This window comes from Cavia porcellus, unplaced genomic scaffold (assembly GCF_034190915.1).
Source record: "Cavia porcellus strain 051 isolate PalLab524CR breed Dunkin Hartley unplaced genomic scaffold, mCavPor4.1 scaffold_32, whole genome shotgun sequence".
Classification (NCBI taxonomy): domain Eukaryota; kingdom Metazoa; phylum Chordata; class Mammalia; order Rodentia; family Caviidae; genus Cavia; species Cavia porcellus.
Window position 1 is genome coordinate 25,508,863 of NW_026947515.1, and position 143,634 is coordinate 25,652,496.

At 42.0% G+C, this 143,634-nt stretch overlaps 4 protein-coding genes and 2 pseudogenes across 15 annotated transcripts in view; 3 read left to right on the plus strand and 3 right to left on the minus strand.

The window, feature by feature from the left end:
- Nucleotides 1–200: 200 nt before the first annotated feature.
- Nucleotides 201–19,885, minus strand: Mtnap1 (mitochondrial nucleoid associated protein 1). Of its 10 annotated transcripts, none has more exons than XM_063242200.1 (5): nt 19,785–19,885; nt 18,901–18,984; nt 9,929–11,448; nt 5,407–5,514; nt 201–4,878 (listed from the first exon to the last, which is right to left on the minus strand). In XM_063242200.1, the coding sequence occupies exons 3-5, from the start codon at nt 11,439–11,441 to the stop codon at nt 4,685–4,687; spliced, it is 1,815 nt and encodes a 604-aa protein (XP_063098270.1). In that variant the 5' UTR covers nt 11,442–11,448; nt 18,901–18,984; nt 19,785–19,885; the 3' UTR covers nt 201–4,684. The 10 variants fall into 10 exon arrangements, with proteins under 10 accessions (XP_063098270.1, XP_063098268.1, XP_063098274.1 ...); XM_063242198.1 differs by lacking the exon at nt 18,901–18,984 and having other exon boundaries at nt 201–942; nt 4,771–4,878; nt 19,572–19,874; XM_063242204.1 differs by lacking the exon at nt 18,901–18,984 and having other exon boundaries at nt 201–3,074; nt 4,771–4,878; nt 19,572–19,874.
- A 327-nt stretch (nt 19,886–20,212) lies between these two features.
- Vcf1 (VCP nuclear cofactor family member 1) lies at nt 20,213–40,907 on the plus strand. Its single transcript, XM_003464921.5, has 3 exons — nt 20,213–20,445; nt 25,496–25,595; nt 38,522–40,907. Exons 1-3 carry the CDS (start codon nt 20,228–20,230, stop codon nt 38,750–38,752), a joined length of 549 nt encoding a protein of 182 aa, XP_003464969.1. The 5' UTR covers nt 20,213–20,227; the 3' UTR covers nt 38,753–40,907.
- LOC100726634 (conserved oligomeric Golgi complex subunit 1-like) lies at nt 40,591–76,474 on the minus strand (annotated as a pseudogene).
- Nucleotides 76,475–98,994: 22,520 nt separating this feature from the next.
- On the plus strand, nt 98,995–116,416 carry LOC100726917 (leucine-rich repeat-containing protein 37A2-like). Of its 3 annotated transcripts, XM_063242438.1 has the most exons (10): nt 99,007–99,285; nt 102,746–102,817; nt 103,364–103,438; nt 106,172–106,290; nt 109,205–110,988; nt 111,334–111,438; nt 114,004–114,053; nt 115,588–115,639; nt 115,715–115,857; nt 115,940–116,414. In XM_063242438.1, the coding sequence occupies exons 1-10, from the start codon at nt 99,278–99,280 to the stop codon at nt 116,028–116,030; spliced, it is 2,499 nt and encodes an 832-aa protein (XP_063098508.1). In that variant the 5' UTR covers nt 99,007–99,277; the 3' UTR covers nt 116,031–116,414. The 3 variants fall into 3 exon arrangements, with proteins under 3 accessions (XP_063098509.1, XP_063098507.1, XP_063098508.1); XM_063242439.1 differs by having other exon boundaries at nt 98,995–99,299; nt 115,588–115,857; nt 115,940–116,416; XM_063242437.1 differs by having other exon boundaries at nt 98,995–99,285; nt 115,588–115,857; nt 115,940–116,416.
- A 9,650-nt stretch (nt 116,417–126,066) lies between these two features.
- On the plus strand, nt 126,067–127,407 carry LOC111755447 (pre-mRNA-splicing regulator WTAP-like; annotated as a pseudogene).
- Nucleotides 127,408–131,649: 4,242 nt separating this feature from the next.
- Nucleotides 131,650–143,634, minus strand: part of LOC100727474 (conserved oligomeric Golgi complex subunit 1-like) — a 19,333-nt gene continuing 7,348 nt past the window's right edge. Inside the window, 8 exon segments of the mRNA XM_023562937.2 lie at nt 131,650–138,053; nt 139,119–139,197; nt 139,278–139,387; nt 139,810–139,918; nt 140,522–140,646; nt 141,466–141,624; nt 142,081–142,227; nt 143,605–143,634. The exon segment at nt 143,605–143,634 is cut by the window's right edge and continues 356 nt beyond it. Of these exon segments, the coding sequence (XP_023418705.1) occupies nt 137,907–138,053; nt 139,119–139,197; nt 139,278–139,387; nt 139,810–139,918; nt 140,522–140,646; nt 141,466–141,624; nt 142,081–142,227; nt 143,605–143,634 (906 nt within the window). The 3' untranslated portion in view covers nt 131,650–137,906.

The window sequence follows — 143,634 nt, forward strand, 5'->3', positions numbered from 1 at the left end:
GGTGGTAGGGCTGCTGTTCTTCCTGGCTGCACAACAGCAGCACGAATGAAAAGCTGCGTCAGGTCTGCTCAGTGGGTGCCACGCCGCTCAATCCGCAGCCCAGACAAGCGTGGACCTGGGAACCTGGGGAACCTGCCCAGGGCCACACCTGCCACCTCCTCGGTGAGGTTTAGAGGGGCAAAGGATCAGCTCAGAGAGTGTTTTTATTTTTAAAAATACTTTTATTGTGAAGAGTGACCCCTGAAGTATAGAAGAGCTTGTGGATAGTATAACAAAATGACCTTCCATTCTCTTTTTGGTAGAGACAGAATCCTAGTCCTCATGCATGCTAAGCCTGCGCTCTACTACTGAGGCATGTCCCTGGCCTTTCTAAAATCTTGAGACACAGACTTACTAAGTTGCCCAAGCTGGCCTTGAACTTGTCGTCACTCCATCTCAGCTTCCCGTGCAACTGGGATTACAGCCTACGCCACAGCGCCTAACAGCTTAATATTTTATGTTTAGAAACACACTGTTTCCCTGCAACCTTTGTATTTCAATTACCACTTAGGACTAAGCAAGCTAGGCAGCACAGGGTTCATCCATTTGCACCTGAGTTCTGGCTGCAGCCTAAGGCAAGCTGTCTTCTTTTCTCTTTTTTGAAATGTTGGGGACTGAACCAAAGGCCTTTGCACTGAGCGACATCTTCAGCACTTTTGAAAATTGGGGACAGGCGCTCGTTAAGTTCCTGAGGCTGGGCTCAAACTTGTCACGCTCTTGCCTCAGCTCCTAGAACATTATTAACGTTTAACACCAAGTTTGCTGAGGACAAAGATGGCCTGAAGACTGTTTAGATGCTTCCGCAGGACGATAGGTGGGTGAACTAGATGTCTTGCATGGAGTCTCATGCTGAATTTCTAGGCACATTGCTGGAGGACTTGCTCAGGAGTTCAAGCTGTCGCCCTGCAAGCAAAATCTTACCATTGCCACTTACCCAAGGAAGCTCCTGCCAACACCAAGCAAGGGACAGAGCATGGGTTTGACAGAAAATTAAGACGATTATTTAAAAGGCAGACCATGTCACAGGCATTCTTTTTCCCTCAGTGTCATGAAAAGCAGCTGTGCTGCCTGACACGTGAGGCACAATGGCTTCTGCAGGCAACAGTGTCACCTGTCACCACTCCAGCGCTGAGGAGAATCTCTGGGCTTTTTGGATAAAGCTGGTAATCTACCTGATCCATACAGGACTGGGACTGGCTATGCAAGTGCCTCCATGAAGATATTTGCATAGATAAATAAAACACACTCTACTGAGATAGCTTACACTCATACTGCACACTGGAGACGACAGGTGTATTCCTTCACAGCTGAGGTGGTGGTGGTGGTAACAGGGATTGAACCCGGAGCACTAGTGACATCACCATTCCTTTATGATACCGGGTCTAGCTAAGTTGCCAAGGCTGGCATCCTCCTGTCTCAGCTTCCTGAGTAGCCGGGACTCTATATACCTGGTCCCTTCTTGGGCTCTCACCTTTGTCTTACATTCGGCAACATGATAACCCTTTAGGACTAGCAGATCATTAAGTAGGCCTATTCTTCAAGCAACAAATGTTCAGGGGTGCAGGATATTTACTGTGACTGAAGTTTTCATTGTTTTAGCATTCTGATTATGGCAAGTGACACATGTTTATTTACAGTAATTTTTTTTTTGGATAGGATCTCGCTATGAACCTATGGTAATCCTCCTGCCTCGGCCTCCTGGTGTTGAGATTTGGCCTATGGGGTGCAGTTATCTGCTACTCCCTGCTGAGGAGACTAGGAAAGAGGATGCTATCAGGAGGTTCTACTGACCTTCTACCCTGAGAACTTTTGACCTTAAAGACAGATGGGGAGATACGGAGAGAACCCCAACACATCTCATTTCAGGGGATGCACCTAGCCAGGCTGGTGGCACACTCCTATAACCCCAGCATTCTGGGAAGCTGAGGCAGGTTCACAACTTAGCCAAACAGCAAGACTCTGTCTCAAAAATTTTTTTAAAAAGTGCTTGGGGTCCAGTGCAAGGGGTTTGGACCAATCTCCATACGGGGACAGGCTGGGTGGTGAGGGCAGCGGCACACGGTGCCAAGCGCTTTACGGAAAACGGGCACGAAGTCCTTTTCCTGAGAGGGCTGGGGTGAAACTCTGAAGTTCCCAGGAAGAGACAGATGATAAAGGGAAGCTGCGCGCCCACTCCCATGCTAACTGAAGACAGAAGCTGCCTTACGGCTCAGGACAGTGCCCTTTTCTATTTTAATCAGTGTAGAAACACATGTGCAGGAATGTTTGCAAGGGTTTCCTTCAAGAATGCTCTGCCCCCCGGCCCTCAGTCTTTGCTTCCCTTTTACATCTGTCAGCATCTGCCTAAGGGAGCGGGGACGCCGTGGGTAAGGGTATTCTCTGCCAGTTTGGGCACTATCGTCTATCAGTATATACGCAATCTAGTATCTGGTAAAGACCAATGGTAAAACACCAAGGTTTAGAGAACAACTTTAGGAAGAAAGATTTAAAATTAATTGCAGAGTAAGATTTAAAATTTTAGGAAGATTAAAATATAAAGACTTGAAGTCTGAGGTCTGGGGATTTAGCTCGGTGGCATAAGCGCCTGCCTGACAAGTACAAGGTCATGGGTTTGATCTCCAGTACCAAGAAAAAAAGTAAAGACTTAAAGTCACCAGTTTTCATAAAGTTGAGAAATAGTGTTTTAGTTTAAATGGCACACTTTATCATCTCATCTCCCTGAACAACAATTTTATGATTAAACAAAACTGTTGTTTTCCAATAATCATGACTCACTTTTGAGAGGAGCTAAAGGAACACCCACACAGACCCAGGTGCGTCCGTCCGCCTTAAGGAACAGTTTACCTCCTCCGGTGCTGGGTTGGACTCCAGTGTTTATTCTCCGTGCGCCCCGCCCCGCCCCGCCCCGCCCACACATCCACTGCTCCCGCCGCACCGCACCGCTGCTGTCTCCTGTCTCCGCTGGGCTGCCCTTGCGCATCCAGCGCTCTACTAGTGGCGTCCGCATCAGTGTTACTTACGCCAGCGACGCAGCTCTTTGGACAAACAGAGACAAACGTAAGGATCCGAGTGGCCGCTTCCACTGAGTGCTGCTACCCTGTCTTCCCACAGATCAGTTCCCTTCGTTCTTGTGTCACTGGCTCGGGGAACCACCTAAGCAGCTGTCAACATGTGGCAAATTTTTTTTTCTGGTGGTGCTGAGGATTGAGCCTGGGCCTCAGGCCCGGTAGGCAGGTACTCTAGTGCTGAACCCGACCCCTCCCCAGCTTGTATATTCTTGCTTCTCAAATTTGGAAACAGTCTTGGGTACAACATGGTCCTGTTTCACTTCAGTCTCGAATTGGAGATACGAAAAATGCAATGTCTAGCAAATATCTACTTAGAAATACCAACTATCTGCTACATAATTCCTTTTTCTTTTTGTCTTTTTGACACAGTGTCTTACTGTGCAGTTTAGATTGGCCTTGAGCTCACATTGTAGCTCAGGCTGGTCTCCAACTCGCAGTGATTCTCCTGCTTCAGTCTCCTGAGCAAGCACTGGGATTACAGGCATGTACCACCACATCCAACTCATAATCTTTTTGGAGTGGTAGAATCCTAAGGGAAACTCTTTTCTCTGGGAGAAATAACTCTTGCTTTTGGGTCTCTCCATTCATGTAGAGATTCCAATTTCACCAAAGGCTAAGTGCTTTACGTAAGAACTGGCTGTTACACTTTACAACTCAGGATACAGGGAGTACTGGGGCCCCATTCCTGCTGGATGACCTCCTATTCACCTGGCATTATTCTAGCCAAAAATACTCAATGATATTTTTTGTTGTTGATTTTTTTTTGTCTTTTTCCTTTTTATCGGTGCTAGCATCCTGGGATGCTGAGGCAGAAGAACTGCAAGTTTCAGCCTGGGCAGCGTGGCAAGGCCTTGTCTCAATATAAAAAAAATTTAAAAGCACTGGGGGATATATCTCATTGCTGAGGCCCTGGGTTTGATCTTCAGTGGCACCAAAATAAAAAGTAAAAAAAAAGAGAAAGGGAAAAAAGCTATAATTACTTGATAGCTTCCTATAAACTACTTTTAAAAATTTTAAGATTTTTTTTTTTTTGTCTTTTTCGTTTTTTATCGGTACCAGGGATCGAACTCACGACTGCACACTTGCAAGGCAGGCGCTTATGCCGCTGAGCTAAATCCCCAGCCCCCCCCTTAAGATGTTTTTATATGATACTCAAACATTATTTGAACTAAAAAATTAAATTCAGGCATTTTCCTTCTGGTTAAAATTTGGTGTAAGCTGAATTTCACAATTAGAAGGGAGTTTGCTTTGAACTCTAAAAGGTAGATCAAGACCTGTAAGTCTCAGCGCATTTACAAATGGCAACAGTGTTCTGTTCCTCCTCTCTCATGGTCAAAGCTGTTCTATTTGACTGCTAAAATTTAGCTTTTGGGGACTAAGGAGAGTTCCTTTCCTCTGACAGGGAAACAGCTGATGGGAGAAATCAGACTCCCAGTGACAACATAAAGTGGGGGACAAGAAAAATAATGTAAATTCTACTCAAGTCTTATAAAGCCTATTATAAACAAAACCTCTAAAACAACTCCCAGAAGCCCCAGTAAGAGTTCATCCCCTAGGTCATGTCAGATACTGCAAAGCTAGTATGAAAGCCATTCTGAGAATCCCTGGTGTCCCTGCAATAGGACATGATCTGTAAGACAGGCTAGAAATGCAAAAGGCTTACTCAAATGCCTGAAGCTCCAGCTACAGCACAGGATAAAGTACCCGGTAAAGAGCATCGTGATGCCGCCGACTCCACTCTTCTTTACAGTAGTGCTGCACCGGATCCAGCCTGTCCAAAACGAGCATGTCCAATTATTAAACTGAGCCAGCATAGGGTGTTACTGAAGTCAACACACTCAGCCTGGGTGATGGAATTCTAACTCAAGACAATTCTCATACACACACACTCTAAGCAGATGAAAAGGCTAAAATCCAGAAGACTTTAAGTTCAGACATCCTTGTATTTGGGAGGTGGGTTAAGATCTGAGTGGGATAGAGACCAATGCAACTGGTTAATGAGTCTTGCACCTTCCTGGCTTGGGGAGGAGGCATGATCAATATGGGCCGGAGGGCTTGGGGACAAGTGGCGGGAGAGGCAGGGTAGGTCATTAAAAATTGAAAGTTGCCCAACAAATGGTAGATGCTGCTATACTAGTTCTGGTGCTTTTAATTATGCCCAACTACGAAATGAAAACAAACAGAAGACAAAAATATTATTCTCTTTTCCTTCTCACTCTTAATAGCCTGCGTTAAGAGAAGCTTCTCCAAACGCCTGGAGCCAGCCACAGAACCCAGCTGTCAGTAACTCCAGCCTCACCTTTTTGTACAGCTCCCAAGAACCTTGTTAGAGGGAAGGTGGAGGTTGTAAGCCTGGCCGAGGGTTCCAAACTCCTTAGATCAGCCGAACTTCTTTCCAAAAAGGGAACTAAAGTTCCAAACAGAGGTCACAGTAATAGTTCATACAAATTCACCCCCTTCCCCAGCACTCAGTACAAAGGTTCCCATTGCTAGGCCACGGGCAAAGCATATTCTAAATAGGTACACTGAATTTTAACCAAGTGTTGACAGTTTAATCTATTCCAGGTCAAAAAAAGTTTCTGACTAAAGAAGCCCTTGGAAATCAGGACCCAGTATTTCTTTCTTTCTGATTGATGAACACACTGTCCAGATTATCTGATTCGTATGCACATGCTTAACCAAATGAATTATGTGTAGGTTCTACCAGCTATGAAACACTTTGGCAAAAAGTATGACTTCATACTTTCTCATGTGAAATGCTTGGACCACAAGTCTTACAGATTTTGGATTCTTAAAAAATTATGTATTTATTTTTGGTACCAGGAATCAAACTAAGGACCTTGAGCTTGCCCTGCAGGCGCTTGTACTGTTGCTGAGCTATATCCCCAGTCTCTAGATTTTAGATTTTTTTTTTTTTGTCTTTTTGAGACAGGGTCTCCCTGTGCAGTTCAGGCTGGCCTTGAGCTTACTTTATAGCCCAGGCTGTCTCGAACTCACAACAATCCTCCTGCCTCAGCCTCCCAAGTGCTGGGATTACAGGCATGAGCCACCATGCCCAGCGATTTTAGGTTTTTTAAAAAATTAAAATATTGGCATATATAAAAAATGTGTTATCTTATGGATGGAACCCAAGTCTAAGAATGAAATTGTCAGCCAAGTGTGCACACCTGTAATCCCAGCATCCTGGGAAACTAAGGTAAGGGGGCTAGCAAATTCCAGTGCAGCCCAGACAATATCCTATGTCTCAAAGTAAAAAAGACTGGGCGGTGTAGCTCAGTGTGAAGGCACTGAATTCAGTCCCTAGTTTTGGGTGGGAAGGTGGGGAATGAATTCACTTTTCTTTTTGTTTTTGGTATTGGGGATTTGGGTTCCTCATCTATAAAAAAGACAAAACCAGATTTTTTCAATGTTTAATACAGGCAAGTAAGCTCTATAACCAGTGGTTCCCTGGTCTTCATTTTGGCTTGTTGGAAAAATGCATAACTTAAGCAGTTGCTGCTCACAGGTTTAGCATGTGTGATAAAAGTTGCTGTGGACGTAAAACATTAACCAAATTATCATTGCATTAAATAATAGTGAGCTATATTCATTCATATATTATAAATAACAATGAAGTATGCTGAATTCCAAAAAATTACATAGCTCAGCTCCTGCAGGGTGTAGTGAAAAGTGTAGCCTCATGAAACATGCGTTGTGACTGCCTTATGGGTGGCGCCAAGAACCACGTGGCTCCTTGAGCCTTCCATCTTCCTTCAGTCAGCTGGGTTTATTTATTCCCATCTACAGGTGCAGGCAAACCTATGTGAAAGACACTAGGCCAGCAGCAGGCCAGAGGCGCCCATAGGCCGCCAACACCTGCTTCCATTTTTCCTTGCCTGCCACCCAGGCGCACTGGTTCTGGGTTGTGCCCCGAACAGTCTGCCTCGGCTCCCACTGTGCACCCAGAACCGCTGATCCCACCACTGCCTCACCTCTCTGCCTCATTTCTTAGACACTGCCTCGTTCTCACCTGCCAGTAACAGCATCTTCATACGGCCTGCAGACAGTGGCTACATTCTCTTATACAACTCGTCCCTTGCAACCTCTAAACTTCCTCTTGTCCCTCCTTTCTAGTCTGAATCCCAGAGGAACAACTTGACTCCTCCTTTACCCTGCTGTACAAAATTCACATTCATATTTTGCTGATGCCTGAAGCTGTGCTCTGTGATCTAAAACATTCTCGAACTCACAGCGATCTCCTGCCTCAGCCTCCGGAGTGCTGGGATTATCGGCATGCACTGCCACGCCTGGCTGGGCCTGGATTTGAATCCTGACTGTCACATACCCTGAATGTGCGTAAGTCACTTCGTATGTCTGTGGTTCAGGTTCCTCTTATACACGAGCGTGGGGCAGTAGCACCACTTCAGAGCTTCCATAAGCATCAAATCAAACACTCTAATGGACAAGTCATCACTGATAATCATTAATCCTTCTGGTTTTTCCTCTAAAATGAAAAGTGTATGTATCAAGGAGACTTTTTAGTGCTACAAAAGAACAGAAAATAAAGAAGTTCTTCTATTTGCCAGAAAGACTATGCAATCAGTATGTGCGTAAGCATCTGAAAAACTAAGAAAGAGAGCACTGTAACAAGCACCTGTTTCTCAGTGTGGTGTACTTCCACAACCTGATTCAGCTCAAAGGGTCAGGCGAGGCCCTGGGAGACCAGTTTCTACTCACACTCTACCATTTAGGGGCAACATGACCTTGACCAAGTCACTTACACTCTCTGTGCCTCTTTTATTATTTGCAAAAGAGATGGAAGCACTGTGAAAACTGCAGAAACACAAATATTAAAATTACTAAGTCTGTGTTTCACCTGGAGAAGCCTGACCTGGAGACTACAGCTTTGCACAGAAAGTCTTGATGTTAGGCCCATTGGGGGAAAATCTGAATCTACCGAGGCAGGTGAAGAAAATGCAGCGTTAGCTAGCAGTGGCCTTCCCTTAATACGCACCGTGTTGAAAGCCTCTAGAAAAGAATAATTACAGTGGGTGGAAGTGTAGCACAGTGCCAACTAGCATGCTCAGCACACGTGAGGACCTGGGTTCAATCCCTAGCACCAAAAAAAAAAAAAAAAAAAGGAAACAAGTGACAGATAAATAATACCAAAGGAACGCTTTCTGATGCAGTACCAGGGATAGAAGGCACTGTCTCACATATGCCTGGCAAATGCTCTATTACCGACTTATATTGTCAGCCCTTCTAAATTTGTTAGTTTATTTTTAAGATAAGGTCTCACTAAGTTGCCCAGGCTGGCCCTGAATTTATGATTCTTTTGCTTTAGATTCCACAGTAGCTGAGGCAGGAAGATTGCTAAGCTTGGGCCCTCAGCCTGGGCAACTTAAACGAGATTGTGTGTCAAAAGATAATGCTGGCTGGGGTGTAGCTCAGCACCTCTGGGTTTAATTCTCAATACTGAGCTAGGGTGTGGGGGTAAAAATTAAAATTAAAAAAGGGAAAATGGTTTTGAGATCAGGCAGAAGGGGCTGAAGGGACGCGTAATCATATAATATATGATCTGCAAAAATATATCAGAAAGGGAAAATCTCACTTTGGGAAGATCAATTTTTCAGGAGCACATCAACTCTGAGTCATTACAGGGGTCCTGTCAAAGTAAGCCTGCAAGCAACGAAGACCACTACACAAGAAAGAGGTGTTATTTATGTCTTTACAGTCTCTAAAAAAAAGAAATCCCTATCCCCTCCAAGCCTCCTGGAGAGCAAAATGATGAAACTTTATGTATTATAACTAGAAAGGTAACTTAGTAACCAAAGATAAAATTCAGCAGGAAAAAAGTGAGAATGCTAAACTTAAAATGCCTGTCAGGAACTTTCTGGCTACTTTGTTTTTTGTACTGGGAATCAAACTCTCAGCCTCTTGCTTGTCAGGCAGGCTCTGTGCCACTGAGCTAAAACTCTGGCCCTCTGGCTCTTACTTGTCTGTGTGTGTGTGGTTTGTTTTGTTTTGGAGACAGAATTTCAGTACGCAGTTCAGGCTGGCCTTGAACTCACTTTGTGGCCCAGGCTGGCCTCAAACTCAGTGATCCTCCTGCCTCAGCCTCCCAAATGCTGGGATTACAGGCATGTACCACACTTGGCCTCTCTTTCATTCACTTATTTTAGCTATCAGCCAGGAGCACGTAAGAAACTTCCAAAGAGACAGACCAACAACTGAGATCAGTGTCAATGCCCAGTCTTTCTATCCAAGTCCTTCTTATCTAATCTTTCATGTCTCAAGGCTCAATCTCTGGCTCTGTTGAGTCCTAATCTCTGTGGCCTAGTTCTTCAGTGCACAAGACTTCTACATTCTTTTTGCCACATGGCTTATTTCAGTATTTCTGGTCCTTGATCTTTACTGATTTATCTCCTCTTGTTCCAATTCCACCTGTCTCAACTTCCATTCTTTCCTGGCCAGTTTTCTCTCTGTCGTCTCTCCAACTCCATAAATAGCTTCTACTTGTGCCTTCTCTGCTACTCTACATTTCTAGATGTTATATTTTATCATAAGGCTGACACCTATTTCCTGTCTAATTTGGCCCTGACTGAATTTTGAAGTCTTTTTGCTTGTTTGGTCCATTCAGTTTGAGTATCCATCTACTAAACCACAGCTACTAGGTTCCAGAAGCAAGAAGTAATGTTTTCATCATCATAAGTACAGTGAACTTTCATAGTGGCTACACATGAAAATAAGCTGAATGAATGAGAATATTATTATTCTGACTCCTGTTCCAAAGGTACAAAGCACCGTGGCTGGACTGGGTGGCCTTTGAGAATAAGCCTTACCTTGTGAGAGACTTCCCCACTGAGGATGGGTGAGCTGAGGCTTCTGGGCCATTGAGTTCCAACACTGAGGCTTCCCTGCCAATACTCCGAGTCCAAGATAACCAGAATAGAGCTCTGGAAACCATTCCAGCCCCATGGAGCTGGAAAGGGTCTTTTTCTCTGTGGCACCAACGTCGTTAATGAAGGAGCTTTTACAAAGGTGATGCTGTGTAGAATATGTTGGTTGCTGGTACCTGGTATGCAAAGCCTTGGGCTGACAGCCAGATTTGGGCTCCAGAGACATCTGTTCCTTACTTTCTCCTAACAGCCTTACACCAGGGACTTGATTATGACTGAAGACTTCTGCCCTCTCTTCTTGAAGAGATTTCATAGCCAGAGAGGCAAGACTTTGATTATTTGACTGTGGTACAGGAAAAAACTCACCGTCAGCCGTCTCCCGTGCAGTGAACACATTTAAAACTGGACCTTCGTCTTTTGATTTCTCTTCTGTGGCTGAATGACCAGAGCTAGAGTTCGCAGAGCCACAGCTAACAGAATCCCACTTCTGCATCTCTGTTGCAAGGATACTTTTCTCTGCATTTTCTTTGCTCCCACACTGCTCTACTCCAAAGCCAAGTCCTTTTCCTTCATTTTCCTCGACTTGAATTTCAGCTAATGGGCTAACGTGAAGGCCTCTAACTAGTGATTCTGGGTTCTTTTCCTGAGTCTCAGAATCTTCAATACCAGTTAAGGCTCCTGGGAGGTGATCTCCGTCTCTGGAATCTCTCACCTGGCTCAGCACTGCTACTGTTATTTTTTGAACTCTATCAGTGAGATTCTTTGGAGACTGATGGTGATCACCTGTAGGCGTACCTAGTAATTTTACAAGATGCCACTGTCTTTGGGGATCAACTGTGTCCAGTTTCAAATTTACAGATGTGGCTTGTACATTATTAGGTAAAGATGAGGAATATTTTTTATCTTGATTCAACAAAGACGGTTCCATTGAGTCTGTAGGTAACAATGCTTCCATTTCTGAAGGATTATACCTACTTTCTTCTAACACACGCACATCTTTGGCAAGTTCTCTTTTAGAACTGTCTTTCGATGCATAAAAATTAGCTTTAGATTCTCCTTGGAAAGTAATCTTCGGCTCAGTGTGATTTAACATTTTGAAGGCAAACTGATTTTGATCCTTGATGTCTTTAACTGCCTTTGAACTACTTACTCTTTTCAAGTCAACAGCTAGTTGTGGACAGGAAGCACTTGTTTGTCCTGCTTTGTCCTGTCTTGATTTGGCATTTCTTTCTTTGCCCTTTGTCTTAAACTCTTTCCCTTTGGCTTCAGTTAAGTCTCTGATCAGCTCCTTCACTTTTGTGGCATGTGGATGCGTAGACGGCTTTAACTGAGAAATTTTTTGATCAGTAGGTATGGTTGGTCCTATCATCTTACAGTATGGCAAGTGGGATTTTAATCGTTTAAATGGTTTCTTACAATACGGACACACTTCCATTTTGGGGTGAATACTACTCATTCTTCTCCTGAAAAAGGTAAATATAAGAAAAATGAGGCACACATGCCAATATTTTATGTATGACTTTCAAACAATTAAAAATGTGTTTTAATCCATACTTTTTGTATAGGGGCAGAAAACAATTTAGACACTATCTGGTATTAAGGTATCCTTAGATCTCTTTGTTTGGTATGTAAAATCCTCTAGAAATTAGTCATAAAAAAGAATCAAAAATTTTCAACATCTCTAATGGGGCAAGCAAGAGCAAAAAATTTTTAACAAGTTAATGGTTGGTTGAAGAACACTAGGTCCAACAAGCAGGCAGAATATGTAAGTTGCAGCAAGGCAATTGGATGTTATGACTTAGACCTAAAATGGTCCCCAAAAGCCTGTGTTCATTTTGATCAAAAGGGCCTTAACCTCATTAACAGCCCAGCACACCGAGTTCGTAACTAAATGGGCTAACATGAAGGACAGCCCAGCTGATGCTCTTAGAGGATGTATCTCTTCTCTGGCTCCCTACCTGGTCTCCTCTGCTTTTGGCTGCCATCATGTAAGCCACTTTCCTCTGCCATGCCCCTCCACGTTTCTGTCTTGGAGCTGGCTAATCATGGACTACAACCTCTGAAACCATGAGCCACAATAAATCTCTCCTCCTTTAAATTATGAATATCAGGTAGGTATTTTGTCCCAATGGCAGAAGGTAACTAATACCTATGAATGTAAAGAAATTACATTTGTATTTAAAAAGCTATGCCAGGTGTGGTGGCACATGCTGTAATTCCAGCCCTTAGGAGGCTGAGGCAGGAGGATTGTGGTAAGTTTGAAACCAGCCTGGATTACAAAAGTGAGCTCAAGGTCAGCCTGAACTGCATAGCCCCCCCCCCCCAAAAAAAAAAGCCTTAAATGCTTCATTCAAGGATGGAATGGTAAATAAAACTCAGGCTAGTACCCAAAGATTACTAATTAGAACAAAAGTTTCCAAAGTGATCTAAGAAATATCCACTGGGGTACAAGAACAATAAAAAACTCTTTTAAGTGTAAGACACGAAGCTAACATTTAGCTCATTAGCATTAAGTGTGTATCTATACAAATATAAAACAATACATGTAGGAACACACTCTAGCATTTTACTCATAGTTTGTAGTACAACTGATCAGGAGCTGCAGGAGATTGTGAGGACTCTCAAATTTGTTGATAACTTTGTTACACACATTATCATGCAAGCATTTATGCCACACATTAGTACCCCTGTTACTATGCAGAGTTGGGAAAAGGAAATGTTTAATTCCAAAGCTCATAAGTTATTTCTCTCTAAATATTTGTTTCTATGAATTCTACAGGGTAGTGAATGTATGTATCCTCTGCACAGCTATATTATCAAAACCTACCATTAAGCCTAGCACATAAAATCTGTTGAATTCTTTCTCCAGCCATAAAGGTGTTAGACAGAGGTTTAAAAAAAAAATAAAAAGACTATTGCTGGCTCAGGAGAGCTGCAGCAGACTGTGAGGACCCTCAAAAGAGACAAAGCCAGGGAGTCGCTTTTATGAGGTTGGGTTAGGGCTGGAGACTTTGAGTGGGCAAGGTGCTATGCTGGGATGGACTGGAGGATTTTTGGCGTGCATATGAAAGTAAAGTCGAAGTTTATTTTGGGACTAGAAGAACACAAAAGTTAGTGTATATACATAATATACTATTGTTTTAGGACTTGGTATCAATTTGAGCAGGTGTCATGTTGAACCTGTCAGAGTCCCACACAAAAGAACCCATCATTTCCATCTTTTTGTTGTTATGGGGTGAAAAGTCTTTAAACTGTTTCTTGCTGACAAGGGGCATTGTAGTAGGGGCTGTTGCAGTTGTAGGAATGATGGGTTAGATCCATAAGGAAGCTAGTACCAGGAGGTCTTGGCCAGGACAAGGAGTTCTCCGGGAGTGAAGACCCATAGCTCTGATTCAATAAATCCTGAAAGAAGTTTAAGTAAACAGGAGCTATCAGCAAAAAAATTAGTAGTATGATGGGTCCCAACAGGGGGAGAAAGTAGGGGGTCCAACCCCCTGGGGAAGACCAGATGGAAAAAGCTTGGTGAGAGGCCTTGCTGGTTTTGGAGGCAATAAATTTGAGGGTTTTCTTTACCTTTTCATCTCCTACAAACCAATAAATAACCCAAACTCAGACATTCCTATAACTCCTGGAGACTTAATACATCTTAAATTCTCTAAGCCCACATGACCCCTAAAGGTGGCCAGGACCCTATTTGGTCATCTTCATGACACCAACAGTGGTTAAGGTCAGTGCCTTTCGTCTTGGTTTCCCATCACCAAAGCTAAGCATTGCCCCACGATTCCTAACCCTAAACCCCTTCCCCAAATTGGTCATCACTCTTTCGGTCTCCCATTCATCTTCATCTCACACGTCCCTAACTCAATATTCTGTTACCCACTGCTCTTCCTTAAATGCTTTTCTAGCATGTTCTTGTATTTGCTGTTGCGTTCTAGACAGTCTTTCCTAATGGTACCAAAACACTCATACCATCCTATTTCTTACTCCTATTTTAGGCCTCAGAGCCTAAAATTGCCTAAAATGAAGCCTTCAGCCTCACTTTTACCTCTCCTATTGATTCTCCTACCAGACAATAGTATACTGCCCCAGATTTTGACCTCACTATTTCATGACATATCAATCGTCTTCACTTGACACATATCATAAACAAGTGGTCCCTTCCCAACCCACAAGTTTCTACGTGGTTCCCCAGTGGGTACCTAATTTTATATAAAAATGAAAGATTACTCTGCCAGTCAAGGCTGGTCTACAACCCCTGCAACTTGAAGCCACCCTAAAAAACTACTTTGATGCTTTCAATCTCCACCAATTTTACACTGCAGTCAAAAACTCTTACATTGATGCTGACCTACATTCGCATGACCTTGAGACTGCTGTAAAAAACTGCTACTATTCTCTGTCTGAGCCTACCCTCCTCAACTAGTCTTAATTTACCACTTAACACCAAATCCCTCAACACCCCAATTAAAGTCATCCCCCTCACTATTTTTCCTACAAGTCCTTACAGTATTCCTACTTTCACCGTCTCCATCTCCAAAACTAATGGCAAAGTCATTTCAACAGCCAACTACACACCCACCAGTACATCCATCACTTCTCATTTCCCATATTGTCAGCTTTACCGTTTCACACAGACATGAGACATAACCACAACATTCACCACTTGTTGGCCAAGGAGTTCTACCTAGCCCCCCGCCCCACCAAACCTAAACAATGTCAATCTCCAATCCTATTTTATACCCCCAGGTGAGGGTGCAAGACAATCAGTCTTTATCATGATAGTACCCCATGGAAAGAAATAGATCCTCATATTTTGATTTCCTTCTCCAACAAATTCCTAATAAAGGATATCACTATAGACATAGCTATCAAAAACATCTCTTTCTAGCAGTACCCGTTAGGCAAAACATGGGGATATGCCTTTTATGATGGAATGGGACCCTACCCAGGAAGAGAAGGAAGATGTCTTATATTTCATTCCACAATCCTAAGTGGTCTTAAAAACACTGTCCACCAAAGAGCTGGCCTCCATTTCTTTTCTCCTTAATCAGACATTTAGGGCTCTTTCCAGCAATACAAACATCACTGACTGCTGACTATGCATGCCATGACCTCACCCCTTACACAAAACAAATCACATTGACACACAAGTACATAACAAAGCTATTGGACCACTTGGCATCATTAACCTTCCAAATTTCCCTCACAACCTAACCTACCTCCAAATACCCCAAGAAAACACCACACATACAAACAGGCACATTATCCCACTGCTCCATCTTCCTGCCCCGCCCCCCAAACATCCCTGGAATTCCTCTGCACCTTTCTGCCTGTCTAAAGGCTGGTTCATATTCTGTAGAAATGGAGCATACACGTCTCCCTGTGAACTGAACAGGCATCTGCCTCTGAGTCTCCTGAATCCCTCAGTGACAGTTAACTCATGATATCTTCGAGGAATCCCTCACAAATACAATACATAACCATGTCCTCCACCCCAAGAGACCTAGAGCCACCCATCTGCCTGTCTTTATAGGAGTAGGCATTTTCTCAACAGGCTTTGGAGGAACAAGCACGGGCCTAGCCTCACAGTCCATAAAATTACATTACCAACTGTCTTTAGAACTCAAGACAACAACAGCTGACCTTAACCACTGTTGGTGTCATGAAGATGACCAAATAGGGTCCTGGCCACCTTGTTGGAGTCATGTGGGCTTAGAGAATTTAAGATGTATTAAGTCTCCAGGAGTTATAGGAATGTCTGTGTTGTCGCAGAAGATGCCTAATTTCAGAAGATGCCTTTCGGAGAAAATTGGAATATAGTTAGTGATAAGGGGAAGGTTTTGTGAGGTAGATAAATTGTGAAAGAGGAAGAGTCTACCATACATGAGCTCCAAGGGGCATAGGAAAGAAGAAGCTCAAGGAACTGCCCTGAGTCAGGTTAGGGCTAAGGGTAGGAGTTGAGGCCAAGATAGATGTAGCTCTAGGCTGAGTTTTGTGAAGTACGTCTTTAGAAGACTCTTTGCCTTTTCTACTTTTCCTGAGGATTGTGGGTGGTATGGTATCTGTAGATGCCAAGTGATATTTAGGCTCAAGGACACCTGATAAGTAGTCTGAGAGATAAAAGCTGGTCTTTTGTCTCACTGGACAGTTTGAGGTAAGCCAAATTAGGGGATGATCTCCTGTGTAAGTTTTAGAAACTATATCTGCAGTCTCTTGGATAGCAGGAAAAGCTTTTAGCCATCCTGAGAAAGTGCAGATGAAAGAAGGTTTTTGTAAGTCTTATGACAAGACATGTATATAAAATCTATCTGCCAGTGTTCACCTGGAGTATGCCCATGAAGTTGGTGGGTTGGCAAAGAAGGGGGAGGTAAGGGTCCTTGCGGAGAGGTCTTGGCACAGAGATGACAACTGTGCGTGGCCAGGCAAATAATGGTCTTTAGGGAGGGATTGGAGTTAGGAGTTTAAATAGAGTTTGAGCACCTACATGAAAGCAGTTATGTATGTTAGTGATGATGTTTAAGGCCTGTCAGTCTGAGACAAGGTTTTTTTTTGTACTGGGGATCAAACTCATGACCTTGTGCTTTCCAGGCAGATGCTTATATCACTAAATCCCCACTTAGGAAGGAGAAGTTTTGTTCCTTGGAAAAACTATCCCTGAGGATTTTGGTTATAGGTAGGTTTGTGGAGTAATTTGTAATTGGTGAGGTGAATATTGAGGTGAGGGCAATCATTATATTCATGTATGGTGAGCCATTATTTCTCTGATAATCTCACTGGGGGTCTGCATTTGGTACTGCAGTGGACCCAGTGGGATGGTCAGGGTTAGTCTGATGTTTATGGTCAGCCTCGGCTTGGGCTGCTTCTCACAGTTGAGTTTTTCCTTAAGGGGAAAGGGTGGATGTAAGAATGACATAGAGGTCTTTGTAATGTAGGTCATAGGAATTAATCACATATGGGAGCTCTTTTATAGAGTTATGGGATCTGTAGAGAAAGAGCCACAGTCTATGAGAGATTTGGGATAGGTCAGGAAGGGAAAAAGGGACATGAATGTGAACCAGTCCCTCAGAGCCAGCCATTCTGCAGAGAGGGAGGAGTCAGAGGCAGGACTGATGAATGGCCACTGGCTAGGAGACAATGGTGGCTGGTAAGACAACAGCAGGAGATAGATGGGAGAAGTGAGACGAGCTGTGGTATGCTAGAGGAGAAAATGGCAATGGAGAGCAAGGGAGGAAGAAATGAAAGGGTTGCAGAGAGAGAGGAGGGCCAGGGAGGCGAGGCTGGTTGGAGAAGGGAAGGCATCTTGTGGATATGGTGGAGGGGGAGCGAAAGCAGAAGGGACATTGTCAATAGGGGGTTTGGCAGTGTGAAGCGGGCCAGAATTATGTGAGCTGCCCTATATGCCTGAATGAGAGGGACTTGCCTTAAGGGCAAAACAGACTTGCATATAAGTGATTTTTGACCATTTGCCATTGTGACCATGAGAGTTATCTAAGTCACAAAGGACATTAAAATTGAAAATGCCCTCTTCTGGCCTGTGGCTGCCACTGTCAAGTTTGTATGGGGTCCAAGCAGTAGAAGATTAGCTAGGTTTGTATGGGTTCAGGCAGTAAAAGATTAGCTAGATTTGTTTAATGGACTCCCTGGGACCTAGGGTGTGTAAGTTCTTTAAGAAACACCAGAGCAGAGTGTGTTTCTGGAGTTGGGAAGGAATATTTCCCATGGTGATCAAATTGGTGGTGAGCCAAAGGATGAAGCTGATCACAACCCCTAGGAGGATTGTTACCCTCATAGGGGTATGGACAGAGAGGGAGGTGCCCATCGGCCCCCACAGGTCATCACCTAGGGAACAAAGAGGCATTCCTGAGGGAGCCCTGACATGGGCCTATGATTTTAAGAAAGACAGAGAAACCGAGAGACAGGGGAGAGGAAAGAGGGAAAGAGGGAAGAGGGAGGGAGGGAGGGAGAGAGAGAGAGAGAGACAGACAGACAGACACATAGAAGCTCCCAGAATGAGGAGCAGCTCATGTGTGGAAGACTATGTGGACCCGTGTTGGACGGAAGCTGGCAATGGCAAAGGCACAGATGACAGACAGGAAGGGTGGCTTGTTGGTGGGGAGAGCTCAGACTGGGATAAGTCCCCAGGAGCTGCATGTCCCTACAATATCTGAATCAAAACACCAAAACATTATTTTTTTGGGAGGGGGATGCAATTAAGAGACACAGGTTTAAAAAAAAAAAAGCCCTTATTGCTGGCACAGGAAGGCTGCAGGAGACCGTAAGGATCTTCAAAAGAGAAAAAGCTGGGGAGTCACTTTTATGAGGTTGGGTTGGGGTGGAGACTTTGTGAGTGGACAAGGCACCATGTTGGGAGACAACTGGAGGACTTTTGGTACACGTGCGAAGGGGAAGTGGGAAGTTTATTTTGAGACCATAAGAACATAGAAGTTAGTGTAGGAAAAATATACTATTGTTTTAGGGCTCAGTGTCATGCTGACAGGTACCACGTTGAGCCTGGCAGAGTCTCGTATGAGTGAAATTCATCAAAAGGTACAAGTATTATAATTATACAGTACTAAACTGAGAATCTTTGACCATTAAACAGATCAAAAAGGAGATTTTGAATCTATTTATAAAACAAATACTGTAACTCACCTTCCTCCTCTGGGAAGCTATGCAAAACAAAACTGTTTTCTGCTAACAGTCCACTATGGACCACTTACTTACAAAACCACATACACACTCAAAATCCCAATTATTCAGGAGGCTGAGATGGGAAGATCACAAATTTGAAGCTAGGCTGGGCAACTCTGCAAGACCATGCCTCAGAAAAACCAAACCAACCACACAAAACAGCAAAACAAAAACAAAACAAACGAAAACCCAAGCCAAAAAAAGTCTGGCATGGTGGTACACACCTGTGATCCCAGCACTTGGGAGGCTGAGGCAGGAAGATTACTGTAAATTCAAGGACAACTTGGAACTCACAGTACAGTGACACCCTGTCTCAAAAAAACGAGAACAGTACACACACAGGATATAGCTGAGGAGTACAGCAAGAGTCTAGCATGTGCGAACCTCTTGGGGAACTGCGACATAAACAAACTACAACTCTAGACAGCCCACGGTCCTACTGTTACTAACTTTAGATAGTTCGAAGTGGGGGGTGGCCGGCCACGACCCAGAGCTGCCCCTCGGTTCAGCTTCCAGAGCTCAGAAGATTCTGACTGTACAGTACTACACCATACAACCCTACAGGAAAGATATCTGTAGATTTGCACAATAACATCTTATGTCTCTTTTCTTAACCCAGTGCCTCTAAAAGAATGCTAATTTTGCGGCTGGTCCTCGTGGGTCCCCCTGCTTTCTGATCACCGTTCCTGAGTTAACGTCGGCCTGTGTAAGATATAATATGAGATAACTGGACAGCAAAGCACAGTGGCAAACTGTGTACAGTACTGAAACCAATACAAGTTATCTTACAGGGTTATCTGTAGTCAGCTCCAGGTGATGCTACACAGCAAGTTAAAAGCCTTCCCCAACCTCCAGGCACTAGGCAGAACTCAGTTTTGCTAATCTTCACGCTCACCTCGGGTTATGACCTACACACTTTCTCCTCCTCTGCACCATTCCTTCTGAGCTCTGGAAGCTGAGCCGCGGGGCAGCTCTGGGTCGTGGCCGGCCACCCCGCAACTCCACTGAGAGTTCCGAACGAGCCGTTCCGCTCCCCTCCCTTCTAGAAGGGTCTCCTCAGTACGCAGAAGTTGGGCTGTGGGAAATGAGCCCTCTCCTTGAAACTCACCACACAGTGAGGAGCGTCTACACCTCTGGAGATCGGAAAACCTCAGCTAAGCCTACCCAATCCCTCCACCTAGCGAATCTCCCGAGAGCCTTCCTAACCCCCGGTCTCTGGACCCGCAACAGGATGTCCGCACTACTGCCTGATAAGGCTCACCTAATTCTTTTCAATTATTATCGCACAGGGATTTAGCGCAAGTGCTTGCATCAATTACTGTAACGTAGTGAATAGTATTTTAAGTCTGGATTGGCTTTTACACCGTGTCCCGCCTTGGCTGGGAACAGGCAAAGGCGTGAGCCACCCCCACAGACGTCCTCTCTTCGAGAAGCTCCAGGGGCACCTTCTTCTCTGAGCCCGCCTCTTCCTGTGGGCGGGGTTACCGGTCCGCGCGGCGGGCAATGAGTAACTGCGCAAGCGCAAGAGGGTGGTACTACGGCGGGTGTGACATGGGGGGGCGCGGAGGAGACGCCGGAAGTAGCGGTGGTACGGGTCGGAGTAGGGGGTATTCACCGCCCGCCGCGACTACCCGCGCGGCGGCAAGAGCAAAGGCCCGAGGGGGTGGGCGTGGTGGGCACCAGAAAACAAGCCCCTCGTTTCGTTCGCGCGGGGCGGCGCCTCGTCGCTCCTCTCCACCAGCTAAGATGAGCGAGCGCCTCCGCCCCAGGTGAGACAGAAGGGATCCTTTTCCTTCCTGGCCCCTCACCCAGAGGTCTGGGGGATCAGGCCGAGGGCGTGCGCAAAGATGGGCTCCGAGAAGCTTGCGTTCGGGGGCACTCCGTCTTGGCTGCTCTGCGGGCCGAGGCGGAGAGGAGAGGGATGCGACAGTGACGGGGTACCTGGCTCCTGTGGGTGGCCGGAGAAGTGACTTTCCGGCGTCCAGGCCTCCCCTCTTTCTGTCTTTTCTCTCTTTTCTTATTTGGAATGAGGTCTCTGATTCCAGAAGAGAGACCGTGGCCCTGAAGTGTCTCTGCCCTACATTTAGGCGGGTGGGGGGATGGGAGAAATGTCTGCTGTCGAGAGGGATCCCCTAAGGTTCTTGTGAGGGGGCTAGGCGGCAGCTGTTGGCACCCCGGAATCTGGAGGGAGGAGGGTTGGGTTTATTACTGCAGCTGGGAGGGATTAGGATAGGCCAAAAGACTGCCCTGGAAGATTGTGACTCAGAAGGGCAGATAACCAAGGTGGGTTGCGATCCTCTTTCGCACTTTAGCAGTAACAGGCAGGATTCTAAACAGTTTGGTAGCGAGCCGTTTGAGATAGGGTTACATGGCCTGCTGTGCTCATTACCACTTACCGAGCCTTGCCTCAGAGTCTGGGACTTCACTGAGGGCTTAATCCTAACCAATTTAAGAATTCTCCCCCTTGCATGTACCCTTTGCAAGAAGTGGAGAGGGAAAAGTTGGGATATGTTACCTCATAGTGAAAGGGGGGATCCATTTTATTTCAAGTTAGAACGATCTTTCATCGTGGACCACGAAATTACCTGTAGATCACCAAATTAAACTTGCTCAATTTTTTTTTTGATCAGAAAACACATTTAGAGAGATGAATTGATTTACCCAAGTCTTGTCGGTTTCGTTGCTTTCCTTTATTCCATACTAGTAGTTCCTGGCTTAAAATAGACCTTAGGATTGCCTTTCTTATTCCGTTTTACTGTGAATGTAATTGACAACTCTTTCTTTAGGATTCTTCTCAGAAGTTGTTTCAAAGGATTGAAGTTCTCAGAAGCATCTTGAAGTTATTTGGTCCTGTAGTGAAAATTAGGGTCCCCAAACTACATTGAATTATTTCTTGATGTGGGTCATGTAGCAAATAGGGCATAAAGGCTCTATTTGTATAGAAAAGAAGAGTGGACTAAATTTGAAATTATAAGGTGCCTGTGAAAATTATAACTTGGCCTATGGCATTAATGCCAAAAGTGTAATTAACTACTATAGGAGGAAGCATGGAGCAGTAATCTTGCAAATTATTAACAAGATTGTTGAAAGGCTCAAAGTAGGCCAAATTGAAATTATGGCCCAATTACAGACATGACAGCAGAATCTTAAGTATAGTAAGCCTGATGTGACTGTCATTTTTTTTCTTCTCAAATCCAACCTATACTTATGATAGTCTATGTTGTATCTGGTATTTGAAAGTCTTTAAGTATTTCTTAGAACAATTCGTTTTACAGGAAACCTGAATGTGTTTACCCTGATAGTAGATTCTTTTTATCTAGTACATGCGTAGGTAATTTCAACGTGTTTATACTGGTAGCTTTATGCTGAAAGAATTACTGGACAGGCTTTCCTCGTTTCACAGTGTGCTGGACCAGGTCTGCCAACTCTAATGATCTTGCTATCTCCAAGTTGGTTCATGTCTGAGTCTCTTTCTTCAATGTTAAAACGAAAGATTGATGTAAGATAGTTGTTTTTCAGATTGTTCCACAGATTGATGGCTATAGAGGATGGGTGTATAGTGAGGAGTTCATTCTTTTTTTTTTTTTTTTTTTTTTTTTTTAGTATTTTTTTTTTTTTTAACTTTTTTATCGGTACCGGGGATCGAACTCACGACTGCCTGCTTGCAAGGCAGGTGTTTATGCCGCTGAGCTAAATCCCCAGCCCCGAGGAGTTCATTCTTTATGATGGGTTTTTAATTTTTGTATGTGCTAATTTTTTAAAAGTGAGAAAAGAGGAGATAAGGGGAAAATAAGAAAGATCAAGATGTGATATGTAAATGAATTTTTTATAATTTAGCACAGACACATACTAATGAATGGGGGAGGGGTAAAAAGTTTAAAAACCAGTCTTCATGCTATAAGACTGCTTCTCTCCTTAGACTCTAGAAGACAACAGGAAAGTTGAAGAGATGAAATGGTAAAAGTGGTGGGGTTGGCCATCTTACGGAGTGACAGATGCCAATCAAGTATATCTATGTAGTTGACAAGTGGAAAATAATCAATTACAAGGTGCCTGCCAAAATTATAATCTAGTGATGACATTAATGTCAAAAGTATAATCTGACTGTACTGATGAGAGTTGAGCATGAAGCAGTAACCTGGCCAGTCATTAACTAAATTGTTCAAAGCAGAATGTTTCAAGGAGGTAATTTGCTAGGAATCTAGAAGGAGAATAAAGAATTGGTAGAGCTTATTCTTAATCTGTTACCATCCATAGGAGAGGGCCACTTGTGGGCCAAAGAGAGAATGCTGGTTCCTTGAGAAAGTAACTGGATATGAGCCAGGGACACTTTTTGTGACTTTCCCAGAGCTTAGCTGAAATCCACCAAATCAGGCCATCTTTGTTCCTACTGCTTTTTGCCATGCAGCCCCCTTGTCACCCTCTATTATAAATGAGGAAATGGCAAATTTTGGTCAGGCTTCTAAATTTGGTTAAAGTGACTCAGCAGCCCAAAGCATAATCAGCTGTTGGCATGCTGATAAAATTAGAGCTCAAAACCAAGAGCCTGCCATTTGATGAGTTTCTCTTTGTCAGCTGGCTGCCAGGAGGCATTACTTTGCTATAGCAGCACATTCCTGTGTGTAAATTATCTAATCCCATTCGTATGAGTGAGCCGGCTGTGGTGACACATGCCTGTAATCCCAGCCCTGAGGAGATTGAGGCAGGATGACTGTGTTCCAGGCCAGCCTGAACTATAAAGTGAGAGTCTGTCTTAAAAAAGAAAGAAAGAAAGACCATTAGAATGGATGTAGAAGGTTCTTGGTTTACATTTTAAACCGTGCATCCATTTAATGATTGTTAATGCTATACAGCTATTAATCTCCGTAAAAATGTACAAACTATCTAATCTCTGAGGAGGCAGAAATCCTGATCTTATTTTACAAATGACTTGAGTGTTAGAATTAGGTAATCCACTGCTGGTTGGTTAAAGCATCTCCAGAATGACACATTCACTTTTTATCATTCTAAACCTAAACTGGGGTCCATAGTCATTTGGTAAAGTTAGATATATTTTGACTTTGTAAAATGTAGAGAATTGCGCTTAGAGTGATAATTCAAAGTTTCTACAATATCCAGATTTCAATTTAAAACTTTACAAGTCAGGAACTATCATAGACCAACTATGGTAATCCACAACTATCGTCTTAGCACTCTGGACGCTAAGGATGTAGGATTATAAATTCAAGGCCAATCTGGACTACATAACAAAACAACAACAAAAATGTCTCTACACACATAGGTGGTTTGTGCTATATTGAGCCTGTACTCCAACTTTACTTTCCAAAAGCTGTTTCCCTCACTAGCCTTTTGTTTTATAACTATAGAACTTTGGAAAGAATTTTTTTTATATAGGGGATCAAACTTGTGACTTGCACGTGCCAATCAGGTGCTTATGCCACTGAGCTAAATCCTCAGCCCCATAACTATAAAACTTTGAAACTAACAGATGCAGTACTTTGATTTGTATGGATGGACCTCTAGCCAGTGATACCCGGTGGAACTTTCTGCAGTGAAGAGGGCTTTCGTGTTCCATGCTGTGCAGTGCAGGAGCTATTTGTGGCCCCGCTGCACTGGAAATGCAGTTATGACCTAGGAGCTGGATTTTTAATTTAATTTTAATGTACTTAACTTTAAATAACCATGTGATCAGTGGCTCTCATTACTAGACGTACAGTTCCAGGCAACTTCATTTTATCTAGTTTCTGTTTCCTAACTGGGTTTTTTGGAGACAGGAGGGTCTTCCGCTGTCTTGTTCAGTCTACGCTTGAACTTACTACATAGCCTAGGCTGGCTTGAATTTACAAAGATCCTCCTGCATCGGCCTTCTGAGTGCTAAGAGTATAGGCACGTACCATCATGCCTGGCTTTCCTAATAAGGTTTAGAAATTCTGTAGATACTTAGCTGGGTATGGTAGTATACATGCTTGTAAACCCAGCGCTCTGGGTGCTAAGGTAGAAGGATCACAGGAGACCTACCTGGGCTACATAGTGAGACCCTGTCTTAAAAAAAAGCTACAGATTAAAGACTACCACAAACCTTTGATGTTGTCATGTGGCAAAGAGCTTTAGCACAAATAGGCAAGGCAGTGACCCATCTCTTAGATGTCATACAAAAGGAGGTAAAAGTGAGGTCAGGTAATTTGGCATTGGAAAGAGAACCTTAACTGACTTAAAAGCTTAGGTGTTAATGTCTTGTTCTTTATTTCTTGTAGACATTTGAAGTTGTCAAGGTTTTCTTTAGAAATTAGTCTTACTAATTTAAGCTTGACCTTACTGCCACTGTCATATGTTTTTAGTCTTACTGCCCAGGGATGGTATAGTTACAGCTTTTACTCTAGCAGAGTTTCATAGTAAATTAATTTTTTTTCAGGCAAGAGGACAAATTTATATGTTGTCATGATTTATAATAGGAATCTAGGGAAGGGAGAGGAATGGGAAAAAAAGCTAGATACATTATTCAGATATGAATTCTCTATGATGAATGTGATCGTTATGTACACATAAAATGTACCAAAAAATAAAATAAGAGTTATCAAGGTGCCAGGGCCTGCCTGGCAAGTGCGAGGTCATGAGTTCCATCCCCGGTACCAAAAAAAAAAAAGTGATTGGGCACGGTGATACAAACCTGCAGTTGCGGCTCTCAGGAGGCTCAGTGAGAAGGATCACCACAAGTTCAAGGCCAGCCTGGACTACGTAGCAACACCATGTCTCAAAATATATGTACGAGTCTAAAGATCAATCGTTGGATGGTTTTTAGCTTTTGTGTTTTAATTTCAGGAAAAGGAGGAGGAACGGCAATGAGGAAGATAACCATCTCCCCCCGCAGAACAAACGGAGTAGTAGAAACCCTGTCTTCCAGGACTCCTGGGACACGGAGGTAAGAGATATACATGGTCCCACACTTGGTGGTTCCACTGCTCGAGCTGAATAACCTGCTTTCCACTGTGGGATTAAACATATTTATTCAAAAAATGAAAGTAATGTTACTTGATGCAATGATTCCAGCCCGTTTGTAAACTGAATTGTGGTCCTTTTAAGGACCCGTTTCCAGCAGAGCAGTATGTGCTTATGTATATTCTCACGCATACACTCTCCTTTGTAGAAGTTTCATGGACCTTGGAAGCCCATTTTTGAACCCCTATTTTAATGTTAGCAACCAACTTTTTTTTCATTAGTGGAAGTTGGCAGTGTATAATTACGCTCATCTTGGGGAATTGGTCCATGTCTGCTACCGTTTCTGGTTCTCTAAAAGAGTGCTGTACTGGGCAGAAAATGTCTGTGTAATTAGAAGGCTGCTCTATGGTGGGGAAAAGGAGCTAATGTTAAAGTGATGCTACTGTTACGCACCTAAAAATTTTGACCCTTGACCTTCGTCGCCATAGCGGAAAAATACCCAGGGAGAAAGATTCTTAAGCCACAGCCTCATTCATACCTGCAGCAGAATTCTTACACTGAAATCAACTGTGCTTCAGTTAGTTCCCAGTAATAGGATTTGATATATATCTCGTCTTATTTTTAAACCAGAAATCTCAAGTCATTTCCCTAAAGGGAGAAAGTCAGTTACTCTTATTTAGGTAACAAGAACAACCAATGCACAAGGCCTTCTATGTGGAGAAGTTTCTATAGCTGATTTGATTTGATTTGATTTTCTGTCTTTTTGAGAGAGTTTCACTATGCAGTTCAGGCTGGCCTTGAACTCACTTTGTATCTCAGGCTGGCCTTGATCACGGCAATCCTCCTGCCTCAGCCTCCTGAGTGCTGAGATTATAGGCATGTACCACCATGCCTGGCTTCCATACCTTTTGTTTAATGTGATAGGTAATTAGGGAATCTCAGAGAGGAAAGAAAATCAAAGACTGGAAGTTGCCATGAACATCTTATGGTAAAACTGTGTAACAGTAATGAAATTTCCATTACTCCTTTTTTTTTGGTCTTTTTTTTTTTTGTCTTTTTGAGACAGGGTCTCGCTATGCAGTTCAGGCTGGCCTTGAGCTCACTTTGTAGCCCAGGCTGGTCTCGAACTCACAACGATCTTCCCACCTCAGCCTCCCTAGTGCTGGGATTACAGGTGTGAGCCACCACGCCCAGCTTGATTTCCATTACTCTTCAGGGGGACTGTGCATTAGAAGAGTGTGCACTTGCTTTCGTGGTATCAACATCAGTGTTTCTTTCCTTGAATCTATGTAAATCCTGTATAATGTTCATATTGATTCAAAGGAGTAGTAGGCCTTTTTGTAGTAAGCTTTTTATCCTTCTGAGTGATGGTTGTCATGCCTGAGAAGGGGAATAGAAATTACCATCTTTCACATTTTTTAAATAAACACTTTTGTTTTCTTAAAGTAAGCCAAACATACCTTAGTTCTAGGTTTTTGTTTTAATTGTTGTATAGAAAAATGATCTTTACATAGTTTCTAAAATCTGTGCATTTGGCCTCACGGACCAAAACAGTCTTGTCATTCAACTTCTCAGGTCATTTTATTTTTTTCCTACTTACCCAAAGAAATTGAGCTGTTCTGCTTCTCTGTCATCGTTAGTCTGAACCGCAGACTAGATGACCTCCATTTTAATTTAAGCTTAATATGGTTGTCATTATCTAAACTCACTGGTAAGTCATTTAATGGGATGTTGTAATCAATAGCTTCTGCCTTGCTTCAAAGCAAATCATTTACTGGTGTTGTGCTGAGCTGTGCTCCCCAGTGGGCGTACTAGCAAGTAGTGGGGATGTCAGAACTGGAGAGCTGGAGAAGCAAAGGGAAAAGGGAGGGTTAACCCCGAAAGACTGGATTTTCTTTATTGGAATGTTTCTTTTTCTTGAGATACAGGGTGTGCAGAGGAATGGAACCTGGGGCCACTGCAAGTAGACAGGGGCTCTGTACAGTACACCTGTGCTGTGTCTCTAGCCCTAGAACAGAGTATGTTTGTAGACAAAAACATGTCAGAGGCCCTTGTTTCCTATCGGACACTTATAATCTAAAAGAGAAAATAAAAGGTTATTTATTTATATAGCAAAATGCTTTATTAACTAATGAAAATATTATGTTTTAATTCTAAGATAGAGTCAGCAGTATAAATTTTCTGTGAACTTTTTTGTAACTTGAACTTTCATTTTTGAAGAGAACTTATTTGAATTCTAAGAGAACTTTTTTGTCCTAAATTTAATATTATATATATTGGCAATTACTGGGAAGTAGGATATAAGGAGTTTGGTTTATGTTAAAGTATTAAATTAGGTTACAGGGAATTTGCAGTTACTTTTCGAAGTTGGAGATAGTTTGCACTTTTTCTTGGGCTGAAGAATGATTTCCCAGCTGTTGTGTACAGAGAAGCTTTAATTTATTGATGCAAATTATACCTTATATTAGTAAGAGCTATGCTCATTTTTTTTTTTTTTTTTTTTTTGAGATGGTCTACTGTGTAGTTCAGGCTGTGCTTGAACTGAAGGAGATCCTCCTGCCTCAGGTTCCTGAGTGCTGGGATGACAAGCATGGTCCATCATTGCCTGGCCCAGAGAAGCTTTAATTTATATTCTTTTTTTTTTTTTTTTTTAAATGTACTGGGGAGTAAACCCGGGGCCTCATGCATAAAAAGTAAACACTGTCACTGACAGAGCTGTATCCCCAACTCTTTTTAAATTTGATTTTTTTTTTTTTTTTTGTACTGGGAATGGAATTCAGGGCCTCTTGCTTGCCAGGCAAGTAATGTGCTGCTGAGCTATATGCCCCGAGCCCCTAATACTTGATTTTGAGACAGGGTCCTGCTGTGTTAACCAAGATGGCCTTAGTCAGGAATCCTCCTGAGCAGCTGGGAACACTGGCCTATAGCACCATGCTTGATTTCTTCTATTTTAGTAGGAAAAGAAATTGTTCTGCGTCTTAGATGGAAAAATCTGGGTGTAGTAAACAAAATCACTTGTCAAAAGATATACCAGCCATGGAAGAAAGCTGGGCCTGGAATGTGGCTGTTGAGTCACCTGCTGCTGGCTCTGGTATGCATTTTCTCATGGGAGAAAGAACACCTGTCCGGAAAGACTGCTAAATATACCCAGGAGCAGCTAGGTACAGCTAGATAGGAGCAGAAGAGTATTTCCCTTCACTTTAGCTGGGGAATATTTTTCCCATAGAATGAATGTATGGTATCAGCTTTTGAAAAGCTGTTTTAAATTGTTTTGGTGCTGTGGTTAGCTCTGAGACAGGGTCTCGCTGTGTATGTAGCTTAGGTTGGCCTTAAACTCATGGCAACCCTCTTACCCTCAGCCTCTTCAGCAGGGATTGTAGGTGTGCACCACCACACCTAGCAATTTTAAAATTATAGCAAGAAAAAGCAAATTGTTTTATCATACATTCCGATTGGTACTTCAAAACTTGAATTTTAAATCCAGTGATTTAAGTTCAATAATTTATTAGGGCACTTTTTTTTTGTTTTTTTCACACAGGGTCTTGCTATGTAGCCCAGACCGGTAGGCTCAAATTCATGGAGATCTCCTCTCAGCCTCCCAACTGCTGGGATTATAGGTGTGCACTACCACACCTGCTGAGAGCAATCTGTTTCCTTTTAATTGAGATATAATTTAGTAGTGCAGGATTTACCCTCTAACCCGAACCCACCACAAAGCTTTCTAGACTGTGATGTCAGTTAACGCCTACATTAGCTGTGTAAGATGAGAAGTGATTGATCCACTGGTGTCTTTCTTTTAGGTCCTATATGAAGGTAAAAGTATGTCTTCCCTTGGGCAGTTACTTGACTGGGTGGAAACTGGCGAGGTTTAACCTCCTTGTTATGTAGGGCTGGCTCTCCTTTTCCTGGAGCAGGAGCCATGCATGCTCTTTGTCTTCAGTGTTACACAGAGTTGCCCTGTGCATCTGGCTTGTGGTGCTTAGGGATGTGCCTTATGGAAAGTACTTCTGGGGGCTGGAGATTTAGCTCAGCGGCATAAGCGCCTGCCTTGCCTTGGTCGTGAGTTCAATCCCTGGTACCGCCAAAAAAAAAAAAAAAAAAAAAAAAAAGAAAGTACTTCTGCTGCAGTAAATAGAAGCAGTTCCTTTTTAAAATGGACCTGAAGTTTTCACCTTACCTTTAATGTAGCTTTCTGACACCTTTCTGATTTTTTTTCAGAGCACTGTGAAGTGACATGAACTAGAGTAAGGGTATAGAGATAAGGTGGAATAGGACAGCCTGTGCCTTTTTCTGTGCCTCTGGTAGAAAGGGAAATTCTGAATGTTATAATACAGTACTTAATCTAAAGAGTATTCTTAGTGTGTGTGGAGAGGCATGACCAGAAAAACAAACCACACACAAATATATGTGTATATATATATAAAACCAGGGACCCATGTGTTCTTAAAATTAGGATTCTGTCAATCCATTTGTTTTAACTGAGAAGACTTAATTAGAGGAATTTAGAGGACAGTGGACTGGCCTAATTTTTAAAAATGGTATTTCAAAGTCGAACATGGTGCCAGGAGGCAGGAGGATTGCTGGGTGTTCCAGGCCAGCTTGGGTGGCATAGTGAGTTCAAGGCCTATCTGCCTCTTCCAAAAGATATTTTAAGATTCTTAAATTTTGTCTATTCTCATTTTTAATCCATGTTAGTATAGTAGGTATAACCTAAGGGATAGAAGTATTCTGGCCAAATTTCTTTTAGGAGCAACTAGGGCTTTGTGTGTGTGTGTGTGTGTGTGTGTGTGTGTGTGTGTGTGTGTGTTGCTGGAAATTGAACCTAAAGCCTTGTACCTGCGAGTCAAGTGCTGTGGCACTAAGCCCCATCCCTAAGCACCCTTTAAAGATTTTGTTTTGAAACAGTGTTTATTGAGTTGCCCAGGCTGTCTTCAAATGTGGGAACTTCCTCCCAAGTAGCTCCCAGGGTTAATATCTGAAATGTAACTTCTGGAATAAGCCACCCAGAATGGAGAGGCAGTCAGTCCTGTGGAATTTGCACTGTACATCTTAGGAAACGTTGCTCATAGTAGCAGGCCTTGAAATGTGAGGAACACGTGGCTTTGGCCTGACAGCAAATCATGGCATCTCTAGCAGGTTCCTGGTGAAAGTACTTTCATTAACATTTATCATTAAGCACTAAACATACACACATGCACATTTTTTCCTCCAGGAAGCAGTTACTTTTGTTGGCTCATGAAATTTAAACAAAACAAAGTGATAGAAAACAGAATATTTAGCTAGAGTGTTTAAAATACAGTATGTGCTAACTTTACTTTTTAAAGGTGAAGGTACAGAAAGGGCGTTATTTATTCATGGAGACAGAACAGTTGTCACCTGCATTTTCTCTTGCTTCTTTACAAAGTGGTTTAGTTAACCCCTGAATGAATGTGGAACTGTAGTATCTCAGCAGTGTTAGCAGACCTGGAGCTATGTGAGATTACTGGGCACTTACATATTATTTTGCACATTAGATGCTCTAATAGACTTGTATAGAAACATCTCTCACATTTAGTCCAGATCCTGCAGCAGCCTTAGGATGAAAACTTTATTTAGACCCCAGAGATGATTTATACTACGAGTGAAATTTTTCTGTTTTTTGCAGCTTAGCTTATTTAAATTAAAAACACCAGTGAATGGGGAGATGGAGGTAAAGGGAAACTGGGGTTTGAAAAAAGATAAAAATTTAACTGTGCTGGTCTGATTTTGCAATTGAGGAGGAACTACATAACTCTGCATACATAATAAAGGCACTCATGTTCTGATTCTATTTTTGTGAAACAGACTACAGCAATTAATATTCCTTCCTGGGCAGTTTTCTAAAGGTTACTCATACAAATAGTGTTTAGAGTCATTTGGTTTCTGCCACACATGGGTTATCTCTTAAACTGCCTTCATATCCAGGAAAATAAAAGGAGGCCTAGCGGGGGCACCAGGAAGTTCTTTGTCTCTGGTGAAGAATGTGAACCTGCGGACTGAGAAAGTGAACTTGAATTGTCCTGTGCTGGACTTTACAACTTGCGTATGTCTTTCTGTCTGCCAAGGAGAATGGGACGTCCCTCTGCGTTGCTGCTGTACATTCTCTGCAGGCAGGCCTCCTCTAGTATTTCTTCCTTCAGATTCTTTAGTTTATCTCCTCAGACTCTTAGCCGCTGCTACTTTCACTGGCCTACTAATGCACTTTCCTCTCCCCTTCCTCACCAAGCTGCTCTTATTTTTCCCTCAGTTTCTCTCTCTCCCTTCATCGCCGGCCTTCTTTGCCTCTGTGGGTTCTTCTCAGAGGCCTTTTCTCTCAGCCTTGCTTCCTCCTCCCAAGGCTCACCAGGTTCTTTTCTCTCAGCAGATATTTACTAGATACCTGCTGCTCACCACACTGTGTTGTGGCTCCCCAGATCATGTGTTTTTCTCTGTATCAGCCCCCCTCCTGAGACCCCAGCCACACCATACTTTTTTTTTAAACCAGCTTTTACTCTCCAAACGCTTTTTCCTGCATTTGTTCTTGTTCTTCCACTTCGCCATCTCCTGCCTGTTGAAACTCCACCTCGTCTCCCGAGGCCCAGAAGGGACCCCTTCATTAAAGAGCTTCTCGGTGTTCAGCAGCATGTGTCTCAGGGTTCCTGTCACTGCAGTAGTCACAGACTGGCTATCAGTGCTGCATTGCCACCACTCTGATAAACGCAGTAGACATTTGTGGATTGCCATTGCAGCCCGATGGGAAGTACCTCCTTGTGCATGGTAAGCACACAGACATTTGTGTGGATAGCAGTTGGACACGAGAACAGCTTGTGCTCTGGTGCTTGACAGGCATGGACATGAGGGCCCTAGCACACACGGTCTAGACAGAAGCCCACAGGTGATTCCAGAATGAACTGCATCAGGAGTTTTCTTTTCTGTCTGCTTTAGGTGTCAGAAGCTACAAGGATGTGATGGTACACTTTGGTTATTGCCTATTATGAATACGGAACTTTCCCTTTTCATATACATCTTCCAAACAGGATACCTGGTACTGGGACTTGAAACCAGGGCTCATGCATGCTATGCAAATACTCTACTACTAGACTGTGCCCCCAACCTCAAAGCAGGGCACTGGTAGTTCCATTCGTACATTGTGTGGAGAGGTTCGTGGCCACAGTCTTCATCAGTTTAATTTTGTTTTGCTTGGATTCATGGATTCATAGAGGATGACCTTATTTGACTAGTAATACAAATTTATCATGAATGAACAGTTCAGAGAAGAGACCGTGAGCTTGTCACTGTCAATTTGGATAAATTGTTGGATGGGCCTTTATAAGGAATCAGAATCATGAGCATACGATTTTGTTTGTTTTCAAAGGAGGTTTCTTTATGTCGATGAGGCTGGGCTCCTTCTTCAACTTTGGAATGTTGGGATTACAGATATGCACCATCAGACACATTTTAAGATTTTTAGTTGATAGGTTGTTCTCAATCCCAAAGTGTCTGGATTTTCTTTTCTCTTTTTGGTAAGAGAATTTGTTAACTTTTCAGGAAAAGGTCTTGACCGGCGCAGCTCCCCAATGAGACAGGAGACGCTCTTGTGGGCGACAGTTAACTGCTGCTTTATTCACGCGGGCTCTGGTTTATATATTTGGCCGTGACCAATCACAGGCTGCCACGAGGAAGCAGGGCGGGAATGGGACGCAGGCTCTGGCTACTATATCCAGCTGTGGCCAATCAGGAGTTGCCACAGAGTACGGAGTGAGCACTAAGTGCGCACGGGTTGGCTAATTTAAAGAGGGACGTAGCGCATTGCGGAAGCTGGCGTGGTCCTTAGTCCCGGGTGGGGTATGGTATGTTGAGCGCCTGCACCCAACAAGGTCTAACAAGGTAAATGCTTCTCTCTGTACTAGCAGTTTCAACTTTTAGAATGAAGCACTGTTGAATAGTGACTTCCCTCCTGCATTAAGTGTCACCAAATCAAGGAAATGTGATTGTATTTTTCTTTAACTTTGGTTTTAGAGGACAGAAGCAATTTTACTTCTTTGTATATCTGTTAAATTTTTTTTTATTTTAAAGATAATAAAATCCAACAAATCAAAACAGAAAAACACCAATCAAAACAAAGCAGCAAAATTGGTACAGAACTTCAAAGCAGGATACTAGGAAAACAGTAGCTACCATAGTGTATCTTATTATTTTCACAATAGTTGTCCATTCCATCAGGTGTAACAAAATCAAACCAGTCAAAACAGAACACTGAACAAAACAAAACAGTCAAAACAATAAGACACAAGGAAGTCCCCCATATTTGCTACACTGCATACGTCATTCTCCCAATAGATGCTCAGACCACTGGCCACAGGCCTGCAAAATCAACCAAACAATACAAGCATTTAGTGGCTTTTTGTACCTTAGTTGGTATCAACATCAGTTCAGCCTGTCCTCCAAACTAGCTGGTTGCCTGCGGCAAAGGTGGGGGAGTTTGATTCTCAGCTGTACACCTGTAGGCTCACAGAAGGCCTGTCTGACTTTTTTCTTCCTGGACCCTGCTTACTGGAAAGGCTGGCTAGTTGGCTTCTGTTAGGTCCTCCCAGTCCCAGCATGGCCGATTCTCAGGAGGCGCTGACTTTTCCTTGTGTAGCTTCTTTGTATGGCTTAAGGTACTGTTGGAGACTAAAATTTCAGTTTTTATGCTTTTAAAGTAGAAAGTCCTTCCTTTATCCCAGAAAAGAGACCATTTGATGGCCAACATTGTTTAGATTGATTGTAGTAAAACTTTTTTGACCCTGCTCATAGAAATTTGTGACCTGGGACATAACAAATGTGTATGTCAATCACTGAAGAAAGGCTTGACAGGGTGGTTGTCCTTAATGTGTTGTACTGTTTATTTTTATTATGCTACCCACCAATGAGTTTTACCCTGACTTCAAAAGTCCTGGTCTACCTATAGATTGTGAGGTTTCCAAAGCCTCCCCAGTAGTGAGAAGCCCAACCTGAATTGACAGAGAACAACTAGTGTCTTTGAAAGAGATGGATTATTCTTAACTTTGAGGACAGGAGTTAAGACTTTATATGCATTAAGGTAACACATTGATCCAGGCCCTGCTTAGACTTTCTGTTAGCTCAATACTCAGGACCACAATTGGAGCAACTTTAGATTTTTGTTTCAGTTTGTTTTGAAACAGGGTCGTCGCACTACATCGGACTGGCCTTGAACTCACTATGTAGCCCATGCTGACCTCAAACTCAGTGCTCCTTCTGCCTTAGCTTCCCAAGTACTGGGATTACATGTCATTTTAGATGTTTTTGTTTTTATCCGAAATGTGTGTTCTGGGATGGTTTCCCACACATCCCAAATTAGTGTGCTTTGAGTGCCACTTCCTCCACCATCTCTCTGAAAGCCTTGCCTTTTCTTCTGTAGGCCGCAACTAGTGTGCCAGGCTAACTCCTGGTGGCTTTCTAGCGTTTAAGCCTTTTACATCCACGCGGTAGGAGCTGGGGCTCTGCACTGGGCATTCGCATTTGGTCCTCTCTTGCAGACAGGGAAGAAGGGGACCCTTAATGAGAGATATGTTCTTCTGGGGAATTTGTCACTGCTGAGAAGCTAAACATTAAGTGGATAAAAGAGGCAAAATAGATCTGAAACCTTCCCAGCAGGCAATAAATATGTTTGTTTATTTATTTATTTATTTTGCTCAATCTGAAAGTAGAAAAATTGAAGGCCTTACCTACCTCTGTAGTCGCATTCTTTAGTTTACCTACTTATGATTAATTTTTTCCTCAAAAAAAATTTTTAGGAGCCTTAAAAAATAACAAAAATAAAATAAAAGATCAAAATTTGAAACATTTTGCCATCTATATCGTTCCAGACTATTTTTGGTATACACATTACCTTAAAGAAAGGCACTTTAAAAAGCAGCTGAGACATGCTATACATACTATTTAGTATAAACTATATACGATGTTACAGACCTCTGTCTTAAAATATGTTGTTAATGGATGAGTAGAGTTTGTGATATGATTATATTATAATTTATCCATTTTCTATTAGATGTTTAGGTTGTTGCTAGTTAGCTTTTATAAAGCTACACTAAACATGTTTATATCATTACAAAGTTGATTATAGGATTTTAAAAATGAACCAGAAATTGCACGTATTTTTACCCTTTTAAAAATATTGCTATACAGAAATCTTCTCTGTTTAAAAAATATTTACCTGTTCTCCATACTGTCACCTTTACTTTCATAGTGTGAACTATATATAATTTGAGATGAGAATTGATCTAGTTCCTGCCCTAATTTTCAGATAATACCTCTAATAAAAAACATTTAACAGACTAAGAAGAAACAAAGCATTCTTTGTGGTGGGTTTCTGATCCATTTTCATTACCTGCTAGTTAAATATTCATGACTTTAAGATAGATGGCCATTCTAGACAGTTATACTAGGTTAGGAGAGGCCTTTGTAGCAAAGTTTTTTTTTTCTTTTTGAATTAATCTTTGTTTTATTCTTTTGATTTTTTTGAGACAGAGTCACTGTGTACCCCAGGCTGGTCTTGAACTTACAGAGATCCTTTTGCCTCAGCCTCCTGAATGGGATTACAGGCATACTACCATAGCTGGCTCTTTTTAAATTGTCTATTTCTTAACACTTTAAGTAAACTGAATTGCAGCTAACCCTGGCCTTTGAATTCATTTTCCCTATTATACTATTTTTTACATAGAAAATTCTTTTTTTAAAATCTTTTTTTTTTTCTTTATTTTTTTCCGGTACCCGGGATTGAACTCACAACTGCCTGCTTGCAAGGCAGGTGCTTATGCTGCTGAGCTAAATCCCCAGCCCCTAGAAATTTCTTGACTGCAGTTATCTTCTACCTGTAAGCAGTGGAGTATGTGCAGTGTTAAGTAGCTCCAAATGTTTTTAATAACAGTATATGAAAGCCACACTGAAAAGAGTTGGGTAGAAAAATAAGTAGTTACAGTTCTTTCATTCTAACGTAACTACTGTCTTTCGTTTTTTAGTCTTACATGTGTGGGTCTTTTTTTAGCCCAGGCTAGTCTCAAACTCAACAATGATCCTCCTACTTCAGTCTCTTGAGTGCTGGGATTACAGACATATGCCACCATGCCTGGCTCATGTGTAGACTTTATATTATTATAAGCAGATATCTGAAAACCAAAGTCTTTATTTAAAAAGAACATAAATTTTGGATGTATGGACAAGGGACAAGTTTTTTAAAAATTACATACTAGATCATTATTGTAATTTTAATTTTCTCATATATTCTTTCCAGTATTATATTGCATTATAGAGAAAAGGACTGCTATTTAAATGCAGTATTAACATTTTAAAAATGTTTAATTGTGAAATGGGTCAGTAGTGTTATCTTCTGCCTCTAGAATCATAATATTGGAGACAGGAATTTCCGAGAATGACTTGATTAGGGACAGTAAGTTTCTGAACAGTAATTTTATCAGGATGACTAAAAAGGACCAGGCATGGTGTGCATACCTGTAATTCCAGCACTCAGGAGGCTGAGACAGGAGGGTCAAATTTAAAACCATCATGGGCTACATACATAGCATGACCCTGTCTCGAAAAAAGGGGTAATTAGAACACCAAATCATCTTAGTTATGTGGAAGAAAACAGGAGGTACACTCATACACACACATATACTAAATTGCAAGTGTTGACATAACTTTCTAAGAAATATGTATATTCTGCTTTGAGTAGTTACAGAACACCTTTATGTGTCCAGGATGAGATGATCACAAACTTAGCATGAAGTTCTAGTCTCTCCCTTTGTTGGGGAGGGGGTCTTTTTTGAGACACATTTCACTATACAGTTTAGGTTGACCTTGCACTCACCTTGTAGCCCAGGCTGGTTTATAACTCTGATCCTTCTGCCACAGCCTCCAGAGTGCTGGGATTACAGGTGTGTGCCACTACGCCTGGCCATAAATTTTTAGTTTCTAATCTTGTTACCAGAACCCATCTTATTTGTGTTGGGAGATCTTTTTTTTTTTTTTTTTCTTTTAATACCATGTCACTTTTCCCTAGAGATGAGTACTTCTTTCTTTGGTTATTGGAGAGTATTGGGATGGATAGTAATAGCAGGTAGAGAGAGGTGTAAAGGAATTAAGATGTAGTTATTATTTATTTACTTTTTTTGTGATACTGGGGAATGAACCCAGGATCTTTCCACTGAGCTGCATGCCCCAACCTGTTATTATTTTGAGATAGAGTGTAAGTCATTAATTTGCCCAAGCTAGGTTCCAACTTGGGGATTTGGGATTCTAAACATTTGCCACCACACCCAGCTGAGATGGATTGATGTTCTCCAAAAAACAAATTCTGGGATGACTTTGGAGGAGACACTCCTGGAAGATGACCCCATTGTATCTTAAAGAGTTTGTATTAAGGTTTGTTCCAGAAGGTGCAATAGGGTTCATTTTCAGGGAATATCTTTTCTAGAATCATGCTAAAACCTGCTCCAAGCTAAAAATTTTTTTTTCTTCTTTTTTTTTTTTTTTTTTTTGCTACCAGAGATCAAACTTAAGACTGCACGCTTGCAAAGCAGGTGTTCATGCTGCTGAGCTAAATCCTAGGCCCAGCTTACTTTTGAGGAAGCACAGTAGTTGAAGGATGTGTACTTGGAAGGCCTGCTTATATCCAGATACACCACTTCTTACTGTATTGCAGGGTTAATCTACCCCACGTAGCAAGACAGCTGTGCGGGTAGAATGCAGGAGCATAGATGAATGTGTCTTCTAACCTGTGAGGCCCAGAGTCCATGCTTGTGCCAGTAGCTGAACGAGTAGAAGACTCTTACTACATGTTAAGCACAGGTAAGGTAGGGGTATGCAGCAAGACAAGCTGATGATGATCTTTGCTTTTCCTTTTCCTTTCAGTCTTCGAGCAGTGACAGTGGCGGGAGCAGCAGCAGCAGCACCAGCATCCACAGCCCAGACCGGGCCAGTGGGCCAGAGAGTGGCTTAAGCCAGGTCATCCCCAGATCCAGCCCCAACACCCCACAGCCCGAGCAGTCTGCACTGTGCCAAGGCCCTTACTACCACATCAACCAGACCCTGAAGGAGGCCCACTTTCACAGCCTACAGCACCGAGGACGGCCTCTGACATGATGCACCAGAAGTTTCTTGCCTTCTGTGAAGGGACAGTGCTGTGCAGATTTGATACTTCAACTTACAGTTTGTTTTGAAAAATTGCACACAAAAACCCTGCCTGTTGACTTTTCAGTCTATTTGAAATAACAAGTTAACAGGCAATTGTTTACTTGTGGTTCTGCTGCACTATTGCAATTTCAAAGGGGCTTTGAAGCAATTTTTTATAGGATTCTTTCAAGGGAGATTATCAAATCCATGTCAAGGTAGTAGTAGTAGGAAATTTCATCTGTGTGTCATATCCATAGTGTGTCCAATTCAGACTAATTCCCCAATCTGTCGATTAGAAGTTCTACTTTGTGTAAAAGGGTCTTTTAAAAATGCAGGATCTTCAGTTTTAATTCAGTAAACTAGTGAAGAGTATTCCATGAAAAAAAAAGTTTTTCCCAAAAGATAGGAAGCTTGATTCAGTCTTGCACTGAAACTAATTGCCATACTACCTCTTAGTATATGGGCCTCCTATGGGAAGTACGCTGTCTGTTTTATCAGAACAATCAGATCCAATTTACTGTGGAAGTGAAGCACCCTCGCTACTGAAGGTCTGCTCTCTGTTATATATTTGTACTTCCAGGGGGACTGTCCTTCAGACTCTTGTATAGCCAGATAACTTCTGTATCACTTTTCCTGCAGAGTCTGCACCTCAGACCGCATTAGAAAATACTGCACAGTTCTGCAAGTCAAGGAATGTGTGACAACTTTTTGTCTTGCTTACAAGCTTGTTACTTGTACCCATAGCTCATGTGATCTCACATCATTCCATCTGGCAGTGTCAATAGCTGAGGCATAGATGTGTGCTGCTGATAAAGCAAGCATAAGCTAGCTGAACTGCTGTCCAAAGTGACCAACAATGAAAATACTGGGTGAGGAGTAACTTTGTTTAAAGTCCCCCTTGACAGGACTAGGGAATGAGATGGTTTAGGAAGAAAGGAGGAGAGGCACCTTCCAGGGAAATACTAGTCCAGTAGTATTTATTTAGAGAGATGGGCATGCTCCTGTGTTATTTTGTCATACTTGAGAGCCAGCTGAGTTTGAATAATGAAGGTGCAGATGTTTCGTCTTCCTCACTGGCGAGCTGTCTGGCACCAGTGAAGAGGGAGCCGGGCTGCGCAGGGTCACCTGCTCTGCAGAGTGCAAGGGGGCCAACCTGCCACAGGATGTAGAGGAAGTGCCTTAGAGTCCACCTGAAGCCTCTGCCTGCTCCCCTTCCCTTGCCCTGCACTGCAGTCCATGCCCCTCCAGTTGGAAGCCACACAGACACACAGCAGGGCTGAGACAGCTGGATGGCTCTGCTAAGAGGACTTTGCTCTTTCAAGGTTGGAAAGGATGTGGGGGACAGCACGGGGTTTTAGTATCTGACAGAACTCAAATCTCGAGAAGGAAAACCAATCCAGGAAGAGAGTAACCCTATGTACCTGCTTTCCACAGTCTGTTCCTCTAATAGGGATAGAATTTAAAGGCCAGTAGCAGAATGTGGAAACCAGTGTTATGGGGAAAAGTTACAACACAGGCCATGCTTAAGGAGTGTGGATTTTTGGCAAAGAGCTTTTTATCTTTTTAATTCTTTACTGTCTCCCAGATTCAAAAACCAGATGTTTGACAAGAACTTTGGATCTTAATGGGTTTGATAGCAGGGAATATGGAACGGACATGTTGCTAATATTTTGTCTAACAATTCAACAACTGAATGCTGTGACAAGCTGAGCTCTCAAACACATGTATACCACACAGAAACCCAGGAGGACTCCTTCAGGCTCAACGGATGGCATCCTACTGAAACAAGATGTGTATCAACAAGAAAATGTAAAAACAGGAAGCAAGCATTTATTTTCCATGCAACTAAAAACTAAGGAAGATGGAACCATCAGCAGAACAAAAGGATTTTCTCCAAATTGGTGCAACTGTTATGCTGAGTTGGCAATGCTGTCTCTTGCTGTACTTAATGCAAGAAACCATCTTCATCCTGCTTGCACATTTTCTACAGCCTTCTGCCTGGGATGTGTTTCTACTATAAGGCTCTTGGTAGTGTCAACGGGCATATGTTAAATCTTCCTTTGGTTCAAGCTAGTAAAACCTTGTATTTCTCTATTGCACCACCATTAAAAGCAGCATTAGTGCATTTTGTCATTTGGTTCTTTCTCAGTTATTTGACATGGAGCTGACTGGGGTGCAATGGGACAGGATTGCACTTTCTGGGCACTAACCTGGGCTTTTGTTTTGACACCTCTGCCGGTTGACTTAGCCTTCTGCATGCTTGTCATGCTCAGTGGAGGCAAGCCAAACCTCCAAGGGGAGCAGAGGGATTTCAGGGGCATGAAGGAGCAATCTTGGGGCCCAGTGAGAGTTTTTAGGACCTGACTTGAGGCTAGTGACAGTATGCTGGGGCTTCCTGGGAGTTGAACTTAACTGCTCCAGAGCGTGAACTGGTTCTCTGTACCAGTAAGCAATCCAAACAACCGATGTAGAAGAGTGAGCAGAGGAAAATGCAGGATTTCACTGTTCAGGGCAAACAAGCAGGTCTTTAAGTGCGAACATCACTACTTTATCTCTAACCTTTGTTCGGAGTGTGTTAATACTTCAGAATTACCTTATGCCACTGCCCCCGATGGAAATCTCACGTGCTTTCTTTCTGAGGTTTGTGTGAAACTGTTAATCGTAACCTATAGTTTTAAGAGGCTGGGTCACAGGCACCCCAGGAATTTTGTCTCGTCCTCTTTCAGTCTTTGGAACTCTGCTCAATTACTTGTGTACTGTATTTGTTCAAGTACTGCATCTCTTCTGGGCCCCCCAAAGTGGTCTCTTCCCAGTGCAGACAGACACTCCCTACTCGTGAGGAAACTGCCCTTTTCACATTTTGCACTGGGGCTTTCTGTAGATTGGCGCTAGGCATTATGGTCCTGTCTCAAAATGCTGGTCAGTGCCAGGAGGCCACAGCTCCAGGGGAGCCCTGCAGTCACTTGGGAAACAACCCACCGTCCCAGTGGACATCCCGGAGTACTAACTGCTGAGCAGGTCTGTCATGTAATGTGGGCCTCTGGCACACTGAGGGTGTTCGGAGGCAACTTACGGAAGTCTGCTGCACCAGGAGATGGAGGTTGCTCTGAGGAACGTGTGAACACATCTAGGTCAAAGGGGTCGATGAGAGCTTCCAAGTGCTCAGCCATTTTCTCACTCTTAGAAAAGTTGTACCATCATGGTTTTCCAGGGTTTTTTCGGCGGTGGTGGGGTGGGGAGGGGGTATGTATTGGGAATCAACTCAGCACCTTGTTCTTGTTAGGGAGGCACTGTGACACTGAGCTAAACACCGATTTTCCAGGTTTTTTAAAGGATGACAATTTTACATATTTTTTACTTAAAAAAGTTCTCAAGTAGATTTGATATCTAAGGCAAAACCATTCCTTTCTGCTCTGTTTCTAGAAGCACTGAGATCTTAAATCACAAGCCAGACCTCCAGAGGAATGAAGTTCTGCCTACTTTGCTTGACATGAAATGCACCCAGCACTACACTTCTGAGGGGGTCAGGTCCCAGCAAACCACTGTAAATTGAAAGCACTGTAAACTGGAACTGACCACCACAGCCAAGTACCAGCGCCTGCTCAGAGGGTACGTGGCTTCTCTTTGTGACTACAGGGCTGTTCTGGAGCCGTGGCCTCTGGATGCTGACCAACATTTTGAGAGAGGATCATAATGCATAGCGCGAGCCCAGGAAAAGCCTCAGTTCCCACATGTGAATGGCAATTCTGAATGCTTGCTGTTTTCCCACCAAATGACTGAAAAAAAAAATGAAAACAGCCCCTAAGAGCAGGGAGTGTCTGTCTGCACTGGGAAGAGACCTTGCTGAGAGGTGAGAAGAGCCCAGCAGAGAGGCAGCACCTGCAGTCCAGCTTGCCGTGACCACTCTTCATCTCTTGCTTGCTACTGAGGACAATGCAGAGGTAGTGCAGGTCATAGAGGAGCTGCAGCGCCCAATTCTGGGTCAGTGGGAATGCGCCTTCCTTCTGCAAGTGAGTCCCCAGCCCAGGGACACATGGCTCATTACGTGGCACAGTGACTAACTGCGTGTTCTGACTGGGCTACACCTTGGTGTTTCCCAGGCAGGGTTAATCTCACAACCACAGTGTGCACTAGCAGCTGGGTCGGAAGGCTAAAAACCTAAGAGCAGAGCATTCAGGGAGACCCTGCCCTTAATCAAACAGGCCTCACGGCTGCTGTAGGTGTCATTTCTGCAAACCAGGGCTTCGTGCGTGAAGGAGGCATATGGTGAGGAACCCTGGCAGAGCAGAACTCACTGACTTTGTTCCCCCGTCAGGACTGCTCCTGTCTTTCACATGTGTCTAATGCAGTGGGAAGCAGAGGCTGGGGGACACAGACTTTCCCCTACTCCTGCCTGTGCCACAGCTGTGCTGAGCAGCTGCCCTCCTAACGGGCACCCCTGCTGAGGATGAGTGCGGAGATCTCCATGTTAGCTGGGAGGAACCAGCTGAAGACTTCATCTACTGGGCACACAGAAGGAAATGCAAGGTTAATCATTTGCCCAAAGTCTGCAGTGAGCAGGTGGCAGCGCCAGGGCTGTGAGCCGGGCCTCCATTCTCTGAAAGCCACCATCTGGCTCACTTGTCCTGAACCTCCTCCTTCAGGGAGACTAGTATGCCCCAAGAGAATGGGTGTGAGCCACAGAGCTGCAGGAGCCTTTACAGGACCGGATGCCTGGGCTGCGTGACACTTAACACTCCAGACCTTTGACGTGAACTGCCAGCAGCACCCAAGAAAAACAGAAGCCTTTGTTTGTTACTAGGGCGGGGGGGGGAAATCAAACACCCACCTTCTGCTTTCCTTCTGAAAGTTTCTCATAGGCAGAGACTACTTGAACCATGCCGTTTTTCAGCATCCCCTAGAGTCTCAGCTTTGGCAAGGTGTGGCTTCCAACCCGATTTCTTGGCTTAAGTTAAACAGGAAGAACTGTACATACCAGAATGGCTAAAAGAACAAAAGTATGTCACGTTGCCAATTTATACCAATTAAATGACACATAGCAAAGGTGGGCCCATTAACCATTTCAAGGTACATATGCTAGGATCTTCAGTTCTCTGCTGAAGCATCTCCCAGACAGGAAGCCTCTGTGAACTTCTCCCTTCTGTGGTCTGAGGTTCACCAGGCTATACACCTTACTAAATGAAGGACTACCTCATGCGTGACAAATGGAGAGTGCAGTGATTACGATGTTTACATTGAAGAAGTACACTGTCTGGCTGTGTCAGTAAGTTGCCCGGTCTGTGTCTGAAGTTATGACTGTCCTGCCTCAGCCTCTGAGACTGCTGGGATCAGAGGCAAGTAACAAAATACCTTGCAAGAGACCTTTCATTTCTACCTTGTCATCTGATTTATACTTCAGAATTCAAGACTGCACAGAAGTTCTGGACACAAAGACTAAGCCTGAGCTTTCATGGAGTGGCCGCTACTGGCTACCTGGGTTTCATTTGCCACACTGACCCCGGCAGCATCAGAAGGCAGGTCAATAGGACTCTCGTGCCCGAGGAAGAGAGACATGTTCTGCGTGAAGAGAATGTGCTGATTTGGTGTGGAACTCCTGGTGCTGTTCTCAAGTTCCTGCAGAGCTGAGCTCTTTGGAGCTACAGGAGATGAATGTGAAGCCTTCCTGTGTCATCTGAAAGAGAAGGAACGGAGAATTCTCATCCTTATTTTTAATGAAATTTCAAAACAATAGTACCAAATGGTAAGTTCCTGCAACATTCAGAAAATCTTAATGGTGTGGTAGAGAATCAAAGACACTGTCACTGACAGACAGGGGCTTGTTCCAGGCTACCTAAGTGAGGTCTGGTATGCTGCTCAGGTCTAGTTTCTCCAAGTGGTAGTGAGTAGGGACAGAATAAACCCAGGGAGTGACAGGAGGCTCTCAGGATAGACACAAGTTTACACTGGGCCGGCCGTGAAACAGGGGGCCCAGGTGGTTTCCCGCCTCACCTGTAGGCGGTCCAGGAACAGCTGCTGCATCACGTCCTCCCAGAACAGAGTGGCTTCTCCAGAAGCCGCCAGCACACCACCTCCCAGCTGTGTCTGGCGGGCTCACTTGTAAGTAACTGCCACATGGCATCCCGGATCCCAGCCAGACCTTTTATGCTCTTCACGTACAGGAGGCGGTGGGTGATCCTGTTCTTAACACCTTTATTACACTTGTACTTCGTTTTCCTTGGGCTTTGCCCTGTTACTAAGAAAAACAAGACTGTCCGTTTTTGGATCATGGGGTATGTGTGACTGAACCCAGGCCTCTCACTAAGATAGACCCACCCAAGCCCTGTTTTTAATTTTGTTTAGAGATAAGATCTGGCAATGTTATTTACTTCTCCATGCCAGGCTCATACGTGAATCCACTTGCCTTAGCTTCCCAAAATTTTCAAATTTGGACATCGCACTCAGAGGGAAAACCCCTTACCTGGGCCTGTGTGTATATATTCATAGCATTTCTATGTCAATATTTCTGGCTGAACTGGGACATGGATGCAGTGACCCTCTCAACTCTTGCTTTCCTGAAGATATGATGAAATCTATCATTATGAACTAATGAAATCTATTATGAAAGCCCCAATGGAACAGATACAAACATGAGTGCAGAGCAATAAATAAAATTTTAGGGATCACAACACTCAAAGAGAATTTAAGGGCCCCTACATAATATTGTCAAAGACAGTTTTCTTCCTTGGTTCTCCCCCAGGGGAACGCAGGGGCACTTCAGCCAAGTGGCCTGGATTCTTTGCACAGACCTCACTGACCCGTGTATGGCCACATCGCAGGCTGCACGGGGGCCAGGCCCGCCTCAGAGGTATGTGCTACTCACATGGTGATCTACTTCTGCAGCGTGTCTCCCAGGTATTCCTGGCTGATGGGATGTGCCAGGGCTCGGAGCACTGGCTGGAACTCGACGACAGATGACGGCAGGTGTCTGAGCCAGCTGCCCAGCTTCATCTCCCCTTGCAGGACACTAATGCACTTCCCTAGAGAAAAATCTCAGTGAGAGGTAGCCCAGGCCATACCTGGAAATACATACTAAAAATGGACCTCAGAGGAATTTCCAAAAATCCAATTTTCGCTGGTGAGTCAAAGTAGAATCCTTTATTGGGGGGAGGACACAAGGTAAACATATGTTTAAGTCCTCCCTCATCAGGGATCAGAGGTTCTACAACTCTGGGCATCCCCTGGATAAAGTAATGTGGCGAAAATGCATAGAAACAAAAAACGAATGCCATCAAGTCCGTAGCTTTTTTTTTTGTCCTTAATGTGACATTTTCCTATTTTCCAATGTGGGCTCCAATTCTGGCCATCAGTAATCTTGCGTTAGCCTGCTTTAATAGGTATGGGATTATGGGTGTGTGCCACCAAGCTTGGCAATCCTTGATATTTTAATAACAGGTTTAAATTGTCAACAAATATGTATGAACCTGGACATGGTAGGCATATACCTATAATCCCAGCTTTCGGGAGGCTGTGACAAAAGCATCACAATTTTGAGGACCCACTGGGTTACCTAGTGAGTTCAAGGCCAGTATGAACTACATGGTGAGACAGTGTCTCAAAAGAGCTGAAGGGGGAAAAAAGATCCAAGTTTGTGGGCCTGGTGGTACGGCTTAGAATCCCAGCATTCTGGAGGGCTGAGGCAGAGAGGTGGCTAGCTCAAGTTCAGCCTGGACAATTTAGCAAGACCTGTTTCAAAATAAAAGCATAAAGAAATACGAGCTGTGATGTATCTCAATGCAAAGACCTGGCCTACAAGCCCTGGATGACCAGGCTTCTGGCCTCGCCTCCGGTCTCCTCTCTTGTTCAGCTAACTTTTACACAGGAAACCTCACCCTCTGCCTCCATCACCTCCTCTAACACACTGCCACCTCCCTTGCCTTGGGCCTGTGCACTCCCTCTTCCCTTTGCTTGGAACTTTACCGGTCATCACCTTACTCAATTGTCCTCTACCTTCAGCTTTTGTTTAGTTATCACTTCCCACAGTAGTCCTCTCTGACCTTGGTAAATTTTTTCGTTCAGTGTTCCCAAGGTAACTTGTACCACCCTCCATTACAGCAGTGACTATTAGTGGCCTAAAAGCTATGTGCATTTCCGTGAATTCAATGTCTGCCTCTACCACTAGACTCCACGTTTCTCTATTTCCCTGTTGTATCCTCAGAGCTTGGCATAGTAGGCTGGCACATGGGTAAGGATTTGTCAGAGGAGTCAGGAAAACCGTTGGGTAAGAGCTCACCGGCAGGGATGGACACCCTACCCTCACTCCATTGCAGACTCCAAACTTCAAACTCCTAGCAGGCTCTATACCTTGGTTCTCCTCACCACAAAGCCACAGAGGTAACTAGCAAGTAACTGACCTGATGAAGGGAGAGCCTAACACCTAGAAGGATAAGTCTGCCTGGAAAGTCAGCTGCTTCAGGGAGAAACAATGGACAGACCAGTAATAGCACTAGCCCTAAGAAAAGCCCCCAGCTGGAGCAAACTCAAACCAAACCAAACCAAACCAAACCAAACCTGAGGGCTTTATCCTAACTGGCTTTTTCACGGTGGGATAGCATTGGAGAGGAAATCCAGTGCAGTGTCCACCAAATTACCAGAGAGTTTCATTGGGTGCCATTTTGGAAAGAAGTTAATCATGTGGTACTGAGCCAACAAACAACTGTACTACAGTTTCACTCCAGGACTTAAGTGACAGGGTGAGACACAGCCATGGAGATAGATTCAGAGAAGGTAAGGGCTACACATAGATTCCCCCAGATCACCTTAGAAGGGCAGTGTCAGGCTAAGAAGGACACGGGGCCAGCATTCAGTGGTAGGAGATTCAGTGTGGCTGGCTTTCAGAAGTGGCTGGATCTGAAGGTAATGGCAGTGAGTTCAGTAATCTGCTTATCACCTGTCCTGGGGAGACCAATAGTCTGATCATTTCCCTGTGTACCAGTGTGCATGGGGACAAGTCTTGGCTTAGACATCTGCAAGGGACTTGAGTTTAGAGACAAGGGACCTCTTGAGCAAAGGAGTGACCTCACAAGCCCATAGGCTATAAAATGGGGCAGAGAGGACAGTGACTTCTTGGATGCCAAAGACTGCAGATCCTGGAAGGAAACCATATGTGTAAATACAAAGGAATTTTTTTCTTTTGAGCTTTGAGTTGTTGTTGGTTTTGTTGTTGTTTTTAAGAGAGTCTCCCTACATAGTTCAGGCAGGCTTTGAAATCACTGTGTATCCCAGCCAGGCCTTGAACTCGCAGTGATCCTCTTGCTTCAGTCTTCTGAGTGCTGCGGTTACGGGCATTCACCATCATGCCCAGCCCAGTTTGTTTTCTTGTTGTTGTCTATTGGTTTGTTTTTGTTTTCTGTAGTTTCTTTAGGTGGTGTTTTGGATTTTATTTCCCATTTTTTTTTTATTTGTTATTTGTATTTGTCTTTTTTGTTTATAAGAGACAAAGCCTCTTTGTCTCTTAATCTCTTAGTATGTTCCCTTATTTTTTCCCTTTAGTTTACACTTCATTTTTTATTATTTACACTTTTCTTTGTAGGTTTTCGCTGTTACTTTTATCTAATACTAGTTGTGGTTTGTGTCCGGATATCCCCAAAGCCCCATGCAGTCATACAGGCAGGCTTCTAGAGTCTGTGAATGACTCATGGTCCAGTGCTGGCATTATAGGTGTGATTGCTACACCCAAGTGGGTGTGACCCACATACAATATAAGGGACAGAGTCTTCACTCCATGCTTTTCCACTTTGGCTCCTGGTGCTTGTGCTTTTTCTGCCACCAGGAACTGTTGCCCTCTGCCATGTACCACTCTGGCTTGGAGACAGCTGATTATGAATTGAAACCTTCACAAACTGTGAGCTAAATAAATCTTTCCTTTCGTAATTCCAGGCATCAGGTATTTTTTCTCAATAATGAGAGAAAAATAACCAACAAACTAGTAATTTCCTCTTATTCTTGGATTCAGGCGCCCATTCCCTGCTACTTCTATGGTTATAAACATAACCATCAAGCTTTGTGAATCCATAGATAGTTATATATATATCTTACTATGGCTGAACATGATTACATTGTTAGTCAAGTTATTCTACCAAAGTAAATACTTACTCTGGACCAATATCTGGCTTGTCATAGTGTTCATTCTATAAATATATATCACTTTCCTGTGGTCAAGGGTGATACATTGTTTTAGCAGTTGTCAGTATCCACTTTATATTTGATACTTTTGTTAGTGATTTTACTACTTTAGCCAAAGTGACATAATTGATGCTATTCATTGGTTTTCTCCAAGTGCCAATATCTGGATTGCTTGGGAATCATAAATAATACCGCTGACTGTTTTTAAAGAACTGGGTACTGAGTGTCAAATAAGCTGCAACCACCAAATTTCCAAATAAACAGGTGGTTGGATTCTAGGACACAGGCAAAAGCCTATAGTTAGTTATATTGAGAGGGCACCTTTAAAAAAGCAGACAGTATCTAAAAAGATCTCTACACTAGCAACATAGCTACTATCATCATTCTGGAAGCCTCAGCACAGAGAACAAACAAAAAATAGAAACATGAGAAAACAAGGCAGCAAAATGCCTCTAAAAACTCCCGGGTCTCACAAAGGCAATGCAGGGATGAACCATGGGAGAGGAAACTGAAGACCACACAAAATAATTCAAAGGTAACAGTGGAGGTCTAAAAACATCAGTTCCCTAAATATTTGGTAAACTCAAGATGTAACTTAGTGGATAATGATCCTACTAAAAGCAATGATCAGCAAGTCTAGAGAAGACACTGAAACATCTAGATGAGCTAAAGAAAGACAGGCAAATCATGAATGCCCAGCATAGAAGAAAACTGGATCCCATGAAAAGTTCCAAACAAATCCAAGAGATTAAACATTCTATTAAAAGTATGGGCAGCAGAGACGACCAGTTTGAGGACAGAGGGTCAGATCCAGAACACAGGTGTGTGAACAATGATCAAGAAGAGACATCACCAAACAAGAGAACATGAAACATGGATCCAAGAGCTTCTAGATGATGCAAAGAAAGCTAATATAAGATTAATTGGAACTAGTGACAAAGCAGAAGACAGCACAAAGAATATAAAAAACTATTTACAAAAGTAACAGAGGAAAACTTTCCCATGTGGAAAAAGAATTTAATGTGCAGGTGAACAAGGCACATAGAACCACACATCACTGTGATCAGAGAAAAACCAACCCAAGACACATCATAGTCAAATTACCAAAATTACCAACATAAGAATAGAATTTTAAAAGTTACTGGAGAAGAGCAATGAATCATTTCTAAAGGAAAATCTATCAGAATTACAGCAGACATCTCAACACAAACCTTAAAGTCAAGGAAATGATGAAGTATTTTCAAGCCCTGAAAGAAAATAATTTCCAACCCAGATTCATATATCAAAACTGACAGAGAAATAAGGTATCTCCAAGATAAAGAGCATCTTAAGGAATTAATGACTGCCAAACCAAGCACTCCAAAAAAACTCACAAAGCTATCTTAGAAACAAACAATGAAGCTACAAAGCCAAATAGAATGAGAATGCATCAGACAGGGCAAGCAATTAAGTAAAAGGGAAAGGAAAAAACAGCAGCACTAGTAAAATAATACAAAGATGGGAATGAAACAGTACCTCTCAGTTATAACCATCAATGTGAATGGTCTCAATTTGCCCATTGAAAGACACAAATTAACAGAATGGATGAAGAAACAAGATCCAAAAATATCTTGTATACAAAAACACCCCCCCAAAAATTCATAGACTGAAAATCAAAGGATGGAAAACAACATTTCATACAAAAGGAAACCTAAAACAGGGAAGAAGAGCTATTCTATTTTCAACCAAACTGAACTTTAAGCCAAAACTGATCAAAAGATGCAAAGAAGATCACTACATATTGGTTATCGGAACCAGTCAATAGGAAGAGGTAACAATTATTAACATATTTGCACCAAACATTGGTGCACCCAACTTCCTAAAACAAACACTAGTGGACCTAAAAGATTAGATATATAGCAGCACAATTATAGAGGGGACCTTAATACTCCCCTATCACAGATCAACTAAACAAAAAACAGAAGCTTTGAACAAACAGATTTAATATTTATATACAGAGTATTTCACCCAACAAGAGAATGTGCCTTCTTGGCAGTCCATGGAATTTCTCCAAAATACACCACATATTAGCAAATAAGGCCTGCTTCAGTAAGTGCAAAAGAACGGAAATTTTACCATGGATATTATGAGATCACAATAAAACTAGAAATCAGTGCCAAAAGAAATCACAAACACATGGAAACTAAGCAGCATTCTTGAATAATCAATGGGTCACACATGAAATTAAGTAACAAATTAACAGAATGGATGAAGAAACAAGATCCAAAAATATCCTGTATACAAAAAACATCCCCCAAAAAATTCATAGACTGAAAATCAAAGGATGGAAAACAACATTTTATACAAAAGGAAACCTAAAACATTGGTGCACCTAACTTCCTAAAACAAACACTACTGGGTAAATAAGACAAATACGATAAATAAGACAATTCTTAGAATTAAATGATAATTCCACTACAAAAATACCAGAATTTATGAAACACAATGAAACTAGTCTCTAATAGGACTCTTATAGCTGTGAATGCTCATATCACAAAACCAGAGCAAGCCCAAATAAATAACCCAGTGAGGCACCTCAAGATCCTAGAGAAACAAAAATACTCCAAATTCAGAACTAATATAAGAAAAGAAATTATAATGTGTTGGAGAAAAAAACCAATGAAACAGAGACTCAAAAAAAAAAAAAAACCCATTGAGAGAATCAGTGAATCATAGAGTTGATTCTTTGAAAGAATAAACAAATTAGACAATCATAACCAATCTTGTCAAAAAAGGACAAAAATCAATGCACCTAGAAATTAAAAAGATGCAATCACAATAGAGACTATCCAAATGCAGAATAGTATTACCAACTGCTATATTTTACAGATCTGTGCACAAATCATTTGGAAAACTCAGAAGACAGGAAGACATTCTTAGAAATATATGAAATTACTAAAACTCAACCAATAAAGCTTAAAAATCTTGAATAATTCAATGATAAGTAATGAATCCAACCACAAAGGAGACCTATAGGCCAATATCACCAAATACAGATGAATATAAAAAATCCTCCATAAGATACTGGCAAGCAAAATACAGTGAATCATCACAAAGATCACAGACCATGACCAAGCTGACTTCGTATCAGGGATGCAAGGATGGGATGCAAAGATGCAAATCAAGAAATGTATTTCATCACACAAACAGGACAAATCCCATGATCATCTCAACAGACACAGAAAAAGCCTTTGAAAAAAGCCAATATTCATTCATGATAAAAACCCTGAACAAAGTAAGTATTGAAGGATTTTATCTCAATCTGATAAAAATCATACATGATAAACCTATCACAAATGTCCTATTAAATGGGGAAAAGCTGAAGGTTTTCTCTGTAAAATCAAGAATAAGACAAACATGTGCACTATGACCACTCCTGTTTAAAACAGTTCCTCAAACATTAGCAAAAACAATTAAGCAAGAGAAAGAAATAAGAGATATGTATTAGAAAGAAAGGAGTCAAAGAATCATTATTGCAGATCACGATTCTCCACTTATAAGGCCTAAAAAACTCCACCAAAAGATTCATAGAATAATCAAATTCATCAGTGCAGCAGGATATAAAATCACATAAAAATAAATAGCATTCATATTACTAACAATGAACTCACTGAGAAAGAAATTAGAAAAATAAAACCAGGGCTGGGGATTCAGTTCAATGGCTTAAGCTCTTCCCTTGTAGTAAGCACAAGGTTGTGAATTCGATACCCAGTACCAAAAGAAAAAAAGAAAAGCAATACCATTCACAGTAGAATCAAAAACTTAAACACTTAGATATTAACCTAATCAAGGAAATAAAAGACATCTACATCAAAAACTACATCACCCTGGAGAAGATTGAAGAGGACATCAGAAAATGGAAAGATAGCCCATATTCCCAAATTGGCAAAAAAAATACATAGTCAAAGTGGCTATATTTCCATAATTCATGTATAGATTTAACACAATCCCAATTAAAAACCAACAGCTTCTTCACAGATCTAGAGAAAATTTAAAAATTCATTTTGAACCAGAAGAGACCCAGAAGAGCAAAAGCAATTCTGCATAATAAGAGCAAATCAGCAGGCATCACAATCCCAGATTTGAAGTTACATTACAAAGCCACAGTGATAAAAACAGCATGATACTGGCACCAAAACAGAAATGTGAATCAATGGCACAGAATGAAGGAAGCAGAAATAACCTCAGACACGATCAACTATGTGATCTTCAACAGTGAGCTGAAAATGTACACTGGAGGAAAGACAGCCTTTTAAATAAACTGTGCTGGAAAAACTGGATATCTACAGGCAGAAGACTGCACCTAGACCCATGTATCTTGCCATGTAGTAGCGTAAAGATGGATTAAGGATCTAAATGTTAAAACAGAAATAATCTGCTAGAAGATAATATAGGTACAATTCATGAACACAGGGGGATGCAAGGATTTTTTGAACAGAATCTCAATGGCACAAGAAACAATAGTGAGAATCAGTAAATGGAATCATGGCAAACTAAATAGCTTCACAGCAAAGGCAACAATTAGCAAGGTGAACAGACAACCTACAGAATGGGAAAAAATTTACCAGTTATTTCTCAGACGGAGGACTAACATCTTTTTGACACAAGGTATTGCTATGCAGTTCAAGTTGGCCAACTCACTGTGTAGCCCTGGCTGGCCTTCAACTCACAAGTTTTCCTGTCTCGAAGACTAACATCTAGAATATATAAAGAACTCAAAAAAATTAGACACCCCAAAATAAAAGGCCTAATCAAATAATAGACAGCTGAAATGAACAGACATTTCTCAGAAGAAGTACAGATGGCCAATAAATATATGGAAAAATGTTCAACATTACTGGTCACTTGAGAAATGCAAATTAAAACAACACTGAGATGCCATCGTACTCCAGAAAGGGCTATCATAAAGAAATCAAACAACTGTCTTAGTTTCTTTTCTCATTGCAAAATACCGAACAGCCACAAGTAAAAGACAACAAGGTTTATTTACCTCACAGTTTACAGAGGTTTCAGTTCAGAACCGGCTGGCTGCAAGGCAGTGTGGTATAAGGCAGAAGGTCATGGTGGCAGAACACATCAGAAGCAATAGAGGTGGGGTGAGGGGAGACGAAGACAGGAGAGAGAGGGGAGAAGAAGAGAAGAAAGAAAGAAACAAGCCTCTTTCTGCCCTTTTTATCTTATCCAGACTGCTGGGACTAGGGCATGCCAATCCATTCAGTGCATTGATCCAGCAATCATTTGTCCTGAATCCCAGCACTGCACTATGAATTAATCACAAACTCTAGATTCGGCCACTTCCAAAAGATCCCTATGACCGCATGAGGCTCTGGGTGGACGTCTACACAGAAACATAACTATGACAATTGGTGGCAGGACTGCAGGAAAGAGAAAACCCTTCCACACTGTCAGTGGAAATGTAAACTAGTACAACCACAAGCCAGGTTCCTCAAAAAGGTAAAAGCACAGATGCATAGGACTCAGCTTTTCCTCTTCTAGGAATCTTCCCTAAAGGGTTAAAGATATGGTATTATAATGATAGATGTGTGGGGATACAGATCAGCGGCACAACACCTGCCTGGCAGGCACAAGGTCTTGAGTTCGATTCCCAGTACCAAAAATCAACAAAGAAATAAAAGAAAAGAAATACAGTGACCCATGCATACCATGGTTATAGTAGCATAATTCATAGTAGCTAAGTATTGCAAACAGCCTATATGTCCCTCAATAGATCAAGAGATTAAAAAAGGTAGTATTTCTATATAATGGAGCATTATGCTATCATATCATAAAGAACAATAAACTTGAGTCATTTGTAGGTAAATGTATGAATGGCGAGACCACACGCTAAGTGAAATAAATCTGACCACACAAGTGTAAATGTCATCTGGTCTGTTATCTGAGAAACCTAAAATATAAATAAAGAGCAAAACGAAGGATAGATAATAGGAAGCAGAGAGCTTTTTTTCAAATGAAGAGGTGATGAAGAGATGTAGGAGGCAGGGAGGGAAGGGGAGAAGGATTACAAAGAGAAGAAAGAAAGAAATGCAATAGTGCTTTATCAAATGGGAAGTGCAGAGTTATGGCTTATATTTAGATGTGCTCCCAAAGCCTCCTGTGCTCACAGGCAAGGCTTTTAGAAGGTGGCTGGATCATGCATGTGTCAGGCTGGATCAAGGTATGTGATAGCTAAACTGGTTTAGCATAGTTCTGTGAATGATGGGAAGGCCACCTGGGGTGGGCAGCACTTTCCAGTGGGCTTGTGGCTTAGAGGGGCTGCTGGGTCCCTGTACCATGCTTCCCTGCCTTGGAGCCAGTCGATTATGGCCTGAAACCTCCACAAACTGTGAGCTGAAAGAATCAGTCTTTAATTCATGAGTGTCGGGTATTTTGTCTTAGCAACAACAACAACAACAAAAAAACTGAGACAAGGATCAAGACTAGAATATGGCAGGAAGGAATGAGGTGGAAGGAGACAAAAAAAGAGTCAAGATGTGTTATGGATGTACAGACATTGCTCACGCTAAATGTAACCATTATATACTGCGAATACGTGCTGCAAAAAATACATAATAAACAAAGATGAGAAAAAAGGAAAATAAGAAGAAATAAAGAGTTTTGTAGGTGACTGAAAAATAAAAGAGCTCACCGGTGGGATGCTGGCCTGTGATGGTCTCCAGAGTAGAGAAGACAGCCCACATGGCAGGCATGGATCTGGCAGCAGCTCTTCCGGGATAGTAAAGGGCATGTGCTTAGCTCAACGTGGTGGGCAGCAATTCCACTAATGAGCAAAACGGCAGCTGGATGCGAGAAGAAATCATCTCTTCTAAATGATCTCCACTAATAAAGCTCCCTCTCTCGACCCTGCTCCATTCTATGCTTTGTTGAGCATCAAACTTTGGAAAGGAGCTACACCCACACGGTTCAGCTGGTTGAGAAGTGTCTGAATAGCCACTTTTCTGGCCATCAGGAAGCCTGTGGGCGCGGCAGGGAGAACTCTCCTCTAAGACCATCATGGTGCAGAGGGCCTCTGCCACGGCTTGGGCAGACATAGCTTGGAATCTGTAGAGTCCTGCTTTTTGTAGAATGATTGACCTAGAAAGATAACAACAGAGGTCAACAGGGAGTTTTGACATCTTGGGTGAAGAGCTTGAGTATATCAAGAAGAAGAAGCAGAGTCCATCAAATTGCAGTGGTGAAGCCTGGCCATCATCAGAGAGCTTTCTCTGGGTTCTACTGAGAAGTAGCTGGCTGCTGCCACCTGCTGGATCCATATAGCAGATCGGGAGAGGACTGGACTGTTCCCAGAACTCAGAATGCAGCTTGAGCAGGCTGAGAAGGTGACAGTAGAGCAGGTAGAGCCCAGGGGCTGGGAGATACTGAGGCTTCCACGGAGCTCCAGATCTTCTTGAGAAGCTAATAGCAGTTTGATCTTGGCAGTCGTGCTGTAGAACATCTCAGGCAGAGCACATGACAAAGAAGAGCAGAGAAAAGCAAGGTCAGTGTCCTGTAGGTTCAGAGAGGAAGGATTTGGAGGTAGCTTTCAAAACCCAGTTCAGTGCAACTTTGCAAGATGTTCAGGTCTGATGTAATCCTTCATCTCACCACCTGATTACCAAAGTTCCCTTTTACTTATTTATATTTATTGGCAGTCCTGGGAATTGAACCCGACCTTTACACTGAGCTACATCCCCATCTTTGTTTGAGACATGGTCTTGCTAAGTCAGTACTGTATGTGCTCAGGCTGTGATCACTGTGCTTCAGCCTGCTGGTAAGGTGAGCACTACCACTTCCAGCTACAAGTGATTCTCGTGATGTTCCCGTCCTTCTGAACTCTTGATGGCCTCAATCTCGCCTTGGAAGGATCCTCTTTCTTTTATAACGTTCAATCTTACTATTTCTGTCCTGTTTTTCTGAGGGCTTAACTATCCTTTAATAACTACAAAATCTCTACCTTGTTGAGACTTTAAGCTTCCCATCATCGCCCCTCTGAACCATCCCTTTATGGAGGGGTTGCAGACTTAATTAAAAAAAAGGCTGGCAGAATCTAGCTTAGGTCTTTTCATGCCCTCCCCTTTCCATATGAGCTGCTGCTGCAGGAAAGCCCTCATCACACCCCAAATGCCACAGCCTTGTTCTTGGACTTTCCAGACCCCAGGAGGATGATAAAAAAAGAGTTCAGTGAATTATCGTGGGTACTTTTTATAGCAGTATAAACTGACTAAAACAGCCACATTCCAAATCTCATCTGTCCATGCTATCTTTCCTTCCCAAGAACCCAGTCTGAAAGTGAGTCTACAATTCATACTGAAAATGGACACAGTCACTTTGGGAGTTAATCAATTATCCAAAAGTATTTCCTAGAGCTATTCTTTTCTTGGATTTATATTCTTGACTACAATGTATCAGTAGGATGAACCAGAACAGGAATTATGGGGATTTTGCTTTTTTGTGAATTGAACAGGGAAGGCACTCAAATTTGGGTATGGGGGGTGTTTGACTAAAACTTGAAGATGTAACTATGAAAATCAATACATTTCTAAAATCAGGGATTTTGACAAAGTCCAGTACCCATTCATGATGAAACCCTAAAAAAATTTGGAAGAGATGGTTTGTATCTCAATCTGATTAAAAGCCATTTATGACAACCAACAATCAGGAAACATCCCACTAAATGGACAAAAATTGAAAGTTTTCACTCCAAAATCAGGACCAAGACAAGGATGTCCACTGATTTCACTGTGATTCAACACAGTCCTGGAAACTTTAGCCAGAGCAAGCAGATAACAGAAAAAAAATAAAAAGAATAAAGATAGGACAAGAAGCAGTAAAACTATCATTATTTGCAGATGACATGATACTCTACATAAAAGACCCCAAAAACTACAATAAAAAACTGGTAGATTTAATAAACAAATTCAGTGGCATAGATGGCTACAAAGTCAACACTCAAAACTCAACAGCCTTCCTGTACACGAATAACAAACTCACTGAGAGAGAAATCAGGGCAATAATAACTTTCACAGTAGCACCCCAAAAGATAAAATATCTAGGAATCAATTTAATAAAACATGTAAAAGACCTCTATTTTGAACACTGCAATACTCTGAAAAAGGACATTGAAGAAGATATCAGAAAATAAAGAGTTATCCCATAATCTTGGGTAGGGAGAATTAATGTAGTGAAAATAGCCACACTTCCAAAACTGTTATACAGATTCAATGCAATCACAATCAAATTTCCAATAACTCATCTCACAGAATTGGAGAAAACAATCCTAAAATTCATCTGGAACCAGAAGAGACCTAGAATAGCAGAGGCAATTCTGGGCAACAAAGGCAAGACAGAAAATATCACAATCTCTGACTTGAAATCATATTACAAAGCTACAGTGAAAAAAAAAAACAGAATGGTACGGGCAATAAAGCAGAATGGAAGAACAACCCAATATATTACAAAATAAACAACTCCAGACACACTAAACCACTTTGTCTTTGACAAAGGTGCTAAAGACATTCACTGGAAGAAAGACAGCCTCTTTAACAAATGGTGCTGGAAAAACTGGCTAGGCATGTGCAGAAGATTAAAGGTGGACCCATATCATTCACCATGCACTAAACTAAATTTGGAATGGATCAATGATCTAAATATTAAAACAGTAACAATAAATCTGCTGGAAGATAGGATAGGTAAAACACTTGAGGCCACTGGTGTAGGCAAAGACTTTATGAACAAAACTCCAATTGCACCGGAACTATCACAAAGAATCAACAACTTGGATCTCATCTTATTGAAAGGCTTTGGCACAGCAAGGGGAACCACCACAAGAGTGAAGACAAGTGGGAGAAAATGTTTTCCAGCTGTTCCGAAGACAGAGGATTACTATCAAAAACATATAAGTAAGAAAAAAAATCAGTCCGCCCAAATTTAAAGACCCAATCAAAAAATGGGCATCTGAGATGAATACACACTCCTCAGATGAAGAAATATAAGCAGCAAATAAACATATGGAAAAGTGTTCAACATGATTGGTCATTCAAGAAACGCAAATTAAAACAACACTGGGACTCCACTTCACCCCAGAAAGAATGGCTATTATCAAGAAATCAACCAATAACAAAGACTGGAGGGGCTGTGGAGAAAAAGGAACCCTTCTCCACCTTGGAAATCAGTGTGGGGATTCCACAAAAACCTGACCCATTCGACCAAGCTATTCCCCTTCTGGGATTCTTCCTAGAATTAAAAACATCATACCACAGTGATGTATAGGCATCCATGTGTATAGCAGGACAATTAGTAATAGCTAGATCTGGATACAGCCTAAATGCCCACTGACTGAGGAATGAATCAAACACATGTGGTATTTTTATACAGTGGAGTACTACTCAGTCACAAAGAATGATAATCTGGATACTTTTATAGGTCAATGGATGCATCTTGAAACCATAGTCATTAGTGAAATAAATCAGACACACATGTGAAAACATTTTATTGTCTCACTAGTGTGATCTAAAATAAACTATGTGCATAAAAGATAGTTAAGATAATTATACTACTGATTTCTCTGAGCTCAGTGAAGAGAAAGATTTGTGCTAGCACTGTTCGGACCATTAAATGCAGATATCTTGTACTCTAAGCAACTGAATTGAAGAGAACAATATTCAAAGTATATACCATTGTTATCTCCTAACTGTTGTGGTTTGAAATTTTATTTTTTCTTTAAAACACAACAAAATCAGGCATAACACAAGTTAGTCTTTTTGTAAGCCTGGAAGAATGTTCAGTTATTGCACTATCTAGCCACCTGCAAGGGGACATGTACTTAAACTTAATGTACAGTTCAGGGGAGAGATAAGGTCACTGATTTCAAAATTTTCCAAAGGACTTCCAACCTCCTTCATATACATAGTTCTTATGCATTACCCCATTGCCCGGCCTGGTTCTTTCTGCAACCCAGGTAGCATGAGAAGGTCCCACAAGGGATCTAAATGTGCTTTTGCAACTTCCTCCTCCCTAGCACAGTGAGTGTCACAGGTTACCCTAGAAGGCCTAGAAGCACACCTGCTTCAGCTCCATGCCGTTCACTCCGCTCATCCCTAGGTCAGGTTTCTTGAGTTCTCTCTCCAACTCCAAAGGCCGGGACCAAGAATGAATGATTGCAAGGGAGGGTGTGAACCTAAGGGAAGAATCTGGTCCATGGAAAAGAACTTCAAGAGGCGATGCCCGCTCTTGGAGATGAGGTCGGCGGGCCGGGGCGCCTGCCGCACTGACCTGCGGGGCGGCGGGGGCCGGGAGGCGGCCGAGCCGGCCTGGCGGAGGCGGCCGCCGAATGGGTCGGCGGCCTTCACCGCGTCCACCAGCCCCTCGGCGCAGCGGCGCATCTGGCCGACGGTGTCAGTGAGGTCGCGGTACCGCTCGCCCCCACAACCGCCGCAGCTCCTCCTCCTTTTGGGGGGTGGGGTGGGCTGTCAGGAATCGAACTCACATCTCGAGCTTCCAGGCAGGCGCTGTGCTACCGAGCTAGGTTCCCGGCCCCAGCTCTTTCTTCTAGTGCTGGAGCTCAGCCCGCAGCCGCCGGTTGAGTCCGGAGGTTTACCTCAGGTCCGTGAGTCTGGAAAAGCACTTCCGGTTTCCACAGATCCAGCTGCTTCAAAGCTATTTCCCGGTTAGCACTTCCGCCCTGAAGCCCCGCTTCCGCCATCTTAGTTGAGGGCGGAAGCACTTCCGTCCAACTGGCCCCAGGTGTGTTGGGCGCTTCCTTATAGGAAGTCAAAGCGCCCCACCTGTTCATGTCTGTGCAGCAGAGCTCCAGGAAGACGGAAACGTGACCATCAGTGACATAAGAAGTTGCTGGTGGAACCTGACTGAGGCCCTGGAGCCCCTGGTTTCTGGGTCAGTCAATGCTCCATTATCTGCATGGCATCTCAGACTCCCAGGCTATCATACTATGGGAATAGTGACACCTCCTGCTCTTGAATACCCTTCATTGGCACCAAGAACCAAACAAGAGAGGTGTGGCTTCAAGGAGACCAACCTTGAAAGGAACAAAAAGAGAAATGGAGTGCTGCTCCCTAGGGTATTACATTACTGGATAAAGGAAATTCCAAGACACACAGGTCCACCTCTACTCCTAGGCATTCATTATCCGTTCTGAGCCTTCCAGAATGAAAAAAAAGCAATCTTCTCTGATCCTACTTTCCAAACTCATTTAATTCCTAGGCTAATCTCACTGGGGCCCTGGCCTGGGACCACTGACCTCCTCTTGAGGGATACAATGACAGAGTAAAACACAGACAAAATATATATTTTTTAATTATAAGGGACCCAAGATGGTCAAAGCGCAAGAAGAATTAAGACTTAAAGACTCAGTGTTCTTGGCTTTTATTAGGTGTACAGCTTGATTGGAAGGTGAGCTTGTGGGCTGCAGAAATGATGGGGTTTGCTGCTGACATAGAGTTCAGGGGTTAAAGAAGAATGCATTTGGGCTGGGGATTTAGCTCAGCGGCATAAGCACTTGCCTTGCAAGCATTGAGAGTTCAATCCCTGGTACCAGAAAAAAGAAAAAAGAAAAAAAAAAAAAAGAAGAATGCATTTTTGGAAAAGCACACAGGAGCAGATCATGGTTAACTAGCAGTTTGATTACCTGCCAGCTAGAAGGAATTTGCAGGAGTCAACGTCCTCCACTGCCTTAGCTTGCTCTGAGGTGCCACAACTTCACAGGCTGTTTGCTAGTCTTGGCTCTGGCTTAACCTAGATTAACCTGTCTGTAAGCCAGCCACAGGTCTGCTGGCCTCATATAGACTCTCAATTTATTTTTGTACCAACTTACTAATATTAATTATTGGCTACTTTTACTGAGTCAAGTTGCTCCTCAGCAAAATGTGGTGAGAGACAGTCATCCCTATTTTACAGAAGAGAAAACTAAGGGTCCACAGAGACAGGCAGGCCTCAGGTAACTGATTTGGTTTCCTCTGGTTTTCCTTGCTCCTTCCACCAGGTCTTAGACTTGAAAAATTTCAAGGAAACGGTCTCTCACTGCAGTGAGAGTGCTCAGCAGTTCCGTTTTACTGCCTGAAAGTACAAGACACAGTCTTCCCAGTCAGATGCATAGTTCTGACCAGCTGAGCCTCGGTCTTTTCCATAGTACCAGGTTTCAGACTTGTCTTTCTTAAATGTCCCAGCACGTAGGGAAGGCTAGTCCTGGTGGTTTTTACACTGTTTGTGATTCTGCACACAGAATGTCCAATTTTACTTTCATGAGTCTGCAGAAGGGAAGGAAGAATGGCTCGGAGCAGGCTTATCTTCAATGGAGAGATGGAAAACATGAGTGTACTGCTCTCAAAACAATCCAGGAGTAAACACCCACTGCCACTCTTTTTTTAAAAAATATTTCTTTATTTTAAAGAGTAAGACAAAGGAGGACATAACAAAGCAGATCAGAACAGAACAATTTAAGCAACACAGTATTTCACAAGACAACCCGATATAACAGTAGCTACCATAATGTCTCTTTCTTGGAAGTAGTTGAGCATAACTTCATATACAACACTATCAATCATAAAAGAATAGAATAAAACCATTCAAGAGAATGATAATATTACAGGGCATTCAGAACCAAATAACAGAAAATGAACAATGGCTACTGTATTATCTCATTGTCCATAAAATTTTGTTTATACTATCACACATAATAAAACCCAGTAACATACAACATGAAAGAACCAATGGAAACAGAAGAACAAAAGCATGGTAGGACTTCAAAGCAAGATGATATTAAATCAGCAATGGCTATTATAATGTCTTCTTTTCTTCAAAATAGCTGCTCATACCATCACAGATAATAAAATCAAACAAACCAGGATAAAACCATTTCAACTAATGAATGAAAACATTGTAAGGCTTCAAACGATGTAATAGGGAATCATGGTTATCATAAACTCTTATGTACTCTTACCATTTCTTACACTAGGGAGACTATATGTTATTTATACATGTGAGTTTGATTTATTGCACCTGTGAGTATGGTCTCAAGTTGTGTCCATTTCTTTATAAATATCTCAATGTGATCATTCTTTATAGCTGAGTAGTACTCCATTGTATAAAAATGCCACAGCTTTTTTAATCCATTCCTCAGATGATGAACAGTTAGGTTGTTTCCAAGGTGTGGCTATTACAAATTCTGCTGCTATAAACTTGGGTGCAATATATCATTGTAGTATGAAGTTTTCGTTCTTCTGAGAATAAGCATATAAGTGGAATAGATAGGTCAAATGGGACTTCCAATCTCAGATTTTTGAGGAATCTTCAGACTGACCTCCACAGTGGTTGCACCAGTCTATACTCCCACCAACAGTGCAGGAGAGTTCCTTTTTCCCCACAGCCTCTCCAGCATTTTTTGTTGTTGGTTTTCTTGATCCTGGCCATTCTTTCAAGAGTGAGATGGTATCTCAGTGTGGTTTTAATTTGCATTTATCTAATGACTAATGATGATGAACATTTTTTCATGTATTTATTTGCCATTTGTATTTCTTCATCCGAGAACTGTATATTCATCTCAGGTGCCCATTTTTGGATTGGGTCTTTGAATTTTGGCAGTCTAATTTTTTAAATTCTTTATATGTTTTAGACAAAAGTCCTTTGAGAGACAGTTCACTAAGATTTTTTCACGGTTTATGGATTTTTTTTCACTATGCTAGAGATTTCTTTTGACACGCATAAACTTTTTAATAAGACATGATGCCAGTTATTGATTCTGGGAAGTATTTCCCGTGCGGTTTGATTCCTGTTCATGAATTCTCTACCTACCCCTATGTGTTCAAGATTTTTACCTAATTTGTCTTCCAACAGATTTAGTGTTTCTGTTTTAATATTCAGATCTTTGATCCATTTAGATTTTAGTTTAGTACATGGTGATAGGCATGGGTCTAGTTTTAGTTTTCAGCATATGGAGAGCCAGTTTTTCCAGCACCATTTATTAAAGAGACTGTCATTCTTCCAGTGAATATGTTTGGCCCCTTTATCAAAGATAAGGTGATTAAGTGTGTTTGTAGTTGTGGTTGTATATTCTAATCTATTCCTTTGATTTTCAGATCTGTTTTTATTCCTATACCATGTTGCTTTTATTACAGTTGCTTTGTAGTATAACTACAAATAGTTGTTCAAGATACACAAATGGAACATATAAATGGGAATTCAACCAGGGAGACTGCAAACAGTTCTGTTCAACTATCCAACAAAAACTAAGTATAATGGCTATCAATCCTATGCACTTAGACATGTATGCATTTATCTATATCTTCATTTATGTTGAGATCTAACACAACATATTAGATTAAAATCCTTCTGAACAAAGATTAATAATATTGCTGGATTTCACATCATAACACTTCAGAATCAGGATTGGGTACTGCAGTGCCACTTTCTTTCCTTCAAAGTTTTTGTTCATTTCATCATGTGTCATCAGATCAGTTCTCATAAACTGTTTATAGGTTTTATGTAAGCATGAGTCCTAACATGTATTTCTATTCTTTGTATATTAGAGGGAGAAACAGAACAAAGCAGGAAAGAACTAAACTTTTTCCTGTAGACATATAAAAGTAAAAAAACATATAAATCTGCTGTATAATGATTTTTTGTTATCATGAACAGAATTGACTATATCAGATAAAGTATAATTGAACATATCAGTACATAACAGGATTAACAGAAATACAACTTTGTAGATAGTATAGAGCTACAAAAACAGGTATTAATCAAATCAGAATGCATATCATGGTGAATCATTGTCATTTTCAGTAGTTTTCTATACTCAACTTGATACCGTGAACCTTACAGTTTTGAATAAAATCTGTCAATAATAAGCAGCAATCAAACAAGTCAGATTTAACTAAGATCAGTCATGATACAACAGTATAAGTCATACATGAATCCTGATTGAGTTAATAGGAAATTAAAGATGTCCACTGTGCTATGGACAGCTGTCTGTGCCCCTCAGATCCAGTGCTTGTATACAAACTAGGATGGAACAAGTTCCAACAAGCAGAGTAGTGTAAGTAACAGGGGTTTTAATTCCTGATACACTATTAGCTATATCTTTTGCTGCTTTTTTAAGACTATTCTTCCCTTTACTCCCCCAGAATGAACTGTGTATTTTGGGGTCTCCCTAACACTCACGGTTTTGTATTGAGGGGCAACTTGCTACTTACCTAAGTGTTTCCAAACTTTCTCACTCCTCAGCTAGATTTCTAGTTTATTTCTTCGTTTATTAAAGCCTGTCTGTTCAACCTATCCATAAACGCTGGTCTAGTTACCCCTATTACTCTCTGGTTCTCTATCACATCGAGTTCCATTTTCTCATGTTTGATTTTGGTCCATATAACCTTTTTCAGGCTAGTTATATTTCCTATAAAGAGCCTCTCGGTGGACCCTACCTCTTGATCCACTCTGCTTGCAATTCTCTCTTTTTTCCCTTAAGTTAGTGTATCTAGGCCATCTATGTTGGAAATTATATCCAACCTTCTCTGCCTCATTTCTGTTGAGCTCTTTTTCTGTCATTAGTTGTCAGTTTGTCTTCTTCATTTTGCTTTCTGCTCCATTCATTGTGGCCTCTCTGCCACTGTTTCTGGAATCCTGGTACTTCTGTCTTTTAGAATGCTCTACAGTATTCTCCGTAGAGTTGAATTGGTGGTTGCAAATTCCCCCAGTTCCTCTTTATCCTGGAAGCACCTTGTTTCTCCATTAATTTCTAGGGACAGTTGTGCAGGATATCTCAATCTTGGCTGGAGGTTATTGTTTTTCAAAGCTTGGATTATTTCCCCCCACGTTCTTTGTGATTTGATGGTTTGTGCCGAGAAGTCTGCTGTAATTCTGATGGGTGTTCCCTTGTAAGTGATCTGTTTCTTGTCTCTGACGGCTTTCAATATTCTGTTCTTATTTTGGATTTCTGGAATTTTGATTATTATATGCCTGGGTGTAGCTCTGTTTGGATTGTAGGTGGCTGGAGTTTTGTATGCCTCATACATCTGAGCATCTTTACCTTTTCCTATATTTGGGAAGTTCTCCTTGATTATTTCTGCAAATAGCCTTTCAGTTCATTTGTTCGTATCCCTGCTTCTTCCTTTACATTCTTAGTTCTTTTTTTTTTTTTTGGTCTTTTTTGTTTTTATCGGTACCAGGGATCGAACTCACGACTGCCTGGTTGCAAGGCAGGCACTTATGCTGCTGAGCTAAATCCCCAGCCCCTACATTCTTAATTCTTAAGTTTTAGATCCTCTTATCATTTTCTAGCCTTTATATTGTTACTGCTTGTTTCCTTGTTATTTTTAAGAAGTTTTTCTTTCATGCTCCCACATTGCAAATGTGTCCTCCAGTTCAGATAATCTATCCTTAGTTTCTTTCAAAATGTTATGCCAAATTTCAATAGTTTTTAGTTTCCTGGTAATCTCTTTGAACCTGCTTCAAGTATTCTGTATTCTATGTTTTCTCTATTTTTTCCATCAAACAATTCTCCGCCTTTTTTTTGTTCTTCCATTCCACCATCTGTTTTTTCTTGGGAGTTCTTAGCATTTCTTTAACTGTTCTACTTATATCTTGCTTTACTTGGTTAAATACTTCACTTTTGAACTCATCTATGAGGTACCTAAAATATTGCTTTATGTTTATTGGTGCCATGCCTGATATTGCATGTTTTCTGTCCTCATTCTCCTTTGCATTTACCTTTCCTGGATCAGTGTTTTCAGGATTGGGGACCAAGGACCCTTTCTTGTTGCCTACTCTTCTCATACATTTGGTTCCTCCCATACAGGTGTATATAGAAGGCCCAGTTTCTTTCTTTTTTGATTTCAGTTTGTCTGAAGTGTGCTGACTAGGTGGTCCTGCCCACTGCAGTGTACTAGGAGGTACAGACCCCAAAGCTTATGCTGGGTCCATCCCCCCCCCCCCGGTCAACCTACTCATGGCTTCACTGCATTAGGTTGCACTGCCAGGCGCAGGACCTTGGTTTGGGCTAGCCTATTGGGCCTCAGGCCGTGGTGTCACCCAGGTCAAGTGCTCCCCACCAATACCACTTGAGAGGGGAACATGTGACTGTAGTCACTGCAGCACCCTGTTCCTGCCTGTCTGCACAGTCTCAGAATGTCCTCTGTTGGAGCCTCTTTGACTATAGGAGGGTCCCCTTCCCTTTCATCCACCGCAGGTCAGTGCAAGTTCCTCTCACCCACCGCAGGTCAATGTAGGCCTCCCCACCAGTTCCACTCCCAATTTAGTTCACCAATTCCTGCTCTCACAGCATTCACGTCTCTGGTGAGTTGCAACTAGCAGGCGTACCCCAGCTGTGCCAATTCAGGCGTGGCAGCCACAGGATATTCAAGCTGTGAGTTTTTTAGGTGTTCCAATCATGGCACCGGGATTGCATTTCCAATTGGTTTCTTTCAGCTTAGTTTGTTCCTGGGTCAGCAGGGTATATCTCCCTCTGCTTAGGACTCCCCACACTGCATCATTCCTGGAATTTAAGCTGGCTATCTCAGAGAGCCACTGTAGCTGCTGTTATCTATCCACCAACTTTTCTCCATCAGATTCATTCTTATGTATTTCATTTTTTTTGGATGCTAGTGTGAAGGGTGTGGCTTCTCTTATTTCTCTCAATGATTTTGTTGTTAGTGTATAGGAATACTATTAATTTTTGAGTATTGATTTTGTATCCAGTTACATTGCTGAATTTATTTATTATATCTAGGAGTCTTTCAATGGAGTTTTGAGGGTCTTCTACGCAGAATATCATGTCATCTGCAAATAATAATTGAATTTCCTCTTTTCCTATCTTTACCCCTTTTATTTCTCTCTCTCTCTTGTCTAATTTCTCTGGCTAGTATTTACAGTACTATGTGGAATAGGAGAAGTGATGGGGACATCCTTGTTTTGTGCTTGATTTTAAGGTAAAGGCCTTCAGTTTTTGGCCATTTAATATGAGATAAAGACCATCTATTCCGATTTTGTGTAAGGTTCTTTTCATGAATGACTGTTGGACATTATCAAAAAGCTTTTTATGCATCTATAGGAATGTTCATGTGATTCTTACTTTTGGCTTTATTGATATGGTGGATTACATTTATTGATTTATGTATGTTGAACCATCCCTGCATGCCTGGGATGAATCCCACTTGGTCGTGGTGTATAATCTTCTTGATGATTTGCTGCATCCTGTTTGCCAATATTTTATTGAGGATTTTTGCATCTGTGTTCATAGGAAGATTGGCCTATAGTTCTCTTTTTTAATTGGATCTTTCTCAGGTTTTGGTACTAGAGTAATATTTGCTTCCAGGCATGACTTAGGAAGAATTGCTTCCTTTTTGATTTCATTGAAAAATTTGAGGAGTGTTGGCATTAAGTCTTCTTTGTATTTCTTGTAGAATTCCACAGTGAATCCATCTGGGCATAGGCTCTTCTTTGTAGGTAAGGACTTAATTACAGTTTTAATTTCATCATTAGAAATTGGGTTATTAGTAGTTTTACATCTTCTTGACCCAACTTTGGTACTTCATATGTTTCTAGGAATCTGTCCATTTCTTTTGTTATTGAACCTATGAGAGTAAAGGTTTTTTAAATAGGTGTTGATGATCTTTTGTATTTCCAAAGAGTCTGTAGTGATTTCACCTTTTTCATTCCTTACTGCATGAATTTGAGCTTTTTCTTCCCTTTTTAAAAATAAGGTTGACTAGGGGCTTATCAATCTTATTTATTGTTTCAAAAAAAGGAACTCTCTGATTCATTTATTCTTTGGATTGTTTTCTTAGTCTCTATTGCATTAATTTTTGCTCTGATTTTTATAATTTCCTCCCTTCTATTGGCTTTGGGTTTGATTTGCTCTTCTTTTTCTAGATGTTTGAGGTGTAGCATCAGGTTGTTTATTTGTATTTGTTCTGTTTTCTCGATATGGGAACTCAGTGCAATAAATTTTTCTCTGAGGACCACTTTCATTGCATCCCATGTATTCTGCTAAGTTGTATTTGTATTTTCATTTTCTTGTAGGGATTCTTTAATTTCTTTTTTTTTTTATCGGTACTGGGGATTGAACTCATGACCGCATGCTTGTAAGTCAGGTGCTTATGCCACTGAGCTAAATCCCCAGCCCTGTTTAATTTCTTCTTTAATTTCCACTGTGACCCACTGATTTTCTCGAGTGTATTATTCAATTTCCATGTGTTTGTGGGGTTTTTGCAGTTTCTTTTATCATTAATTTCTAGTTGCATGGCAGTATGATCTGATAACATGCATGGGATAATTTCAGTTCTTTTGCATTTATTTAAATATATTCTGTGAGCTAGTATGTGGTCTATTTTAGAGAATGTCCCATGTGCTGCTGATAAGAATGCATATTCTGATGTCACTGGGTGGAATACTCTGTATATGTCTATCAAGTCCATTTGTTCACAGGTGTGATTCACTTCTGTTATTTCTTTGCTGAGTTTCTGTCTGGTTGATCTGTACCTTGGTGTCAATGATGTGTTAAGGTCTCATTAAAATTGAGTTATTGCTTATTTGATTTTTCATTTCTGTTAATACTTGCTTTGTATAACTGGGTGCTCTGATATTTTGTGCATATATATCTAACATTGTTATCTCTTCCTCTTGAAGTTGTCCCCTAACTAGTACGTAGTGGCCTTCTTTATTTCTTAGGATCATTCTTGGTTTGAAGTTCACATTGTCTGCAAACAGAATATCTATCCCTGCATTTTTTTGGGTTCCTGTTGCAGGAAATATTGTTTCCCATCCTTTGACTTTCAGTCTGTGAGTTCCTTTTTGGGTTAGATGGGTTTCTTGTAGACAGCATATGATTGGATTTTGTTTCTTGATCCATTTTGTCAGTCTTGTTCTTTCAGTTGGTGAATTGAGGCCATTTACATTAATGGTTTTAACTGTTATGTATTGGTTGATTGTTGACATGCTATGTTTCTGCTGTTGCATCTTTATCTTTCCATTCTGTTTAATAGTCTGCCTTGCTTAGTTGCTTTTTCCTATGTGTATCTAGACTGCCCTCAGTATTCTTTACAGAGTTGGCTTGGTGATCATGAAGTTCTTTAGCTGTTTTTTTTTTTTTTATCATGGAAGTATCTTATTTCTCCATCCATTTTGAAGGGTAGTTTTGAAGGATACATCAGTCTAGGCTGGAAATCATTTTCCTTTAGGATCTGAAATACTTCACTCCATGTTCTTCTTGATTTCATTTTTTGTGTTCAGAAGTCTGCTGTGATTCTGATAGATTTTCTTTTATAAATGATCTGTCTTTTGTCTCTCACAGCTTTTAATTTTCTATTTTTATGTTGGATTTCTGGGATGGTGATTATTATATGTCTGGGTGTAGTTTTATTTTGGTTATGGCTATTTGGAATTCTATATGCTTCACTAATCCTAATGTCAGTTTCCATTCTCATGTTTGGGAAATTTTGAGCTATTACTTTTGTAAATAGTCTTTTGATATCATTTGTGTTGTCCCCTTCTTTTTCATTTGTCCTTATCAATCTTATGTTGTTTTTCTTTGCATCATCTTGCAGCTGTTGAATTGTTATTTCCCAACTCCTTGTTATTTTTAAAAGATCTTTCCTTTCCTGTTCACTAGCTGCAATCTTGCCTTTGAGGTCTGAAATTCTATCTTCACTTTCATTGAAGCAGTTTTGACAACTTTCCATGGTATTTTTGATTTCCTGTATATCTCTTTGCATCTGCTCCACGTATTCTGTTTGTTTCTGATATTGTTCATCCAGGGATTCTCTTTTTGTATTGATCCTCTAATTTTTTAACTGTGTCTTTAGAGGTGTGCAACATCTCTTTCATTACTTTTATCATTTCTTTTTTTACCTGAGGGGTTATTTCTAATTTGAATTCTTTAAAGCTTCTCAGAGCTGCTTCTTTCTTTCAGTTGCTTTTATTTCAGGCATTTCAGGTGTATTGCATATATTTTCTTCTATGTACATGGCTCCTAGAGCTTTCTTGGGGTAGGCTGGAGGTTTGAGATTGCATTTTGGTCTTTTGTTTTGTCATTTTCCTGTATTTCCCTATTTTAAGTGATGTTCCAAAGCTTCCCCTGAGCGTGTTGCAAATTGTCTCCTATGCCCTCGTCTCTTGAATGGAGCTTGCTGAACGTAGTCCAGTCAGGTCCAAAGGACCTCCCATGTTACCTCCAGTGTTCCAGGAAGCTGGGCAGTCAGCTAACCACTGTGGATGATGGTCCAAAGCTCTCCTGGGCAAGCACCAATGCACTGGAGCTCACTTCATGTGCCCTCAACTCCCATGATTGAAAAAGGTCACTGGGCATGGTCTAGTCAGGCCACAAAACCTCCCAAACCTAGTTGAGTGTAACTGGAAGCTGGGTGGGTCCTTGACCACTGGATATGATGATCTTAAACTCTCCCAGGGCCTGAGCTGGTGTGGAGGAACTCACCTCTGGCAGCCCAGTTACCTGGATTGAAAGAAGGTCACTGGGAATAGCCCAGGCAGTCCTGAAACCTGCAGAGCCCCATGTAGTGTGGCTGGAAGCTAGGTGGGTCCTTAATCATTGGGAACCACTGCTGATCTTTAGAGACTTCTAGACACTTCTTATAACCTCTCCTCTACTGCCTGACTAGGTACCTGGTTGGTAAGAACAAGAGATTTACAATTATGCCAACAGATGCTGTACCAATTGATGAGTCATGTCATTTCAGTTGGAAAGAAACAACATAGTTATTATCCTCTGATTCAGAAAGACAGCTAATCTTTGAGACATGGGAGAACTGAATGACTAAAACACACTTCTTTTCATAGAAGAAAGTTGTGTTTGTGGATAAATGTCCTAGAAGCCAGTAGGAGGCCAGGAGAGGGAAATGAGGCCTTCTAAGCAGTAGCTACAAATTAAATGTGCTGGATGGTGAGAAAATTATGGTGTATGATTCCCAGACCAAGGACTAGTGAGTCAGGGCAGAACTGTGATATGGATGAACACAGAGTATCTTTCTTTGTTCCTTCCAGCTTTCCATCTAGTAACATCCATTTCTCCAAGGTTTGCCCCAGATGTTGTAGTATTCAAACAATGAAGCAAAGTCTGAATGAATTGAAACAATAACTTTACCTACCTTATTCATGGTTACCTTTCTAGAATCTGGAACAGTGCTTGGCATACAGGAATGCACAGAAATGCTCAGCAAATGATTTGATGAGTAAAATAAAAATAAGGCATCAAGGGCCAGAGATACAGCTCAGTGGCATGAGCACCTGCCTGGCCAGTGTGTGGCTGTGAGTTTGATGTCCACTACCAAAAAAACACAAAGCATTAGGCAGATATGTCCATTTCACAGACTGCAGGAAATAGAGGTACATCAGTCTGAAATGGTGGGGCTACTGTAGAATTCTTGCCTAAATGAAGCTGTCAGTAAGGTTAAAATTCTCTGAGACAGTTGTGCCTCAGTGGGAGGAACCCATGGAGGGTATTGCATTAAGGGACTGGCATACAACTTCTAAGGAATGAAGGCCACAGTGGCCGACAGTGGGGCTTTTTGGAGCCCTTGAAAATTGCCCTTTTTCCTGGACATGTCTCAGTGCTAGGTCTCTTCCTTACCATGTGAGAGAACCTGGCCTTCATCTCCAAAAGTGAAACAAAATTTCAATTTATTAATTTCTTAAAATGCCAAATAACTCACTATTCTGAAGCACCCATATCAGAACTTGGAGGAAATGTGCACCACCAAGTCCACAGGAGATTACTGATGTTCAGCATGGGAACCAGGTACCTAAAAATATCCCTCTGCCTCAGCCACTGTGAGAGACACTCTTGCTTCCTGTGCTCATGAAATCTGAATGGCAACAACTCAGTGATCCAGCACCTAACAAAAGAACGAGTCATTCAACACACTTTGTTCCACCTAGGTCCCACTCACTTGCAAGCTTCACAACATGTGACATGCCTCTGACACTCATTGTATCTCCTGTGCGGGGCACTGGGACTGATCTGCAATTATCAGAAGAGAGGAACAGAGGAGTAGGATCCTTCATAAGTGCCAGGAAAAGACACACTATGTGCTTCTGTGATCACAGCCAGTCCCACTCAGGGTCCTCCCTGAGGTTCTCCAAGCCCAGATCCAGCCAAGGGAAAGTGATGGGTTCCATTGGCCTGGGCAGAGTGAGCTGGGTTACTATCCATCTCTCACTTTCAAGGTCCTGGAGTGATACCCAGTATTCCAGAAGCTGCCATAAGTGATTTAATATGAATGCCAGATAATCTTGGAACCAGATACCAGAAATACCTCTGACTCAGGAGTGTGTGTATGTAGGGTGGATCTCTATTGGTCCGTTCGACACACCACTTGAGGCCTTGCACACACCAGTCAAGTTGCTTGGTTTCTAAGTAGAGTGCCTGTGTCTGATCCAGTGCTGGACTTGGCTGTGGAAGAGACAGCTGGTGGGGCTGGCAGGGGCTCTGCACTAAGATGAGAGTAAGTGCAGATGAGAGTAACCCTGGGTGAGCGGGAGCCTGGTCAAGGAGATAGAATGTTTTAGGAGCCAATGGCCTTTGAAGGTTTGACTTTGAAATTTACTTAGGAGGAGTAGTCTTTGCTTGATCTTTTCTAGAAGAATCTTTACAAAAATGCGATACTGGAAACCACCAGACATCTGGCTTGTGGAAGAAACAAGGGAAATATCAGAGCATAAATGGGTAGTCCAAAATTCCAATGAAATTCGAGAAGTTATATGGAAGTGAGACTCTGTAAGGTCAAAGTAGTGGGCAGCATAGAAAAACCTTCATCTGGATTTTAAATCTTAATTTGCACAAGAAAATCCCTGATGAAGTAAGTGAAGTAAAACCATGTGAATGTAGTGTATGTGGAAAAGTTTTAGATGCAAACTATCCCTTAGTGGGTACCTTGTATCATATTGGATACAAACCATATGAGTATGAAGAGCAGGCAGGGAAGCTATATAAACGTAAAGAAAACATTTATTTCTCTCACAGGTGTTCAAAGACACATCTGTGGACTAAATTGCACCATCAATAGCACTCAAAAGGTACATTTGAAGGCTTATTATTATTATTTTATTATTATTATTATTATTATTGGTACTCGGGATCAAACTCATGACCTTGTGTTTGCCTCATGCAGGTGAGCTATATCCCCAGCCCAAGACTTTTATTCATTTTTCAAATCTATTTTAAAGAGAAAAATAAAACAAAATTTCAAAACACAGTAATTAGGGGGTAACTATGCTACATACACTGTGTATTTTATATATATATATATATATATATATATATATATATATAATATCTTTCAGCTTCTCACACTAGTGAGACAAAATGTTTACACATGTGTGATTTATTTTACTACTGAGTATGGTCTCAAGTTGTGGCATTTACCTATAAAAGTCTCAAATTTATCCTTTTTATAAGTGTTTTATTTTCTCAGTTCAAGCATGGCAACAAACTCAAAGGGGGAAATCAAACCAAAACAAAACAAAAGAAAACAAACAAAACAAAACAAAAAATACCCTAGCAATGCAAGGAATGTAAAAGGCCACTGTTGGTTCTAGTTCCTTTGAAACACATGAAAAAACTATTCCTGTAGTAAAAGGAACTTGATTCTAAACAATGTGGTTCTGCTGTCAGTTTTTCCAGTTTCCTTCGAATTCATAAACAATTCATACTGGTGGAGAGAAAAATCCATGAGTGTAAACACCGTGGTGAAGACTCCAGTCATTCTGTCTGCCCCACAGAGTTGCACTGTCTGAAGACTGCCAGGGACGCTGATTACGTCCTTCCAATTATTTGTCTCCCTTTGCTTCTTGCACTGGTGGAATCATGGGGAGCTGTTGAAGGTTGTGGTGGGTACATTCTCTCCACCCCTGCCAGATGAAAGCTCTCTCTCTCCCCCCTTCATCTTTGACTTTCTCAGTTCTTGATTGATTGGTTGCATCAATGAGCTCTTTTAGTTTCGTCAGTTCTCAATGCATCTGCCTTGGCCGAGCCCTTCTGTCTGGATGTCATTGACACAGCTCTGTTTTGCTCTGGAGATTCAAGTATTAGCAGCCATTCACTGCATTGGCTCTTTCTGGTGGATTCAAGTGTACTTGTTGAAGAGCCCTTAAAAGTTGTAAGATCGGTATCTTCACTTTTGTCCTCTCTTTGGTCTGCTTCTATTTTTTTTTTTCTTTACACCGCGGATCCAACTCAAGACTGAACACCTGTAAGCTGTGACACTTCTTACACCAATGAGCTAAATCCCCAGCCCTTCTGCCTCTATTGTTGATTTCTGCTGCACTGGATGAGGCCAAGTTTACGTCAGTGGAACTCCCTCTGCGAGAGAAAGAGGAATCCTCCACCTCTGATGCTTTCTGAAGTTTGGCTCCAGCAATTGCAGCTGCAGGTCCAGTTAAAGGGCCACCATCCTCAGACACAGATCCAGAGAAAAATCCAGCCTCAGCGAGGGATCAGGCCTCAGGCATCAGGGAGGAAGCCTGTGGGTAAAAGTGTGAGTAGGAGACCCAGAAGATAGCATCAGGGATAGTGAGTCCACTGCCATGGGAATTCTCAGGAGGAGGGAGCCCTGAGGCCTGGGCTGGACTGGCAGGCAGAGAGGAGGTTCGGGTGGAGGTGGTCCCAAGACACACGCCAGGGCTTGATGCGCTGAGCTCCAGCCCATTGGAACTGCTTCCTCTGCAGGTGCTGCTCCCTCTCAGGCCTTTCCTGGGCCTGAGTTCCTGCTGCCCTCTCCAGTTTCAGGCGCTACTCCTCCAGGTTCTCCCCTTTCCTTCTCCAGCTTCTTTTGTCGTCGTTGTTCTTGCAGCTGCCTTCTCCGAATTCCCAGTTCTTCTTGGAAGCAGGGCCAATTTCAGCTCGAGCAGGTAGTTGTGAATTCTGTCTGGGCAATGCTGGCCTTGCTTCTGCACCTCTAAGCCGCGCGTTGTGACCCTTGTGGGGACGCCGGCATCCTCTTTGCTGCCCATGTGGAGGCCATACACCTGGTCGGCGTCTCGTCCTGGTGGAAGGTCTGTGTGGCTTGCTGCCGGCGTGGGGATGCAAGTGGACCCTGAACCCTGTGGGGCTACCGGCCGTCACTCGCTTTTCGCTGCCATGGTCCCAAACCATCACAGCAGCTCCTGCCTGACCGATGCTCTCTCACTGCAGGCGCCTGACAGATGCTCTGGTCACCGCAGGCACCCAGAACCCGCCCCTCCGTGCCCGCCCCCGTGCTTCTGCCTTGGCTGCCTCCTGGGCCACCTCCGTCTGTTCTGCATCCAAAACAGCGGGGAGGGGGGGAGGAGGGTAGAGCCGCCCAGTGCTTACCGGCCCGCCGCTGCGCGAGACCCCTTCAGCCTCGCGGGCTTTCCCGGCGTGGGCACAGATCGCTGGGTCCGAACTTCGCAGGCGGACTCAGTGACAGCTGGATGCAAACCGGAGCCTTGGAAGGTCCCGCCGCAAGTGACCTTGTTACTACCGTGGGACGGTGCTGTGGAGATGGGAACGTTGCCCATCCCCTGACTGGGGACCCGAAGCCCGGCCTCAGCGCCTCCCCTTGCCTAGAGAACTCCGCCTAGCGGGGGCCCAGCAGATACTGTGCTGTGGAGAGGACCACGAGCAGAAGGGCAGGGCCTGGCAAACCGGCTAGACAAACCGGCCTGACCGGTCTATCGTGGAGAGCTGTCAGAACGCAGCAGAGACACCTGCGCAGAGCAGCTTGGGAGCCCTGCGGAGGACTCCCCAAAACTGACTGAAAAGGAATAAAGATCTAAAACACAGAAGACCCTGAAGCCACTGCTCTGTTTTCTTGCAGTGTCCTGCACAGCGTACGGCATGCAACTTTTCGTTTTTCTTTCTTCTTTTCCTTTCCTTTTCTTTAAAAAAATCATTAAACTGTTTTGTTCCTTAGTTGTCTCCATTCAGTTCTTTGAACAGGACAAGAGCCTGCAACTACTGGAACACTTCAGCCCCTGACAACAGAAGTGCTCACAACCAGCCCCTGCGGCCAGCCAGTGCTTCTCCACCCAGGGCTGCCTCTTTTCCAAGAGGAAAGCTTCCTTCCAAAGTGACAGGGTTTGAGTCACACCTTTTGTGGGGAAGCACTCAGGGAATAGCAGAGGATGCGAGGGTCAGTTTTTCTGACCTGCGTTTCCTTGCAGTTTTTTTTTTTTAATCACCCTCCAACCCACTTTCTCTGTTCACAGTATTCTATGCCCTCTGCAAAACTGTAGTCAACCAGGATTCCCCAAGGTTCCAAAGGGCGTGTAATGGGGAGGCCGGCTGTCCAGAAATCAACAGTGAAGGCGGTTTCAAAGATCACTTCCTACCTCCACTGGGATGAGGGCTGAGCTCAATAACAAGCCAGCAATTGGGGACAGAATGCTTCCAGATGCATAGCTGGGCTTTGTTGATTCCCTACTTCTGGTTTCTTTTTTTAATGCATCACTTCAAACTCAGGTTGGTTACCTGAACTGCTTAAGGTTCATGATGAGGACTGCAAGCGACAAGTGAAACTCAAAACTTACTGACGCATCCTTTTACGTCGCCTTTGGGAAATCTTTAGCAGAAGAGTTCTGCAGATGTTTACTTTTATACAGACTTAGAGTGTGTGAGCTTGACAAAGTCTCTTATCAGTGGTCACATAAAGGGTGCTTTGTCATCACCACACCAAGTGTCTGTTAGAATTCCCTTTAGTTCCTGGAGAGAGGGGTAAAACATTCCTTAAGGCACTGTAGAATCCCTATTCCGAGGTACCCAGCCAAAGAGTTTTGCTTTCCCAGAGTCTCAGGACAGAATCTCATTGTGTTCCTGGACTGCACCATGCTTCCTTTCTCAAAGGCCCTTTCATTTCCTTGATTGGCTCTTTGATCTGGCTACTCACTCATCAAGTGACCTCACTGCCTGTGCTTTTCTGTGTGGCTTTCCTCACTGATTTAACCTTGCTGGTCCTGAGAACTTTACTCACTATTGTCTCCCGGTATATACTACCTACACCAATGTTTCATCTTCAAAACATTTTCTATCCTGGGCCCACTTCCTATAATCACCTGTCAGATATCCTTTAAGTTCTGGAGTTAGATTTCTCTATTTGTAACTTTCCCACCATAGCCACTTACTTGGTGCACATGGTACTGGAAAGATGAAACTGGATAACGAAGACTCTGTGTTAAGTACATAAATAATTTTAATCCTAACTATACCTTGACTGGTTGAACATTTCCTTCATCACTCCATCAGTTATGGGCTAAACAGCGTGAAGTTCTCAGATCCTAAAAGCTATGAAATGGTCTTGGTGTCCAAACGCTACAAAAACTCCTCATCCAAACAATGCTCCCAAGTAACTATTTTTGTCAGGTTTGGATTCTGAATATTTTGTCTCAGCAATGAGAAAAGTAACTAAGACAAAGGCTCAGCCCATAACAAGCTTCTGAAATCCTGGGAAGCATATATATGCCCCTGCTGCATAGATTGTAGTCGTGCTATTGAATGGCATTGTGTTTCCTGTTGAGTGTCACAGTGAGGTGAATGTTACAGGGTATGGTCAGGGAAACTTGATGATGAGCAGAGCCCCTGAATAGGCTTGTTCTCCTGCTGCACAGACTTGGAGGCTTAGACACTAAGAAATCCTACCTGAGTCATCAGAGACTCTGATTTGCTTTGGAGAGGTGGTTCTTGCTGGTCTGAGTCTTCCAATGGAAGCAGCCTTCCACGAAAAGTTCATTGGCTGTGGTCATTGGCTGGAATTTCCATCAAGTGTCAACTCTGTAACAACATTTCAGAAAAAATAGATAGGGCTAGGAATTTAGCTCAGTGGCCTAAGCACCTGCCTGGCAAGCACAAGGTCATGAGCTTGATCCCTGGTACAAAAAAAAAAAATTTTTAAAAAAGCAAGTAGGTAGTTTATTATTCTGTGGTGGACTGAAAACTACAGTCAACTGAACTGAATCAGCATGGTGCTGAGTGTAGAGGGTCTACCTGAGCTACCTGAGGCCTTCTGCCAGCATACAAGGAAAAGGTGGAGAAGACAGTAGCAGTGTGGGTTCTCCTAAGTGTTGTGGATTGGAGCTCTTGGTTTTCTTGGAGCTGTTGGTTCTCCTGGAGGAGTGTGTCATGCTGGCTTCCCTGATATGAACCTTGCTGTTATCAGAGGAGCTCAGGACCTTGTCACTGAGAATGGCTGCGGTTCACTTCCGGGGAGCTCCGTCCTTGCTTTGTACATCACTTCCTGACCCTGGGGGAGGGGGAGATGTGTCCCCCTCCCCCCTCTTCAGTCTCCAGAAGAAGCTCATCATGCTGCTTTCCTGATAGGAGCTCAGCGGAGAGGAACTCGGGACCTCGTTGTCACTGAGATACGCTTTTTGGTGGAGGCCAGGTCCTTACTTTGAGTGTTGCTTCCTGGCTCCAGTACAGAACCCTCAACCGAATGGCACTGATCTTTGTCCTGCTTGCACAGACTTTGTGGCTTCCATCAGTGACCTTTGGGCCTTCCCGCCCAGATCCATGCAACAGACTTGCATGAGTCATTGTTGTGGGCTCTAGGTCTCAGCTGGTCTCATAAGGGGCATTGACATGGGCTCTAGGTTTTCAGCTGAACTCATGAAGGTGACTGCCATGCGATCCAGGCTTTTGGCTGCATTTGCTAGGTCTCAGTGTGTGGAGAGATCTCCTGCGTTTTTTTTGTATTTGACTCCTTGAGTGGCCATTATAAATAGCACTTTAAGTCATGTGTCTTGTGTATAATTGTTCTCCTTGTGACCTCTCATAATATGCTATGGTATCCCTCATGGTAACTCAAAACTCCTTAGACCCAGAGTATTGTGGCTCTGGTTTGCTTTAAGGAAAGCAATGTTGTCTGCAAGGTTCGCAGGCTGGGTTGTGTCAATAAAAGTTTGCAGGGCTTTCTCTGAAATTTTGCTCACTGAAGCTGGAGACATTTTGGTTCTTAGAGGACAGAAAATTGCCCCTTGCTTCTAACATGAAGCATCTCCTTGTCCAGTGGTCCCTAGCATAGATTTGAACTCACCTTGAACACACATAATGGCTTACTGTTCAATCATTAGAACATTTTTGTTTCCAAATTCCTGTCATTGATCCTTGGTTCCTGTTTCTAAGATCACAAAATTCATTGAAAGAAATGTAGGAAGTAGATATTTCATACATATTTTAAAACAAATAATTAGGTTAAAACTGAAGTATGAAAGGAGGGCATTTCTAGGAAAGTGTTTTCTTTTTTCTGCTTTTCAAAATCAAAGGATTGTCTCATTGTTGGGTGCCACCACGGTTATGAAGAAAGTTCTATTACAAGAAAAGTTCTGAGTTATTGCTTGTTCACTTTGAAAAAGTGGTAAAATAGCAGTGGAATACAGGGAGGAGAGGCTGATGCCAGAAGTGGGGAGGACCTTCAGGATTTAGTTCAAGTATGAGGACATGAAAGCATGAGGACAGAATGACGGTGGGGCGCTGATTGAGAACAACCAGCAGCACTGGATAAGAAGGGCTGGGGGCAGCCTCGTCGTGGTGCACTTGCTTGCATGTGAGACGTCTGGCTTCAGAGCGCAATATAGCAAGGAATAAAACAGCACTATCACAAAAAGCCCAGCAGGCTTTGGAAGACTGCAGACATGGCTCAGGAAAGCATGAAACTGGAGACTGCTTCTGATACAGGGAGTTTCTGGTGCTGGCCCTGACTCCTTGTTTGAAGTTTGGCCTCTTAGATACTTCTGCAGTTGTGCACCTGAGTGAGTAGTTAGGCTCCCTGTAAAGGGCTTAGGAAAGTCAGCTGCTTACACACAGGCCCCGTAAGAGCCCCTCTCAAACAGGATTTCTGGGATCAGTGTAACTATAATTGTGCTACAGCTTGGAACACTCTCTTGTCTTCCCAATATAACATATTACCTAGGTGTCAGCATCACCTGAGTGAGTAGAATATTTTGCCAGAGAATCTTTCTGTGACTCAGTTGTATAAAACCTTTAACCAAGGATTAGTTTTCCAATTTTAGTAATTTCTAAAAGAAAATTGTCACTATTTACTATACTTCAGAAATTTAGAAAGGAAGAGGCAAAAACCTGTTCCATGGCAGTGCGACTTAATTTGGGAATTTTTGACTGAAAAGTTGTGAAGTCTTTGAAAAGGTAGAGAACATAGTTGTCTTGTAGAAAAGTACCTGAAGTTTTTTCCTTGTTGAAGAAAGATTGTAGTTGAATTTAAACAAAAAGTCGAGGAACTTTAAGGCATGTAGCTTCTTGTAAAATGTGAGATGAGCAAGTTAGTACTGATTTTCAAAATCAGATTTTAACACCAAATCCCCCTAAATGAGGTGACTTTTGGAATCAGTTCTACTTTAAAACCATTACTATGTGCAGGCCAGGAGAGGTAAGAGGATGAATCGAGCCTCTTCTTGAGATTCCCATGCCTGGGTTGTGTCAGGTTAAAGTCAAGCAATAAATGGTTGAAGGAGGACTCTGAAAGAAGTCGGTTTATAGCAGTGTTTCAAGAGAACTGTTTAACTTGAGGATTTTAACATTAAAAGAGTCTTCCCATGTGTGCTGTGAAAAAGGGCACTGTCACATCTGGATGGAAGTGTTGAGGCCTGGTAGGGCAGGGAGAGTTCTCACATGCTAATGGAAAGCACTGACTCAAATCCTTTCTCTCAGATCCAATTGCTCACCTCCAAAAGCCCTCCTGCAAGCACTGCGCATCATCACAGAGTATATGCAGCCCCAGCCTCAGAGGGAAATGAATCACCAAACATGGCACTGGATAGAGGATAGAGCAAATGACAACACTGTGGAATAAACCATATTGTGTACTCTCCTGTCTGCTGCCCTAACTAGTCCTCATTCTGGAGGTCAGCTGGATTTCCTAGAATCTGTATCCCTAAAGGAGGAAGGATTTCTCCTGGATTGTGGCTCCTAAGTCGCTGGACTGGGTTACTACTTCTGAGTGCACAGAGGCCCAGCACTGTGACCTCCATCAAGGGGCTGCTGAAGACACAGGGCTACCCAAGTCTGAGGCCCAAATCCTGCCTCGATATGGGGAGTAGCCCTGCGGGACACTGCTGTCACCTCTGCTGGAGGCAGGAAGTTGGGCGTGGCCAGTGTAGCAGAAGGCTCACTGAGGCCATGGCAAGCCCATCTGGGCCAGAACCTAATTGTTTCTTTCTTTCTTTTTATTTTTGGTCTTTTTCCTTTTTATCGGTACCGGGGATTGAACTCACAACTGCCTGCTTGCAAGGCAGGCGCTTATGCCGCTGAGCTAAATCCCCAGCCCAGAGAACCTAATTGTTTCTTAAACAATGATGTCACAAATGGTGGGACAGAACACAATGTACATGGTTACGAAGGCACTGGCAACATAAGTGTCCACCACAAACATTCCGGCAAGTGTTTTTCTGGCACACCGCTGGCCTAGGTCTTCATGACCAAGCCTTATCCTATGATGTTTATATTGCCCTTCTGGGCCCCAGGGCTCATGATTTGGCCACAGTTGTGGCTAGTGGTCATGGGAGCCCCACATCCAGAGTGGGCTCAATTGCCAGTCCAGTGGGACATTGAGCCGGTGGAGCGTAATTTTTTCTTTTTTCCCTACAAGTCCAGTCCTTCACCTAAACCACAACATGCTCTTACAGTTCCAGCAGATCCAGAGGAACTGGATTACCCAGGATCCTCTGCACCGATGAAGAATTTGCTTACACCTAAAGAGTCAACTGGAGAGTCACCACCAGATCCAGATAAGTTTGCTGTTCCGCATCAGGGTCTGCATGACAAGGTGGTTGGGCCACAGAGGATCCCAGAGGTGCATCCAATGTTAGACGGGCATGAGAATGAAGGCCTAGCTCTGCCTCCTCAACTCCAAAGAAAGATGGAGACTTCTTCTTTAGAGCAGGCTGCAGACCACCAGTCACAAGTTCCACCTTTAGCGATTAAGAGTTCAACAGCATCACACTTTGTTTCACCCCTGAAACTGAAGGGTATAGCTCGGCATTGGCAACTTGCTAAGGAGGTTTTTGGAGCTCCTTATCTATCAGAGTATCCTGAGCATCAGAAACAAACCTTGAACGATGATACTGTGGATCTAAGTACAGATAGAGCTGATCATGACAGCGTACATTCGGGATATCTGGAGAACCCAGATGAGCCTGCACAGCCCTGTGAGCACAAGGAATCATCACAATACCAGGTGGAGGCCTGGACTAAAAATCTAGAGGCTCCCCAAGCCCAATCCTCTCTACCTCTGGGAAAAGGCCCATGTGAGCATTCACAGCCTGCTGAAGAGGTCTTACCTTCTTTAACCCAGTGGGAGGCCCTACGTCACCATAAGCTTTTTACTGAGGATGGTTTACATCAGCTGTCAGAGAATCAGGAGTTCAATATTCCATCTGCAAGTAGCATGTCAACTCATCTCCTGCATTTGCCCAGTTTCATCTTTACACCTGTGGATGCGGAGGTAGTGGCAACTGTGGAAACCGATAAGGAGGCTCATCCTTCTCTCAGGCTGCTGCAGTCCCCAGGGCAATCTCCAGAGAATCCTGAGGAGGTGGAAACAACTCTATTCCAACAGAAGATTCTCCCTCTACCTCTAGGTCCTCCTATGGCAAAGGAGCCTTCTCCTAGTGAGCAGAAGCATCCAGTTCCATTTTCTGAGGTGACTGAAGAAGTTGAGTACCTAGAAAGTCAGCCTGAGGCCACAGCTCAGCCTATAAAGTCTGTTAATGAAGGCAGACCTCCAGTCCAGGAAGATGCTCAAACTTCAGAGTCCTCTCTAAGGAGTGTGGCTAAAGCTTCGCTGTACCACAAAATGACATTTCAGTCTCCAGATCACCATTATGACAGGCCTACATTTGGAGTTAAGCCTGCATATGCAGAACTTATTATACCTACAAAGCCTATCAAGGAGGTTGGATCTTCTGTGAGGTTCCATCAAGAGGTCCCAGCTCAGCCTCTAGGTCCTCCTGTGGTGCTTGAACCTTCTGTCAGGCAGCATAAGCAGCCAGCTCAGCCTTTTAAATATCTTGGAGAGTTTGAACAATTTCAAAGCCAGCTGGAAAGCCCAGACCCACATCATGAGGTGAGATTTCAGCCTGTAGATGAGGATGCAGGTCTCCATCATAAGCTGCTCACCCTTAGAGTCGAGCCTCTGGATATGGAAGTTGCTACAGTTGCAGAGCCTGTGAAGGTTGAATCTTCCCAGAAAATGGCCCCAGATTTGTCCTCCATGTTGTCTACACTCTTTGAACCTTGGAAAGTTCAGCAAAGTGTTGCAGCTCAGCAGCCGAACTCTTTAATAATTGATTACCATTCTCTGGTGGATCAAGTGATCCCAGTTCACTCTGAAGAGCTTCCTGAACATTCTCTAAGACAGGAGGAGAGCTTAGCTCTGTCCTCAAAGCCTGCTGTGAGTGCCACACTTCAAATGATCCAGCAAGAGCTCTCAGCTGAGCCTCTAGGGCCTTGGAGGGAGGGTAGTAGTGCTCTTCCATTGGCAGCTTATATGACATATTCACTTCTAGATACAGGAACAAAGCTCCCAAGTCAGCATTCAGTGTTGTCTAAAGCCACAGTGACACATGTGGATCTGGAGCTTACTACAACCGCAAAGCCCACCCTTCAGAGTGAGCCTTCTGTCACCTATCAGGAAGATCGGCTTAAAGTTCCTACTGAACTTTCTCTCGTCCAAATTGGCCCCTCTTTCCAGCATGCAGAGTTCTCTGAAAAATCTAAGTCTTCTCCGGCCCAGCAAGTAGTCAAAGTGCAGACTCCAGATGCCCCAAAAGAGTTAATTTCTGCTGCAACACAGCATGAAGTCCTGCGTCTGCCACTAGAGTTCTCCAAGAAGGCCAAACCTCGACTTCCCAAGGAATCATTTCCTGTATGGCTGCAAAATCTTGTTCAGGCTCAAGAATCTTCTGAGGAAGGTGTACCTCAGTTCTTAGTGCCCCACGTAATGACACTACCAACACCAGGTCAGGGCCAAATTCAGCATCCCACATCACCCAGTATCACAGTAAAAATACTGGTCAAAGAGTTTACCATAAGTCCCACACCCACTACAGTGGATCAAAATTTTATGACCCTGACGGACACCGCATTTCTTTCTCAAAAGCAGAATGAGGTAACACTTACACCTCCAGACGTAGTGCCAAATTGGTATCCAAATTTGACTCCTGTCATGGTTCACCCTTTGCCTCTGGATCATCCCATGGCTTCTCTGGCTACTTCAGGGAATACACTTTACCCAGTTATTACAGAGATCCCATATAACTCTCAAGAGCTATCTCCAGAGGCTATATTTCAACATATACTGTCACTTGGGATGACAAGTCCAACCCCAGGTCTGGACCAAGCTCAGAATCCAACATCGCTTGTTCACCCTTTGGATATAAGCTTTACCATAAGTTCAGGACTTTCTACAGAGGCTGAGCATTCTGTGGCTCTGCAGAAGATGAAACATCGTTCGCCAAAGTACCCCGAGGTTACCCTTGCATATGCAGACCAGGGGCAGGCTTGGAGTCCAAACCTAATTCCTGTTATGTTTCAATCTTTGAATGCAGAAAATACCATAAATCAGTATTCTGTAAATTGCTCCCCAGAAAAGGCTTTAATTGATCAACAGATGCAGAACACTACCAGAGCAACCAAGACGTGTGAGCTCTGCACCTGCAGAAACCATACCCTGTCGTGTGTTGGTCTCAGTCCAATCCAGAAGCTGCGCCGAGTTCCTGTACTAGAGCCCGAAATCAACAACACCTTCACAGTCTTGTAAGAATGAATTTGCGTCATCTGTACTGTACATTCGGCCTGATGTGGCAGCCTTTTCTCCAGGGCCTTCGTGGCAGCCCTCATCTCCCCAGTTCCCACTGACTGACTTTCTGCTTTTACATTTTTCTTTCCAAAGTTCCCTTGTTCCACTCTCCTTTGTCCTTGTGCTTCTTTCCCTTTGTCCTTACCCATTTTTACTTAGTCCACACACCATTGTTTAACCCGGGCTCTCCACCTTTGCTCTGACCTTTTTATAACTCATTTTCTTTCTTTCTTTCTTTCTTTCTTTCTTTCTTTCTTTCTTTCTTTCTTTTTTTTCTTTCTTTTCTTTTCTTTCTTTCTTTCTTTCTTTCTTTCTTTCCTTCCTTCCTTCCTTCCTTCCTTCCTTCCTTCCTTCCTTTCTTTTTTGTACCAGGGATTGAACATACACAACATCGCACTTGGCAGGCAGTGGCTTACACCCCAGGGCTAAGTCCCCAGCCTCATAATTAATTTTCTTAGTGACAATATAATAAAGTGAGTGCGTGTAGACTCTGGTCCTGGGGGTGTAGCTCAGTGCTGGTGTGTTTGTCTAATATGTACAGTGAAGCTATCTCTTGCACCTTCCCCAAGAACAGATTCTGGAACCAGACTGCATGGGTTTTTAAAAAAATTTTATGTAAGAGGAAAAAGAGAAAAACACAAAACAAAACAAAGCGGTATAAGGATGCACGTAATACAGAACTACAAAAAAAAACAGTAAGAAATCACCTGTTAATAGATTACATATTATCATCTTAGAAATAGTTGCTCAAATCACAGTATCAAAGAATACAAAGTGCACATTCAAACAGAGAGACTGCAAACAGCTGTGTTCAATGATCCAAAAACATTAATATAGTCAGCTATTTAACACTCCTAAACACACTTGCTGTTATATCCGTTAGAGCTCTTTTTTTTTCCCCTCTCTTTTTTACAACAAAATTTACACATTTTGGATTTTATTACTCCTTAGTTCTTATTACTTTTTTTGGGGGGGGAGAGAATAGAGTCAAATATGGCAAATCAAAGCTGTCAGTCAAAACCAAGGATAGACATAGCACATGATGTAGAACAGAGTACAAGGTTATCAACAATGGTTATCAACGTTGTCTCTTGTTTCCTTAAAAAGAATTGTCTATCTCATTAGATATTATAAAGTTGGACAAAACAGTAGAGAACAAGACCAATAAAACTTAGGCATTGTAAACATTACAGGACTTCCAAAGGAGACAATAGTCAAACCAGAATGGGCATCTTAGTGAATCTTATTGCCTTCAAAGTAGTTGCCTATACCCTCAAACTTGATACTATCATACAGAATGGAACAGAGTCTAATCAGTCAAAACAAGATCGTGGGAGTATTACAGGACTTCAAAACAAGTTAATAAGAAATCAAAAAGAGTTACTATTATATATCCTAATTTTTTAAATTTTTCCCCTTAATTAAAACAAACATAAGAAATAACTAATTTTTTTTAAAGAATAAGGGAGAGATTGAGATAAAACAGGACATAACAATATAACAATACAGGTCAAAGCAACCTAGTCAGATTGCATGGGTTTTAATGTGGATCTCTCTTTCATTAGCTTTGTGACTCAGCTTCCTTATCTGAAAAATGGAAATTACAGTATTTACCATTTCACAAGACTGTGAGATTTAGAAGAGTGAATGCATGTGATACACACATCAGCACCATGGCTATAGGTGAATTTTGGCTGTTACTAGTATTATTTAGTACCGGAATTATGTGCAGAAATCATCTTTGTCTGTTGGTTTCTATATGTAGCATCCCTTTGTGTCCAGATCAGGAGGTACACTGGAGGACACATAAGAATAACATTTTCTCCAGAACATGAAAAATGATAGGAAGAGGAAAAACATTAAAAGGGAGGTGGTGTATATAATAAGGGGTAGAAGAGGATGCAGACCTCAGGAGCTGTGATTCTCCGGAGTCTGGAACCACAAGTATGATGCTCAGGGAAAGCTGTCAAACCTTAGCTGGTGCTTAGAGTGGCTGCAATTGTCAAGCTGAGGAAACACCGGAGGGCCAGCCCGAAGGCACGGCAGCAGGAAGGAACACGGCTGGATGGGACAGTCTGCTTGGCAAGAACTAGGTTAGGAAGCAATGACGTATTATTTCACATTGTGAAACTTGAGTATCAACTTTAGGGTTTTTAGACAGAGACAGAGACAGAGAGACAATGAGAATTTTCAAGCTAGAAGACAAAATGATTGGAGCAGGAGGACCCTGTTAGACTCCACATGTGGAGGCATCTGGAAGGGAAGGCTGAATTCAGGGAGACCTCGAATCTCTAGGAGCCTGGGGATAAGTGACAAGTGGCTGAGCAGGGTGCTGGTGTGAGAGTGGGTGAACACTGGAACACTGCGTGACCAAGCCACCCAGTAAACAGCTGAGGGCAGGGTGGACAGAGAAGAGCAAACTCCTGTGAGCTCCCGTCTCCATGCTGTGTGGAGCTGAGTGGTGGAGGTGTCACAGGTGGCAGCCCCAGGCAGGGAGGAGAGCCAGCTTGAGGGCCACAAGTTCTGTTTGAGGCCGTGGTGAGCGCAGAGCAATGAGAATGCATCTGGTCACGTGGAAATGTTCACTAGGCGCATGAGCAGACAGATTGCTTTCCCGCCATCCTCAGGAAAAGTGTATGCAAACTGAGCAGGAAAGTTGTTGCTGACGGATAAAGAATGAGTTTCCGCAAAATTGGAACTGAACCCTGGTTCGAGGCAGGCTGGCCTGAGGCTCACTGGTATCTTCATGCCTCAGCTTCCTGAGTGCTGTGATCACAGGCGTGCTCTCCTACTCCTGACCTAGTAACTTGTTGGCAAGGCATGATAGACCTCCTTTAAAAAGGAGTCAGAGATGTGTATGGAATAATGGGAGATCCATACCCTTATATGCTTGACCATCTGTCTCCCTCACCCTGTCACACGGGAGATAAGCCCGGGTGCCAGTTTTGTGTGGGTTCCTCCTTCTCCTTTGCAGTTTTTGCCCTGACCAGGTGATGGTTTACTCCTTGCCTGGTGGTTCCTCTTCTTCCCTGTGCATCAAGTCCAAGTGGTTTTTCCACATCAGGACGTTAGCTCCTCTACGCTGCTCTTGCCCTTATCCTTCCACTGCCTGCAGAGCTTCCGCAAAGGGTACCGAGCCAAAGCTTTGGCGCCAGCTGGCAGAGGCTTGCTTTATTCTTACTCACTAATAATGATGCATCTTGGCCCATTTTTCTTTGGAATTATTTTTCATTTTCTTGTTGGTTTATAGGAGTCACCTTAGACACAGAGTTTTGGGGAAAATACTTATGTTAAAAGTAACTGACAGGGGGCTGGGGATTTAGCTCAGCGGCATAAGCACCTGCCTTGCAAGCAGGCAGTCGTGAGTTCAATCCATGGTACCGATAAAATCGAAAAAGACAAAAAAAAATTTTTTTAAAAAAGTGACTGAGAGGCATTATTTATCCAGGAAATTGGATTGATAGGAAGCTCAGCTTTTGAGGAGAAGGCTCATCTTTTGTGCAAGTGGACTTTCATTCTTTTTTTTTTTTTATTGTATAAACTAGGAAGCTGTTTGCTCTGGAAATCTAAAAAACTGCTATCTTATCTGTTTCCATATCCCCCAGGTTGCCAGGATTCTTTTACTTATTCTGATGATTCTTTTCCCAGTTACTCAAAGATACAAACTATTTCTCCACAGAAATTTCCAAGGAAATGTTATTCATGATCTTCCAGAAAAGACATGGGCGTTATATCGTTGGACCGAGAAACTGTGAGTATATTCCCTTCAAGTATGTCAGATCACTTTAAGATACTTCTTGGTCCTGAATTTTCAGGTGAATACCTCTGAAAAATGGTACTTGCCCTCTTATCTCATATTTACCTCACTTTATTGAAATTCTGTGAATGTACTGAAAATTGAATTTGTGGGAATTGGAAGTGTAGCTCAGCAGTGAAACACTTGCTTAGATGTGTGAGGCCTTAGGTTCAAACCCCAGCTCTGCAACTTACTTGTTTTTTAGTTTTATTTTTTTAAGTTTCATAGACACTGTTGGAAATTGTATTGTCTCACAAGTGTGAGAAGCTGAAAGAAAGTATAGCTAGATAGGTAGATATTATAGTTGAGAAAGTTATCCTACTGATTTCTCTGATCTCACTGAAGAGAAATCTGTGCGACTATTGTTTGGACAATTGAATGCAGATGTCTTGTACTCTGAGTAACATATAATGTATTTTGAGTAACTGATTTGAAGAGAACAATGTGAGACATAAATACAACTCTTGCCTCTCAATGATTGTTTTGAAATTTTATTTCTTCTTTGTAAAATAATACAGATTTGAAAAAATGAATTAATTTAATTGGTACACTTTATGCATAATAGCGCCAGGGGATTTGCACCTGCACATAATATATCTTCATTCCTTTTCCCCACCCCTCCTCTCCCTTCAGCCTCTCTTCTGTCTTCCTCTCCTAGTCACAAAAGCTTCAGTTCCATTTTTACTTTTCTCTGGTGATGCTGGTACTGAGGAGCAGTCTCATGACCTTGTGCTTGCCAGGCGGGCGCTTGTACCGCTGAGCTGCACCCTGGCGCTCCATGTTTGCTTCCATTCCTCTTTCTTTTCACTTCCTTCTCCCCCCCCCTATTTGTCGTTCCCCTTCCCATTTGAACATTTTCTTCCCACTTCACTGTCATGAGTGTACATTTTGATCCTGATTTCCCCTTGCAGCTTCTCACACCTGAGAAACGGTGCAGGGTGTAAACATGTGTGTCCAATATATTTCACTTGAGGCTACGGTCACAAAATGCAACCATGTACCTAGCCATGTCTCGAGGTTCTCCTTCTTTATGGCAGAGTGGTACTCTGCAGTTATACTCACACCTTCTTTATCTGTTCATCCACCGATGAGCATTTGGGCTGTGTCCAAGATTTAGCTGTTACATATTATGACGCTATAAACAGGAGTGTGTATGTATTACTGTTGCATGGTGCTTTTATTATTCTTTTGGGAAGATATGAAGAAGAATAGCTGGGTCAAATGGAGCCTCGAGGTTTAATTTTCTGAAATCTCCATACTGATTTCCACACGGTTATATCAGTCTACATTCCATCAACAGTGGGGAAGGGTTTCTATTTCCCCATAGCTCCACCAGCACTTGTTATTGGTTGATTTCTTGATAATAGTTTTTGTGGGATGAGATGGGGTTCCTCTATTGTATTGTATTTGTTTCTTTAGTGCTACTGGAATTGAACTCACAACCTTGGGATTGCCAGGCAGGTACTTACAATACTGAGTGAAATCCCCGGCCCTCAGTGTTGTTTTGATTTGCGTCTGTCGAATGACTGGTAATGTTGAACATTTTTTATATTTTCATCTGCTATTTCTGCTTCTTCATCTAAGACCTGTCTTCACCTCAGATACCCATTTTTCACTGGGCCTTTAAATTTGGGGCAGGGAGCCGAGGATAGCTCAGTGGCATAAGCATCTACCTGGCAAGCGTGCAGTCATGAGTTCCATCCCTGGTACCAAACCCCCCCCCAAAATTGAGGGTCTGATTTTTTTTGAGTGCTTTATATAGTAGATATTACTCTTTTGTTTGAGGAACAGCTGGCAAAATTGCTTTTCCTACTCTTTGGGTCACTCTCTCTGTGGTTTTGTTTATAAAAGCTTTCTTTGTTTTTAAGGCAGGGACTTGCTAGGTGGTGCAGGCTGGCCTTGGATTCAGTTATGCAGTCCAGGGTGGCCTTGAACTCATGAGGATCCTTCTGTCTCATCTCTCTGAATGCTAAGATTACAGGAATGCACCTCCAAACCTGGCCTGCGAAAGTTTTTTAATAAGGGGTAATCCCAGTTGTTGATTCTTTGTGATATTTCTTTGGTTTTGTACATAAAGTCTGCCTACACCTGTATCTCCAAGAGTTCAACCTATTTACCTTCCAATAGATTTAGTGATCCCATTTTAATATTTAGATCTTTGCTTTATATTGATTTTAGTTTAGTGTGTGGTGAATGATATGGGTCTAGTTTTAATCTCTGACATGCAGAAAGCCAGTTTTTCTTTTTGGTCTTTTTCCTTTTTATCGGTACCAGAGATTGAACTCACGACTGCCTGCCTGCAAGGCAGGCGCTTATGCAGCTGAGCTAAATCCCCAGCCCTGAAAGCCAGTTTTTCCAACTTCATTTATTAAATAGGCTATCTTTTTCCTCTGAGGGTTTTTGGTCCTTTGTCAAAGAGAGGATAACAGAATGTGTCTGGAGTTGTTTCTGCATCTTCTAATCTGTTCCACGGATCCTCATGTGTGTTTTTTCTCTACTAGTACCTTGCTGTTTTTATCATGGTAGTTTGTAGTGTAACTTTTTTTGGTTTTTATTTTGGAGGCAAGGCCTCACTATGTAGTCCACGCTGACCTCAAACTTGCTATATGCTGTGCATATAGCAAAGACCCAGATTGGTCCCCAACTCAAATGAACCTTTTGCCTTAGCCTCCTAAATACTGGCATTATGGGGATGCACTAGCATGCCTGGCTATAATATAATTTCACATCAGGGTCTGTGTGTCCTACTGCATTGCCTTTGTGCCCAAAATTGCTTTCGCTATTTTAGGTCTCTTGTGCTTCCAAATTAATTTGAGGATTGTTTTCTCTAGTTCTTTGACATATGTTACTGTGTTTTGTTTTTGTTTTTATTTTTTGAGACAGAGTCTTACTAAGTAGTTCAGGCTGGCCTTGAACTCACTATGTAACCCAATCTGGCCTCAAAATTGTGGCAGTCCTCCTCCCTCAGCCTCCCTAGTGCTGTGATTACAGGTAAGTGCCACCACATTTGCCTGCTACTGGTGTTTTGGGATTGCATTACGTCTCTGTAACAATTTTGGAAGTATGTTCATTTTAACTATGATGGTTGTTCCTTCCCACAAACAAGCGATATCTTTTCATTTTCAGATTTTCTTTTTTATGTTTTTCAGAGTACTCTAGTTTTCCATGTAAAGATCTTTTGCTTCTTTTGTGAGATTGATTCTGAAGTATTTCAGTTTTTTTTGATACTGTTATGAAAGGTGTGAGAGCTTTCCCTAATTCCTCTTTCAGTGAGATGGTTGTTTGTGTACACGAATGATACTGATTTTTGAGTGTGGACTCTGTATCCTATGTTACTGAATTTCATCACTAAATCTAGGAGTCTTTTGGAGTTGTTGGGATCTTCCAATCTGTGTATCATATCAACCACTAATGCTTTAAAGTCTTCCTTCTTCTCTCCCCCCACATTGCCATATTCCAGTGTGTGGACACCGAATCTTAGAGACGTTGATTTGCTGCTGCTTGCCAGTCCATCTCCCCGGAAGCCTCGACCGTCATCTTTCTTTACATCAGTTGTAATATCCTGCAATTCTACATTTGATACCTCAAGGTTATTTTGTTTCCCAAACATAGAGGGTTGTCCTTTTTTTTAAGTTCCTACATAATATTCCACAGTATGTACACATCAGTGCTTAATAATTTCCCTCTTTATATGGATGTTTAGGGTATGTCCAGTTCTCTTTGTTTTATTTTTTTATTAGTACATGACTAATTCCTCACGGGGAGCTGGCATATGCACATAATGCATTTTCATTCTTTTTCCATTCGCGTCTCTTCTTCCTTCCCTCCTACCTCCCTCCATCCTGTCTGGATCCTCTTCCCTTTTGCAAAAGATCTACCTTGCTTTTCTGTTGTTATGAGATTAACTACCAGCACCCAAAGTTAAGGAGGGAAGAGGCTTCATTACAAACAGTTTCAGACGTTTCATTCCATGATTGGCTGCCTCCAAAGCAGCTGACACGTGGCGGAGGGGCATTCACAGTGGCAGAAGACAGAAAGAGCAGCCAGAGGGAGGGAGGGAGGACCAGCCTCTTCTGTCCCTCACGCTGCGTGCAGGCTCCCTGCTTCAGGGCAGCTTTGGCACTCACACCTTTGATCCCAGCACCGGACTATGAATTAATCACACACTCTAGCCTAGACTCAGGTACCTCAAAAATAAGTAAATAAATAACCCCCATGACTGCGTTAGGCTTTAGGGGGAACATCTAGACACAAACCATAGCAAGATCTATCTCCCTCTTTCTTATTATCTTTTATTTTTCTCTGTATTTACATTTTAGGTTTCTCATAGAAATCGTGCAGTATTCAAGCTTTGGTGTCTGACTGACGTATTGTTTTTAACCGTTCTGGTCTCAGGTGCACCCGCTTTCTTACAAATGACTCAAGCTTATCCTACTCCATTGTGCATAAAAATCACATATTAGTGATTTATTTATTAGTGCATGTTCATAGTACATAATGTGTACATTCCTTTTGGGGACTTGGTATACGTACATAATTTATCTCCATTCCATTTTTTCATCCTCTCCCCCCCCCCTTCTTTACCAATTCTTGATCTTCTCTTGTTTGTATATGCTTGTAGTACATAATATTTATGCTCCTTGTGGGAACCTGGTACATGCACATAATACATCTTAGATCTTTTTTCCACTTGCTTTCCCTTCCCTCTCTACCTGTCCCCCCCCCATCTCTTGATTCCTTCCCTTCCAAGAACAATGTTTCCCTATTTACTATTATTTTTATTTTTTATTTATATTTTGCATTTCTCACATAAGAGAAGCCATGTGATGCTTAAGCTTGGGTTTCTGATCTATTTCACTCAGCACTATGGTCTCAAGCTGAATCCATTTTCATACACCTAACTCCAGTTCAACCTTCTTCATGGCAGCGAAGTGCTCCCTAGTGATTAAACACCATATTCTCTTTATCCTTTCATCTGTAGATAGACCAACAGGCTGCTTCCAATATTCAGCCATTATGAATGTGCTGCTATAAACATCGGCTTGCATGGGTCATTGTAATTTGCTCTCTAACTCTTGAGAAGGGGAAAAGCTGGGTCAAATGGAATGTCTACTTTTATTCTTTTGATGGAATCTGCATATCAGAGTCTCCATATCAGTGATTGGACTAGTTGACATTCTCACCAACAATATAGGAAGGTTTCTTTTTCCCTGCAGCCTTACCAGTATTTGCTCTTGTCCAATTTCTTGATGATGGCCATGGAATCTCCGTGTTGTTTTGATTTGCATTTCTCTAATGGCCAGAGATGGTGAACAATGTTTTCAAGAATTTTTTGACTGTTTTGACTTCTCTTCTGAGATGTGTCTGTTCCTATTAGTTGCCCATTAGTTTTTTGGTTGGGTCTTTTATTGAGGGAGGTCTCTCCAGCTTTCTTGTTACCTGTATCAGTCCATGAACATCCTTGCTCAGCCTCTTTGTGAACACGAGCAAGTATTTCTGAAGAACAGATACCTAGAAAAGGGGTTGTTGGTATGAAGACTGTGTTAGACATGAAAGTTTAGTTGCTCTGAGTAACGCTGTGCCAACACGCTCCAGGCAGCAGGAGCTCACAGTGCTCACTTTCTCACCCTTTGTCACTGCGGCATATTCTTTGTTTCTGAGGATGTTGATTCAGAAACACCTTTTCATCTTCCAGAAATCTCAGCCAAAATTACATCACTGAACTACATAAGAATTCATTTGAAGGCCTGTCGTCCCTCCGATATTTGTAAGTTAAACATATTTGGTTGTCTCTATATATTTTTTTTTATTTTAAAGAGGGTAAAAAAGAATAAAACCAGTCAAAATAAACCAGTGTAAAAGACACAGAACTTCAAAACATTACAAAATCAACAATAGTTACCATAATGCCTTTGTTGTTGTCACAACAGCTGTGGATAACTTCAGACATATAGTAAAAATTAAACAGGACAGAACAGAATAGAAACAATCAAAACAAAACCGTGAAGGCAAGAAAGGACTTCAAAACAAGCCTATAGTAAATCCACAATGGCTACCCTAATATGTCCTGCTGTCTTTGAAATAGCTGCCAGTTAGTCATATTATTTGAGTTTGAAGTTATCTATAAAATGAGGAGAGAGTTCAAAGCAGACATTGTTCAAAATCTCTTCCAGTGATAAAATTGTGCGATTATGTTAGTCTGTGTAGGTTTCAGTCTGTGTCTATCATCAATGAGAAAAATCCCACTTACAGAGGAAAAGTGGTAATAAGACTGTGCATTTACTCATGCTAACATGGGCCTTGTTTAATTAGTGTTTGGGTGCCATTGGCTTGTACTTATATTTACCCCCTGATCCATGGATCAAATTTATTCATACTCTGCATTTTATTCAGCTCATAAGGTAATAGTAGTTTTCATATTTTTAAGTGCTATAAAAGGAAAAGGAAAAAGAATCTATAGTTGTATATTTTATTTATGAAGATCATAAAGGTGATCCTCTTAGAGGAAAACAGGGCTGGGGTCCAGAATGTCAAACTTGAATATAATGATTTGGACAAAAATATGTTTTCAGTTTGATAAATTCTAAAGTCTAGCATTTATTCAGACTTATTAGATATCTAATAGCTACTCAAGGCAACATGTTCCTTTTACTTTTTCTAGAGATGTATCCTGCAATAAAATGCAATTTATTGAAAGACGCACATTTGAACCATTAATTTTTTTGAAGTTCATGTAAGTTACAAATACAACCTCATAATATATGCAATTTTATAAACCTTGTTGTTACTCAGTTTGAAATTGTTTTAATCTCTACCAAAGATTAGTATAAGGATTATCTCACAGGTCAGACAGTCATTACAGAGCAGTGACCTTCAACTGTTAATTTGCACCCAGGTGATATTTGGAAACTGTGGCTATTACTATTGATCTCTAATTCTGATAACCATTGTATAGTGTCCAGTAAGACACCACAAAAAAGAATTGTCCAGCTCAAAAGGTCACTAGTGCTGCAGCTGCGAAATTCTGTTCTAGAGTAATGGAGATCACTTAAGACAAGTACTTATTAAGCCTTCACTCTTTCATATTTAGTGCATTTCAAGTGTAAATATGAAAGTTTAAATTAGAAGCCAGCATCTTCCTGTGAGTTTTTTTAGTAGGTGGAAAAAATATTGATATTTTGTTTCACCATATACTGTATAAATTGAAATCATGGCCAAGTGATTAATCTCCAGAATAATCTTTCTTCTTTGGCTTATGCATTTTTATAGAAATCTTCGTTGCAATTTATTAAGAGAACTGGATTTTGGAACATTTCAAACATGGCATGGAATGCAGTTTTTACACTACGTGTAAGTAAAATGAATGGAAAACACATGTAAAAATAATCAAAACAAAACTGTAAAAACCAAATCGATGTGTTATTGGTTAGCTGGGTCTGAGTCCTGCACAAACCCTGAGAAGTATGTCTTAGGATTCACCGACTCCTGTCAGGTGAGATCGAGTGTGTTCAGGGAGCTAGGGCCAAAGAGACTGTTCCTTATTTTCAAATGAGGAAACTAGGGAACAAAGAGGCTAAGAGATAACTTTTCTTGGTGACAGGTTCTTGCTATGTAGTCCAGGCTGGCCATGTACTCACTGAGAGCCCATGCTGGCCTCAAACTCATTTGTCCTGCTTCAACCTCTTGAGCGCTGGGATTATAAGTATGTGCGACCATGTGCGGGTTGACTTGTGCAACTTCCAGGCAGCCTGCTCTGTATTTCCGGGTACTGATATTTGGCATGAGTAGTACGAGGTGTTGCAGGTACTGCCCAAGTAACACTCAAATTAGCACTGCAGAGAGCTCAGAGGTGTGGTTCTGACAAGTGAATGGTTCTTGAAATTCCACTTTTTTTTTTGTCTTTTTCCTTTTTATCGGTACCAGGGATCGAGCTCATGACTGCCTGCTTACTGTTGTACTCTTAAAAAATAGCTTTGTTATATGTGTATTATAGCAAACCTGCAAATGTGGCTTACTAAATGTGTTTTTTTATCCTTTTTCCCTAACTGATATGTTAAGTGACCTAATTGATATGTTGAGCAATACTCTCCTCTGTAAAGAATTGCAAGAATCTCACCTAATTGATATGTTAACCATTGTTGTCCTCTACAAACTACAGAAGTTGTGCTAAAACAAGCTAACAAGGGTTGTTAATCACTGTTAGGTGCCTCTATTCTCCGCTAAAGAGCTAAAGAAAACTAGGATGGCCCACTAATTTACACTTGTTTAAAGTAACCTGCTTGTGTGCAGAGAGATTTGCGTATGAGTTTAACCCTTTACCTGACCTTGACACATAACCGCCGTTTTCTGTTCTGTATGGCGCCTTATTGCCTCCCTCTCCCCTCACCTATCTATCTAGGCCATAAAGAATTTGGGTTTCTGGTGACCTCTTCCCAACCCGGTGATGATCTGTCATAAAATGAGCCTGCCCCAAATTTTAAGAACTGTTTAGCTTCAAAGAAATTACCGGGAAATACTATGGCCCAAACCCCAATTGGTGCTTTCCTTTTGTTCTGTATGCATCAAATGAGATTAGATATCAGATCTTTGTAAAACTTAAGTTTCAGCTTCTTGTAACTCTTGACCCCTTCGCACCTACTAGTGAAACGAGCTGTCCTGGGATAATTAACTGTCCACTTTCTTCCCCAAATATTGCTGCAGATGTGCCACTCCGAGATAATGTCAGTCTGTAGGATGGGAGTAATTTGAGAAACACCAGGAACTCCTGAGATTGTCAGAGCTAAGTGGACAGCAATACAGTTTCCAGACTCGGGTCAACAAGTTTGATGGCTCTGCAGGTTTCTTTGTTTCTCTCCCCCTTTTCTTCCAGCCTCTTTTTAAAGTCCTCCCTTCAGTCTCTGGGACACAGTCTCCAAATTGGCTCCCAGAGACTTGTCGCCAGGCCTGGAAATAAAGCCTTCGCTACCTAAATTTTCGGGCTCTTGCTTCCTTGGATTTTATACCGGGCCCAAGTTATAACACTTACAAGATAGGCGCTTATGCCACTGAGCTAAATCTCCAGCCCCTGAAATTCCACTTTTGAGTTTAACTTTGATTCCTTCTCACATGCAGAGTTCTAACTGTTACAATGTATGCAATACAGAGCTTCAAAGAACTATGTTTAATGCTCTGTTCTCCAAAGAACAAAAGGTACAGGTGCTGAGTCTCAGAACCTCCTCAGTGGAAAAGCAGAAAGAATTCCTCAGAACCTGCTGCCAATCAGCTCCCTCCCCAACCACCCAGTATGTTATGTATAAAGAAAACACGTGGTTCTAGGCCAGTGGCAGCAAACCTAAGCAGTGAGGGTTATATTCACTTTCAGCTGAAAACTTTTGTGATGTTTTCTGGCCTGAAGGGGATTTTAGACTCAAGTTGAAAATTCCCCTCTGCTGAGAAAGACCTGTCTTGTGGGTCAGAACTCCAGGTTCATACACTTTATTTTGAGTTCCCTGGAGAGAGGTTTAGGATGCACCTGGAGCTGGTTAACTCCACCTGAATTCTCAACTGTAGTGACCTCCCCTTGTCAATCTGCTGATTCTCAACTTGGGAGAACAAGGACGGTTTGCTTTTGAAGCAAAGTTGGGGTGGAGGGTGGGTTAGAGAAGACATAATGGAGAAGACAGCAACTTGTTCCATCTGCTTTGAAGGTTTTCTTAACAGAAAGGCAGTTGCTTTCTGGAGATGAGAAAGTGAGAGCCAGCTGGTATTGGACATTAACATTCTTATCATTTGATCTGGAGGGAGCTGCGCCTCTCAAGCTATTTTACAGTTACTTTGATAGATTTGCACAATTTGTACTTATAGCATGTACCTGTAGTTCCAGCTATTTAGAAGGCTGAGGCAGGAGCATCATTTGCTCTCAGGAGTTGGGAGCCAACCTGGGACATACTGAAGGGTTAGAAGTGCTGGGTCACATATAACTCGGTTTACCTTTTTGAGGCACCCATGAACTGCTTGCAAGTGACTGCGACATTTTACATTTTCACCTGCAATAATGTGGCTTCTAATTTCTCCACCTTGGCCAGCACTTGTTATTACCTGTCTTTTTATTATGGCCATCTTAGTGAGTGTAAGCACTCATTGTGGCTTTCACTTACATTGGAGACTGATGAGACATTACACATCTTTGCATGAGAATACTGGCCGTGTACTTTTTTTGAATAATACTTTCAAATCCTCTCCCCATTTTATCCTTATGTATCTTTTTACTGAGTTGTAAAGGTTCTTTATACATTCTGGATATTCTGTGTACTAGGCCTTTATCAGATGTATGATTTATAAACATTTTCTCCTGTTCTACTGGTAGCTGACTTTTTATCATTTTACTGGTGTCCTTTGACACACAAACATTTTATAGTTTGTCTTTGTTTTGTGTAAAACTGGGGGTGGATCCTTGGGCCTCTGCATTGAGCTACATCCCCAGCCCTTTCTCTATTAGGATCTCCTTAAGTTGCTAAGCTGCTCAGGCTGGGATCTAACGTTCAATCTTCCTATTTCCCAGAGTACTAAGGTTACAGCCAGGAACCACTACACCCAGCTATTTGTAAATTTTTTTGGAGATAGGCATGCATCACCGAGCCCAATTGAAGCACAAAATTTTAATTTTCATAAAATCTTGTTTATCTATTTTCCCTGTAGTTAAACTCTTTGTATCATACATAAGAAATTGTGGCCTAATACAGTTACCAACATTTGCTCTTATATGTTTTTCTAAGAGTTTTATAGTTTAAGCCCTTATATTAGGTTTTTGCTATATTTTGTATCAGTTTTTATATATGGTTTAGGGATTTGGTTACATTGTTTTTCTCTATTGTTTTGGATTTTTTATTTCACTTTTTTCTGTTTTACTCTTTATTATTTTCTTCTGTCTTGGGCTTAAGTTACTGTTCTTTCCCTACTTTATTCAGGAGAATTTTACATTATTGATGAGAATTTTTAATATTTGCATCTGGGTGTATATCTTTCCCTCTGCACAATGCTCTAACCAGGTCCTAAGTGTTGGTGGTATGACTTCATTTGCATTGATGTTGAAGTATTTGCTGATTTCTCTTGTGACTTCTTTTTGACTCCTTAGTTGCCTATACGTGTGTCATTTCTATATTTATGAATTTGCCAGACTTCTTCCTGTTGTAGCTATGATCTCAGCCTGTTTTTCTCTGGATCAGTTGATTGCTTACTGGGGTGGAGAGGGGCTCAGCTCTTTTTGTCTCCCAGCCCGCAGGGCTGCCTCTGGCTCGTAAGAAGGGGCTGACTTCTTTCTCCTCCCAGTGCCCCATATGGCTGCCACTGGCTCACAAGAAGGAGCTGGCAACTCAGGATAAATTAGATAACCTCTCTGTGCCTCAGTTTCCTCACTTGTAAAGTGGGGGTAATTTTAATATCTACCACTTAGGATTACTATTAGGCTTCAGTATAAAGTGTTGAGCATAACTACTGTTACTAATAGTTACTATTCTTAAAGTATTCTGTAGAAGTATAATAACTAATGTTTCCTGAGTAGATTTAACCTCAACATATTTTTCTTTCCTCATATTTCTTTTGTTGTTGTTGTTGTTTGCTTACTGTAAAGAATTGAAAACAAATTATATTCCAGCATTTTGAAGTAAAAATTTGCGTCATGATGAATATAGCCAGGCACAGTGGTAATTGCCTGTAACCTTAGCACCTGCCAGGTTAAGGCAGACGTATTATGTGTCTGAGCCTGGCCTGGGAAAATTATTAATTTAGAGAGAATTTTTCTGAAAATAAATGTAAGAATGGCTAGGGACACAGCTTAGTGCAAAGGCTCTGGGTTCAACACCTGTGTTTGCAGTCTCCCCCACACAGGAGCCTGAGGTTGCAAACAGTGCTTGATCCTAGGAGTCTGATGCTAGTCTAGGCAAGATTATATCTCTTAAAAGGGATGTGTGCATGCAAGCATGCATGTGTGAATGTATTCGTTTCATTGATATGAAAAGAGAATTTTATATATTCAATGAACATTTATTAAAAACCTAGTAAATTTTAGGCACTATACCAGGCATTAACATGATACAGGAAAACAGATGGGAGTAATAGAGCAAATATGGCTTTAATCACCTCCCCTTGTTACCGTTTTTATCCAAATGTCCCCCCAAAACCTCTCTCAGTCATAGGTGGAGCTTTGGGAGGTGATTGGATGATGGGACTGTTATAGCTGAGGTGGGGCTCAGAAGAAGTGGGTCGCAGGGGTGTGGTGTGGATGGGTTATCTTCCTCCTGCCTCTTCCCTTCACTCTGTGCTTCAGGATTGCTGGGCTGTGAGTGTCTCTCCTCCACTCAGGCCCTTCCACCAGGCTTTCCTGCCTTGGAGCTGGTGATGCCCTGGAACATGAGCCAAACTAAAGGCTTTTTAGGGGCTGGGGATTAAGCTCAGCGGCATAAGCGCCTGCCTTGCAAGCAGGCAGTCGTGAGTTTGGTTCCTGGTACCGATAAAAATGAAAAAGACAAAAAAAAAAAAAATGCTTTTTCCTTCCATGTGCGGCTGTCTGATATGGTCTCCTTCATGAAGAAAAGTTACTAAGACCCACCTCTTAGATGTTTAAAACTTTTTTCTTTGACTCTAAACCAAGGAATTGCACCCCTCCCCACATAACTGCCTTTTTTGTCATTGTTGAGACTATGTAGTTTCAGCTGATCTTGAATTCACTGTGTAGCCCAGGCTGGCCTCAATGTTCATGTCTCAGCCTCCTGGGTGCTGGGATTACAGGTGTGTACCACCGTGCCTAGCACATGTTTTTTCTCTTAGTGAATTAGACCATGATTTTATTTAAATTTCTAAAGATGAAAGGCAAGCCGCTTGAGTTATGAAGGATGCTAACTATAGAATTTCCTGTAGGGTGAAGGTTTCTTATCAGAGCAGTCAATTTTAGGGTTTTTGTTCTTTCACATATTTTTCCTTTTTTAGCCATGCTGTTCAACATTTTTGCCTCCTCTTTCTCATTTCTACCTTATCTTTTAGAGACCTATTTGACCCCCAAAGAAAGAACACTTTCTGAATTCTAAGGGTTATTCACATGTAGTCACAGAAAATGCTTTTTTAACATGTAAGTGCCATACAAAAAAAAAAAAAAAAAAACCTTTTCATGTAACCTCAGGCATAGTGAAATTTTAATTCCATTGTGCCTTTCAGAATTCTCAATCATAATCCTCTGTCAGCCATTGAGGATTCATCTCTTTTTCAATTACCAGCATTAAAATATTTGTAAGTATTCTAATCCAGTAATTGTGTAAATCTAATATAACTTCTATTCTTCTTGCTTCCTTTCATCAGTGGTTAAGTATTGTATCTTGATTCTGAAAGTCATAATTTTAAGTTTAACTTGAATTTTAATGCAGCTATTGAAAAAGTTATTGGAAAGAAAATAATTAAGAAATATAATGGGTAAGGGAGCTGGCAGGGGTGGAGCGCACTGTTGAAGAACACAGTAGAAATGGAACATAGCATAGTGGCATTGTTACTAAAAATAAAAAACACACATAGAGGTGACTACAATACAAAATTGAACAGTAAGATGATGATTTCAAAAAGGTATAGGCTCTACTATGGAATGTTAGTCATTAATTTGATGGTGCAAATATTAAAGTTGAACTTTTTCATGAAAAACTCTGGGATTATATTTTATGATAAAATCATGTGCTGGCTTGTTAATGGGGAAAATTGAATTAACCACACTTTCTTGAAATACCTGTGTAAGTACAGAGTATTTGTGTCGGGATTCCTCATGACTGACTGAGCTTTCTTTTTCAGAGACTTGGGACAAACACACGTCCCACTTACAGCACTTGAGAATATAATCACAATGGCTCTAGGACTGAAAACACTGTGAGTTAGTTTTGTTTTCCTTAAATTTATTTGACTAAGGTATTTTGGTTAGTTTTTTAAGGAAATTATTTTGGTTTATTAGGATAGCTGTGTATTCCATTAATGATTCCATTGCGTCCAGGAGGAGGGCAAGTGCACAATACATCTCAATTTCTTTCTCCACCTTTCTCTTCCCTCCTTGCTCCTTTCACCCTTTCATCTCTTGGTCCTCCTTATTTTTTTGTTATGCGTTTGTACATAATGCTTGCACTTTTGTACGGACTTGGTGCGTGCATGGGACACATCCCAATTTCTTTGCATCATCCCTTACCCCCCCATTTCTTGACCGCCTTCCCCTCTGAGAACAATCTGTCTCCCTACTTCCTATTATCTATCACTTATTTTGCTCTTTCTTTTAACTCAGTTTCACATTCGAGGAAAGCAATGTGATATTAACTGTGTGTGTGATTTTTTTAAAAAACTAAATTTTATAACAAAATAATAGAATATTAAAAGTTATTATATTGTATATTGTTTTCTTCAAAGTAGTTATTCAGAGTACTACATATAGGCATAACGAATTCTCCAAAATGATATTAGCATGGCAGTTTCTTTTCAGTGAACTACAAGAAACTAGTAGTATAACTATCTTATATTTTTTTTCTTTTCCCTCCCTTCCTTTCCCTCTGCCCCCATCGCGGCTCCTCTTTCCTTTCAAATCACTTCTTCTCATTTCACAACATGCATTGCACATTGTGGTCCTTATTTACTCTTTGTTTCTCACACCAGAAATACAATGTGATGTTTACACCAATGTGATGTTGATCTGATTTACTTCATTTACATGCAGGGTCTCAAGCTGCATACATTTACCAATAAAAGTCTCCAGTTTATCTTTCCTTATGACTGAATAGTGTTCAATTGTATAAAAACAGCACATCTTTTTAACTCATTTCTTGGCTGATAAGTATTTGCATTGTTTCCAAGATTTTGCTATTATAAGTGTGTTCTTGTATACATGGCTACACATATATCACTGTGGTATGATGTTTTCAGTTCTTCTGGGATGTTACCCAGAAGGGGATTTGTTGGGTTGAATGGGAGCTCCAATTCAAGAGGGGTTTCTTGTGGTTTTTTTTTTTTGTTTGTTTGTTTGTTTGTTTTTGAGGAACCTCCACACTGATTTCCACAGTGGTTGCACCAGTCTACACCAAAGTGGAGAAGGGTTCCTTTTCCTCTAGAGCCCCTCCAGCATTTGTTATTGCTTGACTTCTTGATACTAGCCATTCTTTCAGGGGTGAGGTGTAATCTCAGTGTTGTTTCAACTTGCACCTCTCAAATAACCAGTGATGCTGCTGAACATTTCTTTCTTTCTTTTTTCTTTTTATACTGGTGATAGAACTCACTACCTCGCTCTTGCCAGACAGGTGCTTACACTGCTGAGCTAAATCCCTGGCTGAACATTTTTTCATGTTTATTTGTTGTTCATATTTCTTCATCTGAGAAGTGTATGTTCATCTCAAGTGCCCATTTGTGGATTGGGTCTTTAAATCTGGGAGGATTTTTTTTTATTTAGTTCTTTATAGGTTTTCAACAGTAATCTTTTATCTGAGGAACAGCTGACAAACATTTTTTCCCCATGTTACAGGTTATCTCTTCACTCTGTTAGTGGTTTTCCTTCGTGTGTGTAAGCTTTTTGGTAAGATGAGATCCCAGTTGTTGATTCTTTGTGATAGTTCCTGTGCGATTTGGGTTTTGTTCATGAAGTCTCTGCCTACACAAATGTCTTCAAGGTTTTACTACTTCTGTTTCCAGAAGATTTAATGTTGGTTTTAATATTAAGATCTTGGATCCATTCCGATTTTTGCTTAGTACATGGTAAAAGATTTGGGTCCAATTTTAATATTTAAGAGGTGCAGAGCTAGTTTTTCTAGAACAATTTACTAAAGAGGCTTTCTTTCAGTGAATCTCTTTGGCACCTTTGTGAAAGATAAGATGGCTTAGTGTGTCTGGAGTTGTTTCTGCATCTTCTAATCCATTCCACTGATCCTCAGGTTTATTTTTTGCCTGTACCATGCTGGTGTTATCACAGTAGCTTCATAATATAAAGTCAGGAACTGTGATGCCTCTGGCCTTACCTGTGTTGCCGAGGATTGCCTTGCTATTCTAGTCTCTTCTGGTTCTAGATGAATTTTAGGATTGTTTTCTTTAATTCTGTGAGATATGCTACTGGAATTTTGATTGGGAATGCACTGAATCTGTTTTGGAAGTATGGCCATTTTCATTGTATCAGTTCTTCCAACCCAAGACACTGGGATAGCTCTCCATTTTGAACATTCTTTTCATTCTGCTTTTCCAGAGTACTGTATTTTTCAATATTGAGGTCTTTGATATCCTTTTAGACTCTTTCGAAGTCAACATTTTTCTTGTACACTCCCAACCCTGAGTGACACTTTGAGGTTGAAAAGAGATGCTTCTGAATGAAGGAACACATTCCTGTCACTCAGCACTAATCTCCAGGACCTTCATGTGAGGCCCACCACACGCACTGCTGAGCTTCCTTCTGTGGGGACCTCTCTCTCCCTCCTATTTACTCACAATATCCAAAAGCTGCAGTGGCTGTTGGCTTCCTATCCAGCCGCAAGGGCTGCCTCCAGCACACCTTCCTGCTCCACACTGTGGAGCCTCGTCCTGCCTCTTTACCATTCAAGGAGCCACTTTCCATTAACTCAGAACTCTGTGTCCTGTCTGCAGGATCTTACCGAGCAATATGGTCTGCTGCCTCTGCCAGTTTAAAAATGACATCGAGGTTGTCTGCAAGACAATTAAGCTGCATTGTGACAGCACATGTGTGGTTAATGCCACTCGGTGTGGTGAGTCTATGCCTGATGATATTTTCATTTATATTTTGCTTTTTAATTTTAAATGGTGATGATAAGATTGTAAACTAATGATATAATTGTTTTACACTTATTCATTCATCAGAGTTAAGCCTGATAAAGTTTTGAAGTGGTCCCCTGCAGACAGGTTCTCAGTTAGTACCGCATGTTGCAATAACAAAACTGTCCCATATTCAAAGGACTCAGAGGAAGGGCTGGAAGGGGAGGGCACACATGCTTGGCTGCATACCATGCACAGTGCTTGCTGTCTGGTGCTTTGCCTTCCAGTGAACACTTAATTCATAAAGTGAAATGCAGTTTGTAAGCTGATTTATGTACTCTGGGGCTCAAGTTTCCTCAACCTTGGGGCAGGTGGAGATCACTTTTGTCTTGTTTTTGCAATTGTGTAAAAGATTATTTTGTTTAAGGCTCAGGAGTTTCTAATTGCATAACCAGAAACTGCTTCCTGTCTCTTCTAAGGGAATGCAGGGTTCCTCCATGCCCAGACTGTCCCACACTGTGCTCTTCCTGGGTCTCACATGACTCAGGTACATTTAAGGATTTTTCTGTATGTCGGGTTTATTAGCTCTTGCTTCATGCTTGCAACATGTGACTGCTTTCACATCCAGAGAGTTTGAATACAGATGTCTACCAGTGATCTGGGACAAATCATGAATAATGGCACTTTGCTCTTTCTGAAAAGGCAAAGTTCTTGGCTTTTAAAAATAATTTTTTACTTATAATATTACTCCTTCATTCCCTAGAAATACAAGCAAAGGAAGACTTTCTTAACTCTGTTTATAGACAAGGAAAGCAAGATTAGAGATGTCATGTGCTAGAGCCTCGTGCCAGCCCTCCGCCCCCAATTCTGGGTTCTCCAGAAGCCCATGTTCCTCTGTGGTCATGATCTTAACTCCTCCTCTGGCCCTCACCACCGCCACAGTCACTTAATTCTTCTGGAAGAGAAAACAGGTTACAAGTCCATGACTTTCATATCATCAGTACTTCAGATGCTTAGAAATATTAGAACAGAAGTGAAGGTAGGGCAGGCATCTGATAGAAAGTTTTTACTCCCTTGTATGCTAAGACCTTAAATCATGTTTGTCCAGAAATTGCTGTTATTCTGAAAATGTATTGTGCATTACTCCACACAGGCATACAACCAAGCAAATTAAAAGTCTCTGAACCTACACCCCAGGTCCCTGCCCAATTTAAGGAAAGAACCAGAGCAGGACAGTATTTGGTTCTGGTAGAGTCTTTCGTTATGGAGCCTAGGACATTGAGAGCAGGGCCAAGTGAAGGTATGTGGTGAACAGGTGGAGAGAACACTTTGGCTCACTGTCACAGGAGGACTGTCCTTCCTCGTGGTCATCTGTGACAGTAGCAAGAACATGACACACCGAAGAGGTGGAGCGAGGAATCCCTGCGCTCCCTCTCACCTGCGGTGTGATGTTGTGGTATACAGAATCTGAGCGGGCAGGGAAGGGCTGCAGAGAGGGCTGCTGAGTGGGGAAGTATTGGCCAGCATTTGGCCTTTTATTAAGTATCGCTTATTTGGCTAAGTTAAGTTGCTGTACCCTACACTATAGAATGTTCTCAGTAGGTAGTCATGGTAGCAAGAGAGTTCTTTTTCTCTTGCTTTTTAAAACAATTTTATTTAAAAGCAAACAAAAGACTAAAAATGATGGTACAGAGTTTCAAATCAATGTAACTGGAGAGTAAGAATGGCTACTATATTCTATATTGTTATCTTCAAAGTAGATACTCAGATTACAAGAATAAGGTATGAAAAACGATCAAACAATGAAAGTGCAAACTGTCATTTTGAGGAACAGAGATTAGTAGTATAACTATCTAATATATATATTTTCCTTCTTTATTCTCCTTGCTCCATAGCAGTTGTCCTTTCCTTTTGAGCAGTTTCATCCTCTTTCACTTTCACAGTATCTACCATACATTTTGGGTCTTATTAAGTCTTTCAGCTTTTTACACTGAGGAGACAATGCAGAGTTTATACACATGTGAGCCTGATTTGTTTCACTTATGATTATAGCCTCTAGTTGCATTCATTTGCCTATAAAAGGCTCGTTTGTCTTTCTTCATAGCTGGATAGTATTCCATTGTAAAAAAAAAAATACCCCATATGTTTTATCCATTCAGTGGTTGATGGGCATTTGGGTTGTTTCCAAAATTTAGCTATTACAAATTGAGCTGCTATAAACATGGGCACATGTATATTGCTGTGGTATGATGTCTTCAGTCCTTCTGGGAAAATACTCAGGAGAATAGCTGGATCGAGTGGGACCTCCAAACCTAGGTTTTTGAGGAATTTCCACACTGACTTCAGCAGGAGCTGAACCAATCCTGCACTCCTACAAGCAGTGGAGAAGTGTTCCTTTTTCCCCACAACCCTTTCAGCATTTGTCATTGGTTGACCTCTGGATATTCAGAGCCATTCTTTCTGGAGGGAGATGGAATCTCAGTGTTATTTTAATTTGCATTTCTTGAATGACCAGTGATGTTGGACATTTCTGTATATATTTATTTACCATTTGCTCTTCTTCATCTGAAAAATGTGTGTTCATCTTAGATGCCCATTTTTTGGATTGGGTCTTTAAACTTGTTGGGATCTGATTTTCTTCAATTCTTTGTAAGTTCTAGATAGAAATCTTTTGTCTGAGTTGGTTAAAACTACTCCAGTTTCTCATTAGATCTCATAAATCTTTCATTTTTTTGACTTTCTGTTATATGTTTCATAGTTTTAAGTTTGGGTTTCTTTTTTGTCCCTTCCAAATGGCACTGAAATACTTACTGACTGCTAACTTTGAGTGGCATGATTAGCTGTGGGCTGACAAAAAGCTGGCTATTCAGTCTCCCTTGATTGACAGCAGTCTCTTTTTTCTGACAGTGGGAAAAGCCCCCATAGGCAATGTCCAAGAAGCCTTCATTAAGGTGTTACAAGCCCGGAAGAAGAGCACCAGCACTGAGCTGACCATCAAGACAGATACGGCATCTGCAGAAATAAGTGGTTTGGAATTATTAAGCCTTGTGAAAGAGCAGGCAGACACTAATGATCATCCTACAACACCAAGTTTCACACAGCCATACTTTCTAGAGGGAAATCTAGAAGGCATAGAAAAAACAATATTACCATTCATTCAGCTCCTTTTGTCAAATATACAAAATGGAAATTATTCCTTGGCTTATTTGGAAAACAATATGAGAAACTCCTCTTCTCAACGTGCATTTGACAATTCGACCCTCAATGATAAACTACAGAGGCTATATTTGTTGCAAAATTTGTTAAATGCAAAAATTCAGGAAATATTAGATGACACAAAAAAGAAAGAGAAAACAGCCACGCTTATGCCATCTAGGAATTTAGATCCCCAATTTAGACTCCAAATCTTTGCAAACAAACTGAAAAGTCCTGAAACACAGGAAAACAGCCTGGCAGAGGTGGAGGGTGAAAGGAAAATGCTTCCAAGCTTGAAGGCCCCTCTCAAGGAGCTGAAGCATCCACAACAAAGTGTTTTCAAGGAAGAAATGAAACAGAAAGCCGGGCTTAAGTGGGCTACCCAGCCATTCTTAGAAGATGTCACCAAAGAGGGAAGCCTAAAGAGATTCATCCCACAGGAGATGGGGCAGCATCAGAGGATGCCAAGACCCAGGAAGTTCACGGAAAACTCTTTCCGCATAGAGCCCTCCTTCAAGGACGAACAGAAAGTAACAGCTTCTTCTTTCCTAAAACGTCACTCCATGGACAGATCTCCTTCCATCCCTGCCAAAGCCCTGCCCAAGGTGAGAAAGAGAGCAAATGATTTCAACTACATTTTGGACTTACAAAATGCAAATGCTAGAGTTAAAACCACAGAGGGTACAAAACCAGTCTTACATCCTGGAAACCCTCACCACTTTCACAAAAATTCTCTCGTGGCCCGGGGAACACCCAAGGCCAAGCTGAGTGACAAGTTGAGGAAGAAAAACACACACAGTAGACTACCGCTTGTAAAGAGGCCTCAATTCTCAGCAGTGAGGACTCTCACCAGTTTCCCATCAGGACAGTTCTTCTCATCTTCAGGAGAGCCCAGTTTTCAGGAGACTCCTGTTTCAGAATTATATGCTCCTTCAGAACTTTCTGTAGAAAGCACCCCTGTAGCAAACCATACTGCAGCAGATACTTCCAAAGGAGCAGATTTTGCATTAAGCATTCGTGTGCCAGAAGAAACTATCTCCAAAGACACAACTCACAGGAGAGCTGCATACTCTGCCGTGACTGCATTCAACCGAATACCAGCTGTGAACCACACAACAAAGGCACAGTGGGAACACCCCAACATGGGCACTGACTCACCGCTCAAAGACTTCACCTCCCTGTCGCTGTCATCCTCAGGTGATCAGCTTGAGATTTACATAAATCAGCAACTCCGGCCCCTCATCCCCAACAATGACATCAGAAGGCTGATTTCTCCTGTTATCAGGAGTTTAAAGATGGACTGCTCTGAGACCCAAGTGCAGTTGGCCTGTGCCAAGCTCATCTCCAAGACAGGCCTCCTGTTGAAGCTGCTCAGTGAGCAGCAAAAAGCCAAAGTGTTTAAGGCCCAGCGGGATGTGGAGCACTGGAAAAATGAGAATTACATCATTGAGAGCACAGAAGACCAGAATGAAGAGAAGGAGCGGCAGTCAAGGGAGGTGAGGAAGGCTGCCCAACATGAGAGTCTGCTGTGAAGCACAAAAGGGCCCCCATGTCTGTACTTTGTCCTGGCCACGTAACTGTGGTCAGGATGGTGATCTCCACCCTGCTCCTTGAGAGAAGGAAGATGACCTGGCATACAAGATAAACTAGAAAGGAACATGCATAATACTATTTGTAACATGGTCCACCGCATATGTTTTTATCGCCTTGCAAACTACTCCCCTGTAAGAATTTGATTTGAATAGTCAGCTTTCATCTGTCCCATCTTTGTTACTTAACAAAAATTTCTCTCTCTCCTTCCTCTTTTTCCTCCCTCCCTGTCTCATCTATCTGTCTCTCAGCTCACAGTAGAAGTTCCAGGATTCGGCTATAAGAACAAACTGATCTTGACAGTATCTGTGACGGGAGCAGGGATCATTTTGTTGATAATTTTCTGTCTCATTGAGGTAAGCATCACAATTACTTCAGGCTTCCTGGAAGGACTCTTTCCTATTGAGCAAACTCTCTTTTCCTGTATTAATACTGAACTACCTGACTTTATTCCAGCTGTTATATAGTTTGAGTTCTGAATCTGGTAATATTGCTGGGTGTTGAGGTACTGGGGACGCCATTTAGAGATTTTTTTCTAGGTTCCTTCTGTCCTGTGAAAGAATTGGTCAAGAAAGGAACAAATGTCGTGGCCTTTAAATTTATTAAAGGTAGGAACAGAAACATGCTCTGCTGAGTGCAGGTTAGTTAAAAGCAGGAAAAGAAGTACGTTCCACAAGGTGAGAACAGACTGCACTGAAAGAGACACAGTGGCCATGAGGAAAATGGCTGCTCTCCAACCTTGACTGTCTTATCAAAACATGCTTGATTTCTCAAGAGAAGAAATGAAGATAGCACTCTCTGATTGGTTCCAAGTGCAGGGCTTTGAAAAATGTTCTGTACTTGTGTCCCAGAACTCTGTGGTTGACAGGAAATACCTACTTCCCCAGTCAGCTTACTGTGCCTTAGTCCTCTCCTTAATTTTTAAAAAAGAGGATAAAACAATTAAAACAAATCAGTGTGAGAGATACAGAACTTTAAAACAATACAAAATCAATAATAGTTACCATAATGCCTTTTGATATCTTCAAAATAGCTGCAGATAACCTCAAACATAGTAAAAATCAAACAGAACAGAACAGAATAGAAACAATAAAAACAAAACAATGAATGCAGTAAAGGACTTCAAAACAAGCCAATAGTAAATCCAAAATGGCTACCATAACGTATCTTGCTATCCTTGATATAGCTGCTCCTGCCATCAGATCTAACATAAACAAAAGAGAATGAAATCCAACACAACAAAACAATAGGAATGACACAGGACTTCCAAAACAAGACTACAGGGGGTCAACAATGGCTGCAACCCTCAGGAGGAGGGTTGGGGATGCCACACAGTGTACTGCTATCCTGTGAACCTGTGATCAGACCACCGGCCACTGGCCCTAGACCTGTAGTGTTAGTGAAACGGAACAAAGCACCACAGGCATCCAACTGCATTTCACCTCCACCGTTATCATCACAGCCTGTGTTTCTCTGGGTAACCTGCTGCTTACGTGGTAGAAGAAGTACTTCTTGATTGCCAGCCTGCACACCAGAATTGACTAGGGTCCATCTGTTGCAGCCCAGTCGCAGACTGGGCTTGCTCGCTGGTATGGCCTTGTTCTCTCTCCCCCTAGTCCATGAATGGTACTGAGTCATGGAGAGAGACTTGGCTCTGGCCATTCCTAGTCTGGTGGCAGTCCACATATGGCACTGTTTCCCAGGCTGGGCTTACTCCCTGGTGTGGCCTTGTTCGCTCCCTCGAGTCCACGAATGGGGAGAGGTTTGGGTTTGACTATTTCCAGTCTGGCGGCAGCCCGCACATGGCACTGGTTCCTAGATTGGACCTGTTTGCCCACAATTTTTATGGATGCTGTGAAATTTGATTTATACAATTTTGGAAAAAGATGAAGAATGTTTGTGAGGCACGGATGGCAATGGTTGTGTTTGTCACCTGATGCAGTTTGCAAACAAAAAGAAATTTTGCCAAATGCTTCTTTGTAGAAACCAAATTGTTTGCGCCCCAAAGCATTTGTAAGCTAAGGTCCTGCTGTATTATTCATCTGCACAGCTCATAGCCTCTTTTTTTTTATCTGGAGTACAGTTAAGTGGCCAAGTTGAGCTGGATGTCTCACCATGACTGGTCAAAGTTTGGGCTGCACTTGAGCTTGGGATAATCCTGGTTCAGTCTCCTCCAGCCCTAGGGTCAAAGGCACGTGCCACTATGCTTGGCTTTGTTCTTCACGTTAAAACAATGCTGTTTAGATTTCTATTACTTTTTTTTTTTTTATCAAATTAAGAATGTTTTCTTCTTTTAGGAATTTTTATTAGGAATTACTAGTTGAATTTTATCTGAAATAGCCAAAAAGATGTATTAAGTGCCTGAGACTGGTGGCATATGCCTGAAATCTCCCATCATTCTGGGAGGCTGAGACAAAGGCAATGGGCCATTTGCAAAGATGTCTCAAAAATACATATAAACCATATATATTATAATAATATCTAATAAGTATAATAAATATTTAATATATATTACTTTGAGGAATTCTCAGAACACACACACACACACATTGGAAACAGTTCAGTCCAAAGGCCCTGAGTTCAATTCAAGTGCTGGACAAAAAACAAACAGATTGTGCCAGATGCACAAGAACTTGAAGTAGGTGCTTTGGGAAAGTCAATGAACTATGATTAACAGGGTCGAATTCTAGTTTTCAGAAATGTTATCATGTCATTCAGATAAAATTTTGTTTTGCTTTGTATTTTGAGACAGGGTCTCACTATGTAGCTGAGGCTGGCTTTGAATTCACCTTGTCTCTAGTTCATGTTGATCCTCCTGCCTCAGCCACTAAATAAGATTTAGATAAAGAAAAGGAACAAGTGAAGAATGGGAGGTAGTGGTCTTGGTGTTGGATACTCATGACTGTTTACCCCCACAACAGATTTATTCCCAAAAACGGGCTTCAGAGGAAAATGAAGAAGAGTCCTCAAGGTAAATATGATTTTTAAAGGAAAACTTCAAAACCAGAACTAAAACCACAACCAAGACCAGGACCAAAATTAGAATCAGAACTAGAATTAGAACTAGGGCTAGAGGAGGACTTAGAACTCATCTACGCTTAAATACCCCAATGTCACGGTGCAAGGCCCACCTGCAGCACAATAACCCTTCCTTCCCCTGATGCCTCCCCTCACTGCAAAGAAGCTGAGATGGGCGGGACAAGCAGGGAGGCATCTGCTGTCACCAGGCATCCAGTACCGAGGGTAGAGGTGGCAGGTTGGGGTACGCCTGCTCCTGTGGTGGAGAAGCCTTGTGGGGCTGCACAGGAAGCCCAGGTGCTAGGCTGAGGCTGGTGGAAGATGGAGTCCTTCCATCCATCCGTGGAAGGGTAGAAGCTCATCCTCTCAGGCTTCCAGTTCCCTTGTGAGCCTCCTGAGTTCCTTTACACAAACCGCACCGCCTTCTCCTTGGGAGAGACCTACATAATGGTAGTTTGCCTCATTTTTTTTGCAGTGAAGAACTGGAAAGGACAGGAGACTGCCTTGCCCTGTGGTCACACTGCTAGTGAGTGTCAGAAAGTGGGTGGCGCCTTGCCAGCAGCTGGCACTGCTCCTCTGATTATGCTGCGCCTGGGCGGAGCCATGCTTTACGGGGAGTCAGTGTATGTAGACACCATCGACTGCAGTAGTCTCTGAAACAGTGCATTTGGATTTCTTTCTGTTCTGTTTGTATTGCACAAGGCACTCTCCTCTTTCACTATTGATGGTACTGGAGATTGAATTCAGGGCCTTTTGCTCTGAGTTGCATCTTCAGTTTCTTTTTCTGTGATGATTTATGTATTCGAGACATGGTCTTGCCAGGTTGCTGAGGCTGGGCTTTAACTTGCCACCCTCCTGCCTCAGCCTCTCAGAATACTGGGATTACAAGTGTATACCACCACATATGGCTCAAAAAGGACACACTGCTTTTTAGTATTAATTATCCTTTAAAGGGATTTCGCAATTCACTCATCAGAGACAGTCCTTGGTATGAAAATCTCTGAACTGTATATCTTTACAGGTTGGACGTGAGTTTTTGCTTGATGAGTAGGGTGAACCAGCTAGGAAAATAGAAACACCTGTTTATTCCACAGGGAGGGCTGCATGTGGGGCTAAGTATGATGGAGGACTGATGTGAAAGACTCTGGAAAGAGTGAAATGTTTCCCCATAGTATAGTTATGCAGTTTGTTCACTGCAAGAGCGTCACCGACTGATGGTGAAAATGGGGTGATAATCTTGCCTGTGTCTCAGGCTGTGCCAGGTGCAGAGGTCTCTCTCAGAAACCTTGTGAGGCCCTGATAACAGATGGAGATTCCCAAAGCACAGCATCGTGCAACTGTTTTCAGGACGCCAGGTCTAGGTTGAAATTGCTTACTGTGGTTGTGAACTAAGGTATATGTTTTGTCCTATGGAGACCTGAAGTGTGCAGTCTGAGATGAAAACAATAATGCGAGTCACTCACTGTCTTGCACGTGTTTTCCCACAGGGGCCTTTCCCAACGTTGGCATGGGAGATGCAAAATGGAACAGGAAAAGGAGGTAAATTTGAGAAACTCAGCGCTGTGGTGGTGGTGCAGGGGAGGCAGAGCTCCTAAGTCCCCTTCTGTTTTCCAGAAGGCCGTGAGTGGGGCTGTTTGCCCACTGTGGCTTAAGGATATGTACAGACCTATCAGTGCCTCACACATGAAACAAGTGTCGGCCAAGCTGCATGGGAAGGATTCCTCTGATGAGGGTGAGATTTTCACAAAGCACGCAGGGTAAGTGGCTGGGGATGACTTAAAATTGCAATCTAAAAATGAAGAATAAAGAAAGCCTCACTGCCTTGGCCTTGTTCTCCAGGGAGCTCCACGGAGTCACCACAGAGGCAGCGCCCACAGTGTCAGCCATCAAGGATGAGGAAAGTGGGCTCAAGAAGGCGCCCTTGGAGTGACCCTGAATTGCCTCCAGTGACTGGCAAATCTTTTTTTCACATTGTTTCGCATTGTTACATTAAAATCTATAATATTCAAAGCACTTCTAGCCATGCAGTAAGAAAATAAGTCCTGATAGTCAAATTGATGTGTGCATGTAACACACGGCATAGTGGGACTGCTGCTCGGATCCTTTGTTGTGGTCCTGCTTCTGGGGGAGCCAGGATGGCCTTCTTGTCCTTGGCAGCCAGGATAACCAGTTTCTGTAGCCAAACGCGCTTGTGGGTTTGGCATTTATAGACTCCTAACACTTAGCCCAATAATCCATGGAAGCATACTTTTTGTCTTATTTGTCTTATCATCATTGCACAGGAAATGGAGCTCAAAGAATATAAGTAATCTGGCCAAATACACAAAGCCGCATATCTAAAGCCTCAAATTAGAGTTTTAATTAAGGACCCTAAGACTCTAAAGGATATTAACCAAGACACTGCCCCACTATAGAGTATAGAAACATGGGGACATACAGACCTTGCTGCCTGCTGTCACATGGCTTAGTGTTCTGGAGATGGGCCATCAGAATTTGGGGGACATGTGAACCTCCAAGTCCCCAGGTGTAGGAAGTGGCTGAAGTTGGAGATGGATCACATGTGTGGGGCTAATGCAAGGCCAGGCCTGTGAACACAGAGAGCCCAAAGCAGCCACATAACAAGCTGTTCCAGCTCTGGAAGGCAAGGTGCCCAGGTGAGTCAGTCAAAAAAGCTGCTATGCAGAGGGGTTGAAATTGACATCAATTCCCTGAGTGCCTAAATAAATGGGCTAAGGTGGTTGCGCAGTTCCTTTCCTCCGATCCGGAAAGAGGGCCCACCTGATCCCAGCTTTGTGTGTCCTGCCCTTATTTCTTCACCTTTTCACCGCCCTTCATGCTCCTCACCCCAGGAAGTTTGAGAGCTGCATGAGTCATGGCACCTAAGATTACTGATGTTCAGCACAGAACCCGGGAGTCGGAGGCACGTCCCTCTGCCTCAGCTACTGTGAGCCACTTTGGCTTCCTGTGCTCATGGAATCGGGATGGCTATGACTTAATGACCCAGCACCTACAAAAAGAGGAGGCTCTGTTCTCCCTAGGTCCCACTCACTTTTATGCTTCCTGATATGTGACATGCCTCTTAACACGCATCGTGTCCCCTGTGTTAAGCAAACACTCGGCTGTGTCTTCAGAATGTAAGAGAGGACAAGGAGCCAACTCTGTGGGCACAAGAAGACATACATAACCCTGCAGAAAAGGCTGAGATTGAGACGGAAGGATGGGCTCAGCAGGGTGGTGGGTGTTCAGTGAGCAGGGTGGTGTGGGAGTCAGGCACAGGCTGGGAAAGGATGGGATGAAAATGACTCGTGGGCCTCCTTCCTGGACATTTGGAGCCAGGAAAACATACACCTGTTTTAACTGCTCTTTATACCACGTGACCACTTTGAGCCTCCCCTGGGCACACTTCACAACATGTGAAGCCTTGGGGTATACTTTTCCTCTTCTGGTCCTGTAGCTTTTTTTTCTTTCCATGGTAAGCTAATATCAGATACAGTGATTGAGCCAGTGAAGGGCAGGTGTCAGGAGCAGTCTGCAGCAACTGTGCTTTGGGTACTTAAGATTTGGAGACTTTGGTCAAGTGGGAGCCCAGGGTCTGAATTCAGAGCACAGTATTGGGCTGGGGAGGTCCAGGCAGGTCCTAAGAGTGCACATGAGGGCTGGGGAACAGCCAATTCTTGGCAGAAACCTGCACTGAGCTCGGCTCTGGTCTTCTGCTCCTTTGTCTCTGGGCAAGAAAGGTGTCCCTATGTCTTCAGTAGTGGAAACCCATGGGTGCTTCCATTTGTACAACTGTCTGTTGAGTGTATGGTCTTGTTCCACAAACTGCCAGGCTACTTTTACTAAAAAGAGTGACTTCACATGGGCCTGCAAATGTCCTATGAGTGACTGAAAGCAGGATTACAAACTTCGACATTTCTGCCTTTGAGTCATCTTCCCTGGCTGTCCCCTTGGATTCTCTGAGCCATCCATAAATGTCTTGTGAGGCGCGAAAAACCCACAGGCAACTTGCTTCCTGTCTACCTTTGTTTCTAGCTCTGCTTGCTTGCTTTGACTTCAAACTCCTGGTGATCCTTCTGCTCAACCTCCCAAGTGCTGGGATTACAGGTGTGCACAGCCACACACTGCACCAGTATCTTCCTATCACTCTTGAGAGGACACCCTGAGCAGTCCTGAGGGGATGATCAGCCGGACCACCTTTGCCCAGGACTGCTTGTCAACTCACACTTCTCGTTCCCTTGTCTCTGTATTCTGGGTGCTCATGTCAGCCCTCAAAGACAGGCTGCAAACACTGGTCCACTTATCTACCCACCGCAGCTAGACACTGGAAACTGATCAAAGTATCTTTGCTGCCTTTCACCATTACTTTGTTGTTGGATTTCTTTAGCATGAGTGGCCAGACCTGCTTCTTTGGAATCCCAGGCTCAGGCCACCGATCTATGTCTCTGGTAACAGCTCCTCTCCTTTTTGGAGGCTGTCCTGTCTGTAATTCTCTCTACAAGAGTGACAACCTCAATCCTTGGGTTCAGGCAGAGGATTCAGTGTGTTCAGTAAGCTTATGGTTCAGCAGGAAATGTATAAATAAGAACATACGTGAAACAGTTTTGCCCTAGGATAAATTACAGTTATGGCGGTGGTCTAACGTGGCGGAGGCCCAGAGCAGCAATGCCTACCACTTCCTGCTTCTTCAGCCCTAACTGCAACTCGTCTTTCTGTCTGTGCACACAGAGAATTCCAATCAGTTGCTCACATGTCATCAATATCCGCCCCATGCACTACTTCCATCAGAGGTCACGTATCTCTCTGTATCTGGTCGAAGGAGAAGCCCGGCTGCCATGAGTTGTGTGCTCCTTTCCACGTGCTCACCTTATCAAAACTGTTGATTTTTTACTTTTGCCACCAGAATACTCAAACAATATGGACAACTTTTGATGTTAGACTTACACGTGGTGGAAGTGAGGAATTCTATAGGAAACTCTAGCTAGTTTGGGATAAGGATAACATTTCCAGTCAGCTGGAATGACCAGAAGATTGCACGTGGCTTGGCACAAGTGTTTCATGTCACCAACTCCAGGACTTAGTATCCTTTGATTATTCCACTGAATTGTTGATTGCAGGGAATTCTGGGGCTGTGGAGGACCCTGAAAATCCGTCTCTTGTCTGTTTTTCAGGAGTCCCTGCCTCTAAGTGTCTTACTTTCTAGGCTCCTGAGTGCTCAAATCTGTGGGCTTCTCTGTCTTACGTTGCTCTCCACAATTGTAAGGCTGCCTAAAGGCGTGGGTCCTAGGGTGGGCTGGTGTAGCATAGGAGGGCATGAACAACTGCTTGGGCATGCAGCACATTTCCACAAACACTTTCTCACCGGGTAAACTACCAATGGGAAACAAACATGACTTGAACAATGATAAAAGAACCTGCAAAGTGCTATGAAGCCAGAAGAACTTGAGAGGTTTCAGGTTCACAGCACCTGTGAACATGTGCAGCACTGCTGAGTTTGGGCTTGTTAAAGGTTGGCTCAGTCCAGCTTCCCTCTCTGATCCTCCAGCCCTCATACCCTCCTCTCCTGCTACAGCCCATCTTCTGGGAATTAAGCGCCTCCTTCTGGTTTTACTTTGGGATGAGCCTCCTTCACACCCTGAGCTGCCCCTGGGCTTGAGTTCCTGGTCTCATTCTTCCACCCGGAGTGCACATGACCACTGCTGGCCAGACAGAGCTAATCAGAGCCTGTGACAGAGGCTTTGCTCAAACCCGTTTTCTTCACTGCTGTGTCTGGTGAGAATTACTGCCCATCTTGCAGCCTCGGGACCTGGTCCTGCTACCGTGGCATCCAGTATGGAGGACAATGCAGGAGAGGGGCAGACAGGGCCAAGGAGATGGATGTGGCCAGTCCTGAGCCTGTAGGACTGTTTACTGTTGAAGTGTGATTTTTAGATGGGAGACAGTCCTAACAAATCAAAGTTTGAACTTGTACAAGTCATCTGTATTTCAGCCTGTTTCCTCATCTATTACTTGGAAGATTTAAATGAGATAACACACACACACACTGAATGTAAATTTGCTATTAGTGATATGGTAATTATACAGTGGTGTCTCAGCTCATTAGCTTGATTCCTTGTATGAGTCTGGTTGCAAATCAAGTTGGACGAAAAAAAATCTGGTGTTTGGGGTCAATGTTGACTTAAGGAGATTCGATTTGGTTCTCATCTAATTCTGTTTCTATAATGGCTGATACATTGTGCCACCTTAGAAGTTTATTGGACTGGTTTCTTGAGTTCAATTTCAGCATATGTAGAGATGGGGACAGCTATCACAAAGAGAATGAGAGATGCAATGGTAGTTACTATTGTCTTCCCTAATTTGGAACTGGAGGACCTAAAAAGCCTCCAATGATTTGATTAGTTCTATAATATACAATAAGTATATAAGGTGGGTGAAGATGGGGACAACTATTTGTAAGAAACTAGAGACAGTTAGATAGACAATGAAGATCTCCAGTGGGCTTGTTGCGAAATCTGTATTTCTTTAAATTGTTTTTTTAACTGCTTTGTTCTGTTTTGACATGTTTAATCTTACCCTCTTTGAGATGTAAAACAAATGTGTAGGACTGATAACCATATTACTGAGCTCTTGTTCGATCATAGAGCAGAAGGGTTTGTAGTGTCACTTTATGAATGTCATTCTAAATACTTTAATTCTATAACACGAACAGCTATTTCTAAGATGACAATGTGTAACTTATCAACCAGCAATTTCTTACCGTTTGTTTTTCTGTAAGTTTGTATTATTTCTACCCTTTTTTTTAATCTCCATGTATTCTTTTGTTTCCTTTTCTTTAAATAAAAAAATTTTTTTAAAAAAGAAGTTTAAAAGCTTCACTACCTAACTCAGCAGTTCTATATCCTGGGGTGTAGAGGACACGCCCTAGGGTGGCTGTTCCCCATCCATGCTATTGTAATAGTTGTTTCATTGTATCAGCTTAAGAAGTTTAAAAGTTTAAGTGGCTCTGCAGCAGCCAGGGTCTTCACTTTGAAAACATCTTGAGGCTGTGCAAGAGGAGGCCATGGACATAGTGAGTGCTACAGCTGCCCCATGGCGGGTAGCCTGCTCACAACACAAGGGAGAAAAAGAGGCTTGTTCCCATTTATGTTGCTTCTTGCTGTCTTCTGCCAACTTCTGCCCTTTGCCACGTCACCCTGATTGGGAGCCAGCTGATTCTGGACTAAAACCTCTACAAACTGTGAGCTAAATGAACCTTTCTGCACTTAATTCTGGGGCATTAGGTATTTTGTTTCAGCCATGAGACAAAAGTCACTAAGTGCGACCGGAATTGTGGAGAGAATTGAGTTCATGAACTAAGGTACGGCTGTAAAAGTGTTGGTGAAGGATACAGGATTGTTTTGCTCTGCAAATAGTTTGTGGTACACAAATGCACTCGAAATCTCCCAGACTTGATGGGCTTTCTAGGACATGCAGGGACAGGAGATCACTGGTCCAGAGTCGCCTTCCTCAGCGGGGCAATCTATATTCTCTGCTCCCCTTCTGGGCTGTTTGGTTCTTTCGCTCAGACCACAGTTTGGTGTTGCGGTTTCCTCAGCCCATTCCCACCTTACTTAACTTGCCTGGTACAGGTTACTTCCGAGCTGGACCTCTGTCCTCTGCTTCCCTAATCCTCAGAATTGCCCAGGAGGCAGGGTGTCTGGAGACAGGCAGGCTACAAAAGCTGGGAGCACCTTTCCCAATAAGGAACTATGCCTACCAATTACTCATGTGGAATAAAACCACAACCACCCACACATGTTTCTAAGAGGGAAAACAAGTACATGACAGCTGTTCAATTTTTTACTCTTAATATTTTCCTGCTACTTATTAATTCATATTTTTGCTGAATACTAACTGAATTGCTGCTTCTGAACAGTTCTGAATTGTGAACTCCTAAAAGCAGGAAGAGATTGGCAGGAGCCAGAGATTTTAAGTTGTGAAAAAAATTAAGCATGCAATCATAGTATCTATTATCTTCTTTTAGCAAATTATAAGGTAACTTCCTGGAAACCACTGCCCCTTAACACAGCATGCCTGATTGCCACTTTGCATTTTGATCCTGCGGACTGATTGCAGAGTCAGTCTGCCACTGAGCTACATTCCTATTTTTTATAGGAGCCATCTCTATTTTTTATATCAGATGGGGTCTTCTTAAGTTGCCCATGCTAGTCATGAAGTTGTTTTGTTTGTTTTGGCCATGAACTTTTGCTGGTCCTGTTACAGTCATGTGAGTAGCTTATATTACAGGCATGTGCAATGGCACCAAGCCTCAGATTTACTTTTTAAAAATTATTTTCATTGGTACACTATTGACATATATAAGATTACATTCATGATTTGTCCCTGTATGTTTTATATCATTTGTTTTTCTTATTCATTCTTTCCTTCTCTTTATAAAACTTTGTTCCTATTGTTTTCCTGCTATTCTTTCTTATCTTTATCTCTATCTCCACACTTCCTTTTGTCCTGTTCCCTCCACTGTTCCCCTTCCATTTAGACATTTTATTCCTACTTCCCAATATCTATTATACACGTGGGCTGTTACTCACACTTGGTTTCTCACCAGGGAAACAATGTGGTATGCAAATGTGTGCCTGCTTTGTTTCACTTGAGAGTATGGTCTCTTGGTACATCCATTTACCTAGAAAGGTCTTAAGTTTATCCTTCGTTATGGCAGAGTGGTAATTCATTGTATTAAGAAACCCTCATCATCTTTATCAATTGGCTGATGGGCATTTAGACTGTTTCCGAGATTTAGCTATTAATTTTGCTGTTACTAACATGGGTGTGCATATATGGATGTGGTACTATGCTTATTCTTTTGGGAAGATATCGAGAAGGTAACTAGCTTAGTCAAATGGAATATCTAGTTTTAGTTTTTTGAGGAATTTCCACACTGATTTCCACAGTGTTTTCACCAGTCTACACTCTCACCTACAGACAGAAGTGTTCCTTTTTCCCCACACCCCCACCAGCATTTGTTATTGGTTGATTTCGTGATAATAGCTATTCTTTCTGGGATGAGATGGATCCTCAGCATTATTTTAACTTTCAGTTTTTAAATAATCAGTGATGTTGAACATTTTCTCATATATTTACTGGTTGTATTACTTCATCTGAGAAAATATTCATTTCAGATGCCCATTTTTAAATTGGGTCTTTAAATTTAGGGAGCTGATGTTTCAGTTCTTTATATATTCTAGATATTAGTTATTTGTCTGAAGAGTAGATGCTAATTTTTTCTCTATTTTATGGGTTTTCTCTTCACTCTGATGGTGGGTTCTTTTGCTGTGAAAAGTTTTTAGTATGATGTGATCCCGCTCATACATATGACTCATATGTATCTAGGAATCTGTCCATTTCTTTTGCATTTTCCATCTCATTTAGAGTACAGGTTCTCACAGTAGGTACTGATGATCTTCTGGATTTCTGTAGGATGCATTGTGACTTCTCTCTTTTCATTCCTCATCATATGAATTTGAGTCCTCCTTTCCTTTGATAAGGTTAGATAAAGGTTTTTCTATTTTACTCAATTTTTTAAAGAACCAGCTCTTGAATTCATTGATTCTTAGTATCATTTTGTTAGCCTCAATTGCATTAATTTCTGCTCTGATCTTTTAACTTCCTTCCTTAACTTGCTCTTTCTCAAAGCTTGAGGTTTAACATTAGTAATTTATGTGAGCTTGCCCCATTTTTCTGATACAGTTCACTGCTATAAATTTTCATTGTAGGACTGTTTTCATTGTATCCCATTAGTTCTAGAATATCTTATTGGAACTATCAGTTAGTTATATAAATTGTCTAATTTCTACCTTATCTGTAACTCATTTTTTTGTTCAGGACATTGTTATTTAATTTCTATGTATTTATATTACTTTTGTGGTTTCTTTTGCCACTGATTTCCCATTTCATTGCACTATGATTTGATAACATACATGGAATAATTTCAATTCCTTTGCATTTACTTAAGCATGTTCTATGAGCTAGTACTTTGGAGAAAGTCTACTGTGCTGCTGACAAGAATGTGTTTTCTGTTGTGGGGTGGAACACATAACTGCTAAGTCTATTTTGAAATGTTTGGTTCATCTCCAATATTTTTCTTTTGGTCTAGTTGATCTACTTGTGGCAGTGAGGTATTACACTTTATTAGCGTTTATTTGATTTCTCATATCCATTAATATTTGCTTTATACAATTGGGTGTGCTGGTATTTAGTGCATATATATTTATGGTTGTTATATCTTCCTCATATTATTCACTTAATGAGTATTAAATAACCTTCTTATTTCTTTTGATCAGTCTTGGCTTAAAAACAAACTTCATCTGCAAATAGAATAGCTCATTTTTTTCCTGAGTTCCTGTCTTATGGAATATGGTTTTCAGTCCTTCAACTTTCCACCTATGGCTATTCATTGATTGGGGGTAGAAAGAACAAGGCCACACCAGGAAGCAAGCCCAGTCTGGGAACCAATGCCATACATGGGCTGCTGCCGGATGGGAACAGCCAAATCCAAGCCTCTCCCCAAGAGTCAGTGCCATTTGCAGACTGGGGATAGAGAGAACAAGGCCACACCAGGAAGCAAGCCCAGTTCAGGAACCAGTGTCATGTACAGGCTGCCACTAGGCTGCAACAGACAGACCCTAGCCAGTTCCAGGGTGCAGCTTGCAAACAAGAAATACTATCTTCCCACTGTCAGCGACAGGCTTATCCAGAGAAACACAGGCTGTGATAATAGCTGTGGAGGTGAAATGCAATTGGACACTGTGGTGCTTTGGTGTTTCACTGACGCTGCAGGCCTAGGGCCAGTGGTCTGATCATAGGTTCAGAGGATAGCAGTACGCTATGTGGCATCTAGAGGGGACCTTCTTCCAAGGGTTGCAGCCATTGTTGATTCCCTGTGGTCTTATTTTGGAAGTCCTATGTCATTTTCATTGTTTTGCTGGGTTAGGTTGTATTCTCTTTTGTTCTGTTTGATTATGTCAAATCCAAAGGCAGGAGCAGCTATTTTGAGGACAGCAAGATATATTATGGTAGTAATTTTGCATTTATTATCGGCTAACTTTGAAGTCCTTTATTGCATTCATTTTTTGTTTTTATTGTTTATATTCTATTCTGTTTGATTTTTACTATGTTTGAAGTTATCTGGAGCTATTTTGAAGACACAAAAAAATTATGGTAACTATTGTTGATTTTGTAATGTTTCTGAAGTCCTATACCACTTACATTGGTTTGATTTTATTGGTTTTAATTTGTTTTATCCTCAAAAAAATACAATGGTAGGCCCAGTGATCAACTTGTTTTTCCTAAAAATGAAAGGTGAACTGAAATACACAAACTGTAACAAGCCCAAAATGAACTGAATGCCTGCAAGTTTACACTGATAAGTAAAGGTAAGCAAATCCTGTTCCCCAGTCATGCCTTCCCTGATAGTCTCACTATAAGAAAGTTGTGGTGGGCCAGCCAAGTACTTGTTCCCACAACAAGACTCAGAGTTTTTGAGAAAAAACTCACAGTCTTATACTGTCCAGCTTGTAATGGTTAATGAAAAACTTACCAGATAAACCTTGTGTTTCAATTTTTTTCTCTTCCCCTTTGCCTTGCTTCAGAGGCCTGAGCTGCTGGACTATTTTGAAGCAGAGGACACCTTCAAAACATTTCCCCTTCTAGAACATGTAGACACTTGAGGAATACTTGTTTGCAGAAAACAGGGAGAAACAGAAGTTTTTAATCTGTGACACACTGTGTCTTCAGATATTTGGAGGACTGAAAACCTAGAGATTTCAAATCATGAGTTGAACAAACAAAATTCCAATTAAATGTAAAAATGGAATGCACATTGCTCTTAACCTTGAGAACAATGACTGTGGACTTCATGATTCTTGTTGAACTTCCAGATCAAAATTCAAATGAGCCAAGCAGGCAAAAAGTTAATGGCAAAGCATTGACTGCTTATCCAGGAGAACCAGGAGCTTGGAAGGCAGCCGTCCAGGACTGTATTGCCCAGATGAAGCAGAGTTGGCCTTATAGAAGAAACATAGTGAGACACTTAAGAGCAGTCATGATGAACTGAATGACACCATCATTCAACCTGATGAGGAAGTAAAGGCATGCAGAGCACCATTTTGGTTCTTTAGCAGCAATCAAAGGAGACTTACCAGCAGATGGCTCAGTACCAGCAGCAGCAGCCTCAAGCATCCACCTCAAGTATCACAAGGCCTACATCTTTGGAATCGGTAACAGGCAGAAGCTAGATGGCAGTCATCTGACAAATGGACCAAGTAATGGCAGCTCCTCCTGTGTCTGGATTTTATAAGGAGAGGAACGCACTTGAGAATGACTTTGATTCTTCCCCAGGGAATGGGAATAAGGTCTCTGACCGAGAAGAGAAGGTAGGGGTTATGTGAACCAGTTCAGTGTGGGGTATGAAAGTGTAAAGTCTCCTATGGGCAGTCAAAACTCTCCCACACACCACTCAAATGACACAGACTCTAGTCATGACCCTCAAGAGGAGAAACTGGAGAGAGAAAACATCACCAAACTGAGGGTTCCTACCATGTCCAGAATAGCTTGGACTTAAGTGTACATGTACAGGCTTCAGTTTGTAACATTTTTCCAGAAAATGTTTACACGGTGTCATTCAACTTGGGAAAAGATAGTGTCCAAAAGATTAATGCATACTTTTGTCACAACTTGCTTTTTTGTATTTTGGTTTTGTTTGATTTTCTATTTTCGTTGTTGTTTTGGGGCTGTTTGTTTGGGTTTTTTTTTATTTATTTAGCTTCAATATCTCTGCCACACTGGAAATTTTACCAGTTCATTTCTTTGAATGTTTCTAAAAGGACACTATTTGTAGGATCAACGTTTGTAAAAATTTTTTTAAATTTTTTTTTCCAATACTGGTGGTCAAACAACCTTGCACTTGCCAAACATGCTGCTGAGCTAAACCCCTGGCCTGGATCAAGTTATTTTTATATGCATTACTGTGAAGTTGTAAATGGAAATCTTTCCTTACAGTACAACACAATGATGGCTGTATAAATCAGTGTCTATCTAGAACCTGTGTTGTGTAAGGGCATTCTTACTCATGCTGCTATATGCTTCCGCACCACCCAGATTTGTTGGAGCAGATGTGTGTATGACTGCCAAGTTTTTCCAGTACAGCAGATGTTTTCACTGAATGCTTGCTGGAGTTCTTGATGGAGTCCTATAGTGGTTCCCATGTTAGATACCATTTTCCTCACCTTACATCTGTGCATTTTCTCTTCAGGTGACTGAATGTTTCCGAAATATGTGTGCAGAGTTACTCAGTTTCCATGAACTGTCATTTCCTGTAAATACATATTGCTCTGTGACTCTTCCATACCTTACCTGTGCTAATCAAACCTGAGATTTTACTGTAAATTAAAAACAAAGATATTTGCAAAAACTGAAGCTTGCATTTTAAGTGATTTGTGTTGAATATTCCAGGAACATAGAATTTTAGTTGTCTATAACCCTTATCAGAGAATAAAGAAGAAATTCTTTCCTAATAACTAATAATTGTGATATAACCCCCAAATCTAAGTATGTGAAAAAAGAATAAAACAGATAAAAATTACCTATCTGCTTTGAGATATCCTAACAAAATTTTAGAAAATTGGTCAATAATACATTTAAAATATTAAATCCATATTAGATTCCTCCCAGGAATGTAAGGCTGGCTCAATCTAGACAATATGTTTCTAAGATTTACCACAAAAGAGACAAAAGAGAAAAATCATGAGCATTAAACTTTTTGTAGAAAAAGCTGTATTTTTATAAAGAAATGGTAGAATGTACAATCAGCCAGGTATGGTGGCACATATCTGTAATCCCAGCACTTGGGAATCTGAGGCAGTAGAAACTTTGGGAGATCCAGCCCTGAGCTACACAAGGCCAGTCTGAATTATAAAGCAGAACCCTGTCACAAAACGATTTTATGCCCTACCTCTTGCCACAATCCCTCTAGCTGCTATCAGGACTAGTAACCAGTATGGGCCAGGAGAAACAGCCAGCCATGCCCCTCATGAGCCCAACAGCCACCATTGGGATCAATAGCCAGCACAGGCCAGGAGAACCAGCCAGCCAAGCCCTCATACACCTGATGCTATTGGGAGAGTCTCAGTGTAGCCACCCCATACTGCACCACCTCCCTGGGAACCTAGGTTAGGAGAAACCAAATCCCCTACACCATGGATGTGTAGCCAACCTGGGATGCACCTGGGAATCCACAACTGTCTTGTCTACAGGAACCTAGGGAAATGTCAAGACCAAGGAGCAAAGAATAATCTCAGACCTCCAGCTCACACAGATCAAGTCTGGCAGACACCGACATGGAAGAAATTGGAAGACACCCACCAGAAATTTCTGAAAGGACAGCAGCTAAACTAAAGAAACAATTTCATGAGGCTGAAAAAGTATGTATCATGGCTTCCAGGAGAACATGGCAGACAGATAGCAGCAGCTACGGAGGCTCTCTGAGAGACCCAGCTTAGAATCCAGGAATGGTGCAGCGTGAGCAATCCTAAAAAAGAGGAGATATACCCTGCTGACCCAAGAATGAACTGAGCTGAGAGAAACCAACTAGGAATGCAATCCTGGTGCTATAACAGGAACAGATAAAGCCTCAGCATGGAAGCTGGAGCTCGTGCCATTGGAAGCCGCGATTTGGGTTTCCTGCTGCCGCTGTTGCGTATGAATCGGCTCGGCAGGGAGAGAGACACGTGAAAGCTCTGAGAATGGGAATCAGTGAACAGAGTTGAGAGTGGGACGGGCGGGGAGCCGTGCATCGACCTGCAGTGAGTGAGGGAAACAGGGACTCTTCTACGGTCTAGGAGGCTCCAACAGAGGACATTCTGGCACTGGGCAGACTTGCTGGAACAGGGCGCTGTAGTGACTTCAGTCACATATCCCCTTCTCAAGTGGGATTGGTGAGCAGTATCTAGCCTATGTGATGCTGCTGGCTAACACCAAGTAGGCTAGCACAACTCAGGTCCCAGCACTCTGGAGGTGCACCCTAGCGGTGAAGCCTTCAGTAGGTTGACCTGGAGGGGCGGGCCCCACATAGGCTGCCCGGTCCATATCTCCCTGGTGCGCTACGGTGGGCAGGAACACCTAGCCGGCACAATTCAAACAGACTGTGGCCAGGGAAGGAAGCTGGGCCTCCTATATATGCTTGTATATAAGGAACAAAGAATATGGGAAGAGGGAGCAACAAGAAAGGCTCCTTGGCCCCCAATCCTGAGAAACAGGCAATAGCAGACATGGCACCAATAGACATCTCCAGAGCCTCATACATGAGTTCAGGAATGAAGTTATTAATGACCTGAAGCAAGACATAAGCAGAATAGTTAGAGAAATGCTAAGCACCACCGAAGAAAAAACAGATGGTGGAATGGAAGAACAGAAAAAAAGGGGAGAATTGTTTGATGGAGAAAACAGAGAAAACATAGAATACGTGAAGCAGGTTCAAAGAGATTACCAGGAAACTAAAAACTCTATTGAAAACTGGCAGAAGAGCTTGAAAGAAACTAAGAATAGATTATCTGAACTGGAGGGCAGATTTGTAATATGGGAGCATGAAATGAAAAACTTCTTAAAAATAACAAAGAAACAAACAGCAATAATACAAAGGCTAGATGATAAGAAGTTCTATAACTTAAGAATTAAGAACATAAAAGAAGAGGTAGGGACACAAACAAATGAACTACAAAAGCTACTCGCAGAAATAATCCAGGAGAATTTTCCTAATTTAGTAAAAGGTAAAGATACTCAGATGTATGAAGCATACAGGACCCCAGGCACCTACAACCCAAACAGAGCAACACCCAGGCATATAATAATCAAAATACCAGAAATCCAACATTAGAAAAGAATATTAAAAGCCATCAGAGACAAGAAACAGCTCACTTACAAGGGAACACCCATCAGAATTACAGCAGACTTCTTGGCACAAACCATCAAATCATGAAGAGCGTGGGGAGAAATAATTCAAGCTTTGAAAGATAATAACATCCAGCCAAGATTGATATATCCTGCAGAATTATCCCTGGAAATTGATGGAAAAACAAGGTGCTTCCAGGATAAAGAGGAACTAGGGGAATAGGCAACCACCAATTCAACTCTACAGAGAATACTGCAGGATATTCTATAAAAGAAAAATACCAAGAATCCAGAAATAGTGGCAGAGAGGCCACAATGAATGGAGCAGAAAACAAAATGAAGAACACAAACTGATAACTAATGACAGAAAAAGATCTCAACAGAAATGAGACAGATAAGATTGGATGATAGGAACAGCTATTTTGGAGAAAACGACATCATAATAGGTACTGCTGATTTAATATCATCTTGTTTTGAAGTCCCATCAAGCTTTTGTTCTTCTGTCTCCATAGGTCTTAACATGTTGTATCTTACTGGATTTTATTATATATGATAGTATAAACAAAAACTTTTATAGACAAGGAGATTATACAGAAACCATTGTTCATTTTCTGTTAGTTGATTCTAAATACCCTATAATACTGTCATTCTCTTGAATGGTTTTACATTGTTTTGATATATTTTATGCTACAGTATACAAAGTTACACTCAAAGATTTCTAGGAAAGAGACAATATGGTAACTACTTTTATGTTGGGATTATCTTGTGGTGAAACACTATTTTGCTTAAATGGTTATGTTTTGATCTGCGCTGTTTTGTTGTTATGCCCTCTTTTATCTCAATCTCCATTTTATTATTTACTTTTTTATTTTTATCCTTTTAATTAAGGGAAAAATAAATAAAATAATAGTAGGATATATTATAGTAACCCACTTTGATTTTCTATTAACTTGATTTGAAGCCCTGTATTGCTCTTACCATCTTGTTTTGACTGATGTTCGTCTATTCTGTTTTGCTTGATAGTACCAGGTTCAAAAGTTTAGGCAGCAGCTGTGAAGATAGTGGGATTCATCATGACGCCCATTCTGGTTGGCTATTATCTACCTTTGAAGACCTGTAATGTTTCCAATGTTTCGGTTTTGTTGGTTTCGTTCTTTATTGTTTTGTTCAATTTTATTATAACTGATGATATAGGCAATTCTATTTGAGATAGCGGGAGGCATTATGGTAACCATTGTTGATCACCTTGTATTATGTTTTTACATTATCTATTATGTCCACCCTTTTGATTTGACTGACTCTGTTCTGTTATGTCACATTTGGTTTTACTCTCTTCAAAAAAAGTAATAAGAATTGTGGGAGTAATAAAACCCACAATGTGTAATAGTCATTGTACAAAAGAGAGGAAAAGAAAGTGCTCTAAATGATATAACTGCATGTATATTTAAGTGTATAGGATAGACAATGATATTACTGAGTTTTATTGGATTATTGAACAGAACTGGTTGCAGTCTCACTGTTTGAATGTCCACTTTATATGGTTTAATTTTGTAACTTGAACAAGTATTTCTAAGATGACAATATGTAATCCATTAACTAGTGATTTCCTGCTGTTTATTTTTTTTCTAAAATTCTGTATAACTTGTATCCTTTTTCTGCTTTTTTTTTCTCCTTAAATAAAAATTTTTTTAAAAAGTATGTATCACTATATTAGTACATCTATGTTTAAATTTTGAGGACTCTTCCTATAGATTTCCTTAGTAGCTTTATTAGTGTACATTCCCACAAATAACATACATCTTCTTTTTCTCTTGCAGCCTCTCCAATATTGTTATTATTTGGTTTCTTGGAATAAGATGAAAACTAGTGAATACCCTTGTCTTGTTCTTGATTTTAAAGGGAAAACTTTCATCCTGTCTGTGTTTGATACCGTATTGGCTGTTTGTTTGATATCGATGACTTTTATCAACTTGAGATCTTGAGATCTTCTATTCCTACTTTCCTCATATTTTTTATCATGAGTGCAAGTTGGATTTTGTCAAATGCCTTTTCTGCTTCTATTGAGATGATTATGTGATTTTTGTCCTTGCTTCTGTTTGTACTGTGTGTTACATTTATAGATTTGTGTATGTTGAGCCATCCCTACATGTCTGAAATGAAACCTACTTGGTCTTGATGTATGAATTTTTTGATGACTCGCTGCTTTCTGTTTGCCAGTATCTTATTGAGAGTTTTTACATCTATGTTCATTAAAGAGATTGGCCTGTAGTTCTCTTTTTTGGGTTGAGAATGAGTAATGCTCACTTTCAGGCATAGCTTTGGAAGTGCTTCTTCCCTTTAGATTTCTTTAAAGAGATGGAGCAATACTGGCATTGGACATTAGATCTTCCATAAAGTTCTTAAGAGCCAATCCCCTTCCCATAAACGCCTGGCTATCTGGAAATACAACTTAATGCTTGTAGTGTTTAGTTTTTCACCGACTTTGCAGGCCTGAAGCTGGTAGGCTAATCATCTATTAAGAGGATAACAATGTGAAGTGTAGCATAAATGGGGCATCTCCTTCTGAAGGTGGAAGCCATTGTTAATTCCCTAGTATCTTGCTTCAAAATCCTGTTATCAATCTCATTGTTTTGTTTGGTTGGGTTTTATTCCATTTTATCTTGTTTCATTTCATTATATCTGGTAGCAGATGCAGCATTTCAAAAAAAACAAGATCTATGATACCCATTTTGGATTTACTATTATTTTGCCTTGAAGTCTTCTATTGCATTCATTGTTTTGTTTCTGTTCGTTTTACTCTGTTCTGTTCTGTTTGTTTGGTAGTGGTGAATCTCTCAAGGTGCGCCTTGTCATTGAAATATCTCATTCTCCATCAATTTTGAAGGCAATTTTTGCAGGATACCTAAATTGGGTTTGGAAGATGTTATCTCTTTTCTCTTTCTTTCTTTGTTTCTTCCTTCCTTCCTTCCTTGTCTTTCTTATTTCATACTGGGTATCAAACTCATGACCTCACACTTGCCAGGAAGATGCAAGTGTGCATCCTTATGCCACTCAGCTAAATCCCTGGCCTGATGCTATCTTTTCACTCCAAGCCTCCTGACCTTCAAAGTATGTGCTGAGAGGATACAAATGAGTTTACCCTTATGTGGGTCTCATTCCCTTTCTTTAAAAGCTTTCAAGATTTTGTCCCTGTGATGAGTTTCTGGTACTTTGAGTGTAATGTGACCCAGAGAGGTTCTGTTTTGCTCATGGCTATTTGGGATTCACTATGCTTCACTTATCTATATGTTTATCTTTTCTTATATTTTGAAGGTTTTCTGCCACTATTTCTGTGAATAGCTTTCTAATATGTTCTCTTCTGAATTTTCACTTATCTTAATTACTCCTTCATTAGTGTTCTTTGGATTCTCTAGCAGCGGTTGGATCTATTTTTCATATTCTCTTGTTGCTTTGAAGACGTCTTTGAGTAACTGACCTTGGAAAATATTTTCTTACTTCGAAACTCTATCCTCAAATTGGTAACTTTTTCTGCCCACACTTGCAATGCAATATTTGATCACCTGAATTGCTGACTGAAACCTTTTCACAGACTCTAATCCTTTGCTAAATTGACCATTTATGAGTTGCACAATTTTGGTTAGTTCATCAAGATTTTTATTATTGTCTTCTGCATCACTTGGTTATTACTTTCCATTATTTTTCTAAGATGCCACTGAGTATCTCTCTGACACTAAGTTGCTAAAGTTCTAACATCACTTTCTAAGACATATACGTTGTGTTTTTAAACATTAACTGTTCAGAATGGAAGCGATTAACAAAATTGGCATTGATTTTTAGTTTTTTGTCTTAACTTATGACCAGAATCATCTTATCTGCTTTGAAGCACCATTTTTAGTAACATGGCCTGTGACTCTTCTATAGAGGCAGAGTAGTTCCTTTTTGGATTACTGGAAAGTATTGGAATGGGTAGAAAAAACAGAGTGATATGTAGAAGAATTAAGAGATAATTATTATTATTATTATTTTGTGGTACTGGAGTTTGAACCCAGAGTCTTCACACCTTCTTTCATTTTTCTGACAGGGACTAAGTTGCAAAGTTGTCCAGGCTGGCCTAAAACTTGTGATCCTGCCTCAGCCTCCTAGAGTACTAGGATTATAGACATATGTCAACGCGTCCCACTGAAATGTAGTTCAAAGAAGGTTTGGGTTTTTTTTGTTGGCTTATTTGTTTTAGTTACAAAAACAAAAAACTGGGGGGGGGGTACTTAGACTTCATTGGACAGTATGTACTATTGACAATTTTAAAATTCTACTGACGATGGAACTACAGCAGCAGCAAGACAATTCAATCAGGTTAAAAGGGTCCTTCAGAAAGATCTTCATACTAGACAGTGGAACGGACCAAGCTAAGAGCTAATTTGGGGTTCAGGGTATGGTTGTGGCTTTCCAGAGAATGCTGAATCGGCTATCTGGGTGCCACTGTATCATGGATCAGACCCAGAGAGGGAATTGATTCCATCTCGGCAATAAGTAGATCCTCAGTTCTGTGACAGTGATGCCTCAGAGGCTGCTCTACAACTGATAGACAAGTTAGGTAAAAGATTTTATGTATTAGGTAGGATGATTGACTAAAAGAGGTATTTTATGTCAAAAGGAAAATTCAAATATGTTACAAAGTGTCATGATTGTTAAACTGTAATGTCATGTATGGTTTTGATTTCTATTGTTTTTCTGTGTAAAATATGCAAGTGTTAACATTCCATTGGTATTCAAATGTTAAAACATCCTTGGTTGTTAAAAAATAATCATTCTATTTTATGTTCTGAGGTGCTTGCTATTTCCCTAAGATGATAATGTCAAGCTTACTGCCTCTATTACACAGTACTATTATCAATCTTTTTTTCTGGATGTTCCACAACTGAGGTTTAGAGACCAAAAATCAGAGAGATAGGGGGACTAAGAGGATAGTCACTATTGTGGCCCTAGCCTTCCAAGGTCAATGAGGACCCAAGACATAAGAAAGCCTATGCTGCATCAGTGTACACTCAGTGAGTCCCTGATCTTCTGACCAAGAAGATCAAGACCACGGAGGAAAGTGATCATTGGTGTAGAGTGTGCCTAAGGAGAGTCACCAGGAGGAAAGGCCTCCAGGCTTTCATAGAAAGCAACTTGGCCAAGCCATGGCTGTGACTCATCCAAACAGGTGACACTGACAAGGGGAGCTAAGAGGTGCTATACATTGTCCCAAGGCATTTCCTGAGAAAACTTAACTGACCTTGGTAGATAACGGAAACCGACTGTAATTAATGCAGGTCCCACCTTAACTTGATCTTTAACATTCTTCAGAAAAGTATAATTACTAGAGGTATATAAAACAATGTTATAGTAATATATTAGTCATAAAAGAAATTCAAATCCCTAATACCTTCTGACAACTGCACGCTACACTGTTACAGATTAATGGACTGTAATGGGTTAAATTACTGAATGCAGGAACTTAAAATCCTTGGACTGCACTTAAAACGAAAAGGGGTCAAGAATGAAAAGGCATTCTGCAGAGTTCCTCAAACATAGCTCCTCCAGCTTCAACTGATCACTCATCCTATGCTACCACAAAACAAAATAGAGGGGTAGGTAGGCAGTTTTGAAGATGGAGATTGATAACATGTGTGAGGATAATGCAAGGCCAGCTCTGAAAATACAGATACCCCCAAACAAGCCTCAAAAACAAGCTGTTTAACCTCCAAGAAGGCAAAGGGCCCAGGCAAGCCAGGCAAACAAAGTGCTAGGCAGCGAGGTTGAAACTGACATCCTTCTCTTGAGTATATAAATAAATGTGCTCCAGTGGTTGAGCAGTCCCTTCTCTCCCATCAGGACAGAGGGCTTCAGCTGATCTCAGCTTTCACCTCTGTTCTTTATTTTCTCATCCTCACATGGTCCTTCCCCCTGGAAACACCTAGAGCTGCAGCCAGTCACTACATTTTGGGTGTTGGGTATTTTGTTCCAACAATGAGAAAAGACAGAATTTAGTACCTGAATTGGAGTGGTACCTGACCTGACTACATGGTTCAGTAGCCTCTGCAACTGGCTTATGGCAAGAGTTTCAAAGGATTCAGAGATGCCAGTAGAAAGAGCAGTCTTGGAATGCCTTAAACTGTACACAATAGGAGACTCTAGTCAGAGGACAGAAGACCAGAATGCTGATAGAAAAGCTGCCATTAAAGAACAGGCCCAGGAGGCTTTTGCTAGGCAAGATGGCTTTAGCTGTTGGATTCCAGAACTGCTGTTCTACCATGGCAGAGAGTTTGTCTGCGTTTTGCTCTCATCCAGCAAATTGGCCTGTGACTGAGAGTAAAGGCAGCAGACTAATGAATTTAGCAAGAGAAATTCCAAAACAGCCTATGCTGAGGCATGGCATACCTACTACTGGGGGATATTAACTAGGTTTCTGTGCAGAATCAAGAGCAAAGAGCCTAACAGAATGATTTAAAATGTTTGGAGTTTGGCTGGAAAGGAACCTCCAGTAGATTTATAGCCTGCAAAGACTGAATAGGAAACACTGGTCCCTGAAAAGACTACCACGAAAAAGCCAAGTATATCAGAACAACAGAATAGACGGCTAGAGGACATCACAAGAAGTATTAGGATTGTACCTTTTACAGAGTCATAATTTCAAAAGTCAAAGACTTTGCTAGGAGAAGTGAGTTCCAAAGAACCAAGTTGCAGAATGGTGGCAGACTAAGGAAGTTGTTTGTTGGGATTTGACTCATAGGTGGTTATCTCTATAGCCAAGAGAAAAGGAAGCCTGAGGGGCTGGGGATTTAGCTCACTGGCATAAGCGTCTGCCTTGCAAGCAGGCAGTCATGAGTTCGATCCCTGGTACTGATAAAAAACGAAAAAGACAAAAAAACAAAAAAAAGAAAAGGAAGCCTGGCTAGTAGACAGCAGATCTTAGCAGCAACCATGTGGTACTGGCTTTAGGCGTGTGAAAAATATAATGTCTATGGGGCTCGGAAGGCTTCCCAGATTTTAGAAGGCCTGAGAAGTCAGGCTGTATGCCCCTGAGAGGGCATTTATGAAACTTTGAATGTGAAACCAAAGGTGAATTGGAGACTCTAGAAGTTTGTAAAAGCCAGGAATGTGGACCCATTAAGGAAAACTGCAAAGAAGGAGCACAGCCCACCCAAAGCTAATGCCATGGGAGCTACACCACCAACAGTACAGTAAGGGTGAATCACCAAAGCCCTTTGAAGTTCACATCTTGCCACAGATTGCCTTGCATGTTGGACATGAGCTACAGGAATCATATTTGCCATGCTGGAATTTGGATTTGCTTAGCTCTTGTTCCTTTCAATTCCCCTCTTTGTACCTTTTGGACTGGAAATTTGCTTGCTTTTATTCTCTTCTGCCTGCCACCCTGCCTTGGAGCCAGCTGATTATGAATGGAAACCTCTACAAAATGTGAGCTGAAATAAATCTTTCCTTCTTTAACTTTGAATGTTGGGTATTTTGTCTTAGCAACAAGAAAAGACACTAAGATATGTAATTTCAACAGTAAAGGCCTAAATCAATGTTGACAAAACACAAGCTACCTGAACTGATGTCCAAAGTGAAAAACAAAATGAGACTACTGGAGGAGGATTAGATTTGTTTAAAGTCAACTTTAACAGGACTAGGGAATGAGATGGCTTAGGAATAAATGAGGAGAGGCACCTTCCAGGGAAACAGTCTAGTAGTATTTATTTATTTAGAGAGATGGGCATGCTCCTGTGTTATTTTGTCATACTTGGGGGCCAGCTGAGTTTGAATGATGAAGGTGCAGATGTTTCATCCAGTAGTATTTATTTAGAGAGATGGGCATGCTCCTGTGTTATTTTGTCATACTTGAGAGCCAGCTGAGTTTGAATAAAGAAGGTGCAGATGTTTTGTCTTCCTCACTGGCGAGCTGTCTGGCATCAGTGAAGAGGGAGCCAGGTTGCGTGGGGTCACCTGCTCTGGAGAGTGCAAGGGGGCCAACCTGCCACAGGATGTAGAGGAAGTGCCTTAGAGTCCACCTGAAGCCTCTGCCTGTTCCCCTTCCGTTGCCCTGCACTGCAGTCCATGCCCCTCCAGTTGGAAGCCACACAGCACACACAGCAGGGCTGAGATAGCTGGATGGCTCTGCTAAGAGGACTTTGCTCTTTCAAGGTTGGAAAGGATGTGGGGGACAGCACGGGGTTTTAGTATCTGACAGAACTTGAATCTCAAGAAGGAAGAGAGTAACCCTATGTACCTGCTTTCCACAGTCTGTTCCTCTAATAGGGATAGAATTTAAAGGCCAGTAGCAGGATGTGGAAACCAGCGTTATGGGGAAAAAGTTACAACACAGGCCATGCTCAAGGAATGTGGATTTTTGGCAAAGTTCTTTTTATCTTTTTTTCTTAAACTGTCTCCCCAATTTAAAGCCAGATGTTTGAGAAGAATTTGTGACCTTAATACGTTTCATGACAGGCAATACAAAAGGACATGTCGCCAATATTTTGTACAACAAGAAAAGAAACAACAACTGAACCCACAAGACAAACTGAGCTCCCAAACACACATGTACACAGCAGAATTCAGAAATACCCAGGATGACTCTTCAGGCTTAATGGATGGCATCCTACTGAAACGAAATGTGTAGTAAGAGGAAAATGGAGATATGGAGAAAGCAAACTCATTTACTTGCCACCCAACTAAGAGCTATGGAAGATGAAGCCACCAGGACAAAAGGATTTTCTACAAATTACTATCATAAATATGTTGGGTGAGCAGTTACTCCTATTACTCCACTGAAGAAACCATCTTCATCTTGTTTGCACATTTTCTACAGCCTTGCACCTGGGATACGTTTCTATTATAAGTCCCTTTGGCAGTGGCAACAGGTATTTGTTAAATATTCTATTGGCTCAAACTAGTAAAACCTTGTATTTCTCTATTGCGCCACTATTAAGAGCAGCATCTGTGCATTCTGTCCCTCACTTCTTTCTCACAGTTATTTCACGGGGAATTGACCAGGTTGGGTGGAATGGGATCAGCAGGGAAGAACTTTCTGGGCACTAACCTGGGCTTTTGTTTCGATGCCTGTGGTGCTTGACTTAGCCTTTCGTGTGCTTGTCATGCTCAGTGGAAGCAGGCCAAACCTCCAAGAGGAGAGGAAGAATTTCAGGGGCAGGAAGGAGCAACCTTGGGGCCCAGTGAGAGTTCTCAGGCTCTGGCTCACCTGATCTGACTCGAGGCCAACGGCAGTATGTTGTGGGCTTCCTGGGAGTTCAGTGAACTGCTCTGAGGGGTGAGCTGGTTCTCTGTACCAGTAACCAATCCAAACAGGACCTGATGTACAAGAGTGAGCAGAGCATAATACAGGATTTTACTGTTCAGATCAGAGAATCATTTCTCCATTCGTAAGCACCACCAATTAATTTCTAACCGTCACTTTTGGAGCTGTTCTTTTGAGTGTGTGAATATTTCAGAATTACTTTCTTTCACGGAATCTCATGGCCATGTTGTTCTCATTCTGAGGTTTGTATCACGGTTTATTAATCCTTAACTATAACTTAAGAGGTTAGATCACTGCCACCCCAGTGCATGTGATTTTCTCTCATCCTCTTTCAGCCTTTGCATCTCTACTCAGCTGCCTGCGTATCACCCCCTGCCAACACTGCCTCCCTGAGTACTAACTGCTGAGCAGGTCTGTTGTGTAATGTGGGGCTGTGGCATCTGGTTCATGCTGAGGGTATTTTGAGGCTACTTACGGAAGTGCGCTGCACCAGGAGATGGAGGTTGCTGTTGAGGTACAGTGTGAACACATCCAGGTCAAAGGGGTCGATGAGAGCTTCCAAGTGCTCAGTCACTTTCTCAGTTCTTAGAAAAGTTGTACCATCGTTATTTTCCAGGGTTTTTAAGGATGAAAAAACAATTTTACAATATTTTCTATTTACAGAAGTTCTGAAGTACATTTGATATCTAAGTTAAAACCATTCTTTCGTGCTGTTTCTAGGGGAAGCACTAAGATCTCAAATTATACCCAGCGGTCACAAGCTGGACCTCCAGAGGAATGAAGTTCTGCCTACTTTGCTTGACATGAAATGCACCCAGCACTATACTTCTGAGGGGGTCAGGTCCCAGCAAACCACTGTAAATTGAAAGCACTGTAAACTAGAACTGATCACCACAGCCAAGCACCAGCACCTGCTCAGAGGGTACGTGGTTTCTGTTTGTGATTATAGGGCTGCCCTGGAGCCGCGGCCTCCGGAGGCTGACCACATTTTGAGAGAGGATCATAATGCATAGCGCGAGCCCAGGAAAAGCCCCAACTGCCAAATGTGAATGATAATTCTCCTGAATGCTTGCTGTTTTCCCTCCATTCTACTGTGAGAAAAAACCTGAGAACAGCCCCCATGAGCAGGGAGCATCTCCGTGCACTGGGAAGAGACCTTGGTGGACAGCCCAGCAGAGAGGCAGCACCTGCAGTCCAGCTTGCCGTGACCACTCTTCATCTCTTGCTTGCTACTGAGGACAATGCAGAGGTAGTGCAGGTCATAGAGGAGCTGCAGCGCCCAATTCTGGGTCAGTGGGAATGCGCCTTCCTTCTGCAAGTGAGTCCCCAGCCCAGGGACACATGGCTCATTACGTGGCACAGTGACTAACTGCGTGTTCTGACTGGGCTACACCTTGGTGTTTCCCAGGCAGGGTTAATCTCACAACCACAGTGTGCACTAGCAGCTGGGTCGGAAGGCTAAAAACCTAAGAGCAGAGCATTCAGGGAGCCCCGCCCTTAATCAAACAGGCCTCACGGCTGCTGTAGGTGTCATTTCTGCAAACCAGGGCTTTGTGCCTGACGGAGGCATATGGTGAGGAACCCTAGCAGAGCAGAACTCACTGACTTTGTTCCCCTGTCAGGACTGCTCCTGTCTTTCACATGTGTCTAATGCAGTGGGAAGCAGAGGCTGGGGGACACAGACTTCCCCCTACTCCTGCCTGTGCCACAGCTGTGCTGAGCAGCTGCCCTCCTAACGGGCACCCCTGCTGAGGATGAGTGCGGAGATCTCCATGTTAGCTGGGAGGAACCAGCTGAAGACTTCATCTACTGGGCACATAGAAGAAAATGCAAGGTTAATCATTTGCCCAAAGTCTGCAGTGAGCAGGTGGCAGCGCCAGGGCTGTGGGCCGGGCCTCCTTTCTCTGAAAGCCACCATCCGGCTCACTTGTCCTGAACCTCCTCCTTCAGGGAGACTAGTATGCCCCAAGAGAATGGGTGTGAGCCACAGAGCTGCAGGAGCCTTTACAGGACCGGATGCCTGGGCTGCGTGACACTTAACACTCCGGACCTTTGACATGAACTGCCAGCAGCACCCAAGAAAAACAGAAGCCTTTGTTTGTTATTGGGGGGGGGGTAATCAAACACCCACCTTCTGCTTTCCTTCTGAAAGTTTCTCATAGGCAGTGACTACTTGGACCATGCAGTTTTTCAGCATCTCCTGGAGTGTCCCTTTTGGCAGGGTGTGGCCTCCAACCCGATTCATTTCCTGGCATAAGCTAAACAGGAAGGACTGTACATACCAGGATGGCTACAAAAATAAAGGAATGTCATGTTGCCAACTTACACCCATTAAATGACACATAGCAAAAGTGGGCCCATTTATCCTTTCAAGGCACATATGCCAGGACCTTGAGCTCCCTGCTCAAGCATCTCCCAGATACAAAGTCTCTGTGAAGTCTTCACTTTTGTGGTCTGAGGTCCACTAGGCAGATGGCATTGTAATGCTGCTGTCTCACTTCAGGGTAAGTGGCTGTCTCAGCACAAGGCCCATGCTACCAAGGAAAGTATCATCAGTCCGCTTCTAAAGCGGCCTTTGATCTAGGTGTTCTCACATCTTCATGCCCCCACAGTCCTGTGGTACACCTCTTGGCAACTACTCCTCCGAAGCTGCATGTTGAATGACTCTCTGAGATTGTTTTGCTTCCCCAGTAGGAGGTCTTTCCCTTCTTCAGCTCAGGTCCCTGTGACGGCAGGATGCGCTCACCTGTGAAGGGAGTTGGATCTTGGATGTGATGCTGCTGCCAGACTCAGTCTCCTCCTGGATTTCCAGTTCCTCCCAGTTTGTGGCTGTGGCTAGGATGGAGCCAGCGTCATCTAAAAGTAATGACTGGGTAAACCTATGAACCAGAACCTGATGATCAAAGTAAAATATCCAAGTCCTACAGACTGTAGCGTTTGTTACCTGGAACAATCTTCAAGCCACATTAAGCTGCTGAGGGTGTAAGTGGGATGATGAGGGGTCACCACTACCCTCCTTTTGCTAATTACCACTAGCAATAAGGGGAATGCAGATGCTATGCACCTTACTCACATCAAACACTACCATACACTGTAACAGCTTACGTATCTTGTGAGGAGGCAGCTGGAACAGCCTAAGATAAAATCACGTAAAAATAAAAAATAACACACATCCATTTACAGCTAATTCAAGCAGCTAGATAAGCTTTAATATATTAAAGACAGAGAGACACAAGATTAAAATAAAATTACAGACAAGGACTTTTCCTCCCCACAAAAGCTCATACAGAGTATGCCAAGGTGACAGTTCCTCTGTTTCTCCAGTCTATACCTCAAAGACCCACTGCTTTAAACTCATTTTCTTTGAAAAAAGAAGCACATTCTGCTTATTCACGTAAAAACAGGACCAAAAAAAAAAAAAAGAAAGAAAAAGAAAAGAAACCTTAAGTGATTTGGATTTCCATTCAAAATCTCTTTCTGGGAACAGAAATATTTCTCTTATTTCCCATAAATTATTTCCTAATTCTTCCTTTTGTCTATGATTTCATTCTTTGAGTTCATGAGATTATGAGCTGTTTATATAAAATTAACTGTCTCAATATGTAAGCAGTGGACAGTGCAGGATTGAGATATTTACACTGAGGGCAAGACAGACGGACCGGGCTGGGGATTTAGCTCAGCAGCATAAGTGCCTTCCTTCCAAGTGTGCGGTCGTGAGTTCGATCCCTGGTACCAATAAAAACAAAAAAGACAAAAAAAAAAAAAAAAAAAAAAAGGCAGACAGACCTCTGCCCAGGCAAAAATGTTTCTTTAGTTCTTTTTCGTGTGTGTGTGCACATGTGTGTGATTGTTATGGTATTGGGGATTTAACCTCACACCTTTGCACTGAACTCTATCTCCCAATGATTTATTAATTATTATTTTGTTTACTTTGAGACAGTCTTAATATGGCATGAAGCTGCCCAGGCTGGGCTTAAAAATGTGATCCTTCTGCCTCAGCCTCTCAGATTACTAGGATCATAGGCGAGTGCCACATTTTACGGATCTTTCATTTCCCCTGATAGAAGGAAAAAAAGAAGGCTTTCTGTCCATAAAATCTAAGTTAAAAACAAGTAGCAAAGGTTTACACTGGAATCACCTTGGAGAGGCAAGCTGCACACAACTGTGAAATAAGCTGTTACTCTCTTACAACCTAAGGAACTAAGGTTAGCAAGACCTGAGCGAGACAAACGGAGGCAAACAAAAGGTCCTAAGAATCTCCTCTCATCACTGTCACAACTGCTGAGCTCCAGACCTGGTG

Bases quoted from the DNA above. Each gene is read 5' to 3' on its own strand.
- Mtnap1 (XM_063242197.1), bottom strand. From the start codon at position 19,612: ATGGTGCAGAGGAGGAGAAAGTGTGTAGGTCATAACCCGAG. The intron at 11,449-19,571 runs GTGAGCGTGAAG...TACCTTTTTCAG, and splicing joins TGTGTAGGTCATAACCCGAG to GAGAAGAATGAGTAGTATTC. The intron at 5,515-9,928 runs GTAAGGCTTATT...TTGGAACTTTAG, and splicing joins GTGGGGAAGTCTCTCACAAG to TTCCCTTTTTGGAAAGAAGT.
- Vcf1 (XM_003464921.5), top strand. From the start codon at position 20,228: ATGGGGGGGCGCGGAGGAGACGCCGGAAGTAGCGGTGGTACGGGTCGG. The intron at 20,446-25,495 runs GTGAGACAGAAG...TTTTAATTTCAG, and splicing joins AGCGAGCGCCTCCGCCCCAG to GAAAAGGAGGAGGAACGGCA. The intron at 25,596-38,521 runs GTAAGAGATATA...TTTTCCTTTCAG, and splicing joins AGGACTCCTGGGACACGGAG to TCTTCGAGCAGTGACAGTGG.
- LOC100726917 (XM_063242437.1), top strand. The intron at 102,818-103,363 runs GTAAGTATTCTA...TTTCTTTTTCAG, and splicing joins TTACCAGCATTAAAATATTT to AGACTTGGGACAAACACACG. The intron at 103,439-106,171 runs GTGAGTTAGTTT...TCCTGTCTGCAG, and splicing joins GCTCTAGGACTGAAAACACT to GATCTTACCGAGCAATATGG.